This window comes from Salvelinus namaycush, chromosome 6 (genome assembly GCF_016432855.1).
Source record: "Salvelinus namaycush isolate Seneca chromosome 6, SaNama_1.0, whole genome shotgun sequence".
In the NCBI taxonomy this organism is placed as follows: Eukaryota; Metazoa; Chordata; class Actinopteri; order Salmoniformes; family Salmonidae; genus Salvelinus; species Salvelinus namaycush.
The window spans coordinates 37,917,013-38,061,191 of record NC_052312.1 but is presented as its reverse complement, the minus strand read 5'-3'; the positions used below and the strand labels follow the sequence as shown (position 1 = coordinate 38,061,191).

The following is a 144,179-nucleotide window of genomic DNA, read 5'->3' as shown; positions in this document are numbered from 1 at the left end:
AGATGGCTAGCTAAGTGAATGAAATATCACCATCTACCTAACTTCGTATTAGCTAGCTATCTTGATGTATTCATCACTGGAAAAAACAAACTCCAAATTCATTTGTAGGTTGCTAGCTAACAGCCATGGAGGAGGGTGATAGGATAGCAGCACCAACTGTCAGTGAAAGAGTAGGCTATTTTGGGTAGGGCAGGTACTTTTGTGTAGTTCCTGTCCCTAGAAGTGAGGATGGAGATAATAGTAACATAATATTCAGTGCGGTGTAATATGACTATAATGAAGTCTGTTTCTTGTGAGGTTTTCTGTCCTCAGATAAAGAAAGCTATGAAAGCCTGTCTACATATGAAGAGGTCCCAATGAAGAGCAGGGGTTCTCAGACCTGGTCCTGGGGACTCAAAGGGGTGCACATTTCTGTTTTTGCCTTGGCACTGCACAGTTGATTCAAATGGTCAACTCATCATCAAGCTTCAAGTGGTATTTATGTATTCATTTGTGATGCTATCCTTGATATGATCCTGTTATTGTCACATGCTACACATGCACATGTGTGCCCATGCATCTATAAATCCATGTTAAATCAATGTTATCACTTTAGTAATCCACATTGACCTGGTGACGTACAAGTCTAATAATTACATTGTCTTCCATATTCCTACAGATACCTTGTAACTGAAGATTCCTTCAAAACTATTGCCTACAGTTAACGTGTAGGGCACTGCAAACTTGGGTGACCAGGGCCATCTGGGACTGCCTCCTGGAGGAATTCAGGTGTGTGAAGGCTACCTGTGTCCTGCATAACTTCATGAGGATGGACACGAGGACCAGGAGGGGATCTGCAGCTCGCTGCCGTGTGCCAGAGGAGAAGACTGCTGCTCTGCTGGATGTTTCAAGGATGGGGTCCAACAATGCAGCAAGAGAGGCAATCCATGTGCCGGAGATCTTCACCTCCTACTTCTTCGAAGAGGGTGCTGTTTCCTGGCAACACTATAGACTACACAATGCACAACCAAAGTCTCTTTCAAGAGCCATTCACATTGCAATAAGAGAATTATTCCATTTACTTAGCTATGTCAACTGCAGTTATTCAATTCCCAGTTTCTCTCCCTTTGATTTCTACTTCTCAGGTGAGGGTGCTGTTTAGGTAAGGGTGTGATGTCTGCACAAAAACAAAACAGGCTATTTTAAATCACCCATGTTGAAAGAATGTAGAACAATTAGACACCCTATAACCCACACCTACACACCCATGTATCAATCTGATTGATGGATTGTGTTGTGCAGTAAGCAGGCTCAGGTGTATAACTGTGGCTCCTTCCACCTTCAAATAATAGGCAAGAGGGCCAACCATGGAGAATAGTAAGACACTTCATTATTTCTATAACTATGCTATATTGTTTGTACTTGTATGTCCGTTCATGTTTTTCAGCATAAAGTACTCTGCAGCCACTTACTGTGGTGTGGACACCAGGTGAGCCCGCACACACAGACTCCTGTTGAACACTCTCTTTAACTACCTTATTTTCTCAAGTCTCTCTCCTTCACTTCATCCCTCTCTTCTCCATAAATCCTCTAGGTTATATCAGCTGTGTCGGTGAACCCCTCCCGCATCTGAACTGGTTACTTAGAGGGCACAGCATGATTAGAGGTCACTTGGTCAGGTCAACAGGAATTATTATTAAAGAGATACTTTATATTGAAATACAGATAGAGATGCAGTATTCCCAGAGTTAATGATTCAAGGTCAATTTTGCATTTCACCTCCTGATTATTATGATGACTAACAATGTTAGAATAAAAAATAAAAACACAAGGCTTAAACATACTCTCTCTGTTCATCTGTCTTTCATCTGCAGATATGTTTTGATGTGAGAGAGGATGCCAACCCCTAGTCCCATCATCGCCACCTCACCCGCTTTTAAGATAACCTTCGGGCCGGCTAGAGACACTTATGTAATTTTGATGAACTAAGAGAATATTTGGGTTGCACTGTGATTCCTTAATCGTATGCTGCCTTCCCTGCTCCTATGTTCTTACCACTTTCCCTTTCTGTCTTTTACACCTATCTCGCCACCTCTTTCTTCCTCTGTTTTTATAATGCACAACAGATGTGCATTGAAGTACAGATTGAACTTGTATTTATAACACTTGGATAATGAACTTCTTTCAATAAAGTGTTTCACATTCTCTACTGGTTGAAATTAAGTCTCTCATTTGATGAAATACTACACCTATCCTGTGTTTATCAGATCAATGCAGATGAAGGGCATTAGATATTGAGATGAACTGGTTTTAGATTATTTACATGATGCATAGGAAGTGTAGTATTCTGTTTTTGAAATTATATTTCTGTATATATGAATTACAAATCAGCCTTTAACTAGTTAAATCCTGTTTCTAGTCTATTAGTTACAATGTGTAACCATTGATGTCCCAGGACCAAGATTGGTAAGCACTGTTGAAGTGTATAATTGTAATACATACATACAGACACAGCATCATTCAAAGACTGGAATTTGATACTCCTTGTATTGGATATGACTGAAAAATAATCTCAAAGACATTCATACCTGAACTGCACCTTTATTGTCCAAGGTAGAGTACATGACCCGTGAATATCTTAAATGTACAGGCTACAATGTGGGGATCTCATGCATGGTAATAACTACATGTATATACGACTTGCATCCTTGGCAAAAAGTTATATTATATTCTACTCAATCCATATGCTTCATTAATGTCATTCAGACTGTTTTGAAGTTGATACAACTGGCTATCATAGCTAGGTTCTGCACTAATATGTATACCAAACGTTTGGGTCCATACACAGATTGCCTAGATAGCTAGCTACACATCCTTAGGCATACAGGTATTTTTATCCTCCACTGCACAATAAGCAAGAACATAGTTAGCTACGTTATTTCATCTATCTGCATTGCGTGGCAAATATCAGCAAGGCAAGCTAACAAAATTGCACATTAAATTTTCAGTAAATGCTTTAGCTAGCTAGATTATTTACATCCACTGTTACACAAGTAACAGTGACATACTCATGTCACAACACCCATAAAGCTAGCCAGCTAGCTGGCTAATGTTAGCTAGTCAGCTGGCTTGGTAAATTGCGATTTTCGTAAATTAACGTTATGATAAAAAAATATGCATAATAGTTTGTCTCTACATTAACTAAAATATTCCTGTCAACTGTAACTTTTTTGCATGATTCGTTATGATGTTATAATCACATTTGCTTCCATCCTAGTATTTTTTGTAAGCCATCTTTGCTGAAGAAGGTCTCTAGCCTTGGGTCGCATAGCGTCAAATTCATCATGGGAACCACTCGATATGATTGGTGTGAGAGAGGATGCCGCCGCTGGTCGCCGCTGGTGATTTGCATAAATTTGGGAAAAGTTTATATTTTTCACTGCCTCCCATGCCACCTTCGCACCGCCCAAAGGTCCCCCGCCCTCTCAGCTTCTCACGACTTTCCTTCCATTGAAATTAATGGGAAGCGGTGTTTCACCGCGTGGCATCCGGTGCTAGTGTATCATGCCCAGAACTGCTTTGACTCTTTTCATCACATGCGCTGCTGCTACTATTTATTATCTATCCAGTTGCCTAGTCACTTTACCCCTACCTATATGTACATATATACCTCGGTTACATCATACCCCTGCACATCGACTCAGTACTGGTACCCTGCGTACATAGCCAAGTTATTGTTACTCATTGTGTATTTGTGTACATTGTGTACAGGGCTCCGGGCAGCCGAGCGGAAATGGAGGAAAACTCGCCTCCCTGCGGACCTGGCATCCTTTCACTCCCTCCTCTCTACATTCTCCTCTTCTGTCTCTGCTGCTAAAGCCACTTTCTACCACTCTAAATTCCAAGCATCTGCCTCTAACCCTAGGAAGCTCTTTGCCACCTTCTCCTCCCTCCTGAATCCTCCTCCCCCTCCCCCCCCTCCTCCCTCTCTGCGGATGACTTCGTCAACCATTTTGAAAAGAAGGTCGACGACATCCGATCCTCGTTTGCTAAGTCAAACGACACCGCTGGTTCTGCTCACACTGCCCTACCCTGTGCTTTGACCTCTTTCTCCCCTCTCTCTCCAGATGAAATCTCGCGTCTTGTGACGGCCGGCCGCCCAACAACCTGCCCGCTTGACCCTATCCCCTCCTCTCTTCTCCAGACCATTTCCGGAGACCTTCTCCCTTACCTCACCTCGCTCATCAACTCATCCTTGACCGCTGGCTACGTCCCTTCCGTCTTCAAGAGAGCGAGAGTTGCACCCCTTCTGAAAAAACCTACACTCGATCCCTCCGATGTCAACAACTACAGACCAGTATCCCTTCTTTCTTTTCTCTCCAAAACTCTTGAACGTGCCGTCCTTGGCCAGCTCTCCTCTGCTCTCATCCTTCTAGACCTATCGGCTGCCTTTGATACTGTGAACCATCAGATCCTCCTCTCCACCCTCTCCGAGTTGGGCATCTCCGGCGCGGCCCACGCTTGGATTGCGTCCTACCTGACAGGTCGCTCCTACCAGGTGGCGTGGCGAGAATCTGTCTCCGCACCACGTGCTCTCACCACTGGTGTCCCCCAGGGCTCTGTTCTAGGCCCTCTCCTATTCTCGCTATACACCAAGTCACTTGGCTCTGTCATATCCTCACATGGTCTCTCCTATCATTGCTATGCAGATGACACACAATTAATCTTATCCTTTCCCCCTTCTGATAACCAGGTGGCGAATCGCATCTCTGCATGTCTGGCAGACATATCAGTGTGGATGACGGATCACCACCTCAAGCTGAACCTCGGCAAGACGGAGCTGCTCTTCCTCCCGGGGAAGGACTGCCCGTTCCATGATCTCGCCATCACGGTTGACAACTCCATTGTGTCCTCCTCCCAGAGTGCTAAGAACCTTGGCGTGATCCTGGACAACACCCTGTCGTTCTCAACTAACATCAAGGCGGTGACCCGTTCCTGTAGGTTCATGCTCTACAACATTCGCAGAGTACGACCCTGCCTCACACAGGAAGCGGCGCAGGTCCTAATCCAGGCACTTGTCATCTCCCGTCTGGATTACTGCAACTCGCTGTTGGCTGGGCTCCCTGCCTGTGCCATTAAACCCCTACAACTCATCCAGAACGCCGCAGCCCGTCTGGTGTTCAACCTTCCCAAGTTCTCTCACGTCACCCCGCTCCTCCGCTCTCTCCACTGGCTTCCAGTTGAAGCTCGCATCCGCTACAAGACCATGGTGCTTGCCTACGGAGCTGTGAGGGGAACGGCACCTCCGTACCTTCAGGCTCTGATCCTACACCCAAACAAGGGCACTGCGTTCATCCACTTCTGGCCTGCTCGCCTCCCTACCTCTGAGGAAGTACAGTTCCCGCTCAGCCCAGTCAAAACTGTTCGCTGCTCTGGCACCCCAATGGTGGAACAAACTCCCTCACGACGCCAGGTCAGCGGAGTCAATCACCACCTTCCGGAGACACCTGAAACCCCACCTCTTTAAGGAATACCTAGGATAGGATAAAGTAATCCTTCTAACCCCCCCTTAAAAGAGTTAGATGCACTATTGTAAAGTGGTTGTTCCACTGGATATCATAAGGTGAATGCACCAATTTGTAAGTCGCTCTGGATAAGAGCGTCTGCTAAATGACTTAAATGTAATGTAATGTAATGTATTTATTACTTGTGTTATTATTAACAAAATAGATTTTCTATTTTTATCTCTGCATTGTTGGGAAGGGCCCGTAAGTAAGTATTTCACTGTTAGTCTACACCTGTTGTTTACAAAGCATTTTGGCACTGTGATAGACGACATCCAGTTTGTTGAGTAGAGTGTTGGGGGCTATTTTGTAAATGACATCGCCGAAGTCAAGGATCGGTAGGACAGTCAGTTTTACGAGGGTATGTCTGGCGGCATGTGGGAAGGAGGCTTTGTTGCAAAATAGGAAGCCGATTCTAGATTTAATTTTGGATTGGAGATGCTTAATGTGAGTCTAGAAGGAGAGTTTACAGTCTAACCAGACACCTAGGTATTTGTAGATGTCCACATATTCGAAGTCAGAACCGTCCAGAGTAGTGATGCTAGTCGGACGGGAGGGTGCGGGCAGCAATCGGTTGAAGAGCATGCACTTAGTTTTACTAGCATTTAAAAGCAGTTGGAGGCCATGGAAGGAATGTTGTATGGCCTTGAAGCTTGTTTGGAGGGATGTTAGCACAGTGTCCAAAGAAGGGCCAAGTGTATACAGAATGGTGTCGTCTGCGTAGTGGTGGGTTAGAGAATCACCAGCAGCAAGAGCGACATTGATATATACAGAAAAAAGAGTCGACGCGCGAATTGAACCCTGTGGCACGCCCATAGAGACTGCCAGAGGTCCGGACAACAGGCCCTCCGATTTGACACACTGAACTCTGTCTGAGAAGTAGTTGGTGAACCAGGCGAGGCAGTCATTTGAGAAGCCAAGGCTGAGAATAAGAGTCTGAGAATTAGAATGCGGTGATTGACAGAGTTGAAAGCCTTGGCCAGGTCAATGAAGACGGCTGCACAGTACTGTCTTTTATCAATGGCGGTTATGATATCGTTTAGGACCTTGAGCGTGGCTGAGGTGCACCCATGACCAGCTTGGAAACCAGACTGCATAGTGGAGAAGGTACGGTGGGATTCGAAATGGTCGGGATCTGTTTATTAACTTGGCTTTCAAAGATTTTAGAAAGGCAGGGCATGATGGATATAGGTCTATAACTGTTTGGGTCTAGAGTGTCTCCCCCTTCGAAGAGGGGGACGACCGCGGCAGCGCAGCTTTCCAATCTTTGGGGATGTCAGACGATATGAAAGAGAGGTTAAATAGGCTAGTAATAGGGGTTGCAACAATTTTGGCGGATAATTTTAGAAAGAGAGGGTCCAGATTGTCTAGCCCAGCTGATTTGTAGGGATCCAGATTTTGCAGTTCTTTCAGAACATCAGCTGTCTGGATATGGGTGAAGGAGAAGCGGGTGGGGGGGCTTTGGGAAAGCTGCTGCAGGGGGTGCAGAGATGTTATCCGGGGTAGGGGTAGCCAGGTGGAAAGCATGGCCAGCCATGAAAAAATGCTTATTGAAATGATTGATTATCGTAGACTTGTTTCCTATCCTCAGTGCAGTGGGCAGCTGGGAGGAGGTGCTCTTATTCTCAATGGACTTTACAGTGTCCCAAAACCTTTTGGAAGTAGTGCTACAGGAAGCAAATTTCTCTTTGAAAAAGCTAGCCTTTGCTTTCCTAACTGACTGAGTATATTGGTTCCTGACTTCCCTGAAAGTTGCATATCGCGGGGGCTATTCGATGCTAATGCAGAACGCCACAGGATGTTTTTGTGCTGGTCAAGGGCAGTCAAGTCTGGGGTGAACCAAGGGCTATATCTGTTCTTAGTTCTACATTTTTTGAATGGGGCATGCTTATTTAAGATGGTGAGGAAAGCGCTTTTGAAGAGCAACCAGGCATCCTCTACTGACGGGATGAGGTCAATATCCTTCCAGGATACCCGGGCCAGGTCGATTAAAAAGGCCTGCTCGCTGAAGTGTTTTAGGGAGCGTTTTACAGTTATGAGGGGTGGTTGTTTGACCGCGGACCCATTACTCACGCAGGCAATGAGGCTGTGATCGCTGAGATCCTGGTTGAAGACAGCAGAGGTGTATTTAGAAGGCAAGTGGGTCAGGAGGATATCTAAGAGGGTGCCCATGGTTACGGATTTAGGGTTATACCTGGTAGGTTCCATGATAATTTGTGTGAGATTGAGGGCATCTAGCTTAGATTGTAGGACGGCCGGGGTGTTAAGCATGTCCCAGTTTAGGTCACCCAACAGTACAAACTCTGAAGATAGATGGGGGGGGGGGGGCGATGATTTCACATATGGTGTCCGGGGCACAGCAAGGGGCTGAGGGGGGTCTATAACAACAACAACAACACATTTTGGGATTTTTGGTGGCCTTCCTATGCCAGGATTCAGACACGGTTAGGACATCCAGGTTGGCGGAGTGTGCTAAAGCAGTGAATAAAACAAACTTAGGGAGGAGACTTCTAATGTTAACATGCTTGAAACCAATGATTTTACGGTTGCAGAAGTCAACAAATGAGAGCGCCTGGGGAATGGGAATGATGCTGGGGGCTGCAGGGCCTGGGTTAACCTCTACATCACCAGAGGAACAGAGGAGGGGTAGGATAAGAGTACGGCTAAAGGCTATAAGAACTGGTCGTCTAGTGCATTCGGAACAGAGAGTAAAAGGAGCAGGTTTCTGGGCGCGGAAGAATAGATTCAAGGAATAATGTACAGACAAGGGTATGGTAGGATGTGAGTACAGTGGAGGTAAGCCAAGGCATTGAGGGACGATGAGAGATGTTTTGTCTCTAGAGGCACCATTTAAGCCAGGTGAGGTCACCGCATGTGTGGGGGGTGGAACATAAGGGCTAGCTAAGGCATATTGAGCAGGGCTGAAGGCTCTACAATGAAATTAGACAAAAATTACTAACCAAACAGCAATGGACAAGGCATATTGACATTAGGGAGAGACATGTGTAGCCGAGTGATCATAGGGTCCAGTGAGTAGCTTGGCAAGCTGTAGTCACAGCGATTCAGACAGATAGCAGGCCGGGGCTAGCAGATGGGCCTCAGGGGGACGTTGCAATGGGAGAGCCTGTTGAAACCCCCTCGGACAGTTACTTCGGCAGACCAGTCATGATTGATTGGCGGTGCTCTGTGTCAGCAGCAAAGGGTCCAGGCCATTTGGCAAAAGAGTTATTGAAGCCCAGGAATTATCTGATGGATTTCTTCAGCTAACCGGGAGATGGGCCTAGCTCGAGGCTAGCTCCAGGCTAACTGGTGCTTGCTTCGGGACAGAAACCCCCTCGGACAGTTACGTCGGTAGACGTAGATCGGCGGTTCTCCGTGTCGGCAGCAAAGGGTCCAGGCTAATTGGCAAATAGGTAAATGAAGCCCAGGAATTGCTTGATGGAGCACACACATTTTTGGGGGGTCCAAGTGTCTATGTGTATTTGTGTCCAAGAGTGTGTTTGTGTCTAAATGCATGTGTGTCCAGACCCAGACAGACTCTGGTGAGATGCAGAGAGCAGCATCAGACTATGAACCAGACAGACTCTGGTGAGATGCAGAGAGCAGCATCAGACTATGAACCAGACAGACTCTGGTGAGATGCAGAGAGCAGCATCAGGCTATGACCCAGACAGACTCTGGTGAGATGCAGAGAGCAGCATCAGGCTATGACCCAGACCGACTCTGGTGAGATGCTGAGAGCATCATCAGGCTATGCCACAGACAGACTCTGGTGAGATGCGGAGAGCAGCATCAGGCTATGACCCAGACAGACCCTGGTGAAAGGCAGAGAGCAGCATCAGGCTATGACCCAGACAGACTCTGGTGAGATGCAGAGAGCAGCATCAGACTATGACCCAGACAGACTCTGGTGAGATGCAGAGAGCAGCATCAGGCTACGACCCAGACAGACTCTGGAGAGATGCAGAGAGCAGCATCAGGCCATGACCCAGACAGACTGGTGAGATGCAGAGAGCAGCATCAGACTATGACCCAGACAGACTCTGGTGAGATCCAGAGAGAAGCAGCAATAGGCTATATCTGTAACGGTCTGTTGCTAGGTTTCTCACAGTCACCTAGGGATAAATCAAAGCGATGCTCTCCACTCAGGTAAAAAGGTCCAATTACTCTGCTCATACTAAGTGACTGTGCTGCACCAGCCTGAAACTGTGCTAAAAGTGCCAGACAAGTGTTGACACTATGTCCCCAGCACAACAGTTATTGTTAGTGACCAGCAATCACACCTATCATAGCAGAGAGATGCATACATTAGAGAGTTTTATATAAGTATATTAGGTGACGGTTAGGCTTGTTATTCAAGTCAATACTTTTTCACTGGGATTCATTTCAGTTGTCCCCAGGCTCATTTGCTACCGCATATAGACAGAGAGAGAGTCGGCTGATGGAGTAGATTAAGTTGATGGTTAACCAAATGGACCTCAAGCAGAGCTCCTAGTACAGTAGCACCATATTGAGAATGATTCAACATTTAGAATGATTCAACATTGAGAATGATTCAACATTGAGAATGATTCAACATTGAGAATGACTCAACATTGAGAATGATTCAACATTGAGAATGACTGAATGAGTTTTGAGCTGTGAGCAGTCAGACTTATTGAGATGAATAGTAAAGTTAGTGACTTGAAAGCGATGTGCTTTGTGGACAAACATAGTGGGCTGGATCCCCTATTCCGTCTCTAATGTCAATATTAAACTCCTTCGTCATCCAGCTTAAGCGGAGAAAGGCTAGCTTTATTTATAGAGCACAGAGGTGCTTGGATAACATTATTTTCTCTCCACACAAACAGCGTTTACTCTGTTCACATTTTCTCAATGATAAGACCTTTTTTCCCAGTTTGCTCCTGGGTTGTAAGAGAGAGAGATGTGATTTTAACCTCCATGGGGCATATTATGAAGTATTACCACCCACGATGTTCAACATTTGCACAGATATTATACCCTTGTATGTATGATTCCTTCTCTGTATGCAGTTTCATTACCTGGTCCACATTCTTACACTGTAAAGATATTGATAGATGTGGACAGATTTCAGTTTTTCTTTGTTTTTCCCTGCACAGATTGGTCAAGTCTTGGCACCAGGTTTCTACATTCCTAGAAAAGACATCAATAGATAATAGATTTTTCTATCAGCATCTTTCATTGTGCTTTGAACAGAAAAAATGATGTTCTTTCTAAATCTTTCTATTTGTACCAACTCTTTGATGGTGAAAGCCAAAAGCTTGAAAGTGAAAGTATACCAACAAAGGTGCTGAGATTGTGAAAGCAGACACAGATACAGGACTCTGTTGGAGAGATTCACATGTTGTCAGAGACAGTCTCTCCCGGGGGCTGTGGTTCATCTCCTCCCTGTGGTTATGTGGTGCTCTTGAACTGACCCCTGGCCTTGGGCGCCTCTCGACGCGTCTCTAAGTGCTACTTCACTCCGCTCTCCTACTGGCCAATGGTCTCTTCCTTATCAGCTCCTGTCGTCCAGAGGGATAATTATGGGATGTTAGGGGGTGTTCTGTGGCTGATGGACAGCTACAGTTATTTGCTTCAAGGTATTTTTCTTTATGGGAACTTTCCACTGTAATGCTTATCAGACCAGTAGGAAGGAAATTGTCAGTACCATGCTAAAAGCAAGGACGACTTTGTTATTCTCTAATCATCCTCCATGAGAAAGCGATGACATGGGGGTGGTAATAAGAAGATCAGGAGTTGATTGCAAGGCACAGTATATGAATGGCTAGCCATTAGACTAGCTGAGCTAAACATCTTATTCAGCATGCAGCAGATCATGAAATGTACAGTGGATCGTCGTTTTCCTGACAGTAAAAGTCAGGTAAGATACTAAGCACTTTTTTAAATGTCTCAGTAAATAGCTACATTGAAACATATAACCACTCCTTTGGGGAATGTGCATAATCAAGAGGGCAAGCGGTAACATCATGTTCGTAGACCGGTAAAAATAAACCCATGACCCTTTACAGGTGGGGATGATGAATGAAACCGTGGCAACGGTTCATACAGAAGGGTGAGCAGCCATCCCTGTCTGGTTGGTGCCGCCCCAGGGACCCTGCTGACTTCCCTCAGCTTGTTAATTATCACCCTGTCAGCTGTGTTATGTAAGAAAGAAAGCACCAGGAAGCTGAATGATGAAAGGAAACATTCCTGGACAGTTTCCCCACTAATAAGGGACAATAAATTCAGCCAAGAAGTGGAAATGAATGAACAAGCGCTTGAGTCACAAATGTTTGATATGGAGAGAGGTTGAATTGCATTAGAATGCAACAGTTATTCGTGGCCTTCTCAATACTAACCTCTAGATATTGAAAGGTGCTCTTGCAGGCTGTTATAAAATAGTTTGACTGTTACAAAACAGTTTTAATTTGACTGGTCATGGGAGAGAGTAGGTCGACAGGTTGATTCACTATTTGTTCTTTCCTTACTAATGAGCTACGTTCGGCATTGTTGGTTTAGCTTGTGTTTCTTATATTTGGCTTAATCAGTTCAACATCTTAAACATAATTATCCTCCTCCTCTTCATCTTCATCATCAATATTATGGTAATTGTTTTCAACTCTTGATCATCATCCTATTTCCATCAGGGTCCGTCAGGGTTTAACAATATCCTTCACTACCATAATTTATTTATATTTGGTAAGGAAATGTAACCTTGCAGTTTGTTTTAGTAACTGGTCATTATGTCAAAGCAGGTCATGAAGTCTTCCTCTTCCTCTCCCTGCTTCAACAGAAAAAAGAAAGAAAATTGTAGAAAATAAAAAAAGGTGTGCAAAGTTGATGCTATAACAGAGTAGTAGAGAGATACAGGCTAGCAAGGCAGTGAGAGCTCAAGCTTCCCCATTCAGGTGTGGTGGCTTCTGGTCCAGACACTCGCAACTGCCATTATCCAACCCACTGATCCTGACAAAAGCGGGAGAAGGCTTTCTCATGTATCCAACATTGAAACAGTTTCTCCTAATGGGTTTATCCTCAATGTCCTGGACTGTACATTAAAAGCATGATCTTATTGGCTATGACAAGAAATAACCGCCCCCCCCCCTCCCAACAAAAAAATATATTAATAATTACACACTACACATGAAATGGAATCCTATAACACAGACTGTTAACCAAGCACAATTCCTGGGAAATTATAAACATCAGTATCCACATCACAAGTGTTTCTAATTGTTCCTTGGTGTACACATCACTGACAAACTGAAATGGACCAAATCAAATTTATTTATAAAGCCCTTCTTACATCAGCTGATATCTGTACAGAAACCCAGCCTAAAACCCCAAACAGCAAGCAATGCAGGCGTAGAAGCACGGTGGCTAGGAAAAACTCCCTAGAAAGGCCAGAACCTAGGAAGAAACCCAGAGGAACCAGGCTATGAGGGGTGGCCAGTCCTCTTCTGGCTGTGCCGGGTGGAGATTATAACAGAACATGGCCAAGATGTTAAAATGTTCATAGATGACCAGCAGGGTGAAATAATAATAATAACAGTGGTTGTCGAGGGTGCAACAGGTCAGCACCTCAGGATTAAATGTCAGTTGGCTTTTCATAGCCGATCATTCAGAGTATCTCTGGACTGGGAACAGCAAGGAGTCATCAGGCCAGGTAGTCCTGAGGCATGGTCCGGGGACTCAGGTCCTCCGAGAGAGAGAAAGAAAGAGAGAATTAGAGAGAGCATACTTAAATTTACACAGGACACCGGATAAGACAGGAGAATACTCCAGATATAACAGACTGACCCTAGCCCCCTGACACATAAACTACTGCATGTCACGACTTCTGCCGTAGTCGATGCCTCTCCTTGTTCGGGCGGGGCTCGGCGATCGACGTCACCGGTCTTCTAGCCATCATTGATCTATGTTTCATTTTCCATTGGTTTTGTCTGGTCTTCTTACACACCTGGTTCCAATCCCATTCATTAATTGTTGTGTATTTAACCCTCTGTTTCCCCTCATGTCCTTGTCAGAGATTGTTTATTGTTATGTTCATGTTTTATGGATTGGTGTGCGACGGGTTTTTGTACCCACATTTATTTTATTATGGACTTTAGTTTTGGAGTTTATGTTTTAAGTTATTAAAATACTCCATTTATACCAAGTTTAATTCTCCTGTGCTTGACTTCCCTGCCACCTACATACACGACGTGACAGAATCTCTGAACAAAATATGAAGTCAGCAGGAGAAAATACCCCCGGACATGGAGGTGGAGGAACGCATCCAGGAGCATACGGAGAAGCTTTACCATCTGAGCGTCGCCATGGATCGCGTTGTCCAGAATATGGACCGCTGGGAGAGACAGGCAGTTCTTCCAGTGCCTCCACCAGCACAACCGGGGTCTATCCTGGGCGCCCCTTTACCACCTGAACCCAATGGGATCCGTCAACCCATGCCACGGGGGTACGACGGAAGTGCTGCCAACTGCCAGGGTTTCCTCCTCCAGTTAAACCTTTATCTGGCCACGGTCCAACCAGCTCCATCGGACCACGATAATGTTTTCGCCCTCGTCTCGTGCCTCACCGGGAAAGCACTGCAGTGGGCCAGCGCCGTGTGTGGAGGGGAAGATGCGGCGTTGGACCATTTTGAGGAGTTCACCCGCTGTTTCCGGGCAGTTTTCGACCACCCACCCGAGGGCAGAGCGGCGGGTGAGCGTCTCTATCATCTGAGGCAGGAGAAGAGGAGCGCGCAGGAGTTTGCTCTGGAGTTTAGGACCCTGGCTGCCGGCGCGGGATGGAACAACAGGGCCCTGATCGACCATTACCACTGCAGTCTACGCGAGGACGTCCGTCAGGAGCTGGCCTGCAGAGACCCCACCCTCACCTTCAAACAGCTGGTGGACCTGTCCATCCGGCTGGACAACATGCTGGCTACTCGCGGACGTCCAGATCGGGGTTTAGTGGTTCCATCCTACCGCACCCCCTCTCCGACACCCATGGAGCTGGGACGGTGCGCAGGGAGACCGGAGGGGGTTCTCGCTCGTGCACCATCTGTGGCCGCAGAGGGCACACTGCTGGTCGGTGCCGGGTTGGTTCCTTTGGGAATCGAGGCAGCAGGCAGGGCGCTCTTGCGTCACCCCAGGTGAGTCGGCACCATTCTCACCCAGAGCCCTCTGTCACATATATATTTGTGTCTGCCACTTTTCCTGATTTTTCCCCTCGTTCCCAGCATAAGGCTCTAGTAGATTCAGGTGCGGCTGGGAATTTCATTGATAAAGTGTTAGCTCATAGTTTAGGGATTCCTATTGTTCCCGTGGATGTACCTTTCCCCGTTCACGCCTTAGATAGTCGACCATTAGGGTCAGGGTATATCAGGGAGACCACCGCTCCTTTGAGTATGGTGACGTGGGGGGGTCACACGGAAAAGATGAGTCTTTTCCTTATTGACTCTCCTGCGTATCCAGTGGTGCTAGGCCTACCCTGGTTAGCTTATCATAACCCCACTATTTCTTGGCCACAGAGGGCTCTCATGTGGTGGTCGCAAGAGTGCTTAGGTAGGTGTTTAGGGGTTTCCGTTGGAAAGTCCAGACCAGGTCTCCACCATGCGCATCCCCCCAGAATATGCCAATTTGGCTCTCGCCTTCTGTAAAAAGACGGCGACTCAATTACCACCCCATCGACGGGGGGATTGTGCGATAGATCTCCTGGTAGACGCTGCATTTCCCAGGACATACAGGTCATGCTCCAACAGGCGACCAAGCACCTTGCGCACCAGGGACACATGCTCGGTGCATGTAGTGGAGTATATCAGAATGTCATCGATATACACCACTACACCCTGCCCGTGCAGATCCCTGAAAATCTCGTCTACAAAGGATTGGAAGACTGATGGAGCATTCATCAACCACGTGTATCCCCTGTCGCAAGCGGAGACGGTGGCTATGGAGACATATGTCTCTGAATCCCTGCGTCAGGGGTACATTTGGTCCTCCACTTCACCCGTCTCCTCGAGTTTCTTTTTTGTGAAGAAGAAGGATGGAGGTCTGCGCCCGTGCATTGATTATTGAGGTCTAAATCAAATCACGGTGAGGTACAGTTACCCGCTACCTCTTATCGCCACGGCGATTGAGTCAATGCACGGGGCGTGCTTCTTCACTAAACTGGATTTCAGGAGAGCGTACAACCTGGTGCATATCTGAGAGGGAGACAAGTGGAAGACGGCATTTAGTACCACCTCAGGGCATTATGAGTACCTCGTCATGCCGTACGGGTTGATGAATGCTCCATCAGTCTTCCAATCCTTTGTAGACGAGATTTTCAGGGATCTGCACGGGCAGGGTGTAGTGGTGTATATCGATGACATTCTGATATACTCCACTACATGCACCGAGCATGTGTCCCTGGTGCGCAAGGTGCTTGGTCGCCTGTTGGAGCATGACCTGTATGTCAAGGCTGAGAAATGCTTGTTCTTTCAACAGTCCGTCTCCTTCCTAGGGCATCGCATTTCCACGTCAGGAGTGGAGATGGAGAGTGACCGCATTGCAGCCGTGTGTAATTGGCCGACTCCCACCACGGTGAAGGAGGTGCAGCGATTCTTAGAGTTTGCCAACTACTACCGGAGGTTTATCCGGGGTTTTGGTCAGGTGGCTGCTCCCATTACCTCACTGCTGAAGGGGGGCCCGGTGCGCTTGCAGTGGTCAGCTTGGGCGGACGGGGCTTTTAGGCACTTGAAGGCTCTATTTACCTCTGCTCCTGTGTTGGCGCATCCGGATCCCTCTTTGGTCTTTATAGTGGAGGTGGATGCCTTCGAGGCTGGGATAGAAGCTGTGCTCTCTCAGCGCTCGGGTACGCCACCGAAACACCGCCCCTGTGCCTTCTTCTCTAAGAAGCTCAGCCCGGCGGAGCAAAACTATGATGAGGGGGACCGGGAGCTGTTGGCTGTCGTTAAAGCTTTGAAGATGTGGAGACATTGGCTTGAGGGGGCTAAAAACCCCGTTCTCATCTGGACTGACCACCGCAATCTGGAGTACTGGAGTACATCCGGGCAGCGAGGAGAATGAATCCTCGTCAGGCAAGGTGGGCCATGTTTTTCACCCGTTTTGTGTTTACCCTCTCTTACAGACCAGGCTCCCAGAACGTCAAGGCAGACGCACTGTCCCGGCTGTATGACACAGAGGAGAGGTCCATGGATCCCACTCCCATACTCCCAGCCTCTTGCTTGGTGGCGCCGGTAGTGTGGGAGCTGGACGCGGACATTGAGCGGACGTCACGTGCAGAGCCCGCTCCCCCTCAGTGTCCAGCTGGGCGTCTGTACGTTCCATCTGCTGTCCACGAACGGCTGATCTATTGGGCCCACACGTCACCCTCCTCTGGTCATCCTGGGATCGGTCGGACGGTGCGCTGTCTTAGTGGGAGGTACTGGTGGCCCACTTTAGAAAGAGACGTAAGGGTTTATGTTTCCTCCTGCTCAGCGTGCGCCCAGTGCAAGGCTCCTAGACACCTGCCCAGAGGTAAGTTACAATCCTTACCCGTTCCACAACGGCCGTGGTCGCACCTGTCGGTGGATTTTATAACCGATCTTCCACCTTCACAGGGTAACACCACGATCCTGGTCGTTGTATATCGTTTTTCTAAGTCCTGTCGTCTCCTCCCTTTGCCCGGTCTCCCTACGGCCCTACAAACTGCGGAGGCCCTGTTTACACACGTCTTCCGGCACTATGGGGTGCCTGAGGATATAATGTCTGATCTGGGTCCCCAATTTACGTCAAGGGTCTGGAAGGCGTTCATGGAACGTCTGGGGGTCTCGGTCAGCCTTAACTCGGGTTTTCACCCCGAGAGTAACGGGCAGGTAAAGAGAGTTAACCAGGATGTGGGTAGGTTTCTGAGGTCTTATTGCCAGGACCGGCCGGGGGAGTGGGTGGCGTTCGTGCCCTGGGCAGAGATGGCCCAGAACTCGCTCCGCCACTCCTCCACTAACCTTTCTCCGTTTCAGTGTGTATTGGGGTATCAGCCAGTTCTGGCTCCATGGCATCAGAGTCAGACAGAGGCTCCTGCGGTGGACGACTAGTTCCAGCGCGCAAAGGAAACATGGGAAGCCGCCCACGTCCACCTTCAGCGCACTGTTCTGCGCCAGAAAGTTGGCGCAGACCGTCACCTCAGTGAGGCCCCGGTGTTCGCACCAGGGGACAGGGTCTGGTCCTCGACCCAAAACCTGCCCCTCCGCCTGCCCTGCCGGAAGCTGGGTCTGCGGTTTGTGGGGCCATTTAAAGTCCTGAGGAGAGTGAACGAGGTATGTTATAGGTTACAGCTTCCCCCCAATTACCGTATTAACCCCTCGTTCCATGTGTCTCTCCTCAGGCCGGTGGTGGCTGGCCCGCTCCAGGAGGCTGAGGTGCGGGAGGTTCCTCCGCCCCCTCTGGATATAGAGGGGGTCCCGGCGTACTCCGTTCGATCCATCCTGGATTCGAGACGTCGGGCGAGGGGCCTTCAGTACCTCGTGGACTGGGAGGGGTACGGTCCTGAGGAGAGATGCTGGGTTCCGGTGGAGGAAGTGTTAGATCCTTCCCTGCTACGAGAGTTCCACCGTCTCCATCCGGATCGCCCTGCGCCTTGTCCTCCGGGTCGTCCCCGAGGCCGGTGTCGATGCGCTGCTGGAGCCGCGCGTCAAGGGGGGTGGTACTGTCACGACTTCTAGTCGATGCCTCTCCTTGTTCGGGCGGTGCGCGGCGATCGACGTCACCAGTCTTCTAGCCATCATTGATCTATGTTTAGTTTTCCATTTTTATTGTCTGGTCTCCTTACACACCTGGTTCCAATCCCATTCATTAATTGTTGTGTATTTAACCCTCTGTTTCCCCTCATATCCTTGTCAGAGATTGTTTATTGTTATGTTCATGTTTTGTGGATTGGTGTGCGACTGGTTTTTGTACCCACATTTATTTTATTATTTTATGTGTTAAGTTATTAAAATACTCCATTTATACCAAGTTTAATTCTCCTGCGCTTGACTTCCCTGCCACCTACATACACGACGTGACACTGCAGCATAAATACTGGAGGCTGAGACAGGAGGGGTCGGGAGACACTGTGGCCCCGTCCAACGATACCCCCGGACAGGGCCAAACAGGCAGGATATAACCCCACCCACTTTGCCAAAGTACAGCCCCCACACCACTAGAGGGATACCTTCAACCACCAACTTACCATCCTGAGACAAGGCAGAGTATAGCTAACAAAGACCTCCGCCACGGCACAGCCCAAGGGGGGGCGCAAACCCAGACAGGAGATCACGTCAGTGACTCAACCCACTCAAGTGACGCACCCCTTCTAGGGACGGCATGGAAGAGCACCAGTAAGCCAGTGACTCAGCCCCTGTAATAGGGTTAGAGGCAGAGAATCCCAGTGGAGAGAGGGGAACCGGCCAGGCAGAGACAGCAGGGGCGGTTCGTTGCTCCAGTGCCTTTCCGTTCACCCTCACACTCCTGGGCCAGACTACACTCAATCATAGGACCTACTGAAGAGATGAGTCTTCAATAAAGACTTAAAAGTTGAGACCGAGTCTGCGTCTCTCACATGGGTAGGCAGACAATTCCATAAAAATGGAGCTCTATAGGAGAAAGCACTGTCTCCAGCTGTTTGCTTAGAAATTCTAGGGACAGTTAGTAGGCCTGCGTCTTGTGACCGTAGTGTACGTGTAGGTATGTACGGCAGGACCAAATTGGAAAGATAGGTAGGAGCAAGCCCATGTAATGCTTTGTAGGTTAGCAGTAAAACCTTGAAATCAGCCCTTGCCTTAACAGGAAGCCAGTGTAGAGAGGCTAGCACTGGAGTAATATGATCAAATATTTTGGTTCTAGTCAAGATTCTAGCAGCCGTGTTTAGCACTAACTGAGTGCTTTATCCGGGTAGCCGGAAAGTAGAGCATTGCAGTAGTCTAACCTAGAAGTGACAAAAGCATGGATTAATTTTTCTGCATCATTTTTGGACAGAAAGTTTCTGATTTTTGCAATGTTACGTAGATGGAAAAAAGCTGTCCTTGAAACAGTCTTGATATGTTCATCAAAAGAGAGATCAGGGTCCAGAGTAACGCCGAGGTCCTTCACAGTTTAATTTGAGATGACTGTACAACCATCAAGATTACTTGTCAGATTCAACAGCAGATCTCTTTGTTTCTTGGGACCTAGAACAAGCATCTCTATTTTGTCCTAGTTTAAAAGTAAAAATTTGCAGTCATCCACTTCCTTATGTCTGAAACACAGGCTTCCAGCGAGGGCAATTTTGGGGCTTCACCATGTTTAACCTTTACTGCTCCAGCGTTCCGCCAGCGGAACTCCTCCCACATCCCACTGAAAAGGCAGAGCGTGAAATTCAAAATATATTTTTTAGAAATATTTAACTTTCACACATTAACAAGTCCAATACAGCAAATGAAAGGTACACATCTTGTGAATCCAGCCAACATGTCCGATTTTTAAAATGTTTTACAGCGAAAACAGCACGTATATTTATGTTAGCTCACCACCAAATACAAAAAAGGACAGACATTTTTCACAGCACAGGTAGCATGCACAAAGCCAACCTAACTAACCAAGAACCAACCAAACTAACCAAGAAACAACTTCATCAGATGACAGTCTTATAACATGTTACAAAATAAATCTATGTTTTGTTCGAAAAATGTGCATATTTGAGGTATAAATCAGTTTTACATTGCAGCTACCATCACAGCTACCGTCAAAAATAGCACCGAAGCAGCCAGAGTAATTATAGAGACCAACGTGGAATACCTAAATACTCATCATAAAACATTTCTGAAAAATGCATCGTGTACAGCAAATGAAAGACAAGCATCTTGTGAATCCAGCCAATATTTCAGATTTTTTAAGTGTTTTACAGCGAAAACACAATATAGCATTATATTAGCTTACTACAATAGCCTACCACACTACCGCATTCATTCATCAAGGCACGTTAGCGATAGCAATAGGCACGTTAGCGTTAGCGAATAAACCAGCAAAATATATTAATTTTCACTAACCTTCATAAACCTTCCTCAGATGACAGTCCTATAACATCAGGTTATACATACACTTATGTTTTGTTCGAAAATGTGCATATTTAGAGCTGAAATCAGTGGTTATCCATTATGCTAACGTAGCTTCTTTTTCCCAGAATGTGCGGATATTTCTATTAGACTCTCACCTATTCTGACCAAATAGCTATTCATAAACAATACAAAAAAATACATGTTGTATAGGAAATGATAGATACACTAGTTCTTAATGCAATCGCAGTGTTAGAATTCTAAAAATATCTTCATTACGACATAAGGCTTATGTTATAGCGAGAGAGTGGCCAAAACCTGGGCGCAAAACTACTAGTACACAGTTCGACAGATATATGAAATAGCATCACAAAATGGGTCCTACTTTTGGTGATCTTCCATCAGAATGTTGGACAAGGGGTCCTTTGTCCAGAACAGTCGTTGTTTGGATTTAGAACATCGTTTTTCCCTCTTGAATTAGCAAGCACACTGGCCAAGTGGCGCGAAGCTCTCCTTTCTGAACAAAGGCACACAACGCAACACGCCTAACGTCCCGAATAAATTTCAAAAATCTAATAAAACTATATTGAAAAAACATACTTTACGATGATATTGTCACATGTATCAAATAAAATCAAAGCCGGAGATAGTAGTCGCCTATAACGACAGCTATTCAGAAGGCAAATCCAGGTCCAACTTCGCGCCTTCCTGAAAACATGAAATGGGTGACACGTCATTCCAAGAGGACGTATTCCATCTCAGACCAAGATAAACACTCCATTTCTTCTCTCACTGCATCTTGACATCCAGGGGAAGGTGTATGACGTGCATGTATACTAATAGGTATCATGCCCATTTATAGGCAGGACCCAGAAGAGAGCATCGATTTCAGATTTTCCACTTCCTGGTCAGGAAGTTTGTGCCAAATGAGTTCTGTTTCACTCACAGATATAATTCAAACGGTTTTAGAAACTAGAGAGTGTTTTCTATCCAATAGTAATAATAATATGCATATTGTACGAGCAAGAATTGAGTACGAGGCCGTTTAAATTGGGCACGTTTTTCCCCCAAAGTGACAACAGCGCCCTCTGTCCTCATCAGGTTAATCGAAATGTACAGCTGTGTGTCATTTGCATAGCAATGCCAGTTAACATTATGTTTCCAAATGACATCAGCAAGATGTAAAATATATAGTGAAAACAATAGTGGTCCTAAAAGAGAACCTTGAGGAACACCGAAATTTACAGTTGATTTGTCAGAGGACAAACCATCCACAGAGACAAACTGATATCTTTCCTACAGATAAGATCTAAACCAGGCCAGAACTTAGACCAATTTCGGTTTCCAATCTCTCCAAAAGAATGTGGTGATCGATGGAATCAAAAGCAGCACTAAGGTCTAGGAGCACGAGGACAGATGCAGAGCCTCGGTCTGACGCCATTAAAAGGTAATTTACCACGTTCACAAGTGCAGTCTCAGTGCTATGATGGGGTCTAAAACCAGACTGAAGCATTTCGAATACATTGTTTGTCTTCAGGTAAGTAGTGAGTTGCTGCGCAACAGCTTTTTCTAACATTTTTGAGAGGAATGGGAGACTCGATTTAAGCCGATAGTTTTTTTTATTTTCTGGGTCAAGGTTTGGCTTTTTCAAGAGAGGCTTTAATACTGCCACTTTTAGTGAGTTTGGTACACATCCGGTGGATAGAGAGCCATTTATTATGTTCATCATAGGAGGTGTCACACCCTGGCCATAGAGAGGCTTTTATTCTCTATTTTGATTCGGCCAGGGTGTGACTAGGGTGGGCATTATAGTTTCTTTATTTCTATGTTTTCTGTTTCTATGTTTTGGCCGGGTATGGTTCTCAATCAGGGATTCGTTGTCTCTGATTGGGAATCATACTTAGGCAGCCTGTTTTGCCACCTTAGTTGTGGGTAGTTGTCTGTGTTAGTGGCCTGTATAGCCCTAGTCAGCTTCACGTTTGTTTTTGTTGTTTCTTGTTTTTATTGTCGACATTTACAAATAAAAAGAAATGTACGATCACACGCTGCACCTTGGTCCGGTCATTTCCACCCTGACGACGATCGTGACAGAACTACCCACCACAAACGGACAAAGCAGTGTGGTAAGGAGGAATGGACATGGGAGGACATCCTGAATGGGAAAGGATCCTGGACGTGGGAGGAGATCCTGGCGGGAAAGGATCGCCTGCCCTGGTGGCAGGTGGAAGCAGCGAGGAAAGCGGAGGCAGCGAGAAAAAGGAAGGCCACTGGCATTACTCATCTCATGTGTATATACTGTTTACTATACTATTCTATGGTATGTCATTCACTTTATAATGCTTACATATCTTGCATTACTCATCTCATATGTATATACTGTTTTTCTATACTATTTTACTGTATCTTAGTCCATTCCGCTCTGACATCGCTTGTCCATATGTATATAGTCTTAATTCATTCCTACTTAGATTTGTGTGTATTGGGTATATGTTGTGTAATTTGTTAGTTATTACTTGTTAGATATTACTGCACTATCGGAGCTAGAAACACAAGCATTCGCTACACCTGCAATAACATCTGCTAATCACGTGTATGTGACCAATAAAATTTGATTAGATTTGATAAGTCGGAATATTGCCTAGCTTCCTTTGACAATTTGTACAACCTGTGACCAGCTCATCTCCAGCTGTTTATTTGCCATTCAACATGTGTTAGAGCCAGCTTATCTGAATTCACCACAGGGGCGTGTTGAGGCTATTGCTTAAACAGACGGATTTTGATGGGGATTTTTTAAATTATGCTAATTAAATCCCGGGGCGAGGATATCAACTCTAGGGGGTTAAAGTCAGGACAACCTGCCCTCTACCTACTCCTGAAACAAGAAATGGCTCCACTCCAGTCCAATTTAGTGCTCCACTACAACTTTAAGCGGATCAACTTGACCTTTAGCTCCTGTGGATAAAAGCTTCTAGCTTGCTCCCTATTGGTGCCTTCAATCAAGGACATGAGACATTAGAGTCACTCTAAAGTCACTCTGAATTCTTTCGCTCTCAGGCCATTGCTGTGCACCAGAGTGCAAAGAGGCAGTGTCACCATCTATACCTGCGGTGCTACCCATTCACCCTCAAACCCTTCCATGTCAATCTCCATTATGATGGATCAGTCATATCGTCTTTACACAACTGCCATAGCCATGGTCTTTAAAGACAGTCGTAATACATACAATGTATACAGGAGGGTACATTAATCTACTGTACGGACAGACAAATATGGGGGGGTAAAAGGTTTTCATTAGGAATGAACAACAACGTACTGTGCGATATACACAAGGTACTAGCACAAACTGTACTTTCAAACTAATGCTAATTACATAGTGTGATTGCTACAGTCAAAAAGTCAGCACCAAGCACGTTCACATGATGAGTACCCTCGTAATGACTCCATACTCAAGATTCCATATGGATTTCGGAATTAAACAGACCGTTGAAGCAATTTTCTGATTATGTGCATTTCAAAACATGTGTTTACTGCTAGTACACAGCGGTCATGTTGGTATACAGTATGCCAGATGGTGAGATGCTGGAGGATGGGCATGAAATGCAACACATAAGAGTGAAGTCTATTTGAGAGTATAATGACTATGGTATGTTAGCATGGCAACAGCATAATGGCTAACTTTTGGGCAAGATGTGAAGTTCTAGAACATGTAATTCTGTCCTGTTGTTGTCATAAGTGGTCCATTGACCTAATAGCCAATGTGGCTCACAGTGTGTCTCACTGCAAACGACAAGGAGTCACATAATACACAGCTGTGGGAGGATATGGGCACTAGATGTTTTTTTCATACACTGTGTGGTAGAACCACAGACTGTACATTATAAAGGGTCAAGCTAAAGCACTGTGTGAGAGCTAGTTCAATGCTGCATGCTGCTCTTAGCACTGTGCAATCAGAGCACACAAACCTTCCTTTGCTTCACGCGAAATACGTTTCCAAGATGGCGTAGCAGTCGGAAGTGTGTTTTGTCTTGTCCCGTGTAAATATAGTTTTTCCTCGTTTTTTTTCGTATATATTAGTCAGTTAGCCACTGCTAGTGGTCTTCACCGTTAACTCAGCCAGCCTCAGCTTGGTCAATACCTGCCTGTCTGCACAGCACAATATCAACCCAGAGCATATTGGACTGCTTTTTCTCTACCACATCTCCGGATTCCTACCGCAAGCTCTGAACCTTTACACCGGATCATCGCAGCTAGCTAGCTGCAATCCGAGTGGCTACACCTTGCTAACGTCTCTGTCCCGAAGAAAGAACCAGTTAGCCTGGAGCTAGGCCCATCTCTTGGGTAGCCGAAGAGGTCCACCAGCCAATTCTTGGGCTACAATACCTCTTTTGCCAATTGGCCTGGACCCTTTACTGATGACACGGAGCCCCGCTGATCCATCATGACTGGTCTGCCGACGTAACCGTCCGAGGTGGTTTCAACAGGCTCTTCTGTTGCGACGTCGCCAGAGGCCCATCTGCTCTCCCCGGCCCGCTAGCTGTCTGAATCACCATGTCTCCAGCTCGCCTAGCGTAGTAGCGACTACTGAATCGGCTCCCTGACTCATCTATTGCTACTCATTGGACCCTATGATCACTCGGCTACACATGCCTCTCCCTAATGTCAATATGACTTGTCTATTGCTGTTTTGGTTAGTGATTATTGTCTTATTTCAGTGTAGAGCCCCCAGCCCTGCCCAATATCCCTTACATAGCGCTTTGTTCATCCCCCCCACACATGCGGTGACCTCACCTGGCTTAACTGGTGCCTCTAGAGACAAAACCTCTCTCATTGTCACTCAATGCCTAGGTTTACCTCCACTGTACTCACATCCTACCATACCCTTGTCTGTACATTATGCCTTGAATCTATTCTTCCACGCCCAGAAATCTGATCCTTTTACTCTCTGTTCCGAACGCACTAGACAACCAGTTCTTATAACCTTTAGCCGTAACCTTATCCTACCCCTCCTCTGTTCCTCTGGTGATGTAGAGGTTAACCCAGGCCCTGCAGCCCCCCAGCACCACTCCCATTCCCCAGGCGCTCTCATTTGTTGACTTCTGTAACCATAAAAGCCTTGGTTTCATACATGTTAACATTAGAAGCCTCCTCCCTAAGTTTGGTTTATTCACTGCTTTAGCACACTCTGCCAACCCTGATGTCCTAGCCGTGTCTGAATCCTGGCTTAGGAAGGCCACCAAAAATATCTGAAATTTCCATCCCGACCTACAACATTTTCCGACAAGATTGAACTACCAAAGGGGGCGGAGTTGCAATCTACTGCAGAGATGGCCTGCAGAGCTCTGTCACACTATCCAGGTCTGTGCCCAAACAATTCGAGCTTCTACTTTTAAAAATACACCTTTCCAGAAACAAGTCTCTCACCGTTGCCGCTTGTTATAGACCCCCCTCAGCCCCCTGCTGTGCCCCGGACACCATATGTGAATTGATTGCCCCCAATCTACCTTCAGAGTTCGTACTGTTAGGTGACCTAAACTGTGATATGCTTAACACCCCGGCCGTCCTACAATCTAAGCTAGATGACCTCAATCTCACACAAAGTATCAACAAACCTACCAGGTACAACCCTAAATCCGTAAGCATGGGCACCCTCTTAGATATCATCCTGACCCACTTGCCTTCTAAATACATCTTTGCTGTCTTCAACCAGGATCTCAGCGATCACTGCCTCATTGCCTGCGTCCGTAATGGGTCCGCAGTCAAACGACCACCCCTCATCACTGTCAAACGCTCCCTAAAACACTTCAGTGAGCAGGCCTTTCTAATTGACCTGGCCCGGGTATCCTGGAAGGATATTGACCTCATCACGTCAGTAGAGGATGCCTGGTTGCTCTTCAAAAGTGCTTTCCTCACCATCTTAAATAAGCATGCCCCATTCAAAACATGTAGAACAAAGAACAGATATAGCCCTTGGTTCACCCCAGACTTGACTGCCCTTGACCAGCACAAAAACATCCTCTGCATTAGCATCGAATAGCCCCCACAATATGCAACTTTTCAGGGAAGTCAGGAACCAATATACACAGTCAGTTAGGAAAGCTAAGGATAGCTTTTTCAAACAGAAATTTGCATCCTGTAGCACTAATTCCAAAAAGTTTTGGGACACTGTAAAGTCCATGGAGAATAAGAGCACCTCCTCCCAGCTGCCCACTGCACTGAGGCTAGGAAACACTGTCACCACCGATAAATATATGATAATAGATAATTTCAATAAGCATTTTTCTACGGCTGGCTATGCTTTCCACCTGGCTACGCCAACAGCTCTGCACCCTCTGCAGCAACTTGCAAAAGCCCCCCCCCCCCCCCCCCCACACTTCTCCTTCACCCAAATCCAGATAGCTGATGTTCTGAAAGAGCTTCAAAATCTGGATCCCTACAAATCAGCTGGGCTAGACAATTTGGACCCTCTCTTTATAAAATGATCCGCCGAAATTGTTGCAACCCCTATTACTAGCCTATTCAACCTCTCTTCCGTATCGTCTGAGATCCCCAAAGATTGGAAAGCTGCCGCGGTCATCCCCCTCTTCAAAGGGGGAGACACTCTAGACCCAAACAGTTATAGACCTATATCCATCCTGCCCTGCCTTTCTAAAATCTTTGAAAGTCAAGTTAATAAACAGATCCCCGACCATTTCGAATCCCACTGTACCTTCTCCACTATGCAATCTGATTTCCGAGCTGGTCATGGGTGCACCTCAGCCATGCTCAAGGTCCTAAAAGATATCATAACCGCCATCGTTAAAAGACAGTAGTGTGCAGCCGTCTTCATCGACCTGGCCAAGGCTTTCGACTCTGTCAATCACAGCATTCTTATCGGTAGAATCAATAGCCTTGGTTTCTCAAATTACTGCCTCGCCTGTTTCACCAACTACTTCTCAGACAGAGCTCAGTGTGTCAAATCGGAGGGCCTATTGTCCTGACCTCTGGCAGTCTCTATGGGGGTGCCACAGGGTTCAATTCTTGGGCCGACTCTTTTCTCTGTATATATCAATGATGTCGCTGTTGCTGCTGGTGATTCTCTGATCCATCTCTATGCAGACGACACCATTCTGTATACATCTGGCCCTTCTTTGGACACTGTGTTAACAAACTTCCAAATGAGCTTCAATGCCATACAACACTCCTTCCGTGGCCTCCAATTGCTCTTAAACGCTAGTAAAACTAAACGCATGCTCTTCAACCGATTGCTGCTCGCACCTGCCCGCCTGACTAGCATCACTACTCTGGACGGTTCTGACTTCGAATATGTGGACAACGACAAATACCTAGGTGTCTGGTTAGACTGTAAACTCTCCTTCCAGACGCACATTAAGCATCTCCAATCCAAAATTAGATCTAGAATCGGCTTCCTATTTCGCAACAAAGCATCCTTCACTCATGCCGCCAAACATACCCTCGTAAAACTGACTGTCCTACTGATCCTTGACTTTGACGATGTCATTTACAAAATAGCCTCCAATACTCTACTCAGCAAACTGGATTTATTCTATCACAGTGCCATCCATTTTATCACCAAAGCCCCATATACTACCCACCACTGCGACCTCTATGCTCTAGTCGGCTGGCCCTCGTTACATACTCGTCGCCAAACCCACTGACTCCAGGTCATCTATAAGTCTTTGCTAGGTAAAGCCCCACCTTATCTCAGGTCACTAGTCACCATAGCAACACCCACCCGTAGCACGCGCTCCAGCAGGTATATTTCACTGGTCATCCCCAAAGCCAACACTTTCTTTGGCCGCCTTTCCTTCCAGTTCTCTGCTGCCAATGACTGGAACGAATTGCAAAAATCCCTGAAGCTGGAGTCTCATATCTCCCTCTCTAACTTTAAGTATCAGTTGTCAGAGCAGCTTACCAATCACTGTACCTGTACACAGCCAATCTGTAAATATCACACACAACTACCTCATCCCCATATTGTTATTTATCTTCTTGCTTTTTTGCACCCCAGTATCTCTACTTGCACATCATCATCTGCACATCTATCATTCCAGTGTTAATGCTACATTTTAATTATTTCGCCTCTATGGCCTATTTATTGCCTTACCTCCCTACTCTTCTACATTTGGACACACTGTACATAGATTTTTCTGTTGTGTTATTGACTGTACGTTTGTTTGTGTGTAACTTTGTGTTGTTGTTTTTGTCGCTCTGCTTTGCTTTATCTTGGCCAGGTCACAGTTGTAAATGAGAACTTGTTCTCAACTGGCCTACCTGGTTATATAAAGGTGAAATACAATATATATATTTTTTTTAATCTAATGCTCTCAGAGATAATAAGGACATGCTGAATGTGGTTCAATCAATGAGGTAGAACAAATTGTAATGACATACTTATAGTAATTCCATGTAGTCCTGTAAAGAGCAAGTACATTCATATGTGTCCCATTATCAACTGCCTGTTATTACTGTAGGTAGTTATAGCATATTCATCATATCTTAGTCAAGAGCAGGTGACTCATTTCCTTCCAGGTCTATCCCTAAGCTGTAAGAACTGCTCCAGCTCCACCTGCTGGTTCTTTAGTCTCCTCTGTCAATCAGAGCTCCATTGTCAGCCGTTCTCAGGTAGCTACTGGATGTGCAGGCTTTTGCTCTACCCCGGACAAACACTTACCTGTTCCAGAGAATCCACTGGTTTGTGCAAAAGGATGCAAACAGAGAATTAAACCCATGCATATCTAAAACAACAACAATGACAAGCATATCGCTACACCTCAATAGCATCTGCTAAATATGTGTATGTGACCAATAAAATTGATTTGATGTAAGCCTAATGCCAGTGAATATCAGCAGCTGATTTAATTACGGTACCTACTTTTGTTATAATAATTACATCCTTTATCTATTTAACCTGTGACTGTAACCTCCTCCGGAAAATGAAAGTTCATTCAAGTGGTGATTTTCAGAAAGAGATATAAACAAAAATATGTTCACATTCCTCCAGACTTAATGGAATCTCCCATGAGGATGTGTAATAAGTGAACGATAGAGTTTACAGTAAATTAATTGCTGGATCCACCCAGTTGCCAAGGTGATAGCCACAAGGAATTTATTGTTTCAGGAATGTGTTGTTTTTGCAGTGCTGCTGGCTATGTTGGATATATTGACAGTATCAATTATGCACTGTGTCTGTTAACCTTTCACGAACCTCAACCCCGTATCCGGGATCACCCCCCACCCCCCCCCCCCACACTGATTAGCATCGCTAGCATAGCGTCACAATTAAATAGTAGCATCTAAATATCATTAAATCACAAGTCCAAGACACCAAATGAAAGATACAGATCTTGTGAATAAAGCCACCATTTCAGATTTTTAAAATGTTTTACAGGGAAGACAAAATATGTAAATCTATTAGCTAACCACGTTAGCAAAAGACACCACTTTTCTAACTCCATCAGTTTCTTACTCCATCAGGTGCTATCACCAATTCGGCCAAATAAAGATATTGATAGCCACTAACCAAGAAAAAACCTCATCAGATGACAGTCTGATAACATATTTATTGTATAGGATAGGTTTTGTTAGAAAAATGTGCATATTTCAGGTAGAAATCATAGTTTACAATTGCACCCACCATCACAACTCGACTAGAATAAATACAGAGAGCAACGTGTATTACCTAATTACTAATCATAAAACATTTCTTAAAAATACACAGCTCACAGCAATGGAAAGACACAGATCTTGTGAATTCAGACAATATTTCAGATGTTCTAAGTGTTTTACAGCGAAAACACAATAAATCGTTATATTAGCATACCACATGTGCAAACGTTACCCGAGCATTGATTCAAGCCAAAGAGAGCGATAACGTAATCATCGCCAAAATATATTAATTTTTTCACTAACCTTCTCAGAATTCTTCCGATGACACTCCTGTAACATCATATTACAACATACATATAGAGTTTGTTCGAAAATGTGCATATTTAGCCACAAAAAAACGTGGTTATACAATGACAATACTAGCAAAACTAGCCTGAAAATGTCGGGCGCCATTTTGGACAGTGATCTGGCGTAATGAATAACTAATCGTAAACTTTACTAAAAAATATAGGGTGGACAGCAATCGAAAGACAAATTAGTTCTTAATGCAATCGCTGAATTACATTTCTAAAATTATCCTTACTGTGCAATACAGGGTTCGCCAAGCGAAGCTATACCCCAAAAAATGGCGGAATATGCGTTTAAAATTTTTCGACAGAACAACGATTTATCATCTTAAATATTTCTTACTATGAGGTGATCTTCCATCAGAATCTTGGGCAATGTATCCTTTCTTGGGTCTAATCTTCTTTTGGTCGAAAGATGTCCTCTTGTCCGTCGAAATGCCCACTAACGTTCGACCGGGACCCCGAAACGTGCCCGGCGCTTCAAAGTGCATCACAAAGCAATGCCTCAAAATCGCACTAAACGGATATAAATTGCTATAAAACGGTTTAAATTAACTACCTTATGATGTTTTTAACACCTATAACGAGTAAAAACATGACCGGCGATATATTACTGGCTAAACAACAGCTTGGAAAGAGAGCAGGTCCGACGTCCATCGTGCGTCAGGCGCAGGGAGCAAAAGAACGGTACATCCGGTCTTTGGCCTTTTATACAGGCCCTGATTGCGCAATCGACTCCATTCAAATTGTCACCACTTACTGACATCTAGAGGAAGGCGTGGGCAGTGTTTGTATCCTCATAGCATTTACAGGGACATTAAAACTGACCTGGGACCAGAGGCCAAGATTTCTGAAATCTCACTCCATATCAGGAAAAGTGCTGTAGAATGAGTTCTGTTCCACTCAGAGACATAATTCAAACGGCTATAGAAACTAGAGAGTGTTTTCTATCCAATAATAACAATAATATGCATATTGTACGAGCAAGAATTGAGTACTAGGCAGTTTAATCTGTAGAGCAAATTATGCTAATGCGAAACAGCACCCCCTATAGTGGCAAGTTAAAACCACTAGAGAGAGCCATTTAGCTTTACTCCAGCAGTGGCAGTCAGAATTGATTTCATGCCCAGAAAAGGTTAGTGGACTATACTCCACTCCGTGGTGAAGGGAGTTTCTGGTTACGCCACCAACAGAGTAGAGCAGAGTCCAGCATTGTGGAATCCAACTTTGACTACATCGGTCAATACTTCAATTTTTTTTGTTGCGAAATGCCTACTGTGTACCTATGTTTGTTCTCTGTAGTTGCGTGCCTTTGCTGAAACCCATACTTTTCAATAAACGTTAATCAAATACAATCACCAACAGTTACCTTGTTGAGATTCAATTGGCACATAACGTAGTTGCCATTTTAGAGCAACAAGCAAACAGTCGGTGGTTGTATTTTGATTTCAGCAAACAAAGGCACGCAACTACAGAGGACAAGCGTAGGTACACGGTAGGTGTTTCACAATTTAAATGTTTTGAAGTATTTACCTTAGGCGAATCGATGTAGTTGGAGCTAGATCCCACAAAGCCTGGTCTCTGCTCTACTCTGTTGGTGGAGTCATCAGAAATGTCTTTCACCGTGGAGTTTAGTACGCTAAGCAAAGGTATGCTCAATTGGCTGTTGGTTTATTAGTTTGTATTTTATTATTATTTAACATTTTATTTAACTAGGCAAGTCAGTTAAGAACAAATTCTTATTTACAATGACAGCCTACCCCGGCTAAACCCTCCCCTAACCCGGACGACGCTGGGCCAATTGTGCGCCGCCCCATGTGACTCCCGATCACTGCCGGTTGTGATACAGCCCGGGATCAAATCAGGGTCTGTAGTGATGTCTCTAGCACTGAGATGCAGTGCCTTAAACCGCTGCACTCGGGAGCTCAGTAGCATCTTCCCAGTAGTATCTTCTCCTTTGATACAACTAGGATTCAATCCTGTGTCAACTTGTCTGTTGACCACTGTTATTTTCAGAGGGCACCCAATTTCCATCATTTCCCAACTCTAAACTCATTGTACTGATTACTGAAGCCTACAGCAGAATGCTCGCCAAGCTAAATTACGTTGCGTAGAGAGCATCATTATCAGAACCTAAAATGATGAAATGATGTCCTACATCATAGCCGCTCAAAGATAGAGACAAGGAGCAACACTCATAATGTACCGTTTTTGTGTAAAAACCTGACAGACATAATCTGATAATCAACAGTTTTCTAGACAGCTTGGTGGAGCAACAACATAATATTAATATCAGTATGATATGGTATTCAATATGATTTATATTAATAAAATAAAACACATGAATAAGATAACTTACACCCATATAGATGTTATTTGGCTCATGTATAATGGTCAGTTTTCCATTAGTTATTTTATTCCCTCCAAAATGAAAACCAATAGTCTGCCCCTGGACAAGGCAGTAAACGCACTGTTCCTAGGCCGTCATTGTAAATAATAATTTGTTCTTAACTGACTTGCCTAGTTAAATAAAGGTTAAATATTATAATTTTTTTATCCAAAAGTAATTTTGCCTACACCGGGTTGAAATTGGATTGAATAGCAACACTATGGAGTAGTCTGTGATTGGCCTTGGTTGGCGCATGCGCAGTGGGATATACGGCAAACTTGTGGAAGTTGGGAATTCGCTATGCAGCTCTATCAAAAGGTGTTGCGTACGGCTCGAGAGAGCACTGAAAAGTGAACTTTTGGAATAGCGTTAAGGTCGCTCTTCAAGAAGTTGACGCCTGTGAAGTTATTCCTTTTGAATTGGGTAAGTTTAAAAAAAAGTTTTTTTTATGTGAAAATTTGTATTTCAGTTATAACGGACCAGTTTTTTTTGTACTTTGACCGTCAATTGTATGGTTTGTATGGGTTAAATTTAGTCTGCGCCATTGGATTATATATGGCCAAAAACAGTCGTTTTTCTATTAAATTGGAAAACAATAGAAAACATTTGAGACCAACTTAATTGTTAAGTTATTTTCTCATTGACTTACGAAACTGCTGTGCACAGCTGTCAGTACGTTAATCAGTTGAGACCGCAAAAGCTTTGGCAAGCTGAGGAAAACAATGAATGGGCAACAGTTTGATACATTTTCACCTTTACCACAACTCGTGATTATGGTTACAGTGTAGCAATGAGCAATAACATCACTAATATTAAAAAGTGTTGCATACCACTGAAGTTTTTACATACTGGTCAGTGGTGTAAAGTACATAAGAAAAAATACTTGAAAGTAACGTTACCACTTAAGGAGTTTTTTTGGGGGGGGGGGTATCTGTACTTTACTATTTATATTTCCGACAACTTTTACTTCACTACATTCCTAAAGAAAATAATGTACTTTATACTCCATACATTTTCCCTGACACCCAAAAGTACTCGTTACATGTTGAATGCTTAGCAGGACAGTAAAATGGTCTAATTCACACACTTATCAAGAGAACATTCCCGGTCATCTCTACTGCGTCTGATGTGGCAGACTCACTAAACGCATGCTTCATTCGTAAATGATGTCCGAGTGTGCTTCTGGCTATCTGTAAATAAAATGGTGCCCTCTGTTATGCTTAATATAAGGAATATGTTATTATTTATACTTTCACTTTTGATACTTAAGTATATTTTAGCAATTACATGTACTCTGGTTAAGTATATTTAAAACCAAATACTTTTAGACATACTCAAGTAGGATTATACTGGGTGACTTTCACTTTTAGTTGAGTCATTTTCTATTAAGGTATCTTTACTTTTACTCAAGTATGACAATTGTGAACTTTTTTCCACCACTGCATATGGTATGCACACCTCCGGTAGGTAGGTCAAAGTTACCTTCAGGTCAGGTAATTTCATTAACTGTAGACCTATTCATAAAGGGGGGATTCATTCTTGCAATTGTGGGAGACAAGGACAAGTTAGTTCAACAACGAAAACATCAGTTGCATTGGTGAGTAAAAATTGTTTATCTAGAGCCCATGTCAAATTCATTCATTGTGTCCTTACATTTAAGGGCTCATAGTTTTATTGGTATTACTCTGTAGTCTTAAGTTGTCCAGGAAAGAGCACTCCTTCCTGAGATATTGTCTGTGTCCTGGCTCTTGGCAATCTCTCTGTGTATTGGGTGGGGTGGGGGGACTGAAAGCATAACAAAGGATTTACTCTCAGACAAAGACCTTGGTTCAGTCGACTGCGCTCAGACCAATTACTGTATTTTAGATGATATATATATTTTTTAAAGACAAATGTCCTAAGGATAGCATGCAGTCACATGTATTGTACAGTAGTGTATCCAATGACTGCAACATTATCAGGCAAGGATAATCCTTTGAAATCTGTATCAGTGCTGCAAGACAACATATTCTTCACCACAAGTCCAGCTGAAAGTTGTTGTCCAAGCCAGGTCCAGCCGTAAGGCCAGACTTCTAAGAGCTATAGTGACCGCTTTATGTTGACAACTGTGCCCTCCAACCTAATAGCAATGAAACAATCAACTGTGTGTCTGTCCTTTTTGAAGCAAAGGTTTTTCAAGGAAATGTCAATTAATCTATTTCAGCATTTTTATTTTCCTCAGGCAGTGTGTTCTGTCAGTTGTTTGTCCCTCAGGCAGAGTTGAGTCAGTTCCAGCAGAGGTGAAGTTCATTGATATAGTGTGGGTTGGTCCTAGTTTGTTGTGAAGAGCAAAGTATTTTAGCCTACAGCTCCTTCATCCAGTGTTCAACTGAGTTATTTGACAGACCCAGCTATCCTAGCTACGTGAAGTAATAGATGTCTAGCATCTAGCTTAAAAAACCCTTCCTTCAGCTGCACCCATACTACCAGATTTTGTCCTGAGGCCGTTCTCCACCATTCAGACCTACTTTCCCTACACGTTTCCCTTTCCCTACACTCCATCCATACTTCAGGAGGACTACTCCTGCGGTGGTGTATTCTGAGTGGTGGGACAGCTCCTGGGCTCTTGGTCAAACTCAGAATGTTGTGAAGCAGTTTGGGGCATTGCTGGAGTAGACCTGATCCTTGTACTTGACATTTTAATGTTAAGACTTTGTTTCTTTCATTGCATTTGTTGTTGAATTCTTATACACATTTGCATTTACAGTAGCTTAAATTCCTGACTGGAATAATGTGCGTTCTGTTCACACTAAACCTCTTTGACAAGATCTTTGGCTTGCGTCACATACCAGTAGTAGCAGGGCTCAACAGTGCGACCATTTATTCACCACCATTTTATTTGAGAAATTAAGGATTCAAGCTTTAAAACATCAAATATTTTTCATTGTGCTCCTACATTTTTCAACTTAGCCGCACACGTGCTCCTTGTAAAAAGGTCAACTTAGAGCCCTGAGTAGTAGCTGGGAAAATGGCAGTGTGACTGAAAGGAAGACATTTCTCAAGCATGTGACAGGAAGGACTTCCTAACAGGACAAGGCGAAGGTCATCTCGAGTGCAGGGATGCTTTGGCCAGCATCCTTGTTCACTATATACCCTAGCCTAACTTCAGAGATGATTGTCTCTCTTATTTGTATTCAGTCATGCCAAGCTTTCAGACCCTGCTTCAAAATCAATTTTCAGTCTACATGGGCACATAGTCAAAAATCTGCACATCATAACTACAGCTAATGATGACTAGCCCCAGGACATGCATAGGAAATGCATAATTAAACTGACCTTCAGTTTCTTCAGCGTGGCTATTAGTTGGAATGATGTGTACTTGTTATTGCTCTGTTCAGAATGGCAGTGTGTTGAATAATAACACCAGTCTGTTTGGAAGGGGTCTTTGAGGCCTACAAGTCACCACAACCAAGAGAACAATAAAGCCAGTCAGACATGTAGTAAGATGTCCAACACAGCATTTTCTCCCTGTACTCTGCCCTGCCTGAGACGTTGCGTAGTTTCTCCCCCCACCCCCCAAGTGTGTGTTTTTGGCTGTAATTTAGTCGGGACATGCGTAAAACGGCTGTACCTTGTGTTCTCTATCCCTGGCTTTCCATGTGACTCTGTGCAGGACAAAGAGCTGTTTGTGTGCCATGTCTACAGAGCTGCGGCCACCACGACCACAGGGGTGAAGTCCCAGCCTACTATTACTACTGCAACCTGAGCTCACTCCAGACATGACAAAAGGACCATTAGACATCTAAGGACAAGAAGCATTCAAACAAGCCAAGGGGTTTGAAATAGTTGGATGCTGTTCAGGAATTGGTGCACGTTTAGTGTAGTTGTATGTTTTTGTTTTGCTTTACTTCCTGGCACTGAAGACTGAAAGCACCTGATGTTGTGTTTTTAGGTGCTGTATGACCAAACCAACATCCAGTACTACTGTTAGGACATTCTTCATTTGTATGACTGAAGCATTGTGCCATATGGGGTATTTCAATTCTCTACCCTACTTTGAGCCCCCTGTTAAACAACAGCTTACCAGCTGAAGGGGAGGCAAGTGGATAGGTTAGTTTAGTTCTGAAGGACACATCTGTGGCACAGCTGGAACTCTATAGCTACGTAGCTATTTGTGTGTGTGTGTGTGTGTGGGAGAGAGAGAGAGAGGCTCGTCAATGGGCCAGGCGGTGTTTTTCTTTTCGTAAGAGTCGCCCCTCCCCCCCATATCTCTACATCTGGTTGATGTCAAACTATGTAAATAAACCAATATAATGTCTACCCAATGATTTCAAAGGCAAACCTGAGCCAAATGGGTTAGCTCTCGCTTACAATGCACACATTCAATAATAAGACCTTACTAGGAGATTGAAACGTCTTTTTTGTCTAGCGGTAGACCTTTGTTTTGTCTGATGACTTGGAGGCTTTGATGCTTTGAAAAAGAAGAACCCGCTGGTTGTTCAGATTGGTTGGCACACAATGTGCAGTGCAGTGGATTGGTTGTTATCCGTGAGTAAGTGAGATTATATTAGGGGAAACTCCATGGTAATGGAATTACGCTGACAATCAGATGTTTCACTTTAAAATGTATACCAAACAAAAAACAATATCTCAATTGAGATGGTTTGGGATGAGTTGGACCGCAGGGTGAAGGAAAAGCAGCAAAAAAGTGCTCAGCATATGTGGGAACTCCTTTCAAGACTGTTGAAAAGAATTCCAGGTGAAGCTGGTTGACCGAATGCCTAGAGTGTACAAAGCTGTCATCAAGGCAAAGGGTGGCTACTTTGAAGAATCTCAAATATAAAATATATATTGATTTGCTTAACACTTTGTTTTATTCCCCCTATAGTTTTGATGTCTTCACTATTATTTTGCAATTTAGAAAAGAAAAACCCTTGAATGAGTAGGTGAGTCCAAACTTTTGACTGGTTGTGCTCTGCCACACACACACACACACACATCTGGAAGAGGTTTGAAGGAATCCAGGGGGAGTGCTGGTCATACAGGTCACAGAGATGCCAGTGTCGGTTACTGAACTGACACCTCATACTGAGCACTGAACTGCTCTGGAATGAAAGTTTCAATGCCTTACCCAGAGTAGAACTGTCTGTGTAGCCTAGAGCCGACGAGTTGCCATTACTGGCAGAGAGTACTTTACAAGGCTGCATAGATAACTTTTTCTGTGGAGACTGTGGTTTTAAAACTTGCTTTGGGTGAATCTGCCAGCCACTGAGTGATATAACAGAAATGGAAAACTCTTTGCTCTTCACCATAAAGTGGTACTTTACTGGTTCAGTGAGTCATTGTGAGTAGATGGGCTATGTGGTGTTAATTCCCACTACCCGTTTTAGCAAAGACAAAGACACGCATTACTATTGTACTTGTTTTTCCATTGTGTCCATTGCGCTCTACTTTCAAAAGGTATGCTTCAGTTGATTTCATTAGGTCCTAATTTTAATATTAGATAAAGACCATGTTCTCTTGCTATTATTTAAATGTAAACTGCGCCTTAGAACCAACTTAGGCTGTTTAAAACCAGATATGTGGCATCGGTATCGGAGTCAGGAACATCAATTCTAGTGTCAACATTGACTACAGGATAATTTTGGCCATTAAGTCAGTCTCATCCAAAACTGAGTTTTGTAAGTTAGTTTGTCACGACTTACTGGGCGGTTGGGTATGGATTACAATCATCATGCCCACTAACACGAGAGAAGCAGCTGTACTGATTGCACTCCATCAGCTGCCCACGCTCTATCCAATCATAGCAACCAGAACCTCCAGACAGTGAGACAGACCTGCCCATTACACAGCGCCTCAGACTGGTTTACATAAGACCACACATTATGTTAAAATAACCCTTGGCCCTAAGCTCTTTATGGAGTGGCCACTTGCTGATGTGTTTGGTGTCAATCATTTGTCTGCCACTTTTTGGGACAAAATGAGAATTGAGACTGACAGAGCGCTCCTGATATAGTGTATTATAAATTAGAGGTTGACCGATTTATGATTTTTCGATACCGATTATTGGAGGACCAAAAAAAGCCGATACCGATTAATCGGACGATTTACTTTTTTTTTTTTTTTTTTATGTATTATTTATTTATTTGTAATAATGACAATTACAACAATACTGAATGAACACTTATTTTAACTTAATATAATACATCAATAAAATCAATTTACCTCAAATAAATAATGAAACATGTTCAATTTGGTTTAAATAATGCAAAAACAGCGTTGGAGAAGAAAGTAAAAGTGCAATATGTGCCATGTAAAAAAAGCTAACGTTTAAGTTCCTTGCTCAGAATGTGGTTCCTTTTAACATGAGTCTTCAATATTCCCAGGTAAGAAGTTTTAGGTTGTAGTTATAGGACTATTTCTCTCTATACCATTTGTATTGGATGTTCTTATAGGCACTTTAGTATTGCCAGTGTAAGAGTATAGCTTCCGTACCTCCCCTCGGCCCTACCTGGGCTCGAACCAGGAACACATCGACAACAGCCACCCTTGAAGCATCGTTACCCATCGCTCCACAAAAGCAGCACCCTTGCAGAGCAAGGGGAACAACTACTCCAAGTCTCAGAGCGAGTGAAGTTTGAAACGCTATTAGCGCGCACCCCGCTAACTAGCTAGCCATTTCACATCGGTTACTCCAGCCAAATCTCGGGAGTTGATAGGCTTGAAGTCATAAACAGCTCAATGCTCAAATAGTCTGGGTAGCCATTTGATTAGCTGTTCAAGAGTCTTATGGCTTGGGGGTAGAAGCTGTTCAGAAGCCTCTTGGACCTGGACTTGGTGCTCCGGTACCGCTTGCCGTGCGGTAGCAGGGAGAACATTCTGACTAGGGTGGCTGGAGGCCGTGACAATTTTATGGGCCTTCCTCTGACACCGCCTGGTATAGAGCACATTAATGAGCATGCAATACGACTTTCCTCAGTACGAAGTCCTCAACGACCCACTGTGCTGTCAGACTCAGCAAGCTCATGGGTCTGATATCGCTGGTCCAAATGTCAGTTGTGAAGCTAATAGCAGTGACACTATTACTGTGTAACTCCGGTAGGGCAACATCTGAAAAATAGCGCAGTTGGTACATTAGTGTCTAGTTTGAGAAACATACTCCTCAACTGGCAGCTTCATTAAATAGTACCCGCAAAACACCAGTCTCAACGTCAACAGTGAAGAGGCGGCTCCGGGATGCTGGCCTTCTAGGCAGAGTTCTTCTATCAAGTGTCTGTTCTTTTGCCCATCTTTTTTTTGGCCAGTCTGAGATAAGGCCAGCATCCCGGAGTCACCTCTTCACTGTTGATATTGAGACTGGTGTTTTGCGGGTACTATTTACTGAAGCTGCCAGTTGAGGACTTGTGAGCCGTCTGTTTCTCAAACTAGACACTAATGTACTTGTCCTCTTGCTTAGTTGTGCACCGGGGCCTCCCATTCTTTCTATTCTGGTTAGAGCCAGTTTGTGCTATTCTGTGAAGGGAGTAGTACACAGCGTTGTACGAGATCTTCAGTTTCTTGGCAATTTCTCACATGGAATAGCCTTAATTTCTCAGAACAAGAGTAGACTGACCTGTTTCAAAAGAAAGGTCTTTGTTTCTGGCCTATTTTGAGTCTAATCGTACCCACAAATGCTCATGCTCCAGATACTCAACTAGTCTAAAGAAGGTCGGTTGTATTGCTTCTTTAATCAGCACAACAGTTTTCAGCTGTGCAACATAATTTCAAAAGGGTTTTCTAATGATCAATTATCCTTTTAAAATGACTTGGATTAGCTAACACAACATGCCATTGGAACACAGGAGTGATGGTTGCGGATAATGGGCCTATGTAGATATTCCAAAATCAGCCGTTTCCAGCTACAATAGTAATTTACAACATTAACAATTACACTGTATTTCTGAAAAATTTTGAATATATTTTAATGGACAAAAATGTGCTTTTCTTTCAATAACAAGGACTTTTCTAAGTGACCCCAAACTTCTGAACGGTAGTGACATTATATAGGTATGCACATCAGCTTTGACATCGGTTTTGCACATCGGCGTTAAACTAGACATCGGGCCGATGCCGACATTTTTAGTTCACTGATGTATCGTGCGTCCCTAAACGGAAATACATAATTATGGGAATGAATTTCATTCTCAATACAATATACTGCTGTACTTTACTGTACTATCCAAACTTGTGAAACAAACGTCTATGATAGGTTCAGATTTGGTCCGGTCCATCTGTGGACGTTAACATCAAGGCCAGGGTGGACTGACCGACTATCAACTACTTTTCAACGTCCTTGGACGTCCGGTGTTGGTCGGTGCTCAGTGGGTGAGTATGCCTGGTTAAAGTAAATGGAAAGAGTGGGAGCTCATAGGTAGGTGTCATAGGGCGGAGCACACTTGGCCCAGTGTCGTCCTGGTAAGGGTTTGGCCGGTGCAGGCCGTCGTTGTAAATAAGAATTTGTTCTTAACTGACTTGCCTAGTTAAATTAAAGTAAGGGTGTTTTCACACTTGGTCCCTTTCAGACAATTTTTTTGTTTTACTCCATGTGCACTCAGACCCCTCCAAGAGCCCCTGAAGCGAACCAAACTGAGTCCATCTCGAGAGGTGGTCTGAGTTCGGTTTGCTTGAATTCCATGGTCCGGGTCCCTTTTTTTAGAGAAACCTCCACAGGTCAGGTGTGCTTGTTATTCCAGTACCAAACACTAAACTACTGCAACACTGTTTCCCATGCCATAACCCCATCTCATTGGTGCCACAAAAGAGAGATGATGTGCAGGTTTGTGGAGAAAAGGTGTGCTGTTTTTGGAGATGGTCTGTTTGGTTCCCTTCAGGGGCTCTTTTGAGGGGTCGGAGTTCCTTTGGCATGGTCACACTGCACCAAAAAATTAAGCAAACACTGAGTAAAAAAGAAAATGGCTAGTGTGAAAACACCCTTAAAGAGGACTATATGTGAACACCACTGGGAGAGGTGACATTAACAGGAGAGGGATGGAGAAAGGCGGAGACTGAGACTGTCCAGACTGACTGTTTTAACTCTCTTGGTTTGACCACCAGTCAACAGAAAGACAAAACGGTTATGAGCTGAACATCACAGTGTGCCAATAGAAGGGAGGACAGTAGCAGGTGACCCAACTGTGGTTTGTGACTTATAATTTGTCATTGAAGCCAATTCAGTTGCAGTAATTCCTTAGATTGTTTTGGGTAATTGCGTTAACAATCTGGTAACGGAATTCCGAGTTGTAATCACTTAATACTTCATAAGTGAAATTGATATCAGTAAAATCATTAACTAATTGGTAGGTCTAACATTTACTTGTCACTTCTGTGAACTTTCATTAGAGAAATGTGAAAATATCTGAGTTATTTGTTTTGTTAAGGAATTGCAAGGCACAATATTTCTTAAACTTGGAGGTAAAACATGTATCTAAAAGTAAATGTGTTGATATTAGTTGGCAGGGGACTTTACATCAACATTATTGTGTTTTGATGTATTTCTGACTCTTTCTGGTAGGTGTTTTCTAAGACCCTGTTTCCATCTGTTAATCCACAAATCAAAGACTACTTTTGCCAAATTTAAGATGGAAAATGTTTGTAAATGCCTTCATTTCACAAAAATATAGACTCTTAGCTTTCATTTGACACAATTTGATATGCACCTATGAACTTCAGATGTTGGTGCTCATGGGTCCTTTTCGATGGAAATGTATGTACAATAGTTTGACAGCTTGCAGATGAGGACGTTGTAGACCTGTTTTAAGAAATCAGTCCTGAGCACACAGCCAAACCTTCCCGACATGATGCACTGACTAGTTTTTAATGCATCTTTTTTACTTGAGAAATACTGCACCAAACACCTTAGCTGGATTTCAAATTGTGCGACTAAGACCTCCTCTGCACAAACATCTTAATTACAGATTTCTTGATATATCTAACGAAGTCGCTATGTTGTTGCTACGGTGACTCATGAGGGACAAACAGTACCTACCAGGGTAATGTATGTGAATATAACACACCCACAAGAAACTCTGGTTTGGCTTCAGTCATGGCCCCAAACATTTTTATAAGCGATCTTCAAAATTATGCATAATACGTAAGTTCAGTTGCCCTTTTTAATGTATTTACATCATATGTACATTTATGGTCTCTCCCTATTAAATATCAGTCATGTGAGACTGGAATAATACTAATTTGCTGATCCAGTATGTACCATTTAATTTACTGTGACCTCAAGCTATGAGACTGATTTGAGAGAGAAGCAGAAGGGGTAAAAGAGGATGAAAGCTAAAGAAGGTATATGATATCTTGTCAAATTTGCTGATCTTTAATCTCGCATAGAAACTTTTGTGCCAAATCCTGTGTCTCAGAAGCATTCGACCTACTGAATTATTATGTTAAAGGAACTAGAGCTTGCCTGCTTTTAGTGCCTTACCTCTACCCTTTCTTTATGCTCCTTATTAGTTTCATTTTACTATCCCAGAGAGGGAACGTTCATGTTTGAATTCTTAAAACTGCTGTTCCAGTTAGAAACATGTCCACGTTTTTGGTTTCCCTCTTGGGGTGAGACAGACGGCTGACCAAATAAAGCTTCCTCCCTCCCTGGAGTGAGAGTGGGATGGCTCTCCGTCAGAAGGAAATGCCTTGGGAGGAAAAAGCAATGGTACTAAAGGCGTCAGCATGCTTCGGTTCGGCAGGCGCCTAGCCAAACTCGGCTAACCGAACGAGTGTGCTCGCATACTCTCTTATAAGAAAAAGCGGCAGTAGTACTGTTTGTCCAGTTTGGGTTGCCGTAGCCAGTATACGCTTCCTCAAAATAGTCAGAATTAATCTAAGATAACTAAAGAAATCTGTCATCGGTTTGAAGTTTTTGCCGAAGAGATCTTAGTTGCATAATTTTCCATCTAAGATGTTTGGTGGTATTTTTCAGCCGAAAAAGTCAGCAAATAATTAATCTTGACGATAACATCGTTCAGATTATTTCAGTTATCAGTTGGCATGTCCAGTGAACAATGATTCTGCTTTATGTGTTGTTTTTTGAAGGGTGTGAACCATCCAAGACAATTGTGTCGGCAGCTTTATAAAACTGGAATTGTTTTCTGCTGGAAAATGTTTGTGTGCGCAACTCCCTTTTCAGTTGCACTGCCATCGCTGGTACAATTAATCATTGTTTATTGAGTAGTGCAGCTGTATAGCAATGTGAGCCTATTTTGAAGGGAGTATTACCCATGTAGCCTAAAGGGCCCATGATGGAAGTGGGTGACTGGACACAATGCCCTCTGTGTTGAATGTGCAGGCTCCCTCTAATAAAGGCCAATTATTTAATGTAGCTCTTTTAGCCCCCCTCTCCTACCCTGAGTTATGCTTCCCTGGACAAGGAGAGGGCTCTCTCATTCCAATTCAATTGACTTTGCGTCGTGATGATTTCATATCCTCTCAGGCTATTTTACATTTCTCGTTCAGATTGTACATTTGTTTTTGTGAATTCAACATGTAATATAACGTTAGACCTACAATGAAAGTGAAATTGTCTGGTCCATTTAGGTGAATGAGCTGCATGTGGGGTCAGGAGGCTGGGAGTGATGGTTGTTATGGAAGCTTGGATTTCCAGCCAAGCCAACACACTGTGGGGAGAGATCCCTGGTAGAATGGCACCATTATTCTAGATAAGAGCCAACTCTCAATCCCCATGACTGGTCTCGGAATCTTTGCTGGGGTGAGAAATCACTGTTGTGGTTTTGCCTCAGAGCTCCTCTTTGTTTTTGACTTGCATGTTGTGGTTACTTACAGTTCACTTCACTCGCAATGCCATGGTCCTAGATTCCTTTCTGGTTTTGATTCCAGTGGCACTGATCAATTGTTTTTACCTAGACAGTCAATATCAGCTAAGAGCATTGGCCTACATTGGAAATCTCCATATGCAAATGTTGGGTAACAGTCTGGCAGTTTACAATCACCTTATCCTCTCTTTTCATTAGGTGGCCCAGTTGCCCCACACCTGCTCCATGGAAACACCCAATAGGCCCTAAATTATTTCCAAGTAAACACCCAGTCATAGGCTTGAGTCTTGACCCCATTATTAAAGTTAATTGCTGAGGTCGGTACTAAATGCAGTCATCAATGGGGAAGTTGTGAGGCACCAGATTTACAGTATAGGAGAATACATGTATGGTAGGAGTAGCTGTTGACTCTGACTTTGAGGTAGGAGTAGGAGGCTAAGACACATTTGATTCAGCCAATGCATCGGGGGAGAAATACAACAGTCAATGTCATCATACAACCGTGAATATTCATTATGGATATTATCTTCTTTAGAAACCTTTCAATTGGATATTGTTAAAAAAAAAAAATGAGGAATATGATTTCATATTCATCCAAATGTACCAGGGACACCATTATGCCCCCTAACAACAACATACCAGAGATATGCATTGTAATTACACTTGATCACACAAGACACGGGAATTCACTAATGTCCCATTCACATGGAGGGAGAAAATCCTACATCTTATTTGCAGTTTCATTCTACAACTAACTGTAGGCTAGAACATTATCATTACTACCAGGACGTGGCTTACAAATGAAGGTGCATAGAAACGCCTTTCATCAAATATTACTGTAATCATCACTAAAGTTGTAAAAATCTGCTAGTGGCGTAATGTAGTGGGGTCCTGACTCTTGTGTGGTCTCTGTCCACTTTAGTTTTGTCTGTGTGTAATGTGTAGACTTGAACTTCCCATGGGGTTCCTGTAATTTACTGCTCAAGTTTTAAAAGCCATTGAAATGCCATATATTTTCAGACTGATGTTTTTACAAGCACATCGTCTAACTTGTACTGCAGGCTGTAGTCTTCTGGGCAATGGCTGTTCAGTTTGTCATTGGTCTTTACTTGACACTTCTGTTTTCTTTTCAGATTCACAGTGGGGGGGAGGGGGTGAAGATGATGTCTGACGCCAGTGAGATGTTGGCAGCCGCCTTGGAGCAAATGGATGGGATCATAGCAGGTAACACGCAAAACTCACACACACATTTTGATCTGTGGGGCTGATCCCCCTCAAATATTTACATAAATGCCTCTTAAATAAGACCCTGATATCTATCCTCAGGACTAGGGTTCCCATGCTGCTGCTCTTAGGATGTGGCTGTGGTACTGGTTTGGGATGTTTCCAATATGAGAACGCAAGACGTTCCATTGTTTCAGCAGTGATGGAAACAAATGATTATTCAAGGCCTACTGCTAATATGATTTGCAGGCATTGCGTGCCTCATCCATGGCCTGAAGGGAGGGTGGCACGCCTGTTGGGATGGCAATCCTACGTCTTCCATCTGTATTGTATTTTACAGTTGTGTATGTATTTATTGTAGTGGTCATGTACGTGGCTCAGTTCATAAGAGCATGGCACTAGCAACACGAGTTGTGGGTTTTGATTCCCTCTCTACAAAAATATGTGGACTGTAGTCACTTTGGATAAGTGTCTGCTATGTAACTGGCATATTACAGTACTGTATTGGCCAATGCAATTTTTGTAGAGCAGTGTGACCCCAGCAACTTAATTTTGGATACAGATTTACTGTATAAGGGATGCATTTCTTGTTTTGGACTTTATGAAATATTTGCATATTGTTATTGTATTACTGCACTGTAGGAGCTATACAAGCATTTCACTGCACCTGCTGTAACATTTGCTAATCTGTGTACGCAAGCAATACACTTTAATTTGTTACATACATTCTGTAGTTGACAAACCATGTAAAATCTCTAGCTTCACCCAACTTCAATTAAGAACAGTCAGATTAAGTCATTCTAAAATGTATTTTAACCGAAGAGAATCATATCAAAAGTAAAGTGAAAGGCAATAACTTTATATGAACATGGGCCCCCGAGTGGCGCAGTGGTCTAAGGCACTGCATCTCAGTGCAAGAGGCGTCACTACAGAAACCCTGGTTCGAATCCAGGCTGTATCACAACCGGCCGTGATCGAGTGTCCTTTTTATGCGGAGCACAATTGTCCCAGCGTCGGTTGGCCGGTGTAGGCCGTCATTGTAAATAAGAATTTGTTCTTAACTGACTTGCCTAGTTAAATAAACATGAATTGCAATATGAAACATGTATTTTTAGATTAAACACAAGTGTCTATGATCTTGTGTCTTGTACTTAGTCAATTGAAAATGTGTTTAGTTGTGAACTGCCTTTTTGAGTTTTGTACTAATAGTTGTGAAAATGAACCACATTCTGAGTCACAATTGCATCTAAGCAATAGAAACAATTGTCAAAGTTAGACACCAGAGGGAAGTTTTGGACCTATTATTTTTTTTGATGGTAGATGAGCAGAGGGGACAGCTTTAAGAGCCCAGGCTTTTCCACTGACACTGACCTTTCCAAGAGGGATGGCTGATCCCATGACATCCTCTAGCCCCTGTTACCACAGAACCCACTGCGTTCACTCTATCCCTGGCTGTTTTTTTAGGGAAGACTTGTATATTTATTTATCCCTCTATTTATTTTTCTCTTCTACATTTCTATGAAGGTTGACAGATTTATAGTACACACTGGAAATGTGGCTTTTCCAAGTCCAACACACAAGCTTCTGCTCAGGCCTCTTGCACCCAATTAAAAAAAAAAAAAATCAATATCTAATCTGTTTTTCTTTGCTTTTAAAATGTGTGGTATGGGATTTTTCAGGACACATTCAGAAATCCACATCTGCAGCGCATCACATGGGTCAATGACATCCCCCCTGGTGATATTGTCTTTCATCCTCCTCGTTGAAGGGAATTAGGAGAGGATGGGAGAGGCTCAAACTTCCAACCACAGGGCTAAAACTATAGATGTACCAGTCAAAAGTGTGGACACACCTACTCATTCAAGGGTTTTTCTTTATTTTCACTATTTTCTACATTGTAGAATAATAGTGAAGACATAACTATGAAATAACATATGGAATCAGTAACCAAAAAAGTGTTAAACAAATCAAAATGGGTTATTTTAGATTCTTAAAAGTAGCCACCCTTTGCCTTGATGACAGCTTTGCACACGCTTGGCATTCTCGCAACCGCTTCACCTGGAATGATTTATCCAACAGTCTTCAAGGTGTTCCCACATATGCTGAGCACTTGTTAGCTGCTTTTCCTTCACTCTGCGGTCCAACTCATCCCAATCCATCACAATTGGGTTGAGCTCGGGTGATTGTGGAGGCCCGATCATCTGATACAGCACCCCGTATCTCCTTCTTGGTCAAATAGCCCTTACACAGCCTGGAGGTGTGTTGGGTCATTGTCCTGTTGAAAAACAAATGATAGTCCCACCTAAGCGCAAACCAGATGGGATGGTGTATCGTTGCAGAATGCCGTGGTAGCCTTGCAGGTTAAGTGTGCCTTGAATTCTAAATAAATCAGTGTCACCAACAAAGCAACATCACACGACCACCTCCATGCTTCACGGTGGGAACCACACATGCGGAGATCATCCGTTCACCTACTCTGCGTCTCAAAGACACGGCGTTTGGAACCAAAAATCTCAAATTTGATCTCAGACCAAAGGACAGATTTTCACCGGTCTAATGACCATTGCTTGTGTTTCTTGGCCCAAGCAAGTCTCTTCTAATTGGTGTCCTTTAGTAATGGTTTCTTTGCAGCAATTCGACCATGAAGGCCTGATTCATGCAGTCTCCTCTGAACAGTTGACGTTGAGATGTGTCTGTTACTTGAACTCGGAAGCATTTATTTGGGCTGCAATTTCTGAGGCTGCTAACTCTAATGAACTTATTCTCTGCTGCAGAGGATAACTTTGGGTCTTCCTTTCCTGTGGCGGTCCTCATGAGAGCCAGTTTCATCATTGGTTTTTGCGACTGCACTTGAAGAAACTTCAAGTAATGATGGACTGTCGTTTTCTCTTTGCTTATTTGAGCTGTTCTTGCCATAATTTGGACATGGTCTTTTACCATATAGGGCCATCTTCTGTATACCACCCCTACCTTGTCGCAACACTAATTGGCTCAAACGCATTAAGAAGGAAAGAAATTCCACAAATTAACTTTTTAACAAGGCACACCTGTTAATTGAAATGCATTCCAGGTGACTACCTCATGAAGCTGGTTGAGAGAATGCCAAGAGTGTACAAAGCTGTCAGCCACCCTTTGCCTTGATATTTGAAGAATCTCAAATACAAAATATATTTAGATTTAACTTTTTTTTTTGGTTACTACATTATTCCATATGTGTTATTTAACAGTTTTGATGTCTTCACTATTATTCTACAATGTAAAAAATAAAGAAGAACCCTTGAATGAGTAGGTGTGTCCAAACTTTTGACTGGTACTGTATATCTAAGCTTCTAACTTGCTTATTTGTTCCTAACCACCCCTCCTAACCATGGCCCCAACAGGCTCCAAGGCCATGGACTACTCCAATGGGCTGTTTGACTGCCAGTCGCCCACCTCTCCCTTCCTGGGAAGCCTGCGGGCGCTGCACCTGCTGGAGGACCTGCGGGCGGCGCTGGAGATGATGGACCAGGATGAGAGGGAGGGCCTCCGCTGCCAGGTCCCTGACACCACCGCCGACGGCCTAGTGGAGTGGCTGCAGCAGGGACAACTGGTAGGTAACTCCCTCTGATCTCTTACTGTTGCAAATGCAAACACTGTTAATGTTAGTCAGTATTTTTACTATTGTTAAAGACATGTTCTGGAACAAAGTATTTGTTAAACCTCCCGCTTTGGGTTGAATGTGTCAATGTGTAGTTCATACATGCATCGTTTATGAGCGGAATTACTGTCTTACCTCAATCAGCCATGAAATCCCTGTTTTGAAAGCAACTTTTTCAGAAAGGAGTGCTGCTCTATTCCCTACATTTTCCCCATCATGGGTCAGCCTCCTAGCAATTCGAATTCTAGACAATTTAGCTTCAGCCCCTTGCCATTTGAGTGGCAGCTAGTTAGATGCACACATAGCAGAGCGAGAGAGAGAGCAATGATGTGGTACATCACCTTTTGGCTCGTCAGCGCTATTTTCAGAACTGCTGGCTAAAAAGTATACAGAAGTACCGGAGAATCTCTTTAATGCCTGAGATATTCCGAATTTGAGTGTAATCATGGAAAATGTATTGCTGACGAGTATTCCACACATCAAAGTACTTTTATTTAGACTAAATTCCTTTTGTGTGATTGCACAGGCAGTGGTCTGCTTTGTGTCTTCACAGCCTTACCTGTTATTTATACCTTCACTCCGATGATTGTATGGCTATTGTGGGATGACATGCTTTGTGAGTAAGTGTCTCTGGAGCGGTGTCTGAAATGGTTTCCATCCTCTTCACTGGAGATGATTCACAGTGAGGCTCATGTTTTCCTCCCTCAAGCCCTTTCTTTCCCTGTGTGAAATATGAGAAGAGGAGTTCAGTTTTTGATTCAATTTCCACTTTAGTCACACACAAAGCACTTGCATGTGAGAACCCTATTGACCCTCACTTGTCTCTCAAATAACATGCATTTCACGTGTCACCAGCCTCTTTTTCTTTTTTTTTTTTTTTTCCCCCAGGGAAAAATCATGTGATGTTTTTTCAATGTAGGGATGCTATGGCACCTGATTGCTGTATGCTGGCCTTTGAGATGGAGTGGTACATCTTCCATATGACTGGAGGCTGCTCTATCCCTAGGGTCAGGAGTCTTTCCTGGTATGGTGATAGGGCAAAATGTTATTCCTGACCATATTTATGGCCTCTCTAAGCCCTTGGCGATCAGCCGTCTGATGGCCTTGGTGGTTTGTGATTTCAGACCAACGGACATGGTTCCGCCATGATCTACCAGGAACGACTGTCACGGGTGGAGAGCGATAAGGAGTGTCTCGTCCTCCAGGTGTGTGTCACGAGGCCATGAACAAGCAGAGACCAGCTTTAACAAATTGGAAATACCACCCTATATTTAGACAATGTGAACATTAGCAAATACATTGTACATGCAAACTGTACATTAGCAAGGGTGCTCTGTTTAAAGTGTATTTGATAGGTAGCTGTTGAATTCATCGGTTTTTACCTATTCATGGTGTGAGTGAAAGACATGCATCACAGAGCATGCTCTTAGATCACTAACCCATACCCTGAAACCAACACACAGATGACATGTGGCGTATTATTGAGTGATGACTGTCCCCAGGTGAGTGTTCTCTCAGACCAGGTGGAGGTGCAGGGGGAGAAGATCAGGGATCTGGACATGTGTCTGGAGGAGCACAGAGAGAAACTCGACGCCACTGAAGAAACGCTGCAGCAGGTGAGGCCTCAGCAGGGTTGCAGTGTATTATGGTTACTAGCAGGATGTTCTGTCTTATGAGACAGAACCTTGGGCTCAAGGTATTGGTCAGCCTTTTGATCCAAATGATCTTTCTGAATGAACACTGATTAACACACTTAATACACTTCGCTCCTACTCGTTTGTGACTGAATCTGTGACTGTGTCCTGTGCAGGAGCTGTTGAGCAGGTCGACCCTGGAGACCCAGAAGCTGGAGCTGATGACCGAGGTGTCCAGTCTGAAACTGAAGCTGACCAGTGTGGCGAGAGATCTCAGGGATAGTGAGGTACATGGATGCATTATGGCGATAGACTCACCCACACAGAGATATCATGTCTTTGGTAGATATTTGGAGTTTTGTTCAACGGCAGGCAGACTTCTTATAATATTAGGATGTGAGTTTATATGAATCTTGGCAGTCACCCAAACATTTAATACCATACAGAGGTCTGTCTCAGTCGGATGGAGTGGGCCCTGATCCGTCATGCAGATCCTGGCCTGGGTGGACTGGCGGGCCTTGCTCCAGCAGCCATTTCCTCTCATAAAATAATTCATCTCCCCTCTAGAGAAGCTGGGAGTCTGACAGTCAGGGTTTCCATACACCTAATCCATGAGCACTGAGCAGGCCTGGGCTGGAGGAATCAGGATATTGGATCCTGAGTTTGGGTTTCCGACATTACTATAACCTTTAGGGAGAGGTGTATGGAAAGGCAATGTCTTCCATATATATTTAATATCGCCTTTGTTTAATGTTGGGCTTTGTTCGGCTGTAAGTCACATACCCATGAGTCTGATCCATTTCTTCTTTCCTACCCACGGTGCTCTGTGGTTTTTACTCTTGTCTAAATGTATGCGTCGTGAATCATGTAGCACATTCTTGTTTAATGATGATGCATATTTCCTGAGTGCTCCGTCTATACGGTAATTGCTCCAAGGTGCAGGAGTATGTATTATCCATGACATAAAAGCAGTTGTAATGGTAATTGACCATGACGCTTTCTTCAAAATCAAGGATCTGTCTCCATGCTGGAGTGGGCTTCTCTGTTTCTCTCTCTAAATAATCTTTGGTGCCTCATTGAGGATTTTTCACTCCATAAAAACATCCCCCACAGTTTCCTCCAATAGTCTCAGCTGACCCCTTGGACATGTGGGTAATGCAGTCTTTTACCTCCCCAGGGGTTGTACCAGGAAGTCAATGACCTGCGGTTCAGGGTGACCGATATGGAGAATGAAAGACTGCAGTGTGAGAAGAAACTTAAATCCACCAAAGTGAGTAGCGTGGCTAAAAATCTGTCTGCAATACGAAGGCTTTAGATCAGTCCGCTCACATTAGATTGTGCATGACATATGGTCCACAGATTAAGTTTGACTCACTCTACACTTTTTCTACATCTATTGTTCCCTTGTATGTTGGTTATATATCACTGCTTTCACTCTTAATACCACCTTCCTTCAGGGTTCATACCCTTTGTCTCCTCTCTCCTTTTCTCCTCCTCTTTCTCTCCTGCCTGGCTAACTTCTCCCCTGCAACGTGCTAACCTGTCGCAGCCCTAGGAATGGAACATGGGCAGGTTAAGGTTCACTGGAGGTGTGGTGCAGAAGTTAACACCCTGTGCTCTGCTCTTCCCTGTCTGTCCCTATGGGCCTCTAAACCTTCCCTCTGTCCATTGACCCTATCCATTTTTCAAACTTTCACCACACTTCCACTTTGACTAAGTTCTCCTACCAGCTTAGTATAAGTTGCAGATTTCTTAACACTCGTTTTTCATTACTTCCTGCCCGGATCCACTTAATTGTATGTTAACTGTACATTGATGCTAAAATGTCTTAAACCTTTGGCTAAGTAAGCTAAACTAATGGATGGAATTGAACGGTCATGGAAGACTTCTGGTGGAGATTAACATCCCAATGGAGCTGTTCTTTCTCAGTGGAATGTGAAAGAAACTGACATGTTTACAGTGTGTTTGTATGGTTCTCTGGTTAAGGCACCAGTCCTCTGGTAGAATGTATCCTCACACTAACCTTATTCTGGGTCATACTGCCCTACAGCACAGTTGGCATCAGACTGGGTTTTAACTTTCAGTTTGGTCAGACTCTGTTGTCTAGCTGGGTTTTTATCTAGATCTTGGCCTGTATTCATAGCTTCTCATACGAAGAGTGCTTCTCTAGTATGAGTTTTGCCTTTTAGATTCAAATGAATGGACAGGGGATCTGATCCTAGATCAGAGGGGTATACTACAATGCAGGTTCAATGGGTTAGCCAGCTAACTTTAATAAACAACCAGAAATAACTATTGATTTTCTGGATAATTAAGAAAGCTAAATTTAGATGTGTGTTTTTGGATGTTGTGTCAATTAGGCCATGCCCATTTTCAAGTTTATCTCTCTAAAAAATAAAATGTTATTTGTGACTATTTAGGCAAGTTAGCTCATCAATCCTGCTTTGTAGTATACCCCTCTACTCTGAGACACTTTATGAATATGGGCCTGGATATGTATCTGTAATTTAATGAGGTCAGAATGGTCCCGAACATGATCCTCTCCCATTCAGGAGGAACTGCAGACTCTTCAGAGGCAGCTGGAGGAGCTGAGGAGGCTAAAAGACCAGGCTATACACGGAGTCCTGACCCCAGACAGAACAGATGGAGAGAAAGGTGGGAGTACTGTTACTAGACATGTGGGAGGGAGGGGGACCTCACTTCACCCTTATACACACGAGGAGCCATAATATTTCAATAGGCTTAACTTGCACCTTGACAGATTTACGGCAACAAGTTTCCAACATTCCTTTTCCTAATTCGTCTGCAGTTATTTCTGCCCTTAAGTCCCCTTAAGTAATGATGGGTACCATCAAGACATGGCCTGAGCATTGGACTTTCCCCCTGAAATACAATTTTCAAAACATCCCGTCTCACTCTCACACCGATAGAAAGATTGAGGGGAAGAAAGGGGGATTTTGTACTTTCCACCTTACTATCGTCTTATAAGTCTTCAAGGCTCATACCAAGCATGTTTAAACATGATCTCTGACTCTTTCAACCCACAGCTGAGTCTCTTATCACCCGTTTACCATAAAGGAATGCAATTTATGTGGAGTGCAATGTATTCACTTCAAGAATTTATTGGCCTTGAACATGCCCCATATACTGCAAGGTAATTGTCTGCTCAAGTCTATTCGAATAAAAGTCCTGTTGCTTAAGTGGACTTGACTTGCATGTATGTCTTTATAGACTCAACCAGTGTGGATAGACAGCAGTAGACACCAGACAATATGTCTGTCTCTGATCCCTGTGATGGCACGCTCGTTGTTTTCCAGATGTGGATGTGCTGAGGATGAAGAGGGCCATGGAGTCCCTGATGTCAGCTAACAATGACAAGGTACTGGAGCTACTGTTTACACTGTTTCATGAAGGCTGCTGTAGTTGACGCATGGGGATCTCAATGACTTTTCTAACTCTGGTCTACCATCCTTCACCCACAGGACCGGAGGATTGAGGAGCTTCAGGAGTCGATCACACGGTACAAAAAGGTCCAGGACTTGGTGAAAGGTGAAACTATGTTCAAGGAGTATGAAACTAGTAATGAAGTGTTTTATCGGTATCATTGAAATAGTCCATTTCTATTTATCGGACTAGATCAATCACGTTTTAGAGTGTAGAATAATGGACTTGATAATTTTGTGTAACAATTAAAACGGTCCCCCCCAGACACACTGAATGAAGACGATTACGATGACATCCAGGATGACAGATCCCCCTCCATTCAGGTCGCCATGGATACAGACCAGGCCACCCTGGCAGTTGGGGAGGAGACAGGACGGAGCTGTGACGAGGTAACAACCTCCCCTGTCATAACAATGCATCACACACAGGATGGACCCGAGACTCTAGATTTCCTTAACAAAACGTAATGTTAGGAATGTGAGGGTCAACAGGCTTGGGGTATTGGTTTAGCTGGACAGCAACTACCTAACCAATGAAACTGTCGACTGTGCTTTGCGACATTGACGACACATTAATTTAGCGACGTTGACTCTTGTCTTTCTTTCTCTTCCTCTCTCACCCTCTCTTCCCAGATTCCATCTATTGCAGTGTTTTCAGAGCTGGAGCAGGAGAGCCTGATACAGGAACCAGACACAGACAGGTGAGGTTGGCTTTTCCCTGGACAAACTGCACTCCCATGGACTATTTGCCCATTGGGTCACTGTTTTAGTTTGTCAGTATATTCATCATCTCTAGGTCTAGACTGTCGGTTAACTTTCCTTTCTCTTTGCAGTCCACCAGAAGTCCCACCACATTCAGCAGGTAGCCTGGGCCACATAAACAGCAACACAGAGCAGGTACGACTGTCCTCTTACTCCTAGGGTGATGGGGAATGGTGGGCTAACTGGAAAGACCTTGACTTGCTGCAATCATGGAGTTTATATACAGTACCAGCCAAAAGTTTGGACACCTACTCATTCAAGGGTTTTTCTTTATTTTTACTATTTTCTACATTGTAGAATAATAGTGAAGACATCAAAACTATGAAATAACACACATGTAATCATGTAGTAACCAAAAAAAGTGTTAAACAAATCAAAATATATTTTAGAATTTAGTTTCTTCAAAGTAGCCATCCTTTGCCTTGATGACAGCTTTGCACACTCTTGGCATTCTCTCAACCAGCTTCATCTGGAATGCTTTTCCAACATTCTTGAAGGAGTTCCCACATATGCTGAGCACTTGTTGGCTGCTTTTCCTTCACTCTGCGGTCCAACTCACCCCAAACCGTCTCAATTGGGTTGAGGTTGGGTGATTTTGGAGGCCAGGTCATCTGATGCAGCACTCCATCACTCTCTTTGGTCAAATAGCCCCTACACAGCCTGGAGGTGTGTTTTGGGTCATTGTCCTGTTGAAAAGCAAACTAAGCGCAAACCAGATGGGATGGCGTATCGCTGCAGAATGCTGCTGTAGCCATGCTGGTTAAGTGTGCCTTGATTTCTAAATAAATCACTGACAGTGTCACCAGCAAAGCACCATCACACGACCTCCTCCATGCTTCATCGTGGGAACCACACATGCGGAGTTCATCCTACCCTGCATCTCACAAAGACACGGCGGTTGGATCCAAAAATCTCAAATTTGGACTCATCAGACCAAAGGACAGATTTCCACCAGTCTAATGTCCATTGCTTGTGTTTCTTGGCCCAAGCAAGTCTCTTCTTCTTATTGGTGTCCTTTAGTAGTGGTTTCTTGGCAGCAATTCGACCATGAGGGCCTGATTTCACGCAGTCTCCTCTGAACAGTTGATGTTTCTGTTACTTGAACTCTGTGAAGCATTTATTTGGGCTTCAATTTCTGAGGCTGGTAACTTTTAATGAACTTATCCTCTGCAGCAGAGGTAACTCTGGGTCTTCCTTTCCTGTGGCGGTCCTCATGAGAGCCAGTTTCGTCATAGCGCTTGTTGGTTTTTGCGACTGCACTTGAAGGAACTTTCAAAGTGGTTGACATTTTCCGAATTGACTGACCTTCATGTCTTAAAGTAATAATGGACTGTCGTATTTCTTTGCCTTTTTGAGCTGTTCTTGCCATAATTTGGGCTTGGTCTTTTACCAAATAGGGCTATCTGTATACCGCTCCAACCTTGTCAATCAATCAATCAAATGTATTTATAAAGCCCTTTTTACATCAGCCGTTGTCACAAGTGCTGTACAGAAACCCAGCTTAAAACCCCAAACAGCAAGCAATGCAGATGTAGACGCACGGTGGCTAGGAAAAGTTCCCTAGAAAGGCAGAAACCTAGAGAGGAACCAGGCTCTGAGGGGTGGCCAGTCTTCTTCTGGCTGTGCCGAGTGGAGATTATTACATTATATGGCCAAGATGTTCATAGATGACCAGCAGGGTCAAATAATAGTAATCAGTGGTTGTAGAGGGTGCAACAGGTCAGCACCTCGGGAGTAAATGTCAGTTGGCTTTTCATAGCCGAGCATTCAAAGTTAGAGACAGCAGGTGTGGTAGAGAGAGGGAGTCAAACAGCAGGTCCGGGACAAGGTAGCACGTCCGGTGAACAGGTCAGGGTTCCATAGCCTCAGGCAGAACAGTTGAAACTGGAGCAGCAGCACGACCAAGTGGACTGGGGACAGCAAGGAGTCATCAGGCCAGGTAGTCCTGAGGCATGGTACCAGGACTCAGGTCCTCCGAGATAGGGAATTAGAGGGAGCATACTTAAATTCACACAGGACAAGACTGGAGAAATACTCCAGATATAACAGACTGACACTAGCCCCCCGACACAAACTATTGCAGCGTTAATACTGGCTGAGACAGGAGGGGTCGGGAGACACTGTGGCCCCGCCCGACGATACCCCCGGACAGGCCCGACCAGGCAGGATATAACACAACTGATTGGCTCAAACGCATTAAGAAGGAAAGAAATTCTACAAATTAACTTTTTAACAAGGCACACCTGTTAATTGAAATGCATTCCAGATGACTACCTCATGAAGCTGGTTTAGAGCATGCCAAGAGTGTACAAAGCTGTCAAGGCAAAAGGTGGCTACTTTGAAGAATCTCAAATAAACAAATCAATACATATATTTTATAACACTGTTTTGGTTACTACATGATTCCATGTGTTATTTCATAGTTCTGATGTCTTCACTACTATTCTACAATGTAGAAAATAGTACAAATAAAGAAAAACCCTTGAATGAGTAGATGTCCAAACTTTTGATATGTGCTGTATGTAAAAAGGTTTTGGTCACATACACCAGATAGGTGAAGCCAAATGTGTTGTTTTACAAGGTCAGCCATAGTAGTACAGCGCTTCTGGAGCAAATTAGGGTTACGTGCCTTGCTCAGGGGCACATCGGCAGATTTTTCACCTTGTCGGCTCGGGTATTAGAACCAGCAACCTTTTGGTTAATGGCCCATTGTTCTAGTCCATTCTAGTCTTAAATCACATATCTCTACCCCCTCCTCATCCCCATTTTTGTCACCCAAACTAGAACACTAGAGCTTCTTATCTTTTACCTTTTTGACCTCTCAACGTGGGAGAGTCTCAAAGGCGTGTCTCTCAAACGGGCCAGTCATACAGAAGGCATGGTTCTATCTCATCTCCCCCACATGGAGGGCGGCGTCACTGAGCCCCACTGTGACGGCTGACTGGACTCGACTGTCTGTCAGGATGATATGGAATCATAATAGGATTCCTGAGCAATGGTTGTTTTGACAGTTGTGTTACTCCACCGCCACCTGGTGGTACAACAGTAGAACTATGGAGCTGGTTATATTGGGAGATTGACTTTGTTTACTGGCATGCCAAATATTTTATTAGGTTAATGTGCTCATAATGACCCCTCCCCCTTTTCTAGACAACAATTGAGGAGCCCAGCCCCCCATCCACCTCCCCATCAAACCCCACCAGTAATGAAAGCTTTGGGACCAAGAAGGCCCGCTCCTCCTTTGGACGTGGTTTCTTCAAGATGCGTGGAGGCAAGAGGACGTCTAGTGCCCCAAATCTGGGTGAGTCTCATCATTGGGGGGGGCAGGAAGGGCACGGGGAGAAGGGTGCTCGTTTCTCTGCACGGGGTGGTGTGAACAATAAATATTACTCTCTGTTCATGATGTAAAAAAAAACATTCACAGTTCCATACCTTAATGTGTGTTTTCTTATGTCTGTTTGTCTGTCTAGTATTCACACTAGTGACTGTATGTTCTATCCTTGCTCTCTCTATGTGATGTGAAGATCGCAGCCGGAGTGCGAGTGCGCCTACGTTGGGTACAGTACAGTAGTCTGCAGCGCAGAGCCCCACAGACGGGCCAGGCCTGCAGTATGGCAGATCAGGATGAACGCTGGATGTGTGCAGGGATACTAGCACAACAATGTGATCACCACCTAACGTTACTACACAACTAGACCCATCGTAGACTAAGTAAAAAGGCTGTCTGTTTTTCTGAACCCTCTAGAGGCTGATTGGGTCATAGATGGTAAATGGTTACATTGTTGTGTGAAGAATCCCTAGATATGCCCCTACCTCCATTTTCCTACTCTTCATTTTTCACTTGTATCAAGCAAGTGAAAAGTTTAGTTGATCGCTGGTGTGAGCCGGGTGGTTTTTAGTGTGATTTCCTTCCCCTTTTAAATCATATCCAGTTGTTTCTTATCCATGACGTGACACCATCTGCAATGATGCCGCTTAACTCTGCTAGCTGTCCTTCAAGATGCGCCTCTGAGATTTTGTCTAAATCTATGAATTTGCATCAGAAGTTCATGTCAACCAGTCCTGCATGAGTTGAGTTGTGGTGCTTTTGAGTGGTTCTTGGCATACTCATAGTGGTGGTGGTGTTTAGTGGAAGATGTAGTCCAGAAGTGGTTATGGTGGCCATTACAGCTGTAGTCCTTGGGCAGTGTTGGCCTCGAGTTTCCTGTGGTGGTGGATTGTGTCAGATGTCAGCTATTGATCTAACAGATGTGTGTTTGTGTGTGTGTGTGTGTGTGTGTTTGAATCCAGCTGAGACCGAGCGTAAGGGCACAGACCACTTGGACTTGGCTGGTGCCCCGCCACACAAACCTCAGGGAGGCGACAGTAGCCAGACCCTACCTTCCTCACCAGAGGCCAAGAAGAAGTCCAGAGGCTTTATGAAGTTCTTAGGCAGGTGGGTCAAAATGTTCTCTATATTCCCTAAGTTTAGAAAGAGGTGAGGAGATGGTATGCAAGGAATTGGGGGAAAGATGAATTAAGATGGAGCCAGGGTTTTTAAAGGAAACTATTGCTTTATTAATTGTAACACGAGGGCAGAGGGTTTGCTGTAACACGAGGGCAGAGGGTTTGCTGTAACACGAGGGCAGAGGGTTTGCTGTAACACGAGGACAGCGCATGGCAGGATATTTAGGCGCGTTGTGTTCTGACCCCTCTAGGCTGAAGAGAAGTCACTCCACCTCGCTAGACCTGGAGGAGACCGAGTTCAGGAGGGGAGGAGTCAGAGCCACGGCCGGCCCCCGACTGGGCTGGTCACGTGACCTTCAGCACAGCGCCGAGTATGTGAAGCTCACCTCCTGCTAGACTGTCTCTGCGTGTGTATCTGTCTGTGAACTAGAGACATAGAGGAAGGGATCAGAAATGTATTGGAACTAAGTCTACAGTATCAGGGTATTAGGATTTTGTGGTGTCAGAGGAGCAAATGGTAATGAATGATGTACTGTTTACCCTCCATGTTAAAGGTGAGTCTGCTCGCTCTCTCTCCCCTCAGTGATGTGGATGCTCCCTTTGCGCAGTGGAGTAAGGAGCAGGTGTGTGTGTGGCTGCAGGAGCAGGGCCTGGGACTCCATGTAGCTCAAGCCCAGCAGTGGATCCGCTCAGGATTCACTCTGCTGCAGGCCTCCCAGCACGACCTGGAGAAGGTAGGACGGCTCAGTGGAGCATCCAGGAGGCGTTTCGTGCATTCTGTGTTTAGGTTCTGTGTCGCTAGACATTTTAATGACACCCACAATGTTAAAGCTTATAGTTGCTTAATGTTCACTTTGCTACCTGTGTCCTGACAAACATCTATTTTCTCTATCACTCTCTTCCTAACTGTACAGTATGTGAGATGTCTTAAACAACCCATACATGTTTCTGTGGCAACAGGAGTTGGGGATCAAACAGCCCCTCCACAGGAAGAAGCTGCAGTTAGCTCTCCAGGCACTGGGATCAGAGGAGGATGTCAGCAAGGCCAAATTGGACCACAACTGGGTGACCAGTGAGTGACCACTGACCACAGCCTCAGAGTTATCAAAAAGCCTTGACAATGAAAAATTGAATAACCTTTCTGTGACTCGTGATTGAGTTGTTTTGGTGTTTCTCAGGATGGCTTGATGACATTGGTCTGCCGCAGTATAAGAGCCAGTTTGATGAGGGGAGGGTCGATGGGAGAATGCTACACTACATGACTGTGGTGAGTCTTAATTTGCAGTAGTTGGTCTAACGCGGCTCAAATGAATTAGAATCAATGTCAAAGGGGATGAATAAAGTCTATTAAATAACAAATCCTTGCTTTTGTGTGATCTGTTGTATGTCTAGTGTCCTTTTATTTCTAATTGATTGACAGTAGTCATTCTCCTGACTGAGAAGAGTATGTGTGTTTGTCCCCTTCAGGATGACCTGCTGTCTCTAAAGGTGGGCAGTGTTCTCCACCACCTCAGCATCAAGAGAGCCATCCAGGTCCTCCGGCTCAACTTCTACGAGCCCAACTGCCTCCGCCGACGGCCCTCTGACGAGGTACGGTTTAGACATTTCTAAATAATGTATCCCTTTTTTATTTTTCTCTTGCTTCTCTCTCGCTCTTTCTCTCCCTGTGCTTTCATATCCACCATACACATGGTCTCTCACTTCACCAGTTCAGTTACATTTCAGTAGTGTTAATTGTATAGGGAAAATAAAAAACTTTTCCGTTATTATTAACACCAACTTTAAAAAAAATGTCTCCCCAGAACAACATCACGCCAGGGGAGATCTCCCAGTGGACCAATCACAGAGTGATGGAGTGGCTGAGATCAGTGGACCTGGCTGAGTACGCTCCTAACCTGAGGGGCAGCGGTGTGCACGGGGGGGTCATGGTGAGGGGGGGGGGGGGGGAAAGTCTCCGTTTGAATTGGCTTGCCACTGACTCATTTCAGGAACACATGCCTTCATCAGCGTATACATACACTGACTGCCTTTTACCGGTGTTTGTCTCACTCTTCATTTCCATCTCTCCTGGTCTCCAGGTGCTGGAGCCTCGCTTCAACGTGGAGTCCCTAGCCCTCCTGCTCAACATCCCTCCCAACAAGACCCTGCTGCGCCGCCACCTGGCCACCCACTTCCACCTGCTCATCGGCTCCGCTGCCCAGCGCAGCAAACAGGAGTGTCTGGAGAACCCTGACTACACCCTGCTCACTGCCACCGCCAAGGTCAAGGTAGGGTCAACTCGCAGCTGGTAAGGCATCAGCTTGTTAGACATACAGAGCTTTGGGGATCAGTGTAGGTTTATTGATCTGATCAGTGACCTTGGCTATGTCCCACTACTCTAAGTTGGCCTCATGACCACTTATATGTGAATGGACTAGATAGGTTTTTGTCCTGTCAGATCAGTGGTCAGCAGGAAAAGGAGGTGAGGACAGGCGGCTTTTTAATACTATCGGCACACAGCCGTTTGTCCCCATTTGACTGACTCTCTCCCATCATCCTCTCTCCTTCTCCAGCCCAGAAGGCTGTCGTTCGGTGGCTTCGGGACCCTGCGTAAGAAGCGCCAGGAGGACAGCGAGGAGTACGTGTGCCCCATGGATGTGGAGATGCCCAAGAACAGCAGCTTCCAGGGGGGCCTGAGGATCTACGAGGACGACCTGGACCAGGTAGGGGACTGCCATTAACCCCTTCAACTTCAGGGAATGCACTCTTATGGGTGTTTTAGTGTGGCTTTTTGTAGCCGCTTCCACTGAGGCGCTAACTATTTAAAAAGTATTAATGATAATCATCCTTTAGGTGAGGTTAGAGCACTCCAATGAACAGATGAGGGTGGAATGTGGTACCACAAGAGGATAGTGTTTTACTTTTAATTTTCCATGTGAAGTGCTCTTGAACACTGTCTGTATTCCTAGATGGAGGACTCGGAAGGGGCTGTGAGGCAGATAGGAGCATTTTCGGAGGAAATCGACAACCTGACGGTAAGAAGTCATTAAAAAGCTCACATGAGGCATCCCAAGTGGCGCAGCGGTCTAAGGCAGTGCTAGAGGTGTCACTACAGACCCGGGTTCGATCCCGGGCTGTATCACAACCGGCTGTGTTCGGGAGTCCCATAGGGCGGCGCACAATTGGCCCAGCGTCGTCCGGGTTAGGGGAGGGTTTGGCCGGGGGGGTTTTACCCGGTTCATCGCACTCCAGAGGCTGACCTCGTCGTCAGTTGAACGGTGTTTCCTCCGACACATTGGTGTGGCTGGCTTCCGGGTTAAGCGGACGGGTGTTAAGAAGTGCGGTTTGGCAAGTCCTGTTTCGGAGGACGCATGACTCGGACTTCGCCTCTCCCGAGCCCGTTTGGGAGTTGAGACAAGATTGAAATTGGGTAGAAAAGGGGGGTAAAATACCCCCCCCCCCCAAAAAAAAACAACAAATTCTCACATGATCAAACATCAAATCACTTGATGTGCCTCTCAGCAAGCTGTGCTCTAGCAAAACAACCATGCCACTCTTCTGGTACTGTTATTCATCTCCTTGTTTTCCTGTGTGACTTCAGTGTGTTTTTCTCTTGCATGTTTCAGAGCATGCTGAAGGAGGATGAGTTCTTCAGCGAGGTCTCCTCTCGCTCCCCCGAGGCCAGCGTCACCGATGACGACTCCAACTTGTGAGGGAGGGTCCCCGCCAATTAAATGTATTAACTTTAGATGACTGACACGGGGTGCTGTTTTGCAGCCACCACACAGCCATTTTGTTACTCCTCCATTGTAAAAAAAGATTTTAGAAGCGCATTAATGTCTACATTTGTTTTTGACAAGTATATTCTATTAGACACCTTTAATGCATACTTTGAAATGATGTGACCTGAACATAAAAATACAAGGTAGTACTAATGATACTGTCCCCACTACAACAAATGTTTTATTGAAGTGCTGTAGAATTCATTCCTATGGAGGAGTGCTCCTTCTGAGGAGTACCAATATGGCTGACCGGTGGCTTCAAAGCCTCATTGGCCGTTACATAGCATTAGCAATCCAGGGTTTATACACATCATTGGCGTCGCCATGCAAACACCCCCCCACCCCACCCCCCACACACCTTGATAAGCTGTCTTCTACAACCTGAGACCACCTATGCCCTTACTTACGTCGTTTCAGCAATTTACGATCTCGCTCTGCATTCCAAGGTGAAGTTATACATGTGTATTTATTTAAGTTGTTGAAATGTAACACATAACTTGAGATTTCAACATAGGAGCATTTACTTTAGTGTTACAGAACAGTTTTTTATATATTTGTTTGAATATCTACATGGTATGCCCTTGTCCTGACTTATTTTTGGAACCCTCTCACGCCTATTAGCAATTATATAACCTAAAAGATTGGTCAACTCGCAGTGGGACACTTAGATCTGAAGTCAAAACATTGCAGTCTGGCTTAATCCATAATTTCCTCTCCATGTTGTCCTCTCATTTGATGCTCCTATCTGCATGTTTTGTCCCAAAGTAATTCAATATTATCACTTTGTCCTGCCATGTTGTTGAATTTTAGGAACATGGGATCCCAACGTTCTAGAATGTAAACACCAGAAAGCAATATTGTTTTGCAAGCCTTAACCATATCAGTGAACACAATGTAATGTACTGTGTACTGTTTCTATGCATAATTTTTGTAAAGAATTGTCAATAAAAACATGGGCTACACGACTGTGCCTATTAGATGGGTGAGCTATGTACATTTTCAAATCTGAAATACTTGTGGAAGTATTTATTCCACTTCAGCAAGGTCTCACTGAGTTGAGCACTTTATGGGGATAGATCCTTACACCAGCCAGAGACCCCTAAGTTCTTTGCATTTTGACGTTTTTTCTCCCCCAGTCCGATAAACACTCAACAGCTTAGCCTACTGCTCGGAGGCATCCACATGGTCCTAAAACACACACTCATTTTGTATCAGTGATAATGCAATTTCAGAATGTGGGAGGGACATGTCCACAGTGAAAGTTGCACCCCTGGAAATGGGATTTGAACCCACAGCCATTACAATGCATTTGTTCAACCCAGCAACTAGATCTGTCAGTCCCATTCAAGGCTGTGCTAAATCTTTTCACATCCTGATGTGATTGGTTAAAAGATATCAGAATTTGGCTACGCGTGCCAATCCAACTTTTTAGACAACTTATTGCATTTGTATTTTATTTGTCAATGTATATAACAAACATGTTGCATAATGAAACCGTATTTCAAGTGCTGTAAAGACATTTAAGCACGAGGAAAGACTCCAGTAACAGCTTCAAGACATCCTCCCTTTTTAGTCACTCTTTCTGCAACAATATGGAATAAGTACATCATTATACATTACACTTTAGGGAATAGTTTGCAGTGGAAGCAACTGAGCAGTATTATGGTCATCAGCTCTGCATACAAAAAAAGTATTACTATGGCAATTGCTAAGGCACTCAAGTCAAACTATACTGAACAAAAAAAACAATATGCAAAGTGTTGGTTTCATGAGCAGAAATGTTCCAGTTGCACAAAAAGCTTATTTATTGTAAAAAATATGTTTACTTCCCTGTTAGTGAGCATTTCTCCTTTGCCAAGATAATGCATATCAAGAAGCATGAGTGCACCTTGTGCTGAAGACAAAGGCCAGGAGTATTGGTCTGTAACAAAGCCCTTGTGGGGAAAAACTCATTCTGATTAGGGCCTATTTCTTGGGAGCCAATCTATGGATTTCACAGTCCTAATTCATTTAACTTGAGTTAGTTCATAGGATGAAATCAGTTGTTTATATTTTGTTCAGTATACAGGTATCGGTCACAATTAGTTTGACAGGAGGAACGTTCAAATAACATTGTTTCCTCCAACGACCAGTGATTCAATTCAGAATGATAAACCTGTTAAATCAGAACATGTTTTGGAAATTAAGGCACACCAAATTACAGAAAATGGTCCACTAATTCTGCTGTGAAATGATTTCAATAGATGATCAAGCGCTGATGCAAGAGAGTTTTAATAAATGTTGGGTGTGGCTGATCATTGATCCCTGGGGAAACCTTCTTTAACCCCTCGCCTGGGGTGGCTTCTAAAAGGTGAACCTCCGGCTGCTGGCGTGGCCCACTTTGTCCAGGTTGGGGTTACAGGCAAACTGGATCATGGGAGGCGGTCCGCACAGGAGGATGAGAGTGTCGTCTCCAGGGGGTGGAAGGTGGTCCCTCACCATGTCTTCACTGATGAAGCCTTGGCTGTACTCCCACTCTGAGTAAAGAGACATTAAACTTTAAGTCACTCCGGACCAGACAAGATTCTTTCTTAGCCTTCTCTTAAATCTTTCTGAACCTTCTGTACAGCTTTTATTGACACTTCAACAGGGCAAACAAACATTAGTTTCCCTATATCAGCTCATGTTCACTGAAACATAATAGAAGTTATGGTCATCTCTTACCCTCAGGAGCCCTGTCCAGGGTGAACCATAGCTTGAATCGGGTTGGGTGATTAGCTGCGATCTCCTCCAACTCCGGTCGAAGCAAGATGTCTTTCTCAGTCTGAGGGAGAATAGGATAGAGAAGATATTAGGGACTACTAACCCATGTTTGAACTCCTTGACATCAGATTCAAACCAGATGAGGAAAGCGGTGTAAACTCACCTGGTTGGCGAAGAGCAGGTGACACACTGTCTGGTCCTGGGGATCCTTCATTATAGCTGTGATGAGCTGCAGCATGGGAGTGATTCCTGAGGGAACAGGATCCAATAGCACACATGTCAACCAATCACAGATGGCCATTCTGCTATGTACAGATTGAGCATGGTGGCTTTTGTTTTACCGGTCCCTCCTGCAATCATGCCCACTTGCTTGGCAGTTTTGATCACAGGCTCCGCCTTTTTTTCTGCCTTGATGGCAAAAGCCCCTGTTGAAACACCCAATAAACAAACCACTTTAGTAAAGGAGTGGCTTGCATGCACTTCTTCACCATTGACCTAGCTCAGAGCAGTGACCACTAACCACTTTAGAAACATTTTCAGCCAGGGCCTAAATATACATAACAGGGTATTACAAGATCTACCACACAGTGGCAGTGTTGGGCAAACGTGATGACTCACCGTTTCCTTGGTAGACTAGCAGGCCGCTGGGCCCTCTGAAATCAATAGTGTCACCAATCCGGAGGCTCTCCAAGTACTGACTCATCTTCCCACCTTCAGGAAACTTTGGATTAACGTTCTTGTAGTAAATCTGGGAAGCAAGAAGAACATTTGTTGGGAAAACTGGTTGAGATGGAGGTTGAATTATAGTACAGAGAAAGCTTCTTCAGATGATTTGTGTACCTTGACTACCAGGTCTACGAAGCCTACGTCGTCATCACTAGACACAGGTGTGTACGGTCTGACCACCAGGACTCCATCCAGCTTGGCAGACAGGTATATGTGTTGCCCTGGGAACAAAAACACAGTCAAAGTATGGTGGCCACTTAAATGAAGAGTAGTCATGATAGTGTGAACACTACAAACAGATACATTTTTGTATGATTTCAGATTCAGACCAGGATTTCATTCAATGTTACACTATATTATAGTCTAATAGTGTTTTTATATAAATGCTGAAAAGTTGAACAGCGACATCAATTGAATGTACTCACCAATGGGTAGCCCAAGGACACGATCCTTTTCCCGCAGGGCAAAACGGAATTTCCTTGTGTCATGACTGATGATCTATGAGAACCACAACATAGTATTTCACAGCTGCACTGACATGATATAGATCCCTCAAACTCAACTCTGGACCTCAAAGATAGTTCCACCATGTTCTCTCACTGTTTCCCTCTAAATCAGGGCTATATTTAGACCTGGGACACCAAGTGTGCAATTAATTGTCAGGTTGAACAGAAAACCAGCTGGCTCCGGACCTCATAGGGTGAGTTGAATACCCCTGATATAAACCACACCCCTGATATAAACCACACACAGTTGACTGACTGTTAGCCTTGATCCACAGTAGCAGTCTGTACAAGAGCAATAACTTCAAACTATAATCCAGACTGGTTGCATATTGACCTCTGCACTAAATGGAGAAACTGCAGTCTGTAGCAATGCAGCAGCTGCCCAGCCCAAGTCCTAAAGGGCTTGTGACACTGACCAGCCTAATTTATGTGTTTGGTCTTTGTGCAGTTCCAGTAATGGTAAGGGGCATTTCCACAGTAACAGTGATGATTTGACTCAAACAAAACAACAATGATTACGAAGCATAGAACTCAGTGCAAATGCAAAGTTTGGTAACAGAATGACGGTTTGTGCGATCATTATGTTACTAAACATTGCATCTGCACTGTTCAAGGAAATTTATTTTTGAGTGTTGAAATTGTTAAAAGTAGTCATTGTGCATAGTTGTATGGTTTGTTTAACTTTGCAATCATTGGTTTTTGTTTTACATAAATGTTAAGGTGAAAAATCTGAGTCGGAGCATCACTCTGTTTCATGGAATTGCCCTAAGTCTTCCTAGAACAGCACTGGGCATCCCAGATCAAACATGTCTTATCTAGTCACAATTGTTACTCATTATTTCTTAGTCCAATTTGTTTCATTCACTCTATTATATTAATAATGTGAACATGGTTTCACCACAGTACAGAGTAATAATAAGCTGATCACAAAACAGAATTCTTACCTCTTTATCTATCAGCTTTAATGCATATTTGATGTTGGGGTCCTCTAAGGTGATGGCAGGTTTCTTCTTTGAGAGAAAGAAGCTCAGGATGAGGTTGATAATGTTGTCAATACTGCTCCGAATGAGCTGCGGAGATGGGAAAGTAAGGTTTGCCTTTTCAGTTGAAGTTATTGTGGAAATAAGGATGTCGATCTTTACAATGTTGAACATTGTAAAGACTGCTGCCGTGACTGGGAGGGGAAAATTACAGACTGTACCAACAAGTCAACAAAAACAGGTATTTAACAGTTATTAGGATATACCTCATTTTTTTACTGATATCACACTGACTGATGCATTGTATATTACACCTAACTTGACAAATAGTTTAGTCATAATGGATAGGCACAACGCATCCCTAAAAATAGGGGAGTGGTTATGTCAGAGGAACACTGGGGAAACCCGAATTTCCCCGAGCTGCGCAGCGGTAAGGCACTGCATCTCAGTGCAAGAGGCCTCACTACAGTCCCTGGTTCGATTCCAGGCTGTATCACATCTGGTGGTGATTGGGAGTCCCATAGGGCGGCGCAGCCTCCCAATTGGCACAGCGTCGTCCGGGTTTGGCCGTCATTGTAAATAAGAATGTGTTCTTAACTGACATGCCTAGTTAAATAAACACACACCCCAACATTGGACCAAACTGCTGCGCTCACCACTGTTCGATAGCTAGTAGCTAGCTAACTTAATAACGACATGGTAGAGCCACAGGGCGTGCACTCCTTTGACAAGTGTGCAGAGATCTCCATGCTGGCTATTTTGATCAGAAATTAACCCGACTGTCAATCACGTAAACTAGGTAACGTTAAGTCACTCCCTAGCGCCATGCAACGTGCTATCTAAACGCCCAAACATCTCAATAAGAGGCAAAGCTTTGGTTATCAAGTTAGCTAGTTATGATGACAGTTTACTATATACCATATGACTTACTTGCTACGGTGGATTATAAACCTGATGGTTCACGACGAAGATCTGTTACTAGCTACACTGTAGTCTACAGTACTAGTTAGCCAACCATAGCTAGCTTGCCTGCCGTTCGCTATAGATTCCTTGGCACTGTCAAATCGCACAACTGTAGCTCAGCCTAAGCCAATGTAAAAAATATCATATTTAGCTAGCTGGCAATTATACTTACCCCAATGATGTAAGACAGCATCGTATTTTTGACACCTTACAAGGCAACAGCGAAAAGTCTGTTCTCCGAAGAAAAACCGTCGCGCTGTCAAAGTACTGACTCGGGGGCTTTCAAGGCAACTGGGAACTCGGAAACAATACGAGATCAAATTATGACGTAGGTGATCTTCAGGTCGGAATGTTGGAGTTCTAGAAAGAGGCCCGAATTCACGAGTTGGAATTCCGAGTTGGATGACCGTTCAAAACGATCTTTCGCATTTTCTCTCGCAAATTCACAGCTGTCTTGAACGCACTGAAGTCGTAAATCAGATATTTTTGAGTTCACAGTTGTTTTGAACGCGTCATAAGTAATTAGCGCTCAACCTCTGCAGTTGTAAACACGCTTTTCAAAATAAGAGTCCATGCACGACCCATGGCTTTTCATGAAAACTGCTTTGAACATGCCTGTCTGGCTACAATGAATGACGTCGCGTTTGATGCTGAATAGCCATTGTAAAGGGCATTTCCGCCACTTTTCAACATTTTATTAATTATCTCCAGCACCAAACTAGACCTACAAATGTGAAAACAAAGGTCATAAGAAATGCCTCTCAGTGACATCACAGTGTAGGATTTAAAGTAAAAAAAAACGGTGATCTTTCAAACCCTGTAACGAGTTTCTAGTCAGAAAGGGTATTTTCTTGCCTCCCACGTCACCGCGAATCCCATAGTGTTTGAAATCACTGTTTTAAAAATGTTTTAACTGTTGATGATGTCGTCGGGTAGAACCTTTAACTTATTTTTTCTACAGAACATAGAAATGAACTGGAACAAAATCTCGTTGTTGTCTGGTAAATATTGTATATCTAATAAGGTGAAAGAAGTATCATACAAATTCATTCATAGAATCTACCCCGTAAAGACCTTTATTATACACAGATTTAAAATAGCTATTGATAACAAATGTGATTTTGTGATTGTGACCCAGAAACTCTTGACCATTTATTTTGGGACTGTTCTTATGTCAGATGATTTTGGAGTGAGTTATAAGATTTTATTTGAAAAGAAACGGCCTCCCGGGTGGCGCAGTGGTCTAGGGCACTGCATCGCAGTGCTAGCTGCGCCACCAGAGTCTCTGGGTTCACGCCCAGGCTCTGTCGCAGCCAGCCGCAACCGGGAGGTCCGTGGGGCGACGCACAATTGGCATAGCGTCGTCTGGGTTAGGGAGGGTTTGGCCGGTAGGGATATCCTTGTCTCAGTATGTAAATGTAATAAAATGTATGCACTCTACTGTAAGTCGCTCTGGATAAGAGCGTCTGCTAAATGACTAAAATGTAAAATGTAAATGTAAACGACTATTAATGTTAATCTGAGAGACTCTGATATTATGTTTTATTTTGATCCAAATTATATGGACCCTGATTTAACTTTCATTGTTAATTTGTTTATCTTTCATGGAATAATATTTATCCATAAAATTAAGTGGGCAGAGAACAAACCCCTCTTCACATTATTTAAGATACCATTTAAATATACTTTTTTTTATATGATCAGTAAATGTAAAAACAAAAAAGCAATACGCACCATAAAGGTTTTTGACAAATTGAAAATGTATCTCGATATGTAATATCTGTCTGTCTGTTAGGTTTATGTACTCTTGTTTGTATATTTCTGTTTTTGTATTTGTTGTGTTCATTAGAAGAAGATTTTTTTTAACCGTTTTCACATATTTAGACACTAGTATTGTGCTGGAGATAATCGGAAATGTGGTTGAAAAGTGGTGAAATTGCCATTTAAGCTATGTTGATTAATTTGATGGAAATTTCCAATGATTCTATCCTACAGATGTGTATGGAGCCAATTGACATATTAGACAAATCCAGTAGATGGCAGCAAAGATTCGTGTAAATCAGGGCCTTTAAAAGTCAATGGATGGCCTGGGCTGATACAGAGTGCACTGCATGCATTTAGGAAAACTATGTAAGCAAATGATGATAAATAGTACACTAATAAAAGTTTTAATTTAATTGTTTGAATGAAATAGTACGTTTTACCTGATACTTTGATGGACAAGCCACCATTCTAACAGAGGGACCTCACCTCAGCAGTAAACAACATTCATACTTCACTCCAAATGCCCAAGTCTTTGTAGTGAGGAATATCATGCAGAATCAGTGTAAAAATGGTCTTGTGTCTCCATTTGTAGAGAGAGCTGTTTCTAAATGTAATCCATTACAGTTACTAGTTACCTGTCCACAATTGTAATTAGTAACATAACTTTTGGATTACTCAAACACAGTAATGTTATCTGATTACTTTCAGTTACTTCTGGATTATTTTACCTTAAGAGGCATTAGAAGAAAAAAAATGCATGTGTCATCATCGTGGTCGTTGACTTTTGGTCAGACTCGCTCAGGTGGAACAAACTTAAATGTGCGCCTTTTTTCAATGTTGAATTGAATGCCATTGAGAAAACAGAAAGGTTTCATAATGTTTTTTTCTCTCTAGTAAACATCCTTTCTGAATTTAAAAGTTATCCAAGAAGTAATCATCTAGTTTTTCAAAAGTATCTCTAATCTCAAATCAAACTTTATTTGTCACATGCGCCGAATACAAGTGCAGACTTTACAGTGAAATGCTTACTTACAAGCCCTTAACCAACAGTGCAGTTCAAGAAAAAGAAAATATTGACCAAGTAGACTAAAATAAAAAGTTATAATAAAAAGTAACACAATAAGAATAACAATAACAAGGCTATATACAGGGGCACCGGTACCGAGTCAGTGTGCGGGGGTACAGGCTAGTTGAGGTAATCTGTACATGTAGGTGGGGGCGAAGTGACTATGCATAGGTAATAAACAAACAGCGAGTAGCAGCAGTGTACGATTTTTATGAATTGTACAGCTGTATAATGGCTTGGGGGTGGAAGCTGTTGAGGAGCCTTTTGGTCCTAGACTTGGCGCTCCGGTACCGCTTGCCATGCGGTAGCAGAGAAAACAGTCTATAACATGTGTGACTGGAGTCTCTGACAATTTTATGGGCTTTCCTCTGACACCGCCTATTATATAGGTCCTGGATGGCAGGAAGCTTGGCCCCAGTGATGTACTGGGCCGTTCGCACTTCAGACCTTGAGTTTAGTGATGAACTCACATAGGTATTCCTCTTGTCCAGGTGGGATAGGGCGGTGTGCAGTCCAACAAAGACTGTGTAGTCCGTGGGTCTGTTGGGGTGGTATGCAAATTGTACTGCGTCAAGGGTGTAGGGTATGGTGGAGGGGATATGGTCCTTGACTAGCCTTTCAAAGCACTTCATGATGACAGAAGTGAGTGCTACCAGGGCGATAGTCAGTTATCTTAGCTTGCTTGGGTACAGGAACGATGGGGATCATCTTGAAACAAGTGGGGATGACAGACTGTGATAGGGAGAGTATGAAAATGTACATAAACACTAGAGCTAGCTGGTCTGCGCACGCTCTGAACTAGGCTATATGATATGAGCCTTCGCTAGAATGGCAATGGTTGTTAAGAATTGTTCTTGAACCTTTAACATAGAAATGCTACCAAAAATAATTTTCAGAAACTCATTATAAATGATGGAGTCATCCATGATTCACCAAATTATATTTTGAAAGAGGAAGCAAAATATTTTAAGCGTATGTTGTCTTTTCAGTCTCCTCCATTTCCACTGAATGATGCTAACTGTAAGGATTTCTTTCCTAATAACAATAATAATAATGTAAAATTATCAAATTTACAGAAAGACCAGTGTGAAGGCCAATTTACAGAAGATTAACTTTTTGAGGGAGTTCAATCTTTTCATTCTGGAAAACCACCAGGGCTTGATGGTATACCAGTAGAGGTATATCAGACCTTTTTTGATGTACTCAAAGATCCATAATTAGCATGTTTTAATTACTCCTATACAAATGGTAGACTTTCACGTACTCAACAAGAAGGTCTGAGTTCCTTATTACTAAAACAAGACCCGGGTGGTAAGTATAAAGATCCAGTCCATTTAAAAAACTGGAGGCCTCTTACACTTCAATGTTGTGATGCAAAAATCCTGGCGAAATGCATTAGCAATATCTGGGAAAAAAAAAAAAAAGGTTTTACCAGATATTGTTCATCCTGATCAGACAGGGTTTTCACATGGACGATATATTGGAGATAATATATGACAATTACTTGAAACAATTGAACATTATGAAACATTAAGATACCAGTCCTGGTCTCCATAGCAGATTTTTAAAAGGCATTTGATAAAGTATGACTAAAATGTATATATAAATGCCTGGATTACTTTAATTTAGGTGAATCTCTTATATAATGGGTTAAAGTTATGTACAGCAACCCCAGATGTAAAATAGAAAATAATGGTTACTTCTCAGAAAGTACTGAGCTTTTAAGAGGAGTAAAACAAGGCTGTCCGTTGTCTCCATATCTATTTATTATGGCCATTGAAATGCTAGCTATTCAAATTAGATCCAACAAGACCATCAAGGGGTTAGAAATCCAGGGGATAAAAACAAATGTGTCAATGTATGCCAATGATGTCGTGGTAATTTCCTGTATTACTCAATAATGAGAGAGCAAACCACACACAAGTCAGAGTTATATTATAAAGTTCATCTTTAATCTGATATGAGCTTCACCATAGCCCTTTTTGACTCTCAGATCAATTCAGTGTCTATAAATGATTTCTCTGAGAGTGTCCACAAAACAATTCTTAGTATCATTTATAGCCAAGATACACCCCTCTCAACTTACAAAGAACCTTTTACTTGAAAGAGGAGTATCCCATAGCTAGATAGCATTAGCTATAAATTATCGTTCAGTTTGGTCTCCTAAGAGGAGGTTTCAATCTCGTGCTTGGTACCAAAACATTACCTCATCCAATGGCATATATCAATTGTCAATTCTAGATACGCCCATCTCAAATACACCCCCTCCTGGACAAGCTCAGAAAGGGGAGTGATTCTCTAGGTCATATACCATGAAAGATAAGTTGAACACATCAGAGGGGTAATATAATGGTTCCAGACACTGCCATTCTCCTCCCCTCTCTGGGCCCCAAGTGACTTTCCCTAGAGAGAAAGGCCAATGCAACTGCCCACAGTATAGTCCGAAGGGAACCATTCTAATGACAAGTATCTCACAAGCATATGATGAAAATAACATCTTATCTATCTATGTTACCTAACTAATTCTGATTCAGCCACGACAATGACTCAAGTTTTTTCTTAAGTCTGCAATCTGGATCCCTGCACCGTCTTATTGAAGACCTTGATCACTTTTCTAGCCTCTCTGGACTAAAACCTAATTATGACAAGTGTACCATATTACGCATTGGATCGTTAAAAGACACAGTCTTTACACTACCCTGTAGTTTACAATAAAATGGGCGGATAGTGAAGTAGAAATACTTGGTATTCACATCTCAAAAAATATAAATTAACTTACCACAATCAATTTCAATAGAAAGTTTTCAAAAATAGATAAGATTCTGCAACCATGGAGAGGTAAATAATTGTCTAATTATGGAAAAATCACATTGATTAACTCAAAATCAAATCAAATCAAATTTTATTTGTCACATACACATGGTTAGCAGATGTTAATGCGAGTGTAGCGAAATGCATGTGCTTCTAGTTCCGACAATGCAGTAATAACCAACAAGTAATCTAACCTAACAATTCCACAACTACTACCTTATACACACAAGTGTAAAGGGATAAAGAATATGTACATCAAGATATATGAATGAGTGATGGTACAGAACAGCATAGGCAAGATGCAGTAGATGGTATAGAGTACAGTATATACATATGAGATGAGTAATGTAGGGTATGTAAACATAAAGTGGCATAGTTTAAAGTGGCTAGTGATACATGTATTACATAAAGATGGCAAGATGCAGTAGATGATATAGAGTACAGTATATACATATACATATGAGATGAGTAATGTAGGGTATGTAAACATTATATTAAGTGGCATTGTTTAAAGTGGCTAGTGGTACATTTTTACATAATTTCCATCAATTCCCATTATTAAAGTGGCTGGAGTTGAGTCAGTATGTTGGCAAGCGGCCACTCAATGTTAGTGGTGGCTGTTTAACAGTCTGATGGCCTTGAGATAGAAGCTGTTTTTCAGTCTCTCGGTCCCTGCTTTGATGCACTTGTACTGACCTCGCCTTCTGGATGATAGCGGGGTGAACAGGCAGTGGCTTGGGTGGTTGTTGTCCTTGATGATCTTTATGGCCTTCCTGTGACATCGGGTGGTGTAGGTGTCCTGGAGGGCAGGTAGTTTGCCCCCGGTGATGCGTTGTGCAGACCTCACTACCCCCTGGAGAGCCTTACGGTTGTGGGAGGAGCAGTTGCCGTACCAGGCGGTGATACAGCCCGACAGGATGCTCTCGATTGTGCATCTGTAGAAGTTTGTGAGTGCTTTTGGTGACAAGCCGAATTTCTTCAGCCTCCTGAGGTTGAAGAGGCGCTGCTGCGCCTTCTTCACAACGCTGTCTGTGTGGGTGGACCAATTCAGTTTGTCCGTGATGTGTACACCGAGGAACTTAAAACTTTCCACCTTCTCCACTACTGTCCCGTCGATGTGGATAGGGTGGTGCTCCCTCTGCTGTTTCCTGAAGTCCACAATCATCTCCTTTGTTTTGTTGACGTTGAGTGTGAGGTTATTTTCCTGACACCACACTCCGAGGGCCCTCACCTCCTCCCTGCAGGCCATCTCGTCGTTGTTGGTAATCAAGCCTACCACTGTAGTGTCGTCTGCAAACTTGATGATTGAGTTGGAGGCGTGCATGGCCACGCAGTCGTGGGTGAACAGGGAGTACAGGAGAGGGCTCAGAACGGAGAGGGCTCTAAGGAGAGGGTTCTAAGGCCCTTCTGTTAGCTTGCTAGCCCCGGTCTGCTAGCTTGCTAACCCCGGCCTGCTAGCTGTCTGAATCGCCGTGTCTCCAGCCAGCCCAACCACTCGCTGGACCCCTCTTGATCACCCGGCTACGCATGCCTCACCCTAATATCAATATGCCTTGTCCATTACTGTCCTGGTTAGTAATTATTGTCTTATTTCACTGTAGAGCCTCTAGCCCTGCTCAATATGCATTAACCTACCATTTAGTTCCACCTCCCACATATGCGGTGACTTCACCTGGTTTAAATGTCTCTAGAGACAATATCTTCCTTATCACTACTCAATGCCTATGTTTACCTCCAATGTACTCACATCCTACCATACCTCTGTCTGTACATTATGCCTTGAATCTATTCTCTCACGCCCAGAAACCCGCTCCTTTTACTCTCTGCTCTGAACGCACTAAACGACCAGTTCTGATAGCCTTTAGCCGTACCCTTATCCTACTCCTCCTCTGTTCCTCTGGTGATGTAGAGGTTAATCCAGGCCCTGCAGTGCCGAGCTCCACTCCTACTCCCCATTTGCTCTCATTTGTTGACTTCTGTAACCGTAAAAGCCTTGGTTTCATGCATGTTAACATTAGAAGCCTCCTCCCTAAGTTTGTTTTATTCACTGCTTTAGCACACTCTGCCAACAATCTGTCCTAGCCGTGTCTGAATCCTGGCTTAAGGAAGGCCACCAAAAACCCTGAAATTTCCATCCCTAACTATAACATATTCCGACAAGATAGAACTGCCAAAGGTGCCAAAAACTGCCAAAGGCAATCTACTGCAGAGATAGCCTGCAGAGTTCTGTCTTAGTATTCAGGTTTGTGCCCAAACAATTTGAGATTCTACTTTTAAAAATCCACCTTTCCAGAAACAAGTCTCTCACTGTTGCCCCTTGCTATAGACCACCTTCTGCCCCCAGCTGTGCCCTGGACACCATATGTGAATTGATTGCCCCCCCTCTATCTTCAGAGCTTGTGCTGTTAGGTGACCTAAACTGTGACATGCTTAACACCCCAGCCATCCTACAATCTAAGCTTGATGCCCTCAATCTCAGACAAATTATCAATCAACCCACCAGGTACAACCCCAAATCCGTAAACACTGGCACCCTCATAGATATCATCGTAACCAACTTGCCCTCCAAATACACCTCTACTGTTTTCAACCAAGATCTCAGCGATCACTGCCTCATTGCCTGCATCCGTAATGGGTCTGCGGTCAAACGACCACCCCTCATCAATGTCAAACGCTCCCTAAAACACTTCAGCGAGCAGTCCTTTCTAATCGACCTGGCCCGGGTATCCTGGAAGGATATTGACCTCATCCCGTCTGTAGAGGGTGCCTGGTTATTCTTTAAAAGTGCCTTCCTCACCATCTTAAAAAAGCATGCCCGATTCAAAAAATGTTGAACCAGGAACAGATATAGCCCTTGGTTCACTCCAGACCTTACTTCCCTTGACCAGCACAAAATCATCCTGTGGCGTTCTGCATTAGCATCGAGCAGCCCCCGTGATATGCAACTTTTCAGGGAAGTTAGGAACAAATATACACAGGCAGCTAGGAAAGCTCAGGCTTTCTTTTTCAAGCAGAAATGTGCATTCTGTAGCACAAACTCAAAAAGTTCTGGGACTCTGTAAAGTCCATGGAGAATAAGAGCACCTCCTCCCAGCTGCCCACTGCACTGAGGCTAGGAAACACTGTTACCACCGATTAATCCACTATAATTGATCATTTCAATAAGCATTTTTCTACGGCTTGCCATGCTTTCCACCTGGCTACCCCTACCCTGGTCAACAGCCCTGCGCCCCCTACCGTGGTCCCGTGTGGCTCAGTTGGTAGAGCATGGCGCTTGCAACGCCAGGGTTGTGGGTTCAATTCCCACGGGGGGACCAGGGTTCAATTCCCACGGGGGGACCAGGATGAATATGTATGAACTTTCCAATTTGTAAGTCGCTCTGGATAAGAGCGTCTGCTAAATGACTTAAATGTAAAATGTAAATGTACAGCAACTCGCCCAAACCTCCCCCACTTCTCCTTCACCCAAATCCAGATAGCTGATGTTCTGAAAGAGCTGCAAAATCTGGACCCCTACAAATCACCCGGGCTAGACAATCTCTTTCTAAAATTATCTGCAGAAATTGTTGCAACCCCTATTACCAGCCTGTTCAACCTCTCTTTCGTGTCGTCTGAGATTCCCATAGATTGGAAAGCTGCCGCGGTCATCCCCCTCTTCAAAGGCGGAGACACTCTAGACCTAAACTGCTACAGACCTATATCTATTCTACCCTGCTTTTCTAAGGTCTTCGAAAGCCAAGTTAACAAACAGATTACCGACCATTTCGAATCCCACCGTACCTTCTCCGCTATGCAATCTGGTTTCAGAAATGGTCATGGGTGCACCTCAGCCACGCTCAAGGTCCTAAATGATATCATAACCGCCATCGATAAGAGACATTACTGTGCAGCCGTATTCATCGACCTGGCTAAGGCTTTCGACTAAGTCAATCACAACATTCTTATTGGCAGACTGAACAGCCTTGATTTCTCAAACGATTGCCTCGCCTGGTTCACCAACTACTTCTCTGATAGAGTTCAGTATGTCAAATCGGAGGGCCTGTTGTCCGGACCTCTGGCAGTCTCTATGGGGGTGCCACAGGGTTCAATTCTCGGGCCGACTCTCTTCTCTGTTTACATCAATGATGTTGCTTTTGCTGCTGGTGATTCTTTGATCCACCTCTACGCAGACGACACCATTCTGTATACCTCTGGCTCTTCTTTGGACACTGTGTTAACTAACCTCCAGATGAGCTTCAATGCCATACAACTCTCCTTCCGTGGCCTCCAACTGCTCTTAAATGCAAGTAAAACTAAATGCATGTTCTTCAACCGATCGCTGCCCGCACCTGCCCGCCCGTCCATCACTACTCTGGACGGTTCTGACTTAGAATATGTGGACAACTACAAATACCTAGGTGTCTGGTTAGACTGTAAACTCTGCTTCCAGACTCACATTAAACATCTCCAATCCAAAATGAAATCTAGAATCGGCTTCCTATTTCGCAACAAAGCATCCTTCACTCATGCTGCCAAACATACCCTCGTAAAACTGTCCATCCTACCAATCCTCGACTTCGGCAATGTCATTTTACAAAATAGCCTCCAACACTCTACTCAACAAATTGGATGCAGTCTATCACAGTGCCATCCGTTTTGTCACCAACTCTCCATATACTACCCACCACTGCGACCTGTACTCTCTCGTTGGCTGGCTCTCGCTTCATACTCGTCGCCAAACCCACTGGCTCCAGGTCATCTACAAGTCTCTGCTAGGTAAAGCCCCGCCTTATCTCAGCTCACTGGTCACCATAGCAGCACCCACCCGTAGCACGCGCTCCAGCAGGTATATCTCACTGGTCACCCCCAAAGCCAATTCTTCCTTTGGCCACCGTTCCTTCCAGTTGTCTGCTGCCAATGACTGGAACGAACTGCAAAAAACACTAAAGCTGGAGACTCTTACCTCCCTCACTAGCTTTAAGCACCAGCTGTCAGAGCAGCTCACAGATCACTGCACCTGTACATAGCTCATCTGTAAATAGCCCATCCAATCTACCTCATCCCCATACTGTATTTATTTATTTATCTTGCTCCTTTGCACCCCAGTATCTCTACTTGCACATTCATCTTCTGCACTTTACCATTCCAGTGTTTAATTGCTATATTGTAACTACTTCGCCACCATGGCCTATTTATTGCCTTACCTCTCTTATCCTACCTCATTTGCACATGCTGTATATATTTTTTTACTGTATTATTGATTGTATGTTTGTTTATTCCATGTGTAACTCTGTGTTGTTGTATGTGTCGAACTGCTTTGCTTTATCTTGGCCAGGTCGCAGTTGCAAATGAGAACTTGTTCTCAACTAGCCTACCTGGTTAAATAAAGTGGAAATAAAATAAAATATTAATTAATTAAAATGTTACTAATGTATCAAGTATACTGAATAAATACTCAGAAGGTATGTGTTACTTCCTTTCACACTGTGTGTACCCATTCACTTTCTCTTTGTTAGTCATTTGATAATGTCTGAAAGATTGTAGGGTCATTCCATCTCAAAAAGCAAAAGAAAGGATTTTGACAACCACCATCTCAGATTGTTCTGAAATCATTTATGTTGTTAGAAACATATAAGATTAGCATTCATGCAACATTATTTTGTTGAAATATAATTGGATCGCTGGGAAATTACGCTAATTGATTGCATCTAAATTTACCATTTAAATATATGGGTTCATATAATATTCGCTAAATATAGTAGCTAACATCCTTTCTAGCAATGAGTTAGAGATGAGGAATCCAAACGAATGGTCAAAAAGCCACACACAGACCCCCCATACCCCACGCCTGCTACCCCAACAACCAGTATACAGTATCAGTTCTCTATGTCTGACAAGTAGTATGAAGCTGTGGCTTGTAGTATTGCTATCCATACTATGTAATGTATTCCCTGTGAATCTGGAGATGTTTTTTTCCCCCTCATACATTTTTTTGTCATTTAAATCACTTGGATTAATTAGTGTGAATTTACCAGATTTTGACCACTAGATGCTGCTATACCGCCACACTCTTTTATACATTTTTCTGGTCTCTTGTGTTTATTAAATAGATCACAGCAATTCCTTGATTTGGCTCATAATGAAAATAAATCTAGGCTTCATAAGCACTCAATGTTTATTATTAAATTCACTCAATGCTTCTTGTTCTTAATGCTGATGAAGACATGTTGTCTAAAATGTGAATGTCAGTATTATCTGCTCACAGATCAAAATTCACATAAAAAGTTGGTAAGTGAACCAAACCAGCATCCGGAAAAAAAGAAGCACTTGAAAAGGTTCTGTATCAACAGGAAATAAAACATTTTATTGATCATTTGTGTATATGAAGTTATATAACAACAGTCAAAAAACTCCACAGAGTGAATCACTACACAAAGTGAAACAAAACTGTAAAACACCTCATCAAAAATGAAGGTATACACAGCAATATACAGTAACTGTCAGCTCGCTGTCACCGCGAGCGATATGGCAGGAAAAACAGCCCAAACAGTTGTACAAGATTACAGAGAAAATGTCAACACAGAAATACTCAAGCAGGCAGTTGATATACACAAAGGCAACTAGGATCTTTCTACCGCATCAGACTCTAATACTTTACATAGCTTTGTCTTGAAAGGTTAGAGTGGCTTTTTGTTGTCGTCATTTTAGAGAATCTTGTATGTTTCTGGTCACACAGTGAGATGTATGGACTTTTCTTGAATAGGATGTGAGGGGTTTTGCTTCCATGATTTAGTAGGGGGGACCAGTAAAAGTAGCATTACATTGCAGCTAGTGGCTTTTCTTGTGGTCCAGTAAGTTACACACCTCACAATCTGATCCTGTATTGCTGCCTCTTACTGTAGTGTCCGCCCCTCAAGAGTTTGACGCTTTCCTTTTCTTTTGTTGAAGCATTTTGATTTCCTTCCCCTTTAAATAGTGATTACAGCCTTTCTTTAGTGATTTAGTCATACCCCTATGGATCTGCACATTCCATTCAAATACTGAGCCTACGTTTTATCCTTGTTTTATTTAAACAAACGTTTTTTGTCATTCATGATTTAAGGGATGCATAACAAATATGTTAAATGAAAAAAGATATAGTTCAAGAGGGAATGTAATTCATTAGGGCACATACTGCATGTTCAACGTTTCTGGAATGTATTGTTTATCCGGGGAAGGTCTACCCAAAAGGGCATTTAAATAAATACATTAAAACACACACAAATCAACATATTTTTGCAACAATGAAAGAAAAGTACCAACTACTAATCTCACAGTTAATCACCACAAACACACAGTCCATACTGTACATTCAGAGTTTTCATTTCAAATATAAAAGTATTTTCAACAGGGTTGTAAACATAACTTATTAATAAAAAATAATCATAATTAGGTATAGTAGATCAGGTTGATACAATGATGGATGAAGTTATCATGACAAGATGTGATACGTTTCGGTAATAATCATGACCATTTCAATATGATAAATAAATTACTTTTTGGAAAATGATGAAAATATGTACATATGTACTTTGAGGGTGAGGGGTCATTTAAATGTTTACGTGTGTGTGTGTGTGTATGTGTGTCATATTTTGGTATTTCCCAATCCCACTATGTTCTGAAATTTCTGATGCTGAATCTGTGTGCAAGAAAAAACTAACTGTATAGGAGGGAACCCTTAACAGAATGATTTTAGATGTCAGGCTCCAACCACCACAGAATCTATATGTGCTGTGTCCTAACCATCTCACTGGAGAGGAATATGTCTCACTTGATAGGAGTCAACTTTAAATATGAATTTTTTCTCGGGCACACAACCCACACAACACTATGGGATGGACATACAAGTATTGCACAGTGCTCAACGAAATGCTGTGTGAATCCCACCACTCTCGCTCTCCCATAAAATGTTCTATAACTCCTGTGTGTAGCCCTGTCAATCAACCAACCAGCCACTGCACAGTTATTAGAACTGACGATGCCACGCACTCTCTCAGCCTGTGGAAGGGAAATGGCAGTACAACGTCACTACAGAACAAACTTGTCGCTATTGATAAAGTCTACACCTCTAAGCACGCACGGCAGTCACAGTGATACACAAAGCTGTCTGCAAAGACACCTATGGAATGACAAATAGCTTTTTCATAATAGTGCTATCAACTACACAATAACATTGAAAACATTTAGAAACTACTCCTGAAGCTAGCATCCAGTATATGCATGGAGGTTCCTCCAAGATAAGAGACTTCATGGATTTCATGGATTCAAACATCTTACTTATTCCTCTTATTGGACCCGTAGTAAAGGACATATAAACAAATATTATCACCTATGCAGACCATTAACTTTTACAGTTATTGTTTATGTCCCATTGTTCTCTTGGTGTTGTACTGAGAGCCAACAATAGAAAACTGGCTAACTACGGTTTACTCAACGAAGAGATACAGTATATGGTTGTTGCTTTCATGTACTGTTCCTTTAAGTAAATACCAAGAACCAGTCGGGCTTCTGGACAGAAGCTCCCCTGCGCATTGAGCGTCCTTAAATAAGGCCCGTCAACATAGTGTAAAGAAGTCAACAAGCTATTGCCGGTTAAAAGACATACAGTGCAAAACAGTAGCCGTATAGAAAGTAAAATTGGCAGTATAACATGGCTAGCTCTATTGCCACTGTGAGAAGGCAACGCAAAGCAAAGACTGCTATTTAGGGCACCATGTGCAGCCAAATACATTGTTCCCGATAAACCAAAGCTACGACCACTACCTAGTGGGAGTGTGCATGGAGAGAAGGTTAGTATACATGTGTCACCTCCCTGAAAATGGCAGTGTTTAGAAACTCACTTTACTTCCAGTCAATATATAAATGATATACTGACCCATCAAATCACTCACTTCAGCTTTAATCTAGATGAAATAGATTGAAGGCGAGGGGATGTTATCATAAGAGACAGCCCCAAGGTGTTGGTAGATCTCCCCCCGTCCCAGCCTTTAGCAAATATTGGTTAAAAAATCATGCAGTTTACAAAAAAATCAGCTGAATTTATCTAAAGAATAGTCATCTAAAAGCTTAGAGTCAAAACTCATTATTCCATCTATGGAGACCTTGAGACTCCAATGTCCTGAACATAATCAGTTTCCAACAACAAGGCTATTGAAAGTAGGCTATTGAAAGTAAATATTGTTCAACAAGCTTAAGGACACAATGGCTACTGCTTGATTCTATTTCATATGGGGTCAGTTTCCGAGGGGGGTTGGCGGAATAGTCGTTTGGGTTTAAGAGGACCGGTCTGTAAAAAGTAAATAAATAGATAATTTTATGAAAAGATGTTCTTTCAAATGAGGACCTATTTCACTTAAAAGTAACTGACTGTGTCACAAGGTGATGCCCTGCTTAAGGAAAAGGAAAAAGGCTAACCGGTTTGCATCGATTTGAGAGATCCTCCAGAACATTGTGTTTCAGGCAAAACAAGTAGGTCCTCTGATGGAGAAATGTGTATAAAAAGGCGTAGAAGAAACCATGTGCTTGTATACTATTCAGCAGCATATATTTTCCCATGAAACCATAGTAGTTAACGGCCTAGTTTTCTGTGTATTTCAACTTGTCTCTGCAACGGTTCATTAGTGAACATAAAGCCAGACACCGTCCTTTACAGTGTGACTATACTTCCACTAGCATCTTACAGGTTGGATTTGCTTTCTTCTTCCTCTGGAATGCAATAAGGTCAAAATGTTTTATCCTGTAATATATAATATCGTCTCTCCTATATCTGCATTTACATAATTTAAAATAGAACATCTTATTAAAAACATCCAGATATACATAGATTAGGAAACGGGTAACAACATACCAACATAAACTAGAAATCATTTTTGTCTGCAGACTGATATATACAACTGTGGTACAATAAATGTCTTTCAGTCATGCGCTATCTATACAGATCATATTGCTTAAAAGAAGGGCGAATTTGGTTAGGGGGAATCAGGGCGTAGAGATGGACAACATGGTCAGGGGCGGGGACTCCCAACCTGACAAATAGAAACACAAATCTGAACAACAGGGCCTAGGGGTTTGAAAGAACCATTGACAATTACAAAAGAAGGCGATAAGACAAGTAGTATGAAGTTGGTGGGAAGGATGGGTGTTGGCTGGATTGGTTTGACGGTGGATGGACCCATATATCACTGAGGTATTTACACATACTGGCTAAAGAGCACTATGGGGAAGGTGCTGAAAGGGCCCTGCCTATTTTTTTGTGGAGAGCTGAGCGTCCACCTCCTCCTCCACCTTCAGCACGTGCCACTGGGCGATGGGTCTCCTGGGGTTGGCCAACATATCCGACCAGTGGCGCAGCTCCGTCCCCGAGCTGTTGAGGCCCACAAAGACCTTGCCGATGGCATCGTTCTTGCCGATCTTGTCATAGTCCAGAACAGTTACAACAACTTGAACTTTCTGTAAGGGGAAAAGTAGGGAGGAAGACATTGGAAGAAATTATGAGTTTGTGGGATACACACACTGTACAGGTAACTAAAGTAATGTAGTGGTAAGATTTAAAGCTCACAGACTATAGTCATGGACGTTTTATGATTTGTGTAGTGCTGAGAAGTTTTCTTGAGCACTCAGTATTCACCCAAAGTAACAGAGAGTAATAATATTGTCTCAAGTCCCCAGACAGCCTACTTCCTCTATTGAGCACAACGATGAAGGCTCTGCTCGGCGACCTACAGAACAACCTTGGCTAATTTCTCAAATACCAAAAGCAGTACAATTAGAAGACAAGTGGGAGTAACCTCCACTCTGTCAAATGCTCCTGACTAACAGAGTGGCCTATTTGAGTGAAGAGTGAAATTCTCCCTCAAAGAGCCAGTCCTAAGTGTTTATTAACAGTATACACCATTTGAAGACTGGTCCTGAATCTTTCCAGAGCCAAACGCACAACAGATTGTAAGCTTACTCAGAGGTCAACCTTTCAGCCTCAGCATGTGTTTATTCAAAGTGTTTCAGCAATGAGGGGTGATCCGTGTGTCATCTGCTGGAAGGGAATATGAATCGGCACACTAAGATCCACATGAGAGAGGAGAGAGGAGCTGCTCTACCTGTGTAGGTGCCGAGTCACTGTTCTCCCAATGCATGTAATGAAACGCTGCACCAAGTCCCTCAGCCTGTCAGTTGGAGTCAAGGGGCTTTTAAAGAGATAGTTGACCCCCTCAAATCACTTTTGAGGTATAACAACGACAGAGACACTTGTATTTGGGTTGTTCTATCCCTTTAAAGAGAAGGACCCTCTGTGGAGGATGGAGTGTACTTAGCAGTATAGGCTTCCTCCACTGTCACCCCTCTGTCTCTCCAATTGGTATGGGATGTTCTGATTGGCATCCTCACAGGCTAGGCGGGGTTAGGCTGCGAATTGAAACGGAGGCACATGGAACCAAACTCGTGGTTTGTGAGCTGTGAAGTGCTAAATCAATTTGAGGCAATTACTTTTTTATGCCTGGCGTTTAGACGCCCGCTCACAGATAATTCCCCCGTGGCCCAATTTGCATGCACTTTATCTTCTTTAATTCTCTGGGCCTAGTAGCTTTAAAGTGCTTTCTCATAAAGTAATTTGTTCTCAAACAGTGCGAGCGCCATACTAATCCGTACTCTATATATATTTCATTGCACTGGATAAAAAACGGTACTGAATTGCACCGTCAACAAGAGTTATTTGAATGTTCAAATGTAATCATACGCCAAAGGCATGTAATCAGTGATGTGTTGAGAATTGCATTACTTCTCACCACTCCCCTGTGCAATTGTCTTGTAAACTTGTGAAATTAAGGCATTTAATGAGAATGCAAATGGGGGGGAATTCCGACCCGAGTTAAGCATGTGTAAATGGAAACATAATTCCCTTTTTATGCACTTTTCTCTCTATGAGTATTCTGACCTTGAACTTAAGCATGAGAACAGCATTCTTTTCACACGCTATTCGTTTGGGGTGGAGACCAACACAATGAAGGTGTGACGGAGGTGTGTCTACAAATACATTGCATTCTGAACTTGACTTACCTCCCTCATCATTCTACCACCTTTGCGTGTGAAGAAACCATGAATAAGGTTGAGCAAACCTGCCGGTTCCAAGTGGGAAAAGCATGTACTTTCTTTTTTCTGATAGAAATAACAGCATTCTCCATGCACAGTTATTTATAAATTGATAAGAGCTAGGTAAATGAGTAATCCATTTGGAGAAGAGAATTGTAAATACACATAGCAATTGTTTTAGAGGTGGTCAGGGTAGGTAACAACATCTCCACCCCGCTGATCCTCAACACTGGGGCCCCACAAGGGTGCGTTCTCAGCCCTCTCCTGTACTCCCTGTTCACCCATGACTGCGTGGCCATGCACGCCTCCAACTCAATCATCAAGTTTGCAGACGACACTACAGTGGTAGGCTTGATTACCAACAACGACGAGACGGCCTACAGGGAGGAGGTGAGGGCCCTCGGAGTGTGGTGTCAGGAAAATAACCTCACACTCAATGTCAACAAAACAAAGGAGATGATTGTGGACTTCAGGAAACAGCAGAGGGAGCAGCCCCCTATCCACATCGATGGGACAGAAGGTGGAAAGTTTTAAGTTCCTCGGTGTACACATCACGGACAAACTGAAATGGTCCACCCACACAGACAGCGTGGTGAAGAAGGCGCAGCAGCACCTCTTCAACCTCAGGAGGCTGAAGAAATTCGGCTTGTCACCAAAAACACTCACAAACTTTTACAGATGCACAATCGAGAGCATTCTGTCGGGCTGTATCACCGCCTGGTACGGCAACTGCACTGCCCACAACCGTAAGGCTCTCCAGAGGGTGGTGCGGTCTGCACAACGCATCACCGGGGGAAAACTACCTGCCCTCCAGGACACCTACACCACCCGATGTCACAGGAAGGCCAAAAAGATCATCAAGGACAACAACCACCCTAGCCACTGTCTATTCACCGCTATCATATAGAAGGGGAGGTCAGTACAGGTGCATCAAAGCGTAGACCGAGAGACTGAAAAACATCTATCTCAAGGCCATCACACTGTTAAACAGCCATCACTAACATTGAGTGGCTGCTGCATACCCTACATTACTCATCTCATATATATATACTGTACTCTATACCATCTACTGCATCTTGCCTATGCCATTCGGCCATCGCTCATTCATATATTTTTATATACATATTCTTATTCATTCCTTTACACTTGTGTGTGTAAGGTAGTTGTTGTGAAATTGTTAGGATAGATTACTTGTTAGATATTACTGCATGGTAGGAACTAGAAGCACAAGCATTTCGCTACACTCGCATTAACATCTGCTAACCATGTGTATGTGACAAATATAATTTGATTTGATTTGAGATGATTTTTCATTATGATCCATGGAGACAAATGTTAAACCAGTCATATGGAATCAAACTAAAAATCATATTGTTACGTCCGTTGTTAGAAGAAGACCAAGGTGCAGCCTGGTAGGCGTACATTTTACTTTATTTTAAAATGACACCAAAAAACACCAAAACACAAAACTAACGTAAAGCTCTGTAGCGGTAAACAGCAACTATACAAAGACAAGATCCCACAACTGAAGGTGGGAAAAAGGGCTGCCTAAGTATGATCCCCAATCAGAGACAACGATAGACAGCTGCCTCTGATTGGGAACCATACCCGGCCAACAAAGAAATAGACAACCTAGAATGCCCACCCAAATCACACCCTGACCTAACCAAAAAGAGAAATAAAAAGGCTCTCTCAGGTCAGGGCGTGACACATATCAACATGATATGTATTGTATCCCCTTTCCCACAGTGAAGTAAGCTGTAAATAGCTGTGCCGTTAATCTGATTTTATTTGTATGCCCTCATAATTTGCATAGATTCAATTTGGAGATCCAAGCTATAGGCTTTCTGTAGGGCCGAATCTGCAAAATTACTCTTTAGAATGTTTTAATTATATACCCAGGCTTTTTGCAGTTTTATTTCACAATATGTATTGTTAAATATTAGCCACTATCGGGAGCCACCGTCAGTAATAGCCACATACATTTATAACTGTCACTTAGGTGTTAGTTTCCATAAACTTGTTGCCTACATTTTGAATGATTCCATTCCATTCCGTTTACTTTTCTTTCCTCTGTCATGTCCGTGTAGTTGTTCCTGAGGGTTGCTAGCATTAGTGGATCATATTAGGCTAACATTGTGAAATAATTTGGGACATGTAGCCTACTTGAGTCATTATGGAACTCAGACCACACGTAGCAATCTAAAGGCCTTTCAGGGCTACCCATCCCGGATCCGGGAGCATCCTCATCAAAAAAGCTGACTAGCATAGCCTAGCCTAACAGGACAGGGTTATTAAGCCTGGTGCATGGTTCACGATGACTGGACCGTTGTCATACAGTTCCATGATTAATGAGGATCAGGGTAGATTTCTAGGACTACTGTTCAACCCCTATAGTACACCTATTTTCACCTTCAAATATTTAAAGGAATGAACTTGAGTATCTCAACTTTCATGTTGAATCAAATCACTATATTTTGTGCGTAAACGCGCTCCAAACCTGTAAAATATGATTCATACATACTTTCCTAACCATAAATTTTGCTTAAATAATCTACAAGATCAGAGTCTTTTTTAAATCTACCAGTTAGTGCTGAAACTGAGACAAATATGCATGTATATACAGTAGATAGATGGCTTTCTTTCATTGATCCCTATATTCTGAACCCATTCCTTCGATGTATTTAGTCTGTCGACAAAATAGAAATTTAAGGTACACTAATGCATTATGCGCCTGCATTAGGTAAGCCTGAATACCAACTACTGAGAAGTGCATAGGAAAGGAATAGGAATAGGAAAGGCGTACATTTACTAAGTCTGAATCGGGCCCATGATGAATAGAGCCTGAGACTGATTATCCTGTACAGGCCAAAGAGCACACATTCACATGCTAATTTTAAGCAACCAAATCACTCTTAGTAGCCACAAGCTTTGAACACAATCTCCTTGTCATTTGTCTCGGTGTTGGCTCTTATTAAGTCTTATTTGAAGTATCCTTTAAAAAAACTTGACTTGGTGGTTTATGACTGAGCTCATTTAGATCTAGTCTTAATGCTGCAACAACATGGGGAACTCCCAAGATGTGCATGGGGACGTACAACACCATTACCTGGATTTGTTCGAATGGCACTTCAAAGCTGAAGGACTCGTTGTAGTAAGGGTTGAGGGTGTTCTTCTTGATTGTCGTCTTCTTCTTCTTCAGCCTCTTCCCGTTCTGCATCAGGTGGATCTTCACGTAGGGATCTGAGGAAAGAAGAGAGGGCCAGGTTAGAACCTACTGCCACAACGCATATACACCCTCCCTTTCTAGTGTATATACACTCATATGTTTTAGTCACACCTTGTCTGTCCCTTTATTTGGATATATCAACAGGGAGATGAATCACACAGTCTGATAATATTCACCGTACTTACAAACCCATTTCAAATCATATGCAAGAGAAACAGAGTTGCGCACAATTTCTATAAATAGAATTTCGCTGCTTTTTCAAGTGGCTCATGTTTTCGCCACTTTCACTGGAGGGCCTCATTTCCGTTCTACATTAATGACGACTGAAGCCTCTACAGAGTAGGCCTGCTGTGGCCGGCCCTGTGGCTCCCCTCTCTCTGGTAATCAGGTCAAAAGGACCAGTAAAAGACACAGACTCACCCATCAGCCGTCCTGCTTTATCATTGGCAATCAAGACGTTGGACTAGCATGGCTAGCAATCCTGCTTTTTTTTACTCCTTTCGGAATGCTAATGACAAGCGGGAAGTGGAGGGGGGAGAGGACGGTGTGGAGTGGCACCCTGTTTGAGACAAGACACTTGAGTTTTGGAGAGCTAATGAGCCTTGGTAATGGACTGCCATTGAAACCAATTCGAGCTAGATAGCAGACAGACTTATCTTAATGAAAACAGGTCACGCCATTTATCTTTGAAGATGAGACAGCGTTGTTGGTTCTAGGATCAACAAACACAAATAAATAGGATAGGATAGGATATGGCATGGTAATTGGGCTAAACGACCAATCACATTAAGGGAAGGGGTGGCAGTTACAATTGAGCACCAGCATGGTAATGCGCCAATGAAGCAAGGCATCAGTATCAATCCTCATAAGGAACATCTGTGGAATTCCTAGCAATGGCAAACATTTTGAAAGCAATGGTAAACATCTGTTATCCAACTTAGAGGGAAAGGAGGATACCTTGTCAGTTGTCCAACTGAATGTATTCAACTGAAATGTGTCTTCCGCATTTAACCCAACCCCTCTGAATCAGAGAGGTGCGGGGGGCTGCCATAATTGACATCCATGTCTTCAGTGCCCGGGGAACAGTGGGTTAACTGCCTTGCTCAGGGGAAGAACAACAGATTTTTATCTGGGATTCAATCCAGCAACCTTACGGTTACTGGCCCAACGCTCTTACCACTAGGCTAGGCTACCTGTGAATTTTCAGACTTGATTTGCCTTAATGAAAAATGTATCAACCCCTACAAGAATGTAGATGAATTATAATTCACATAATAATTGACATTTCCTGTTGCTGCAGGCATATTTTCCTGCTGTAGAAAACTATCTCAAATGAAGACCCTACATCTGTAAGAGCTGATTGGTCACTGGCAGGTTCATCCCATAGCTGTGTGCGCAGTGTACATTGAGAGACAGAGAAAAAGACAAGCAGGACAGAGAGAAAGAAAGGCAATGGACAGAGGGAAAGAGAGAAAAAGTAAGGACGTTGACAAAGAGTGACAGCGAGAAAGACAGAGAGAACTGAGTGAACGAAGAGAGAGAGAGTGGACAGTATGGAGAGAACAGCTCGAACAAAAAGAGAGAAAGAGAGACAGAGAAAGAGAGAGAGAAAGGGAATGCAACCTCGAGAGCGGGTGTCCATTGTGACGTTTATTACTCTCCTGCGGTGCGGTGAGGGCTGTGCGAAGATAAAAGAGACAGTGGATGAGAGGTGTGTGTTAGTGAATAGGCCCAGCAGTATCTAAATGGGAATCTTCTCCAGTGTCGGACTGTGAGCATCACACGGCCGTATCACCACTTTCTATCAGACTCTTCCATCAACAACCCCTTTATAGTTTTTTTCTCTTTCTTTTTTGTTGTGTGCAGTGAATTCTCTTCAGCTGAGTTCCCTTCTTTATAGGTTCTACTAATGTCCCTGTAGGAAACTAAAGATGTGTCATGAGAGAGCCGATTACAAACAATCAGACTTCTACACCTTTGCTGTTGACGCTGATAGGAAGCTTTTCAAATAGGTAATGATTGGAGGTTAATGGAGGGAAGTTTGTGGACGAACTAAGTATGGTCCCCAAGGTATCTGTGGAGGTTAGGCTCAATCCCCTTGGTTGGAACTGTCACAGCAGACTGATAACAGAGGCTACATCAGATCCTGATCCATGGCTGTGACAGCTGTAGCTCACACAGGCATTCACACACGTACGCAATTCCGTTTAATGGCTAAGTATTTCTTCATCCCTGCTCCCGATCATCAGTTGCAACAGTCTTGAACCTGTGCAGAAATCTTTTATCTCTGTATAAAAAAAGACCTCATATTCACAACCGAATGAACACATTCCAACTCCTTCCCATTCCAACCCTGTATCTGGCTGCCTCTGTCTCATCTTGACCATCCACTCAGGCCTGGGCCTGAATGACCAGCACTGGATAAATTAATCCCGCTATCCTCAGACTGAGGCTGAATATACACAGCAACAACATCCAGACAGGGTTATCACAGATAACCTATCCCTCCACCGTCAGAAAAACACCTGTGGTGTCCCGTGGCTTTCAGCCCTATTCTACCCAGACTCTTCTTATCTCACCGCCAGGATTATTGGGTTTTGGGCGGGCGACGCACCACAACTCATATCCGGCTCATTTCGGCATCTCGTCCCAGATAGCTCTAATCTCTGCCCATTTTGTGGATGAGTGGCCGCGGCAGCTGATGTGATGCGCCTGTCGCAAATAGAGAGAGAGAGAGAGAGAGAGAGAGAGAGAGAGAGAGAGAGAGAGAGAGAGAGAGAGAGAGAGAGAGAAAGAGCGCGTTCACCATTCCTTGTGTCTGTCTACACTTTAGTATACAGAGGCAGATCCTTGCTGCAAGCGTGACAGTCATTCATCTGGATCACTGGCAATGGGCCGGGTTATAATGAAAATATGTTGTGCCTATTTATAAAGAGTCCCCCTCCCTTCCCAGTGAACAGGAAGCAGCAGGTGTGTGAAGAAGTGGCTAACGGGGAGGACATGAGCGACGTCGGCTGCAGGTGTTTGTGGAGGAGACGATGCAGGCACCTGTCCCATGCAATCTGTCAGAGCAGCAGCCATAACAGGACCTTTTCTATCCCAGCTGGCTCTGTGTCAAACAGATGACAGAGGACCTTTTAACATGACAGTGTGTACATCCAAAACAAACACATTATATTAATTCCCTACTGTTACGAGCCTATTTCAGCGTTACTGTGTGTTCCCCCGTCGGTTTCAACAGAATCGCTTAGATCTAGGCTTTAAGCTTGTCGATAACTAGACATTGCTGTATATTTCGGATCATAGGCCTAAGTGAAAGAGAATAGCTATCAATGCCAATCATAATTAGTCTACTGAGCGTGTGAAGACCAAACGGTAAAAACAGAAAGCTACTAGTAAACATGCACGTTGGCTGCTTACTCGAGTGTGCTATGTTGGCTTGCGGGGGCTGTGTACGAGATGTTGAACGTCAACACAAGCAGGTTAAATATAGCTCAGCTGTCATCTTAGTTTCCCTCCCGTCGTTCTGGATGGGCCATGGAGGAGGCCCATCCACTGTCATCTCGGTTTTACACACTTGGAGTTGACATGAATCATTCACATGCAACTAAGCTACGTCGCACACACCACAGACACACACAGAGCACGGAAAAACCCACACATGCCGCGCATGTGCATGCACACACACACACACACTCACACACACAGGAACAAACGCACACATACACACTTCCAAACTTCTGCATTTCCCTAATCACCACCAAATTGGTTTTCCATTCGTTCATCATTATAATAACACCTGGCCTCATTGCTTTCCACACCATGGCAGTGTAAATGACTGGAGTGGGGCTGTGAACCTGGAGCTCCCTTAAACAGCCGGGCAGTATGCATGAGAAACAAAACAAATAATATGGTCTCCAGCCGAGAGGCTTGATGGCATGCTGTGTGGTGAGGTGTGGGAGCACTGGGTGAGGGCAGTGAAGGTTCATTAATACTACAGGACTGGTTGATGTGATAACCTCCTCACTGAGGAGGTCCATTACCCTGTTATGAACAGCCTCACTATCCCCTGTGAAAGAGAGAGAGAGTGGAGAGAGAGGTAGAGTGAGAGAGAGAGAGAGAGAGAGAGAGAGAGAGAGGTGGAGAGAGAGAGAGAGAGATGAGAGAGAAAGAGATTGACGTAGAGAGGGAGAGAGGTGGCACAGTGCAGACAGTACATTCATTATCTTAACACACATGTACTCATCCTCCAGTAACATCCACTGTGCTTCTGTATGTAACACACTGATACTATTCTATAGCACTGTATTATTTACCACAAATGATTTGATTGGCTCTTGATGGTGCCTGTGGCTTTATACACTTCACTGTACGTAGGTTGTCAGCATTGGCGCTGAGTTCTCTTTATATGCTTCTACTCACCTTTTATGTGAGGGGACATGGTCTATGTGCCCCGCAAACATACTTCACCCATAGAAATAGGCCGTTATCACATTGCTGCACACAGCCAGTGAAGAGCCCTGCGGCCTTGAGAAGTGACAACTACAGTTGAAGTCAGAAGTTTCATACACCGTAGCCAAATACATACTCAGTTTTTCACAATTCCTGACATTTAATCAGAGTAAAAATTCCCTGTCTTAGGTCAGTTAGGATCACCACTTTATTTTAAGACTGTGAAATGTCAGAATAATAGTAGCGATAATGATTTATTTCAGCTTATATTTCTTTCATCACATTCCTAGTGGGTCAGAAGTTTACATACACTCAATTAGTATTTGGTAGCATTGCCTTTAAATGGTTTAACTTGGGTCAAATGTTTCGGGTAGCCTTCCACAAGCTTCCCACAATAAGTTGTGTGAATTATGTCCCATTCCTCCTGACAGTCAGGTTTGTAGGCCTCCTTGCTCGCACACACTTTTTCAGATCTGCCCACAAATTTTCTATAGGATTGAGGTCAGGGCGTTGCAATGGCCACTCCCAAAACCTTGACTTTGTTGTCCTTAAGCCATTTTGCCACAACTTTGGAAGTATGCTTGGGGTCATTGTCCATTTGGAAGACCCATTTGCGACCAAGCTTTAACTTCCTGACTGATGTCTTGAGATGTTGCTTGCAACGCCTCCCCATTTTTCCTCCAAACATAACGATGGTCATTATGACCAAACAGTTATATTTTTGTTTCATCAGACCAGAGGACATTTCTCCAAAAGTACGATCTTTGTCCCCATGTGCAGTTGCAAACCGTGGTCTGGCTTCTTTATGGCGGTTTTGGAGCAGTGGCTTCTTTCTTGCTGAGCGGCCTTTCAGGTTATGTTGATATAGGACTCGTTTTACTGTGGATATAGATACTTTTGTACCTGTTTCCTCCAGCATCTTCACAAGGTAATTTACTGTTGTTCTGGGATTGATTTTCACTTTTCGCACCAAAGTACGTTCATCTCTAGGAGACAGAACTTCCTGAGCGGTATGACGGCTGCGTGGTGCCATGGTGTTTATCATTGCGTACTATTGTTTGTACAGATGAACGTGGTACCTTCAGGCGTTTGGAAATTGCTCCCAAGGATGAACCAGACTTGTGGAGGTCTACATATTGTTTTTCCGAGGTCTTGGCTGATTTCTTTTGATTTTCCCATGATGTCAAGCAAAGAGGCACGGAGTTTGAAGGTAGGCCTTGAAATACATCCACAGGTACACCTCCAATTGACTCAAATGATGTCAATTAGCCTATCAGAAGCTTCTAAAGCCATGACATAATTTTCTGGAATTTTCCAAGCGGTTTAAAGGCACAGTCTACTTAGTGTGTAATGTAAACTTCTGACCCACTGGAATTGTGATACAGTGAATTATAAGTGAAATAATCTGTCTGTAAACAATTGTTGGAAAAATTACTTGTGTCATGCACAAAGTAGATGTCCTAACCGACTTGCCAAAACTATAGTTTGTTTTCAAGAAATTTGTGGAGTGGTTGGAAAATGAGTTTTAATGACTCCAACCTAAGTGTATGTAAACTTCCGGCTTCAACTGTATTTTAATTCCACGGGTACTGGAGCTCTCTCCTGTGGTGAGTCATACTAGTGAGAGTTGTTCCATTGTCACAATATATACTGTACTTAAATATAGGAACTCACCCTTAGTCTATAAGGTACATTTTCAGCAAGGATTATGAGAAAGACACAAGTATCTTGCCTTCGATGGATTGTATGGTATATACTGTATTATAAGAGTCCCTCCAGGGGTATAGTTCTGTTATGAGGTTGTTGACAAAAAATAAACCTTCCACGATGATTCAGGAGTGGCTCAGCTGAGAACTTTTAACAATGATTAGATTAGATGCTCTTTTTAAACAAGTTTTGCTGCACAGCATGATACAGCGATTCTGGCTGTTACGATTATTTGGGGCAATCAGAAGAATTATGAATAATTATACATATTTTAATGAAAATAGCGGTGTCTCGTTTGCTGAGCAGTAATTATGCTCGATAAACAGGACAGCAGTGGAGAAAAGGACCAATCTAAGACCATCAATTACTTGTCCTCCTCCTCTAGTTCTGGCTGTGTCACGACGTGAGATAGTCACTAATTATTGTTATTATATACACGCGTGTTATTTGATCTATCTGCCAGGCTTTGACGTCTATTCTCCTGGCAAAAAGACACTTCTGGAGAAGTTGACTCTTCAAACAATGGTCTAACTGAGATATAGTACTCTGCGATATCTTGTTAGATAAACTAAATTGGAACACAATTTTGTTAGCTACAGGGGTCCAAAACAATATTTTCTGCCCTAAAGCGTGTATGCTTGTTTGGTATTTGTTTATTTGGTTAGTCAAACCCAGAGGCGGAGCGAGGGAGAAATACCAGAGTATTGGCTCCTTTCAAAAGGAATGACAACGCTCTCTTTCAAAACTGGAACAAAACAAGCCAAGCACAAGCTATTCTTCAATTACATTTTCTGATAACATTTAAAAAAGGTAAAATTGCTGTCATTGTGTTCAGCTTCACTACCTTGTTCATTGTTCGGTTGACATCAAAAACATGAGCGTCGAAATAAGCTGTGCGAGTGAAACAAGACGCCTGTTATCTAGCCTACTGTTTGGGACTTCAATAGGTAACATGAAAGTCGAACAATAGCTCCTATAATTCTCATTCCAGTAAAAACCCAGGTGAGAATGTTAAGTACTTTACCAGTTGGATAGATTGGATAGACAATGATGTGCCAATATGATTCTCAATAGGGTCTTGGGATGGCTAGAAGCCATTGGCTAGAAATGATGTTATCCCCTTACAGATTTTATGATCCAGTATGCTCATTTGAGTATACAATGAGAGACATATCCATGCACAAACTGACTGACACACTCTGACACACGCAACACACACACTAACACAGACCCACCTACAACAGTGTAGCCAGTCTAATGTGCTATTAAAATGGAAATCATAGTTCGGAGCCTGAATCCAATGGCAACTGAGATGAAAACATGCTATTACCATACGTTAATAATTCAACCAGAAATCCCCAGACTTGGCTCCACTTTGACCTTTTAAACACACTAGATAAACCATGCACCAATTACCCTTGGCATATTGCATGTCAAGCCCAGCCAACCTTACTAACCACTTTCCTTCGGAATAAGTATCCCACAGTAACTGCCTGGCCTTCAAACCGCCTCCCTTCTATTACCTCATCAGCTTGATTGACAGCTTAGGATGTGGCCAATCCCATGATGCAAATGGCGACAGATGAGAGCTAATACTACGAGTGGAAATGCAAGCGGGGAGGCATGGGTTCTGGCTAATGGCTACCAGGCACACTACTCTGACAGATGACGGAAGGTCCTGGGCTAGTGTGAGGTAGCGGTTCTGTTAGGCAAGTCGGGCACTGATGGCCTGCTAGGCTGTGAGGCACGGGGAGGGAAAATGGACTAGATGCATGGTAACTGCAGCCTGGAGAGGGTTAAGGTGAGGAGTAAGGACAGGGAGGAAGAGGAGGATAGGGGATTAGAAATGGTTCAAGGAATGGATAGGAGAGAGCCAGGGAGAAGGGAGGGGTGGGGTGGACCCAGCTGTGGAAGGGGGGATTTGGGGGCTGGGGGGGGGGCTCTTTGTGGGGTGGAGTGATGAATGGTTCAGGTGGGCTCCTATTTCTAGCTCCTGAATGGCCCATATCACCAGGACCATACAGGAAATGTACACAGCTGGCTCTGCTTTCTAGAAGAAGCCCGCGCACACATAGCCCTCCTTCCCAGAGGAAAGGTTTAGAAAATGTGATTTCTTTGCTTATCTCTGAGCCGTGCAGCAGCGAAAACCTTCTCCTGTCCACTTTCTCCTGTCCACCTTTCTGTGTAGAACAGTATTGGTGGTGTGATGGTGTGATGTTCCGAGGGGAGCATCATGGGAGAGTGTCTGGTATCCATCATGGTGTTCTCTGGCCCTCAGGGAGAGTTCTGCCCCATCCTCACTGATGGATGGGAAGCTGCTCAACACTAGATGGATTACTCTCTGCAGTACACACACACCTGCACATGCTCAGGAGTGTGTGCCATGTGTTGTGTGTGTGTGTTTGTGTGTGTGTGCGTGGAATGCGTGGTCATTATCGCAAATGGAACATTCTGTTAACATGGCGTCAGGCTTGCTTTTCAGAGTTGGTCAATTCATTAGAAATGTGTCTATCTATGAGCCTCTACAGGTGCATTAGTGAACCAAAGCTTTACTTCAGTGTAGTCCCTATGGGATCTCCTGCCAACATAAAGCAGGGTGTTCATTAGTGCCCACTGCCATCATTACTGTCCATGTGTATTTTCTCCCACGCAACAGCAGGTCTGCACAGTGGAGCCCAGTAACCACCACCCACACCCCTGATCCCTGGAGTACCTGGGTCTAACCACATGTTCTGTTGGCATCACATTGGCATTGTTCTGGAGAACAAAATGCAGTTTCTATTGCTGTCCACATTTTGGAGGTAAAGTTTAGACATACATTAATCACTTCAGATGCTATCTGTTATCTCCTGCCAATATAATGGTGGGCAATGATTGGTAGGGGACTGTTGTTGTTTGAGAGAAATAGCTGCAGGAAAATAGGAGACACTGAAGTGATTGCTGCCGAAGATTTTCTTAGACAAAAGATGAGTTTGTCGCGTGGAAAGCCAGCGGGGAGTGAATCAGAGCTCAATCAGAGCTCAAAGTCTCCAACAGACACCAATTTCCCAAAGTCCAACCTGACAAAACACTGGGCCCCACAATGACTCACCAAGCCTTCAGCAAAACCCCTAGAACAGCACAGAGAGCGGAGAGGGCAAAACAATGGTTTCTAATACATACTGTAACCCTGAGAGCGTTCATTACCAGAGAGAGAGAGTGGCTTTGACTGAGGGTTTCAAAATGACAGCCCCTCATCTTGAGTGGACATGACACAGGTGAGAGCAGGTCTGGAGGTAAAATTCCTTACTACCATCTTAGGTTGTCAATCCTCTTGCCTGGCCATCCTTGTTGTGGCCCTCAGGCATCTGTTGTGGCCCTCAGGCATCTGTTGTGGCCCTCAGGCATCTGTTGTGGCCCTCAGGCATCTGTTGTGGCCCTCAGGCATCGGTTGTGGCCCTCAGGCATCTGTTGTGGCCCTCAGCTCTGCTCTGCTCACCTGACAAGCCTCCCACGTCCATCTTCTTCAGGTTCTTGGCCTCCAGGATGACCACGGTCAGCTTGCCGGCGGTGGGCACGTATCGCAGGGAGAAGCAGATATCACCCAGCTTCTCTTGCTGTGAGAGGAGAGAGAGAGAGAGGAGTCATGACCATAGCTAGGAATAAGGATGAAGTTGTCTGCTGAAGTGACACATGGTTTGGGTGTGTAGTCTTGTCTGTCTAAAAGCTTGAATGCTTTCACATGGATTCTGTTTTCCCATTTGGGTTTTCTTGGATCTTTTTAGGGCAGGGTTTCCCAACTGGTGGCCCGTGGGCTGAATTTGACCCTTGGGTGAATTTTCTTCGCCCCCCCCCCCAAGTTTTCTGAGCAATTTTGTTTTGGGGGGGGACATAAAATAATGTAACAAAACACCAGGAATTCAGCTCCAAGAGATTTTAATTGAGTTAATCTGTCCCCAAGTATTCCCACGCATAATAGAGATACATATGTTACCATATCAAAATGTAATCAAGATTTGCAATTCTTATGTTTTAGTCAAATATTATATCTGTTTGGGCATCTTGTGGTCAATTTGACAAAATATTTGCAATTATGTTCCGGGACCCCCGACCATCCGCTCAAGGACAAAACGTCCCGCTGCTGAATGCAGTGGGGGAACCCCTGTTGTAGAGGTTATTGGTTGAGGTTACAGCTGCTGAGAGACAGAACGTCATCAATCGTTCCCTTGTGGCATACACATCAACATAGAAATAAACAATCGTAGTCACAGAGCGAACAGACTCAAAATGTGATTTATATTTCTGGAATTACGCATATTAACAAGTAGAACAGACTGACGCTCAATAAGTGTCCCAGGTCCAACTTGAATTACACATGATTGGAAACATCCACTATGGATAGACCTCATAAATCAAGGGCCAAGGAGGCCTGAACATTGATTTTTGTTTTATATACCAGGTCTTTTATCAAATTACAATCAAGACCGATTCCCTAAAACTAAATATATGTGATGAGAATATAATACGGTTGCCAGATGTGAGTTGTATATGGGGCAGGTTAATTCTCAGCCTGGGTCGCCATTACTCAGTCAGTGCATCTAGCTGTGCCTGGCCTGTACACTCAGCCCAGAGCCGACGGGACTAAATAGACTCTCACTTTAATGACTGAGGCTCCAGCTTCATCAACATAAATACACACTCCTCCCGGGAGACGTGGGCAGAGAGAATGAGAGGAAAAAAACACTGAAATAAATTATGCTTGTCTGAAGCCATCACGGTCTAATATATTCCAGAAATATCTGAGAAAGGCCAGCGCTGCCTTTTGAGCTGCTAGACCCTCTCCTGCCGAGAACGCTCCATGTTTGACCCGCCAGGTTGAGGAGGATGTTTTCGCTATGTTAACACTGTTATACAACCGAGTAGGAAGAGTCTAACATTTTGTAGCTAATAAAGTGCATGGTCCGTTTTTCCCTCAGTCAATACGGGTGTGTTATTTCAAAGCCCGTTCGCAGGTAAATCCAATTGTCACTGCATCACTTTTCTTCTCGACAACAGACGCCGTCGTAAGTAACCTTTGTTTCTAGAAGAACGCACAGTGGAAACAAACAAATTATGAAACCCCCTGATATGTTGATCATGTGTCGCTTAAAAAAGATTGGATTCCTCCTGAATTGATCTGGAGTCCATCTGTTATTCTGGCAGTGTTTGACTTCATTTTAAAGTTATATGAACAAAATGCCGCCATGTTATCTTTACCACAGACCTACTGTATATGTAAGGGATAATCAACAAGGGTCTATGCATTCTGTAGAAAATAATGAACGACGTGGAACTTTCCAAGGAGTTGTATTATTTTCCAGAGAACGCATAGAGCCCAGAGAAGATTATCCCTTTTATACCATGGCTATAGTTTTACACATTTACTGCTACACATGTGTTCATTTGCAGGTAGAAATGTATTCAACATCCACTGTTTACTAGATAGCAAGTTTACTAGATAGATACAGTAGTTGCCTTGATAACCAAACAAACAGACTTGCTAGTTTAGTCCTAGCTTGCTATTATGAAAATCTAATTAAGCAATGGCAATAATGTTTTCAATTCAAGTTTTTCTTTCAAAAGCAGCTCAAACATAGAACATATAAGAATGAACTATGGCCATTGAATTCTACAGTGCTGATATACTGTGCGTTATAGGGAAATAATCCATGCTCTAGAATGCCCTTCAAGCCAATCATAAACGTATATTCAACAATACCATGGTATAATTAAGCAATAAGGCATGAGGGGGTGTGGTATATGGCCAATATACCAGGGCTAAGGGCTGTTTTTATGTTTTTACTGTTCTAATTCCGTGTGTAACCAGTATACCAATCAGCATTCAAGGCTCAAATCACCCAGTTTATAATTTTAGCAATTAGGAACCTTGAGGGTTTGTGGTATATGGCCAATATACCATGGCTAAGGGCTGTGTCCAGGCAATTCTCGTTGCGTCGTGCATATGAACAGCCATTAGCTGTTGTATATTGGCCATATATCACACATCCTCGGGCCTTATTGCTTAAATGATACCCCAGAGGAAATATCTGGTTCAACATGCCTCTCACTCTGTGTGGATGCATATATTTGCATAGATATGGGTAATGTGTCCATACATTTTTCTGAGTGGATATTGGGATTATTCTGAAGGACCAATTTTGCCCTTAGTCTAATGTGGTCGTGCCAAACGTAGAAGCATGGGGAGAAATATGAGTTGGCTATAGAGCACAAACAGATCTGGGACCATACTAGTGGTTGGGCTGGTCAGAGCATCTCTTTAGCTAGCTGCTAGGACCTCGTTGGGTGTCTTTTGCAGCCACTGAGGCATGGCTGATGTGTGAAACATTCCTTTCAGCCACTGTTACACACATTCAATGAGGACAGGAACTTCTTCTTGACCCTATTGTCTTTTATACATCCACAGAAGTTGCTTGGTGTGTCACATTATCCTTAAAGTCTTCCCATAATGATCACATTTCAACATTTGTATAATCATATAGTGTTTAAGATGGTGCTCACGATGGTGAAAGTGGCCATTTCAAATCAAATCAAAACCTTCAGCGAAAGCCCACTCAAGTGAGCGACTACCACTTTAAGGGCGTTAAGACAGTGTCTCAAGCCTTGCGTGAAATGATCAGGTGTAGCTTGTCTGGTTCTGGAACAACGCTGCAGATGGAGATGTCCTTCCACTCTCTGGCACCACAGGTGTGAAAATGAACCTTTACATGAACTTTACATGCACGCCGTAACATTTACCTTGAACATTGTATCTCCTGCACACTTTTATTAATAGAATGAGAAGCATGGAGAGATGATTAAGTGACATTTTCTATGAGAGATGGAATACCCCCAACTACTGTTTGGCACTGAGCTCACTCTTCAATCCCAGGTAAAACATTTTTAACATAGTCATACGAATGTCGTGTGATTTTAGGTCACTTAAAATGTCTGATCGTGGATTTTCTAGAAATTAACTGTTACCTTGGTGACAACACTCCATACTGGTAGTCAACTTTCGTAACTTTGGGGAAGAAAATATTAGGAGTTTCTGATGTGTAAACTTAGAGTTGTTATATTATATATATTATATTATTTACCTCCTCCTTCTCGGCGCTCACAAGATCCCGCCACTCCTCTGTCACGTGACTAAAGTCAATCTTGTTCATGGGCAGCTTCACGTCTCCGATGGCGTCGTGCTTGGAGAAGCGGTCAAAGTCGTACACCGTCATCATCAGCGTCTTGCCTCCCAGCTCCACGTAGGGCACCTGGGGAGAACCATGAGGACTGAACTTGTGCATATAATCACTAGAAGAGAGTCCGTCCGAACTTGAAACCTCTCTAAGTGTCTTCTGGTGGAACTTACTTATCTCAAACTAAGGATAAATTGAAGTAGTCTATTGTTGACAACTGTAGTAGCACAGTGGTGATAGTGGTGCTTTACAAAATGGCCGGCAGATTGGCACGCTGCATCAAAGCTACTTCCAGGCACTGGTATTACTTGTCAAGGAATAGAGAGGAGTTGTCGTGAGTTGGGGAAGTTCTGGTTCTAGAGCATTACAAATCAATCAACCCGCCTCCTCCTCCACTCCTTCCTCCTCCACTCCTTCCTTCTCCAGTCCTGTCTGTGACGGACAGGCGGCAGGAAGTCTTATCTGCCAGAGATCCGGGGCGAAGGAAGGGGTGCTGGTGGAGGGGATGGTGAAGAGTGGATGAAAGTGGTGTCTGGGTTTTGATTCTTGATTGCCTCCAATTGAGGCAGACAAAGCTCATTATACACGGGGTCTTGTTACAACATGGTGACAAACTGCCTGATTGGCTAGAAAAGAGATAAGACTTCCGAAGTTTGTCCTTGACACTATCACCACCACGACCAAAGAACACTCCTAGCTCCTTCATTTCTATAATGGAGCCACTTGTGATTACAAGTAGGTGCCGGTGGGATAAATAAAGCTTCACAGATCTACCATGTTATCTGAATTCTAAAATAAATATGCTACTGGTATTTAACCAATCTGGCAACCGGCATCCCCCCAGCCCCCCACATATGCTACGTATTTCTCGTTGCAGACAAACACCTGTTATCTTTTTACTGCTGGGTGAATACCACAACTCTTCCTCCACAGCTGAGATACTGTAGCTACAATCACAATTTCGAAACGGAGGAACTTTTGCTCAAATTTAGGCCAAATCAAAACAAGAACGAGAGAGAGAATAAGGAGAGATGGAAGTTTGCATCTGCCTGTGTGAATCCTGATCATACAGAGGTTGTGTGGAACAGGAGGCAGTCTGTCAGCAGCTTGTTACTAGGCCAGCTGTATGGACCAAGAGGCAGTCTGTCAGGAGCTTGTTACGGGGCCAGCTGCTCGATGTCTACACACCTTACTCGAACGAACACACCACAGCATGCAAATGACTTTGTCATAGAAGGAACAAACAAACACAACCTGCTTAAACAAACTACTGTGTTCAATGTGTGGTTTATGTATTGTGTATTTGTCCTATTCCTTTAGAAATGTCTATTGTTGCTATTATGGAATACAAAGTTTACTACTTCTACTACTACTACAACAACTAATACTACTACTAATACAACAACAGCAACTACTACTACTACTACTACTGCTACGACTACTACTACTAATACTACTGCTGCACAAGACAAGGTTTGAGAGTTGCATGGGTGAAGTATTGTCTAGTCTACTCTTATACCTTTAATAAGTACCTTGAATTGGAACTGCTCGTTGAAGGTGGGGTTTAGGGTCTTCCTGTGGACCTTGGTCTCAAACTTCTTCTTCTTGTCAGGTAGCAGGTAGACCTTGACATAGGGGTCCGAGGTGCCGCCCATGTCCATGGCTGGAAGGTCCGCTGCTTGGATGATCCCTACTATGAGCTGTGGAGAGGAAGGGTGGAGGGGAGACAACAGAGACTGGTCAGCACTACAGTCCCATCCACAGCAATACCAGAGCCTTGATATGACTGTCATCCCACCACCATTCTAACAGAGCACCAAGCTGTGGTTCAATTGGAATAACCTCCGGTCTCATCACTGGTGCAAAACACTAGGATGGAGAGATGCGACATGGCATGGGTTTAAAACGATCACCAGCAGAATTGAAGTCAAGAGCCTCTATAGTTTAGATTGAATTATGAGAAAGAGGCCCATCGGTTATCTCTTCAAATCATGGAGGCAGGCCATAGGTGATATTAAAAGTAACGCTCATGTGAAAGGCACGGTGGTTTAAGCCAAAGCAGGACCTGTCAGAGCTCTGCAGTGAGAGGCCTGTTCTCCACCACATCAGGCTGATAATTGATAACCATGCTGGGGGGCAGGGGAGGCTGATTGACCTGCCAGTCACAGCTGCTTCCTCCAAGGCCTATTGGGGCCTCCTAGTCAGTCAATCAACTTCCTGTCAGGCAGCCATCATCCGGAAATCTGGAGGGGGACCAGGGCACTCAACCATGGAGCTCTCCAGCAGTTGTCAGAGCCAGCCAGCCAGCATGGATTATTGGAGCGTGAGAAATGAGGCTACCCTCTGTCATCAAAACGCATGGATCGGTATAGCAACGAATGCTGGATCTCATCATAATTTGTGACCCGTGTTTTCGCAGTTCAGATCAGTGCTAAAGTAAGGCTCAGGGGAGATGGTGATGGGACTCCAGCTGTAGGAAGGGCTCCCGAGTGGCGCAGTGGTCTAAGGCACTGCATCTCAGTGGCATCACTACAGACCCTGGTTTGATTCCAAGCTGAATCACAACCGGCCATGATTGGGAGTCCCATAGGGTGGCACACAATTGGCCTGCGTTTGCCGGCGTAGGCCGTCATTGTAAATAAGAATTTGTTCTTAACTGACTTGCCTAGTTAAATAAAAGTAAAAAAATTATGGGAGTGGGGGATGACTGTGTGATGACACAATACAGAGGCCAAAGCAAATACTCCATGTATACTGCACATGAAGACAACATGGGAGAAACATAGATGGAACCCCCTCTGTCAATGGGGGTGATATTGTGCCAAAATGCGCCCATGCTAATGCAAAACATTGTTATATTCTTGTTATATACACAAAAACGTTATAGTCTTGTTATATACACTGAGCAGAGGTTAGAAACGGTTCAGGGAACAGAACCAATATCTGGAAAATAATTACATTTTTCGAGGAACAGAACCAGAACCGAGAACGAAAGTGATCTACTGTATACTGTTCCGGAACAGAACCATTATTTGAAAAGCATGGTAACCTGTTAATAACTTATTTTACACTACAGAATTTTTTTCCAGTCCGACAAAAAATGCAACATTCAGAAACGTGCAGTCATTCAGAAACGTATTCCAGTGCCTGCCAGAACATATTTTCCAGTGTGTGTGTAGGCTACAGTACATGTTCCTCCCTCCCTCTGAACCATGCATAGTCTACTGTAGCTACTGGTGTTACAGGCGTGATTCAGAAATTAGGGAGAGAGATTTTTAATTAGAGAACAATGGACTTGCCTTTTCAGTGCTAGTTAAAGATAGTTATCAAGTTTCACATTGGATTTATTAACTACAAAAAGGTAAGAAGCATTTTTATTATATTTCTGGTGCTGCTCTGCACATACAAGCTTGTTAGCCAGCTAGCTTGTTAGATAGCTCTGGTCTAGCTCTCGAAAACTCTAGGCAGCATTATGTTTAATGTAATGGAACTGAGAGTCATGCTCAAGGGCTAGCTCTGGTCCAATGTTAAGTCAACTCTCTGAAGTTCAAAGTTCCTTCATAGAAGTCGCTCCTCCAAATTCAGATAATGCATGTCATAACAACAAGATATCCAGCACTTCATGCCCAGCACTCTCCACAGCCTACACTACACTAGTTTGTCCAATGCAAGGCTAGGATTGTATAGGAATGGATCCACTATACATTGGTGAAGTAATTTAATGTTGAGCTAAATGTGGATTGCAGAGGTCTAAAAAGGCACAAAAAGGAAAGATATCAAATATTACTTTTTTTGGTTTGAACCGGTACAGAACTTTATTTTGCTGGTCGGAAGCAATGTATTGGAACAAAATAAATTATGGTTCTGTTCAAAACTAAACGATTGGAAAATAACTGAGATTCCAACTTCTGAAACTGAGTGTACAAAACATTAGGAACACCTTTGTAATATTGAGTTGCACCCCCCTTTGCCCTCAGAACAGCCTCAATTTGTTGGGGCATGGACTCTACAAGGTGTCGAAAGCGTTCCACAGCGATGCTGGCCCATGTTGACTCCAATGCTTTCCACAGTTGTGTCAAGTTGGCTGGTAGTGGATCTCTACCTCGAATAGCTTTTCCATCTCATCCCACAGACGCTCAAATGGATTGAGATCTGGTGACTGGGCAGGCCACTGCAGTCAGCTGAATTCACTGTCATGTCCGTGGATCCATTCCTATACAATGCTAGCTTTGTGGCATGGGGCATTCTCCTGCATAAAAAAATATATTTGCAGATGGATACACTGATGCCATGAAGGGATGCATCTGATTGCCAATGATGTTCAGATATCCTGCGGCATTCAAATGTTGCTCCACTTTTATCAAGGGTCCCAACACACCCCACACTATAACACCACCATCCTGCAATGTTGACAGGTGGCATGATGGATGCATGTACCCATACCCTAGTCCTCCCATATGCGTGAAACAGCAGGAACTGGGATTCATCAGACCAAGGATGAATCCCAATGATTCAATGATGTTCCAATTCTCCAGTGTCCAGTGTTTTCATTCCTTAGCCCACTGCAAACGCAGTAAAGTCGTCGGCTGCCATACCCCATTCATGTCAAGGTACGATGAGTTTTGCATTCTTTTATGGGTCTTTGGGCACCAATGTTGTACTAGTCTGTCAGCTGACTAACTGTAGCCCGACTGTTGCTCTGCACAATTCATGTCAGCCTCCTTTGTCCTCTTTCATCAATGACCCGTTTTTGACAAGTGGCCTGCTATTGGCTGGATGTCCTTTGGGTGGTGTACCATTCTTGATACATACGGGAAACTGTTGAGCGTGAAAAACCCAGCAGCATTGCAGTTCTTGACACACTCAAACCAGTGCACCTGACACCTACTACCATATCCCATTCAAAGGCACTTAAATCTTTTGTCTTGCCCATTCACCCTCTGAATGGCACACATATACAATCCATGTCTCAATAGTCTCAAGGCTTAAAAATCCTTCTTAAACCTGTCTCCTCCCCTCCATCTATACAGATTGAAGTGAATTTAGCTGGTAACATCAATAAGGGATCATATCTTTCAGCTGGATACACCTGGTCAGTCTGTCATGGAAAGAGCAAGTGTTCCTAATATGTTGTATACTCAGTGTAGTTTGAACATAAAGCTAAAGCAACCCAAAGGGAACAACTAAGATACTGTACGTGTATGTTCTTCAAAATGGATTAAACATATTTTTGTTCTCTGCCCATCTACACACAATACCCCATAATGACAACGTGAAAACATGTTTTTAGAAAAGTTAGCAAATGTATGACAATTAAATACAGAAATATGTAATTTACATAAGTATTCACACCCCTGAGGGAATACATGCTAGAATCCCCTTTGTGTCACGTGAGTTGGGGTGGGCATTATATGTCTGGTGTTCTATGTTTTCTTTTTCTGTGTGTTTGGCCGGGTGTGGTTCTCAATCAGAGGTAGCTGTCTATCGTTGTCTCTGATTGAGAACCATACTTAGGTACCCTTTTCCCACCTGTGTTTTGTGGGTAGTTGTTTTCTGTTTTGTGTCTGCACCAGACAGAACTGTTTCGTGTTGGTCTATTTTTGTTATTTTGTCTTAGTGTTCTGAGTTTAATAAATATCATGAACACGTAACACGCTGCGCCTTGGTCCACTCCTTCTTCATCAGACGAACATCGCTACAGAACTACCCACCACCAAAGGACCAAGCAGCGTGGTGGAATGGACTCCTGTACATGGGAGGAAATCTTGGACGGCAAGGGACCCTGGGCACAGCCGGGAGAGTATCGCCGTCCTAAAGAGGAGCTGAAGGCAGCTAAAGCGGAGCGGCGACGCTACGAGGAGTTAGCTCGAGGAAACGTGCACGAGAGGCAGCCCCAGAATTTTCTTGGGGGGAGGCACACGAGGAGATTGGCGGAGTCAGGTAGGAGACCTGAGCCAACTCCCCGTGCTTACCGTGGCGAGCGTCATACTGGTTAGGCACCGTGTTATGCGGTGGAGCGCACGGTGTCTCCAGTACGTGTACATAGCCCGGTGCGCTATATCCCAGCGCCTCGCATCGGCCGGGCTAGAGTGGGCATCGAGCCAGGACGGAGTGTGCCAGCCCTGCTCTCCAGGCCTCCAGTACATCTCTACGGCCCAGGATATCCTGCGCCGGCTCTGCGCACTGTGTCTCCAGTGCATCTGCACAGCCCAGTGCGTCCTGTGCCTGCGCCCCGCACGTTTAGGGCCAAAGTCACCATCCAGCCAGGACGGGTTGTGCAGGCTCGTTGCTCGAGACCTCCAGTGCGCCTCCACGGCCCAGTGTATCCGGTGCCTCGGCCAAGGACAAACCCTCCTGCATGTCTCCCCAGCCTGGTGAGTCCTGTGCCTGTGCTAAGAACTAACCCTCCTGCATGTCTCCCCAGCCTGGTGAGTCCTGTGCCTGCTCCCAGAGCCAGGCCTCCTGTGTGTCTCTCTATTCCAGTGATGATACATGGCACGAAGCCTCCAGTGGTGATCCATGGCACGAAGCCTCCAGTGGTGATCCATGGCACGAAGCCTCCAGTGATGATCCATGGCACGAAGCCTCCAGTGATGGTCCATGGCAAGAAACCTCCAGTGATGATCCATGGCACGAAGCCTCCAGTGATGATCCATGGCACGAAGCCTCCAGTGATGATCCATGGCATGAAGCCTCCAGTGATGATCCATGGCAAGAAGCCTCCAGTGATGATCCATGGCACGAAGCCTCCAGTGATGATCCATGACAAGAAGCCTCCAGTGATGATCCATGGCACGAAGCCTCCAGTGATGATCCATGGCACGAAGCCTCCAGTGATGATCCATGGCCCGAAGCCTCCAGTGATGATCCATGGCACGAAGCCTCCAGTGAGGATCCATGGCACGAAGCCTCCAATGAGGATCCATGGCACGAAGCCTCCAGTGTTGATCCATGGCACAAAGCCTCCAGTGAGGATCCATAGCACGAAGCCTCCAGTGAGGAGTTATGGCAGGAGGCCTCCAACGAAAGGCTGTCAGTTCGGAGCTTCCAGGGACACCCTCCAGGCCGGAGCTTTCAGCGACGCCCTTCTGTCCGGAGCCTCCAGCGACGCCCTCTAGTCCGGAGCCTACAGCGACGCCCTCTAGTCCGGGCCTCCAGCGACGCCCTTCAGTCCGGAGCCTCCAGCGACGCCCTCTAGTCCGGAGCTGCCAGCGACGCCCTCTAGTCCGGAGCCTCCAGCGACGCCCTCCAGTCCGGAGCTGCCAGAGTCTCCCTCCTGTCCGGAGCTGCCAGAGTCTCCCTCCTGTCCGGAGCTGCCAGAGTCTCCCTCCTGTCCGGAGCTGCCAGAGTCTCCCTCATGTCCGGAGCTGCCAGAGTCGCCTTCATGTCCGGAGCTGCCAGAGTCGCCCTCCTGTCCGGAGCTGCCAGAGTCGCCCTCCTGTCCGGAGCTGCCAGAGTCGCCCTCCTGTCCGGAGCTGCCAGAGTCACCCTCCTGTCCGGAGCTGCCAGAGTCGCCCTCCTGTCCGGAGCTGCCAGAGTCGCCCTCCTGTCCGGAGCTGCCAGAGTCGCCCTCCTGTCCGGGGCCCGCTGCGAGGGTTCCCAGTCCGGGGTCGGCGGAGAGGGTCCCTGTCACGCCCTGACCTTAGAGATCCTTTTTAATGTCTCTATTTTGTTTTGGTCAGGCCGTGAGTTGGGGTGGGAATTCTATGTCTGGTGTTCTATGTTTTCTTTTTCTGTGTGTTTGGCCGGGTGTGGTTCTCAATCAGAGGTAGCTGTCTATCGTTGTCTCTGATTGAGAACCATACTTACGTAGCCTTTTTCCACCTGTTGTGGGTAGTTGTTTTCTGTTTTGTGTCTGCACCAGACAGAACTGTTTCATGTTGGTCTATTTTTGTTATTTTGTCTTAGTGTTCTGAGTTTAATAAATATCATGAACACATACCACGCTGCGCCTTGGTCCACTCCTTCTTCATTAGACGGTCGTTACACTTTGTCAGTGTTTACAGCTGTGAGTCACTCTAGGTACGTCTCTAAGAGCTTTGCACACCTAGATTGTAAAAATCTTTAAGCGCTGTCAAATTAGTTCTTGATCATTGCTAGACAGCCATTTTCTTGCCATAGATTTTCAAGCCAATTTAAGTCAAAACTGTAACTTGACCACTCAGAAACAATCAATGTCGTCTTGCTAAGCAACTCCAGTGTACATTTGGCCTTGGGTTTTAGGTTATTGTCCTGCTGAAAGATTAAGTTCTCCCAGTGTCTGTTGGAAAGCAGACTAGACCAGGTTTTCCCTCTGGGATTTTGCCTGTGCTTGGCTCTATTCCGTTTCTTTTCATCCTAAAAAACTCCCTGGTCCTTGACGATGACAAGCATACCCATAACATGATTCAGCCACCACCATGGTTGAATATATGAGGAGTGGTACTCAGTGATGTGTTGGATGATTTGCCCCAAACATAACACTTTGTATTCAGGACATGAAGTTTATTTTTTGCAGTTTTACGTTAGTGCCTTTTTGCAAACAGGATACATGTTTTGGAATATTTTTTATTCTGTACAGGCTTCTTTCTTTTCACTCTGTCATTTAGGTTAAATAATGTTGTTCATCTATCCTCAGTTTTGTCTTATCACAGCCATTAAACTCTGTAACTGGGGTGTGAATACTTTCCGAAGGCACTGTATGTACAATTATCCTGAAGTCACTTACCAAAGACCTCACTGTGATGCTATTGTAGCTTTCAAAAAGAATTCTGCAGAGCTCAAAATGTTAACCAGCAGTCATCTCTATGCAAGTGTGTCAATTAATCCTGACATGCTGTCCATTAGATTTCCCTACAGTTGTCCAGAGAGAAGCAGTGTCAGGTGTCCTGCTACACGGTGTCACACTGCATTTACTGTGAGCCTCCACCCACCTGGACTCATCTCCATCATCTCTAAGAGGATGATGGGACTGGAGGTCTGTGACGAAGACCGTTTACGTACTAGGTTTTACCTATTACAAAACTCAAATCAGATGTTCTGCTGTGAAACCACCTCTATTGTTTAATACAACACGTACAGAACACATGTCCACAGTCAAGAGTTAAACAGTCATATTCAGACTAGCTGAATATTTCATCATATTTGAATATTCTCAGAGGGACCAGTTGAGTCAAGTGTACAAAGGGGCCAACAGCTACACTGAAGTGGATTATTAAAGGGTACTACTAAACTGGACAGTGGTATAAAGTACTTAAGTAAAAATACTTTCAATTACTACTTAAGTAGTTTTTTGGGGTATCTGTACTTTACTTTAATATTTATATTTTGGACAACTTTTAATCCACTACATTCTTAAAGAAAAGAATGTACATTTTCCTCCATACATTTTCCCTGACACCCAAAAGTAGTCGTTACATTTTGAATGCTTAACAGGACAGGAAAATGGTCCAAATCACACACTTATCAAGAGAACATCCCTGGTCACCCTACTGCCTCTGATCTGACAGACTTACTAAACACAAATGCTTCATTTGTAAATTATGTCTGAGTGCTGGAGTTTGCCTTTGACTATCTGTAAATTTTAAGAAACAAGAAATTGTGCCATTTAGATTGCCTAATAGAAGTAATTTGAAATGATTTACACTTTTACTTTTACTTTTGACACTTAAGTATATGTTTGCAATTACATTTACTTTTGATACTTAAGTATATTTAAACCAAAATACTTTGGGACTTTTACTCAAGTAGTATTTTACTGGGTGACTTTCACTTTAACTTGAGTCATTTCCTATTAAAGTATCTTTACTGTTACTCAAGTATGACAATTGGGTACTTTTCCCACCACTGAAACGTGATAATTAAAAGGTACTACTAAACAGGTATATTAATAAAAGGTACTACTAAACTGGTTTATTAAAGGGTACTACTAAATTGGATTATTAAAAGGGTACTACTAAACTGGATTATTAAAAGGGTACTACTAAACTGGATTATTAAAAGGGTACTACTAAACTGGTTTATTAAAAGGGTACTACTAAACTGGATTATTAAAAGGGTACTACTAAACTGGTTTATTAAAAGGGTACTACTAAACTGGTTTATTAAAAGGGTACTACTAAACTGGATTATTAAAAGGGTACTATTCCAATCTGTGTTTGTGTTATATGATCCTCACGATACTGAACATCTGATCTGGCTTCTTTCACATTCCCCAGGTCTGTAAACCTGTGTGTGTTTAACGGAGGGGCAGCGTCCTGTCACAGAGAAGGGCCTGCCGGGTCGTAACCCATCCCTGTGTGTGTTTAACGGAGGGGCAGCGTCCTGTCACAGAGAAGGGCCTGCCGGGTCGTAACCCTTCCCTGTATGTGTGATATTGGCCGCTGACGGGAAGCTGGAGAACGGTGTGCACCTGCAATTGTCACTAAGCCCCGGGCAGCACGTCCTGAATCGAGTTGTTCCGATACTCCCTCCCTGGTCCCTCCCTACGGCTCAACATAGCCACACAAACACTGCACACTTCAAAGGAGAACGCCCCAAGGGGATGTGAAAGGAGCTGTCATATTCCTCCTGTCTTCTCTTGCTTTTCGCTGGAGCCTCTGAGAACGTATTCTCTTTCAGAGGTCAATGGTAGAAGTACATTTGGATAGACAGAGAAAGGTAATGGGGAAAAACTGTGGTTTTCATTATTCCTACCCAATATAAGGGAGACGGTAGACTCTCTTTTATGAATGCAGAGGGTCTCCTTTCGCCCCATTAAAAGGGACATTACTATGATGTTGAAAGTGGGAAATAGCATATTATGTTTCCCATTCTGGCTCCTTTGTGGATCATTTGTGGTGGAGCTGCTTTATACAGCCACCGTACTCTGGGTACCGAATTCTTTACTAACTTGTGCTCTCATTAAACCCCCACACCCCCATTCTAATAGAGGCCTGGGCCAGTAGCCATCACTGGTGCTTAACTAACAGAAACAGGCGGAGACATTTGACCATACTGGTCTTTCTCTTTCCTCCATTCAGAGAGAGGCCCTGCTCTACTGAGCTGAGAAGGGCAGATTACCTTTAAACAAAATGAGAGTTTAGCCCTCCTGTCCCCCCTGCTCCTCCCCCTCCCCCTCCAACGTTCTCAGCAGAGGACAAGAGAACAACTAGTGGAACAATCACCTGTGCCAGCCACTCTTCCTCAGACTAGGGCAGTCTTTTCACCATGATTGCTTCTACTCTGTGGGCCTGATCTGAAGACACAGGAGCTGAGTGAGTAGGGGGCTCTGTGGCTCTCTGCTGTGGCTGCTGCTGAACTGAAAGTGGGTCAGACTGACAATAGTCCCTGGTTCCCTGGCTTGTCTCTCAGCCTCAGAGCTGGGTACTGTCAGTGAGCGCCGGGCTCAATGCTCCAGGTTTCTGTCACACACACAGTGACAACTGCCATCCATTCATTATGGATCCATTATGGAATTACAGTGCTTATTATTAATGGACTTCTTGCGACTACAGGGGGTGCTGTTCCGAATTAGCATTTTGTCGTCTCCAAATTAAACTGCCTAGTACTCAATTCTTGCTCGTACAATATGCATATTATTAATTCTATTGGAAAGAAAACACTTTCTAGTTTCATACAAAGTTGGAATGATGTCTGTGGGTGACCCAGAACTCTTTCTACAGCGAAATCCATGACAGACAGTGAAAGGTCTGAGAGCGAAGCTCTGGTTTCAGATCAGTTTTTAAGGTCTCTGTCTATCCTATGGAACGACACGAACTGCACCCGCCTTCCCCTGGATGTCAGTAACCAATGAGAAGTGGAATGGGCCTTCTCCGTAGCTCTCAGAGGTTATAAAAGACCAAGGAGTGAGAGTAGCCCCCCTTTCGACGCTCGCCCTTACGCAGGAAGGGACCTCCGGACGCCATTTTCACAGGCTCGGTTATCAACTTGAAATGTATCCGTCTGTAATTTAATTCGATATAGGACTTAGAAACATCATAAGGTAGTTAATTTAAACCGTTTTATAGGAAATTATATCCGTTTAGTGCGATTTTGAGGAATTTCTTTGTTGTGCACTCTGAAACTTTGGACACGTTTTGGGGTCCCGTTCGATCGTTAGTGGATATTTCGAAGGACAGAGGACATCTATCGACCAAAAGACGTTTATAACATAGAAAGGATACATTGCCCAAGAATATGATGGAAGAACAGCTCATAGTAAGCAATATTTAATATGATAAATTGTTGTTCTGTCGAAATATTTTAAACGCATATTTCGCCATTTTGTTTGGTATAGTTTCACTTGGCGAACCCTGTATTGAAAAGTAAGGATAATTTTACAAATGTAAATCAGCGGTTGCATTAAGAACTAATTTGTCTTTCGATTCCTGTCAACCCTGTATTTTTTAGTCAAGTATATGATTAGCTTTCAATTAAACTAGATCACTCTGATAGATGACGTCAGACATATTGAGGCTTGATTTCCTAGTATTTTTATTGTGTAACCACGGTTTTGTATGGCTAAATATGCACCTTTTCGAACAAACTGTATATGTATGTTGTAAAATGATGTTACAGGAGTGTCATCGGAAGAATTCTGAGAAGGTTAGTGAAAAAATTAATATCTTTTGGCGATGTTGACGTTATAGCGCTCTTTGGCTGGAATCGATGCTCTGGTAACGTTTGCACATGTAGTATGCTAACTTATCGATTTATTGTGTTTTCGCTGAAAAACGCTTAGAAAATCTGAAATATGGTCTGAAATCACAAGAACTGGGTCTTTCCATTGCTATGCTTTGTCTATTTTTATGAAATGTTTTATGATGAGTAAATTGGTCATACACGTTGCTCTATCTAGTAATTCTAGTCGATTTGTGATGGTCGGTGCAATTGTAAACTGTGATTTCTACCTGAAATATGCACTTTTTTCTAACAAAAACTATCCTATACCATGAATATGTTATCAGACTGTCATCTGATGGTTTTTTTTATAGGTTATTGGCTATCAATATCTTAGTTGAGCCGAATTGGTGATAGCACCTGAAGGAGTAAGAAACTGATGGAGTTAGAATAGTGGTGTATTTTGCTAACGTGTTTAGCTAATAGATTTACATATTTTGTCTTCCCTGTAAAACATTTTAAAAATCTGAAATGGTGGCTTTATTCACAAGATCTGTATCTTTCATCTGGTGTCTTGGACTTGTGATTTAATGATATTTAGATGCTACTATCTACTTGTGAAGCTATGCTAGCTATGCTAATCAGTGTGTGGGGGGTGGGGGGTGATCCCGGATACGGGGTTGAGGTTCGGTAAAGGTTAATGGACCACTGTAATCACAGAGTCTCACAGAACAGGCTGGTATGGTTTTACACTGCATGACAGCTCAGTAAACTACTGGGAATGGAGAAAGCTATATTGGACCCAATATATAAAATAAGTAATGTGACTAGTATTCAGTTAGTGCATTCGTCTTAAATGGTAATAAGGCTCTTTATCAGAATAAATTTGACTGATATTATGATAATGACCATGACTATTATGGCCATAACAACTGAGTGCGTGAGGGATTTTTGTGATTATTAATCCTCATGATTAGCATCATTACTGTCTGTTACCATCACTACATTCGCTAAAGCATTTTCATTTAAGGACAAACAGAGTGCTTGAGGGTCTTTCAGGGGAAAGTTGTGATGCATGTGGAGAATCTCTAATGTTCCGAACGTGTGCATAATATAATATGGCGGTTCAGCGAACACTTTCACCCAAAGTGGCAAAGCAATCCACAGAGAACTGTCAACATACTATCCATTCAGCTCATGTGGGAATTGAACCCACAACCCTGGTGTTGCTAGCACCATACTCTAACCCAGTGAGCCAATGAAAACTCCTGGCCACGTGGACGAGACAGAGTGACAGATGTGTGTGAGTGGCTAATCTCAGTCTGTCCATCGGCTCTGTTAATGACAGGGAGTTAGCAGGGCCCCAGTGAAGGACAGCAGAGCTTCCTCTCCACGCTGCCTTCCACCCTCCTCTATGATCTGTCACACAACATCTGGAAGTTGGTCTGCTCCTCAAGTCGCTCTGCTTTTTAAAACCCAGACGGAGGGAAAAATACAGCAGATGGATTCCAGAGGGGACTGTGTTCCCGTCAAGGCTGAAAGAGGGCACTTTTACAAAAAAACGGTAAACCCAGAAATACCGAGATCCCAAGACGGGATTGTTTGCGAGAGGAGGAGTGATTCATTCACAAACCAACCCAACCACCGTGATCCTCTGGTGAGGTGTAGTTGATGAGCTCCGGTTAACATGCTGCAGTTATAGGCATTAATTATAAACAGTGGTGATACAACAATGAATAGTAGGAGTATGTTCTGCATTACCTGGGTAGGCAACATTTTCTCAGTGTTTTTTTAAATGGATTGATGAGTCGATGGACCAACCACAGAGGAAGATGGGGGTGACCATACTTACGAAGGAGAGACGTTTCGGACAACAACGACAACGACAGAGAGAGTGGATATCAGAGGCGGACCCTTACCGTATTCTCTGTGAAATTGTAATCCAGGCTGAACTGTAATTTTCCCAGTTTCTCTTCCTCCTTGGGCTCGGGCTCTTTCTCTGTATCGGTCAGGCCTGTCTCAGCGTCATCCTCATCCTTCAAGGCCTGAAGGAGACACCCACCAACAGTCAGTGCCCTCCGTGTGCCAGTCCCTTAGACGGCTGTCGCCCTGCCCCGCCCCGGGCCTGCCAGCGGGTGTGCCAGCGGGCCCGTCTCCTGAAAAAAGCTGCCTCTCTTTGGGGGGATTATAATGGGGGGACAAGCACTAAAACACCACAGCGGTTAACACCAGGACATGCTCGGTGATGCGCTAGCCTCGGGCCGGGACCCCTGATGCAGTTCAATCAATCTGTGGGTGTTTTGGTCTGAGGGGGCGAGGGGGGAGAGAGATCAAATGATAGAGCCAAAAGATGAGAGTAATGGGCAGGCAGAGGAGGGAGAGAGGGAGGGAGGGAGAGGGAGAAAGAGAGAGAAAAGGAGTGGGAGAGGGGGAGAGGGAGAGAGCGCCTCTGCAAACCACAAACGACAATTCCCTTGATGTTATTTCAAGAAGATCAGTCTGTGGTGCAAAACAAATCAACAGGAAAATGTCAAGAGATGGCGAGAGTGAAGAAGAACAAGATGATGAAGAAGAAGAAGAAGAGTGAGTTTTCCTTCGCTAGCCTGGTTCTGAGGGGATGCTGGTGGTGGTGGGGGAGAGGCGGGTTCGAGGCAGGGGGCAGTCAGTTTGTTATTGATAAGCATGCGATTAAAGAGGCAAAAACTAGCTCTCAAGTACATTCAGTGTCAAAGTTGCCTTCCAAAGGTCAGACATTGTCAGACTTTCATTGTTGCATGCTGGTTGTGACCCCCACATTCTCAGTTGACTTATCATTCACCCATCAGGAGACACAATCGCATTGTCAGAACCCTCAGCTGCATGTGTTACCCCCACGCCGATGGAAGCTATAAGCATCATGCCAGCAGTAGGTAGGTAGGTGTTGGTAAGAGATGTTGTCATGGTGATGGGGGCCTGCCCTATTAGTGGTCAGGTTGCTGGTGTGAAAGCATCAAGGCTGAACAACATTGATTTGTTTGGAATTTGTACGAGCAAACCTATGGTCAATTTTTCCCTAAGCAAAACTATAACAAATGTAATTATTTGTTCGTTATTGCTTGCACACAGAGAGGAGAGGAGTATAGCAGAATAGACAGGCGTGTTCAACACCCACAATGTGTATTAGGTATTTTACTGGGTTAAGTCAAAGTCAAGTCAATCTGCCTGTTGGCTTCAGGTGAATGTATGTGAAACGTAAATCTACTGTATGTCTAAACCTTACTGCAGGTTTCAAAAGCATTAACCCTGAACTTAACCATTCTACTTTAGCTCATAGGCACATCTTCGTTTTGAAATGCAAAGCAAAGATTGAAAAGGCGCCAGATGGAGAATCAATGTGGTTCAACCTTGTTAAAGCGCGTCCAGGGTTTCTTTCATACATATATATGTGCATGTGCAAGACTACGCACATATATAGAGCAGATATACATGTACTGTATGCATAGTTACATATATTTGGTTCTACAGGAGTAAGTTGTTGTCAAGAGGCTATCAAAACATCAGAGCAGCAGGCTTAAGGAGGATCCAACAACAATTGGGAACCTACCGCCAGTGACAATCCCGCACAGTCATCAGACACAACACAGATAAGGAGGACATAGAAGGAAGAAACACACATTAAAACAACCACACACAGGAGTTAACACAAGAGTCTAGGCACACCAGGAGAAATGACCGCTCGGGAGCCCATGGCCTAGAATGTCTAACCAATAGGTGTGTTGCATAAGTAACCGATAGGGGTGTTGTATTGGCAGTGCGTAGCCTAATGCTTGACGTGAAAGTCGTAGCAGCTCCTAAATCAGTACAGGAAAAGTGGTCTATCCAAATAGAATTCGTTCTAGATTGAAGTCATTGTAATTCTATGGGTATATCTTACTAAAGCTTAAGATAAATCAGTGTTATTATAAAGCTTACCAACTGTCACTAGGAACAAGGACACAAGGCAGAGGCCTCTACAAATCAAAGAATTGTAAGCATTTCAACAATAAGCTCTTTGGTATGAATCAGATGAAACTTGTGGAGCTCACTCCTTATCAGACTGTGTAACAGCTCTGCATCTCTGGCCTGTGTAGCTATTCAATTCAATACTCCTACATCATCTCACAGGGCTTTGTCCTCTACCCCAATTCAATGTCCCTGATTGATGATGTGAGCGGCGTTGGCGTGGACAGACTGCAAATTAAACAGACTTTGACAGAAGAGGGGGGGGGGGGGGGGGGATTGAGAACCTTCGCTAATGCAATTAGTATTCTAACTGGGGTTAAAGAGTTGTGTGTTCCCTATTCTCTCTGTGTGCGTTGGAGAGGGAGGGCAGAGTTAATTCACTCCCCTCGCTCGTTATTAGCTAATGTCATTTCTCTGGGTTGATACCACTGGCAATACAGCATACCGTACTCAGCGCTCATTGTTCTTAACACATTAAAATACTGAGAGGAACAGAAAGAGAGATTGAATATTCTCTCTGAGGCGATTATAAACGGCAGGCTTCCTTAACAGTCCTGCAATCAGAGTGGATGGGGAGGAGTCATCGCAGACGCAACAATGTCAACACAAGTCGTGTCGTGTGTGTCCACTGGTCTTCATGGGGGAGAGTTTGGCCTAAACCAGGGGCGGGGCAAACTACGGGACGCGGGCCCATTCAATTATTTTGTGTTAAAAAAAACTCCAGGCCACACTTGAACTTTTAAAATTAGATAGAAAGTATTTTTTTAAATTCTGTGCGGCCCTCCGTTGAAATTTGGCCCCTTGAGCCAAAAAGATTGCCCACCCCTGGCCTAAACTAATAAATTGTATAGTGAAATCGCTTTGTTATGTGAAGATTATTATTCTGAAATATACTGTATATGCATTCATTATAGGTTTCAATCATCAATGAATGTCAGGTGCCGGGTAAGTGTAATAAAAGTCAGTGATGTCATTTCTGGCTACAGTCAATCACAGATAATATGAAACTCGCAATGTATAAAAATGTATATACCTTGAAGTAAAAGGTAAGTAGTAGAAAATGCAGTAGAAAATACAGAACAACTTGGCATTATCAAATACTACTGTTGACTAACAAACGATTAACTCTAATCAATAACGTTCAATGGCAGTAGTACAAAGTCTTTACCTCGGTTTTTGCACCGTCGTTCACGTCCATCATGTTGATGGCATTCTTGCCCTTGTCTTTGCCCTTCTTTTTGTTCTTCTTCTTGAATATCCACTTCTTGCAGATGCAGAAGCAGCAGGAGAGGACCAGGACCACGGCCACGAAGGCGATGGAGACGATGGCCCAATTTGGCACTGGAGAGGGACACACAGGGACACAGGTTAGACGAGCTTATGTCAAAGATGGGGCCATACCTGGATGAAGAAAACCACACCATTGCTCTCACTCTTTTTTTCTCAAACAACCAAAAGTGCCTCGTCGAGAATATGGCACCATTGTCTGTTTCAAACAAGGCACGAGCTGACCAGAAATGCCTGGTCACCATCTCCCTACATCTAACGAATGACTCTGATGGCGGGACGTTGAGACTACTTGTTGAAGAGAGCGGCTGCAGCAGCAGCTGGAGTGAATGAGGACATAGAGAAAGACATAAGGATGTGGGATGGCAGGTCGCCTAGCGGTTAAGAACGTTGGGCCAGTAACCGTGATTCGAATCCCGAGCCCACTAGGTGAAAAATCTGTGAAAAATCTGCTGATGTGCCATTGAGCAAGGCACTTCATCTTAATTGCTCCTGTAAGTCACTCTGGATAAGAGCGTCTGCTAAATGACTCAAATGTAAAGGTAATGTGCAGACGGAAGACTTTGATCAACAGCGGTGGGTGGCAGCGTCCCCGATCTGCAGTCGAGACATGGACTCCTAACGATTGCCCTTGAACAGAGACGTTTTAAGCGTCCCGACGCTTCACTGAGCATCCTCGGCCAATTTAGTGGAAATAACAGAGGTTGGCATTTTCCACTTGCCATTTAAACAAAACATTTCTCTCTGACAACGGATACTTTCACACCAATCACGGGCACACAGGTCAGGGTGTAGAGGTAATTTGCAGGGCCTGTTGGAGAGTGAGTTACCAACTGTAGCGTGACCGTGTCGAGTCAGTGATTGCATGACCACTCATCATGTTCATGGGTTTTGACACTTCTCTCTCAAAGAGAGTTCCTATTCACACGTTTGTCTCAGATTCATCTCATACTAGCCAGTTTCTGAGAACTTTCTTTGAGAGTTTTTGTGAAGTCTATTTCTTAGCATTGCTCGTGGATGAGACCTACTCGTCAAAGGATACTTAAACAGCCATGGACCATTATGTTACTTTAATTGAGAATGTAATGACGTGTTTTTTTTCCTCCCCACTGTAGGCCCTATTTTAGATAAGGCTGAATGGACTTAACAGTCCAGCTGAAAGGTCCAGTCAGGGCTGTCACAGGCAGACAGGGAGCCACTCAGCACCACAGCACGGTGATCACTCTAACCGCCTGCTGACAAACAGGGACGCCCATCTAAACAGCAGGAGTCAGGCAGTTCTCCCCGACAGAACGCACACACACAGCCACCAGCTATGCACGGCACAAAAGTGGGTTGTTAAATGTATCAGAGGAATGGTAGAGTGGCCAGACGTGCTGTAAATAATGAGGACAGAAACACAGTGTCAGACTGCTCCATTTTGGAGGGATAATTACGGCTTCTGCTCACAAAACATCAAACACCTTGCAACCCACACCTCCTTTCAACAGAGAGGGCCACCAACAGCCCCATCAGCAAACAAAATATGTTTTTGTCAATATTTACCATGCACAAGATGGAGACCATATGGTAGATTCAGGCTGGTTTGATTTACTTTACCAACAAAGGATCTGATAATTAAACAGTTTTCCCACCTGTATAAATTCAAGCAAGCTATACTGAACAAAAATATAAACACAACATGTAAAGTGTTGTTCCAGAGTTTCATGAGTTGAAATAAAAGATCCCAGAAATGTTCAATACCCACAAAAGCATATTTGTTTACATCCCTGTTAGTGAGCATTCTCCTTTGCCAAGATAATCCATCCACCTGACAGGTGTGGCATATCAAGAAGCTGATTAAACAGCATGATCATTACACAGGTGCACCTTGTGCTGGGGACAATAAAAAGCAACTCTAAAATGTGCAGTTTTGTCAAACAAGTTTTGAGGGAGCGTGCAATTGGCATGCTGACTGCAGGAATGTCCACAAGAGCTGTTGCCAGAGAATTGAATGTTCATTTCCCTACCATAAGCCGCCTCCAACGTCGTTTTAGGGAATTTCGCAGTATGTCCAACCGGCCTCACAACTGCAGACCATGTGTAACCACGCCAGCTCAGGACCTCCACATCTGGCTTCTTCACCTGGGGGATCGTCTGAGACCAGCCACCCAGACAGCTGATGAAACTGAGGAGTATTTCTGTCTGTAATAATGCCTTTTTGTGTGGAAAGACTCATTCTAATTGGCTGGGTCTAGCTCCCCAGTGGGTGGGCCTGGCTCCCAAGTGGGTGGGCCTATGCCCTCTCAGGTCCACCCATGGCTGTGTCCCTGCCCAGTCATGTGAAATCCATAGATTAGGGCCTAATTTATTTATTTAAATTGACTGATTTCCTTATATGAACTGTAACTCAGTAAAATCGCTGAAATTGTTGCATATTGCATTTATATTTTTGTTCAGTATAATTACAGAATAATTACGACCATAGTAAAGATTACATGGTACATTTTCTCTCTGTACACTACTCAGAAACCTGTTGTGGTACTACTAACTCTATTCGTATGGAACACTGGGAGCCAAATTGGCTTCATTGTAAATCCAACGTTTGTCACCTTTCAGTGCTACTTTGAAGACTCAATATCTGCGGGCCACTAGAAAGAACCATCGCAGGAGAAATATATGACGGTCTATTCTCCCTGGGGCTTTGGCTCGCCAGCGCTTCACTGAATTTCCCTCACCGCCAGAGAGAAGGGAGGGGGAGAGAACAAAATCGATAAGCACTCTCCTTTAAAGAAAAACATTGAGTGATGCTCTAAAATAACTTTGGGATCTACAGCCTTGGCCTTGCCACAGTGGTGTGCTAATGGCAGTGACAATCTCCCCCGATCCACACCATTTTGAATTCGCTGTAGTCTCTCGAAAAACTGGTTTGCTGCTGCTCACAAAGTTGTTGAACGGTAAACAAGATAATATTTGAAAAATATGAAATATTGTTTTGAAATTTGTTTGTTATAATTGTTTTAGTGGTAAAACTATGTCACTTTGCGTTAGTATAGTAATTATCAATACCTATACCTCGCTATCCATCACTGACTCCATTTCCTCTTGCATCCTCGGTTGACCCTAAAGTCACAGGTTTAGGGCTGAGTTAAAACCTCTCCTCTGCTCCTTGGCCAAAGCAGGGGCAGCGGTCTGAGACTGATACCTTTGGGATACCACCATATGTTCCAGTGTTTGACTGGTTTTTTCCACACAGCCTGGCAGACTATCTTTTAATGGAAGTGTCGGAGATGTGGCAGGATCCTATTTCAGGCCTGAAAGCTGGGATGGTAAGTCATATTCCCACTGAAGGAACTGCAAAGCTGTGACACTTTTTCAAATGGGAGGTCTGATAAAATAATTTCTAATATCAATGACACAGCAGGAGTGTAAATAAATGAACTGATATAACAGTGGAATTTGGCATTATTTTGACGAAGCAGACTGCACTGCAATTGGATTCTGTTGTGCATCATGAAATATAATGTTTTTAAATGGTACTGCCATCCTCTGTGGTTATTTACAATGTTTTGACATCAGCGGTACGTGACCGTTATAATGCACAGCCCACTGCTGTGAAATTCAATGCAATAACCCTGGCCTTGCTTATATACTTTATTCTGCATGTATCTAATACTGCAAGACACTTTTGTGTTGCTTAATTCAAATAACCTGAGTCCCCGAAAGCAATAAAAGCATTCCCTAATTAACTACATGGTGTGTCTATTCTCCCTGGAGACCGCGACGCCAGCGGGTGCACTGCACTTCAACTTTAAGCAGTAGTTATCTCTCGTTCTGCCACACACAACGGCGAACGGAAAACGATGGAGGCTCTGGATGATGAAATGCGTGTTCAGTGTTCACAGCTCCCGAGAAGAGGCGCAAATCACATTTCTGCCGTCGATAGTCAAGAACCATCCAGCGAGCGCCAGCCAATACGCCACACAATGAGACACCTCCTTGGCTTTCAGCTGTGAATATCAACGGCCAACTGATAAGTCTACCATCTTTTCTCCTCCGGATGCCTTCAAGGACACAGCAGGGCCTTTTGGCTCATTCGCTCCGAACCAGGACGCTCCAGCTGCGTTTGTCTGGCGCTCCGAGTCCCCAGCTTTCTTATCAAACTCATGTTTTTTTTCTTCCAGACAGAATTGATCTGATAACCGTCTGGAATGGGGACCATTGAAATATGACAGCTGAGTTATCAGACAGGGTTTTTTAACAAAACCTTGCAGACTGCCAATGGCTATGGAACTCTTGACACACTGAACAATGCAAACAGGATGAGGGACTTTTGGTTCTAACACATCTTTTCAGACATACACTCTGGGATGAAGAAGAAAAGGTTACAGTAACTGAAAGGTATTCCTCTCACAAAGTGAGATTTTACTTTGATTTTGATTTTACTGAACTTCATCTGTAAGAGATTATTGGCTCTATTTAACAACAGCTTATTTATTAAAGGAATCGGTCATGACTTTAATTAAATAGCAGAAAACAAATAATTCAGTCGACATTCATTCCGGTTATGGAATATGGGGATATTGTCTATAACGGTGGTTCCCAAACTTTTTATGTCCCGTACCCCTTCAAACATTCAACCTCCCCTTCTAGCACCAGGGTCAGCGCACTCTCAAATGTTGTTTTTTGACATCATTGTAAGCCTGCCACACACACACTATACGATACATTTATTAAACATAAGAGTGTGAGTTTTTGTCACAACCCGGCTCGTGGGAAGTGACAAAGAGCTCTTATAGGGCTAGGGAACAAATAATAATATAATAATAATCAATCTTTTTGCTCTTTATTTAGCCATCTTACATATAAAACTTTATATGTTCATCGAAAATTGTGCATAACTCACCACAGGTTAATGAGAAGGGTGTGCTTGAAAGGATGCACATAACCTTGCAATGTTGGGTTGTATTGGAGAGAGTCTCAGTCTTAAATCATTTTCCACACACAGTCTGTGCCTGTATTTAGTTTTCATACTAGTGAGGGCCGAGAATCCACTCTCACACAGGTACGTGGTTGCAAAGGGCATCAGTGTCTTAACAGCGTGATTTGCCAAGGCAGGATACTCTGAGCGCAGCCCAATCCAGAAATCTGGCAGTGGTTTCTGATTAAATAAAATTTTCACAGAACCGCTTGTTGCAATTTCGATGAGGCTCTTTTGATCAGATATCGGTAAGTGGACTGGAGGCAGGGCATGAAAGGGATAACGAATACAGTTCATACAATGATGGAAATACCTGTGTGTTGTCCTTGTTAATGCAGACAGAGAAGAGCTCCAACTTCTTAATCATAGCCTCAATTTTGTCCCTGCATATAGTTGCGGAGAGTCCCTGTAATCCTAGATTCAGATCATTCAGGCGAGAAAAAACATCACCCAGATAGACCTGTCGTGTGAGAAACTCATGATCATGCAAGCGGTCAGACAAGTGAAAATTATGGTCAGTAAAGAAAACTTTAAGCTCGTCTTTCAATTCAAAAAAATGTGTCAATACTTTGCCCCTTGATAACCAGTGCACTTCTGTATGTTGTAAAAGCGTTACATGGTCGCTGCTCATATCATTGCATTGTGTAGAAAATACACGAGAGTTCAGGGGCTTTGCTTTCACAAAGTTAACCATTTTCACTGTAGTGACCAAAACGTCTTTCAAGCTGTCAGGCATTCCTTTGGCAGTAAGAGCCTCTCGGTGGATGCTGCAGTGTACCCAAGTGGCGTCGGGAGCAACTGCTTGCACGCGCGTTACAACTCCACTATGTCTCCCTGTCATGGCTTTTGCGTCAACAGTACAGATACCAACACATCTTGACCATCAAAGTCCATTTGATGTCACAAAGCTGTCCAGTACTTTAAAAATATCCTCTCCTGTTGTCCTGGTTTCCAGTGGTTTGCAGAAGAGGATGTCTTCCTTAATTGACCCCTCATAAACGTAACGTACATATACCAGGGTGTGTCAGGCCCGCCACATCTGTTGACTCATCCAGCTGTAACACAGAATTCCCTGGCTTGTATGCGAAGCAGTAATTGTTTCAAAACATCTCCTGCCATCCCAGCTAGCACAGTGGATCTGGGCCGATTCCGGCTGAGAGTCGGGGCACTCGGCTGAGACTCAGACTCGGCTGACGTAATGTGGCCCGAGTCTGGGCCGCCTTCGGCAGTATTACTTATGGCTAGGATGTGGGGATTGAGCTCTGTCCAATTCCGGTGTGAGTCATCTGGCCCAAATGTATTACTTGGGGCTTGGGCCGATTGGGGCTACTCTCTGGCAGATGATTACACGGGCTGCTTTAAATAATTAACATTTCATTATTTATTTTCCATATTTTCTCATTGTTTCTATGATTAAAAATATACAATTAACATTTAAAGGAAATTCTTTAAGAATCCTGTGTAGTATTTTAGTATTTTCCTACTTTGTGCAAGGCAATTGATAAGCATTGAAAACTTTGTGGATGGAGCCTCTCCAGTGGCGCAGCGGTCTAAGACAGTGCGTCGCATTGCAAACTGCGTTACTACAGATGCTGGTTTGAGATCCATGCCGGGATGTCCTTGTCCCATCGCGCTGTAGTGACTCCTGTGGCGGGCCGGGCGCAGTGCGCGCTAACCAAGGGGGCCAGGTACACGGTGTTTCCTCCGACACATTGGTGCGGCTGGCTTCCGGGTTGGAGGCGCTGTGTTAAGAAGCAGTGCGGCTTGGTTGGGTTGTGCTTCGGAGGACGCATGGCTTTCGACCTTCGTCTCTCCCGAGCCCGTACGGGAGTTGTAGCGATGAGACAAGATAGTAATTACTAGCGATTGGATACCACGAAAATTGGGGAGAAAATGGGATAAAATTAAAAATTAAAAAAATTTAAAAAATGTGTATGTTTAAAATGACAAAATCGGGTAATTTTGTATACATTTACTTACATTTACATCTGGCCGCTTCTGGGGAGGATTCTGGTAAGATGCCGGCAAAATCGTCTGAATTCCGGTAGACGGAAATGGCCCGATGTACTTGGGCCGATTCTGGGCAATCATTCGTTTTGATTCCGGGCCGATTCAATCAGTTCTGGCCCCCAGGAAGAGGGCCGGTTCTGGGCTGATTCCTCATTGCTAGCTGGGATGTCACTGATGCGTCGTGAAAGAGTGTTGTTTGATGAAGTCTGTATAGTTTTTTTGGCATTATCCCCCAGCATTGTCCCAGCCATATCCGTGGCAGCAGGAAGTATTAAGTCCTCCACAATAGTATGGGGCTTCCTGTCCTAGCCACCCGGTAGCTCACCATATAAGAAGCTTCTAGCCCCTTCTTATTAATGGTATCTGTTGCTTTATACATGTCTTACTACTTGAACGTCGTTTTAATTCTCGCTCAAAAAACTCCCATGGCTTATTTTTCGAATTGCCATGTTTTCTTTCTAAACGTCTGCACAAGAGTGAAGGTTTCATCGAGTTGTGATATAGTACTTTTGCACATATAACACACTGTGGATGAGGAGAGGCACAATTCCCAATATAAGTGAACACCAAATCAACGTAATTCTCATCATATTTGCACCTCTTCGATGGGTCAACGTCCCTATCGGTTGTTCGGTGCTTTCCCAGATAAGGGGCCAGTAGCTCTTCGGCTGCATCAGATTCACAACTGTCGGTGTCCATGCTAGCTGGGCTAACAACAAATGTAGAATTACTGATAATAGCATTGGATGTGCTCGTGGACATTGTGACATTTGACATTGTGTTGTTAGAATTTCGGTGAACACAAATTTTATTTTTGGCAGTGAAACGAGGCTACTCAGGCAAGAAAAAAACCTCACCCAAATATATAGCCCTGTTGGAAAATATAAATGGCCTGTTTATATATTTTTTTAAAGTGAATCACATTTTTATTTGGCGTACCCTCAACGGCATTACGCGTACCCCTAGGGGTTTTGGAATACCTGGTCTATATGAATGCAGCTGTCACTGTATTTAAGCCTTTAGATGCAGTTTATCATAGCGCACTAGGGTTTATTATCAAATCAAATTTTATTAGTCACATGAGCTGAATACAAAACCTGTAGACCTTACAGTGAAATGCTTACTTACGAGTCCCTAATCAACAATGCAGTTTGAAAAAAAAATCTAAATACCAATAAGATTAAGAAATAAAAATAACAAGTAATTAAAGAGCAGCGGTAAAATAACAATAGCGAGACTATTTACAGGGGGGTACCGGTACAGAGTCAATGTGCGGGGCCACCGGTTAGTCGAGGTAATTGAGGTAATATGTACATGTAGATAGAGTTATTAAAGTGACTATGCAACTGAGAGTAGCAGCGCTGTAAAAAAGGGGGGTGGGGCAATGCAAATAGTCTGGGTAGCCATTTGATTAGATGTTCAGGAGTCTTATGGCTTGGGGGTAGAAGCTGTTAGAAGCCTCTTGGACCTAGACTTGGCGCTCCAGTACCGCTTGCCGTGCGGTAGCAGAGAGAACAGTCTATGACTAGGGTGGCTGGAGTCTTTGACAATTTTTAGGGCCTACCTCTGACACCGCCTGGTATAAAGCCCCATCGATGAGAATGGGGGCGTGCTCGGGCCTCTTTTTCCTTTAGTCCACAATCATCTCCTTTGTCTTGATCACGGTGAGGGAGAGGTTGTTGTCCTGGCACCACATGGCCAGGTCTCTGACCTTCTCCCTATAGGCTGTCTCGTCATTGTCGGTGATCAGGCTTACCACTGTTGTGTCATCGGGCAAACTTAATGATAATGTTGGAGTCGTGCCTGGCCGTGCAGTCATGAGTGAACATGGAGTACAGGAGAGGACTGAGCATGCACCCCTGAGGGGCCCCTGTGTTGAGGATCAGCGTGGCGGATGTGTTGTTACCTAACCTTACCACTCGGGGAGCGGCCTGTCAGGAAGTATTATAGACGATTGGTTTAGTACACATCACTGCATTTTGTAACTTCATTGTTAACTTCATTGTTACTTAAATGTTAACTTATAGACGTACGAGATACCAGACCTGGTCTTAGGGATGGCTAACTCTGGAGATCCCTACAATCTCCACTGAGTTACAGGTATGTACATCTGTTTTAGTTTTTTCACCTTACTAGTGGAATAATCTCCAAGGCTCTCTAAAATTGGACGAATTGGTGCCTCTTTAAAAGGCTGATTGAGGACCTTTTTGCTGAATAATGTTTGTTTTCTATGATTCTGTTTTGCTTTCAGTGTTTTGATATGAATATTCATGTAATATTGGTGGGTATTATTATTGTGTATAGTGTACATATTGATGGGTATTGTTCAAATCAAATTGTATTTGTCACATGAGCTGACAAGAGCAGGTGTAGACTTTACCGTGAAACTCTTACTTATGAGCCCTTACTTACGAGCCCTAACCCAACAATGCATAGTTAAAAAGTAACATTGATGTACAGTATATAGTGTATATTATTGTGTATAGTGTACATTGATGTGCATTGATGTCTATTGAAGTGATGCTCAACTGAGAGACACAACCACTGTCAGTGTGGCAATAGATAGTGCAGGATCAGTCAAATCGGTGAGACACAGAATAGGAATAATGGAAGCTAAAGGGCTCTATTTCATTGTCTAGTTTTGTAGCAGATTTCCATACTATCTCAATGGTACCGGCCACGGGGCAGAGGCAGTCTGAGGGAGTTGGAGCGGTTAGATTTTCCACAACGGGTGAGGTTGATGAGACGGGCGCATAGTAATCAGTCACGTGCGGTCTGCCTCGGGGCTTGGGGGGAGCTTCCTGCTTGTTATCACATTACCCATGGTCCTCTGAGGAGATACCTGCCTCCTTACATCTTTATATAGAGGATCCAATAGACTGGCAACAGTAGTGGGCAGGGGGGTGGGTGGTGTGTGATGATGTATCAGGGTAATAGGCATGGCAACACAAACTAATATATTATGACAGCACACTGTTGGTCAATTAATCTTGACATTACATGTTGTTATGCCAACAAGAGCAGCACCCCAGGTCCTTGCCCTTTCCCACTGTGGGAACAACAACAATGACAGTGCAACAATAGCTGCAAATGGGGTAGGATGAATATGTAACAGAAAAAATAACTAGCTGCACAAACTGGTATTTGTGGTAAGATTTACAGTATGTAAAACTAATGAGGAAGAAAGTGATTGAGTTTCGGACCAGGCCTCTGATTCCCTTCTTTGAAATGCTACTCTGGGGGTGGGTGAGGTGGGAGGTAGCGTACTGGGCATGTCATTTTATTTGTTTGAATGCAAAATGGTCAAGCATCACACTGTTGATGAGGGGAGATCTCCCCCTGCGCTCCATGGAGCACCCTCCTGACATGGGCCCAGGTGTGCGGGGGGGCAAGCAGTTTGGTCCGAGGAGGGCTGTTCTTCCCTTCTGTAAGCTGCGAGCTCGAAGTTCTGGTACCCCAGCCCCATCCTGCTGCCTCATGGCAGGCCTACTGGCTCAGTCCAAGGCCCGGGAGAGGACCGGGACTAGAGCCAGACAGAGAGAGACAGAGAAGTTTGTCTTTGCTGATCTACCTCCAGTCTAATCCTCAGGGGTGCTGTCATTTCTGAGCAGAATCTAAATGAAATAAACTACTCAGTAATTATTGTAAATAATTTTTTTAAATGTTAGCTTTCAGTCACCTGTACATCTAATTTTCTTTTAAAATCCAAAACAGTCAATTTTGTAATGAGTATGAATAGCTTTTAGTGTAATACCCACAGAAACAGGTGCGGGGAAAAAACACAAATATTGACAGCCTTTGAAAATAAATGTTTTTAGAAATGTCATTTTTGATACATTTGTCTGTGTTATTTAGAGTAATGGAGGCGAGTGTGGAGACAGCAGTTATGGATCAAAGCATTTCTAACACTGAGAGGTTCATTATTGTCACTGAAAACAAAAACCTTTTGGTGTTTAGAGGGAGTGCTGGAAAATTCATTACAGCGCCTCCCTCTGAGGCCACAAGGCCCTGAGCATGGTGTGGTACGGCCCAACACAAACAGATACAGCTGCAGCAGATACACCCCTCTGAGTGTGGCCATGAGCTTTATGTGGCGCTCGCTACGGCATGACATGACATTCTCCATACAAGCCAATAATATCAGTAGTCTGACAACAAACTTTTAGTGGTAAACTTGAAAGAGAGAAAAGTGCGACAGTCTGCATTAATCTCTACAAACATCCTGGTGGTGGCAATGCATGCTGGGATTGCGGATGGAACTACAGCAGGTAATGGAGGAAGTAATGCTTTTAATAACATCCTCTTTGTTGTAGGTACTCCTTGGTGGGAAATAGTTATGAGACAACGAATGAGAAATTATTCGATTTGATTTATTAGGATCCCCATTAGCCGACGCAAATGGCAACAGATAGTCTTACTGGTGTCATGACGTTGGGTTGGGGGTAGGTTTATGACAGTCATAAATACCTCTTTCCCCCTTTTTCTCTCTCCCTACTATAACTGATGTGACATAAGAAAACCCCTTGGTTAACATAGAGATTCTGGGTAACATCAGAAGTTGGGGGAAATGAACTATATTCTGGTAACCCGACCAACTGAACATATGCGGTGGTACTTAAGGTATATTATGTCAGTTCGGTTGCCCTCTGACACATTCTCATCAATGATAGAATGACATAAACTCTACTGTGGAAAGTCTAAACGTCAGAGGTATCGGATTCACATGGAATTGTTGTTTAATTCAAATGTTTGAATATGACATTATTTGTGAAGAGGTGAAATGTAATTTTAGCTTCCAAATGAGAGATCTGTGCTTTCATAAGTTTTCCTCTGCTCACAGTGGCCCGCCCCTGTGAAGAGGCATGGGTAATAGACTTTTCAGACACACCCCTCTCCCTCCACTATAAAAGCCAATGAACAAGAATATAACTTGCTGTTAGAGATCTGTGCTTTCATAAGTTTTCCTCTGCTCACAGTGGCCCGCCCCTGTGAAGAGGCATGGGTAATAGACTTTTCAGACACACCCCTCTCCCTCCACTATAAAAGCCAATGAACAAGAATATAACTTGTATAACTAACCTGTGAAGAGGCATGGGTAATAGACTTTTCAGACACACCCCTCTCCCTCCACTATAAAAGCCAATGAACAAGAATATAACTTGCTGTTAGAGATCTGTGCTTTCATAAGTTTTCCTCTGCTCACAGTGGCCCGCCCCTGTGAAGAGGCATGGGTAATAGACTTTTCAGACACACCCCTCTCCCTCCACTATAAAAGCCAATGAACAAGAATATAACTTGTATAACTAACCTGTGAAGAGGCATGGGTAATAGACTTTTCAGACACACCCCTCTCCCTCCACTATAAAAGCCAATGAACAAGAATATAACTTGCTGTTAGAGATCTGTGCTTTCATAAGTTTTCCTCTGCTCACAGTGGCCCGCCCCTGTGAAGAGGCATGGGTAATAGACTTTTCAGACACACCCCTCTCCCTCCACTATAAAAGCCAATGAAGATCTGTGCTTTCATAAGTTTTCCTCTGCTCACAGTGGCCCGCCCCTGTGAAGAGGCATGGGTAATAGACTTAGTACGCTAGGATGACGATCCAGTGTCAGAATGGTTCAGATAATCACTATAGATGAAGCCAACATCAGCATGGACTTTGATTGTGAATGGTATGAACTTTGAACTCGTATTCACTACAGAAGTGATATCTCCTAGCCTTTGAGTTAGCAACAGCTAAACGCAGGTTCGGAAGGACAGTCCAAGTATCCCGTCTAATACACACAACGTATCCCGTGATTACCAGAGACATTCTTCAAAGGACAGAGGACTCGGGTTGGCGACACGGTCCATCTACCACCAACCTACTGAAGCGCAGCTCAGAGTAAATATGTATTGCATTTTCCTCTTCAAATGGGCGGTAATTTAGAATGCATAAGATACTGTATTTACGATAGTACAGCTCGCCTATGTTCAAGTCTCCCGCTCTTTCACTAGGACTCAGCCCCTTTCCTTTGGGTAACAAGCTGTCATACCTATTCCGCCCGCTAGGGACGTTTTTCTGTATGACGTAATTTGAGATCAAGTTATGATTTAATGGTGTATGTGTGTTTCTGTGTGATTAGTTAGGTATTTAGTAAATAAATAATTAAACCCAATTTTGTATTGCTGATTCAACTGTTAGCCAGGATTCTTGCAGATAATCAAGGACTTACAACTTTCAGATGAGACTGAATAAAATGACGATTAATGTCACTGTTATGGATGTAAAATTTTACTAAATCTTTAAGAGTTTATTCGAAAGATAACAGCTCTATAAATATTCTTTCGTGGTGTCCCTCTCTAGTTAATTCATATTTACATGATTAGTTCAATCAGGTAATATTAATTACGGAGAAATTATTTTATAGAATAGCATGTCATAGCAATTAATCTGGCATAGTCAAAGACACGACACTGGGCACGTATCAAAAAAGACATTACAAACAAAAGACTATACAATTTCCATACACTACATGTTAATGTTTTGAAATGTATGTGTGTGTGCATCTATCAGTTACACATACATGTCAGTACTTACACACAACAAGTAGGTCACATGGGGGAGAGGCGTTGTGCCGTGTGGTGTTGCTTTATTTGTTTTTTTAAAACCAGGTTTGGTGGTTTAAAATACTTTTGAGAAGGGAAAATGTATGAAGAAAACACTGAAGATTTTTGTAGGGATGCAATTCAACTCCATTTGAAAAACAGCCACTTCTAGCAGCATCAGCCAACAGATGGGGCTGAAGAGGAGCTTCTGGCTTGGAGATTAATCCATGGATCTTTGTTAATGTCACAAGGCATTCCTCTGAGTTATACCAGAGATAAAGCAAGATGCCCAACTCTGACAACACCATGCATTCAGCTTTACCTCCAGGAGCCAAGTCTTATAGATAACCATCTATTTCTATGTAGAAAAATGTAGAAACATTTGCTATGGCAATGGATTAATTCTCCCCTTGAATATTCCTTATTAATGCCCTGTCCCCATCCTGGGAGTAGCTGTATTGATATTCCCTGGCACAAACACGTCGGTGGGCATTTATCAGGCTGGCAGCACTCGGCGCGGAGCCGCTCGTTTTCTAGTTCTGACTGAGTGCTGGAGCAAAAACTGTAATTTAAACTCTACTATAATGGAGTGGCTTTTGGGGGGGCTGCTTGCAGATAGCATCTCTGTCTGAGGCGCACCCAACAACCCCTTATTTAGTCTTTGTCCACATCACACAATGTGATAATTAGGGAGAGAGGTGGTACATGGGTTGTTACAAAGCTTAATGGGCTGGTTGCCACCGTGTCATTGCCAAATACAGACAGTGAAATGAAGGAAAGACCGGGTGTTTTGGAAGGGTAACACAACTCCATTGTGAGAGTGCTGAGGCACCAGGTTAGCTGTGCTGGCTAGGATTGGGGGGTGTAGTTTAGTAGCTAGATGTGGCAGGTGGCGTATCTTCAAGCCCTCTCACGGTGAAACAGTTCTGATATGAGGAACCATTACTCTGAGGCACAGGGGACATAAGAGTCACCCCCCTCCACAGTGTCTTCATTATGGCTTCCATATGCTCCTCAGTGGTGCTAATTTCATTAGAGCACCAAATGGCTCCAACACACTTCTATGAGGAGACCAGGAAGTGTTTGTCGCTTGTCATTTGTCAACCAATGAAAGTCTATCTCTGGTCTGGTGGGGTAAAGTCCAGGGCAGCACATACTGACCACGGACTACTGTCTAAAGCTTCTTCGGCTTTATTTCCCAAAGCAAATATGTTGTTGGTTTTAAATTAGCCAGACCAGACGCAAGAGAAATCTCTCGTCACTATCAGGCTCCCTGTGCTATGAATCTAGGACAGCATAATATGACAAGTGGCGTCATTCACGTTGGAGCTAAAGCAATAGAACTTCTCTTTTTCATGGGAGCCATTTCCTGACACGAGAATTACTTCCACATGAGCCGGTGGATATGTCTATATTTAGGACTTGGGGGGCTGAACGCAACAACTTCCACTGGATAAGTAGGTTGGGTTTGGGGTAAACAAAGGATGCTGCTGTCCCAAACTAACTGCTACTGTTCCACAGACATTACAGGCAAAGACAAGTGTCTCCTCCGGAATCACTGGGTGGAACATTTTTATATAGGAGTGATGGGTTGACAGTTGGTCAGGATTCCAATATGCTGTAGTCGTGTCTCCTGTCGGGGGAGGGTATTGATGGAGGGAAGAAACACAGGGTGCCCAGCAATACAGACAACCTTGGAGATTGAAAAAGTGAATTTGCTTTGAGAAAACCAACAATTTTGGAAATTAGACATACTTTCCAAACAAAACTCTAAAATCAACGCTGTTTGTTTTCTTGTCACCTCAAATGCCAAATGGGTTTCTAAAAGTAGTCACGGTACTTCTGAGTAAGACCATTAGTCCCTATCCACAATCAGTGATAATGGCCACTTGTACTTTGTTGATTGCAATTAGTCTCTAAAGAACAGATCCAAGGGTGCTGTAAGGCATTTGTGAGATGTCTACAGGAAGTAGCTACTCAACCAATCACCACCCTGTCACCGGGCAGGTTAGGGGACACCAACCACTAACATGACTCACGTGGGATTTTGTTGAGCTCATTCATGAACTTGTCCTTGATCTTGGAGAAGTCCTCGCTGGATCCGGTGCCAGAGATGTCGGTAGCGTTGGCACCGACCGTGGAGGCAGTGGTGGACATCGGGGCCGCTGCCAGGGCTTCCCTTCGACTCTCAGCCATGGTGGTGGTGGGCAGCCAGGCAGAAGCTGGAGGAGAGATGGAGAAAGAATTGAGTTTAACACACCTAATTTAATATAGCTTCCACTGTACATAGAATAAATAGATACAGAGAGAGAGGCAGATCGAAGGTAGAGCGAGAGAGAAAGAGAAACAGGGAGACAGAGTGAGAAAGAAAGACAAAGCAAGAGAGAGTCAGGTAAGATTAGCTGGTTGTGACAGATGCCTTCCAGGGACAGTTTTCTCTGGCCCTGCTATAGATGAGTGAGTGGATGCTCCCTCTGTATGACTAGTTGCTGGCTCAGCCTGAGTAAACACACCTTGAAACCACAATGATCCTGCAGGGTTCAACCAGCAGTCCCAGGCAGATGAAGCTGGCTTTCACACCACACAAAGTCTGTGTCCCAAATGTAGGGAATAGGGTTGCATTTGGGACATACACAAAGCCTCTAACACCTCCACTTTCTACTTTAAGTGTGAACTTTTATGCCGTTATCTATTCTAGTCATGCAACGGGCCCCCAGGCATGTGAATGGATTGAGAACAAATATAGTATTGCTAACCTTGATCCGATTGCCTTGTAGGTTTACTAAGTGTGTTTATGGGAGAAAACATATAATCAAATTTAGAGTGCAGCGTATTCACAGGATTAGATTGTTAGCTGTTGCTCACTCACTTTGCAGGCATTGACAAGCCTGTTAGCATGAGGCGGTGTTGTTCACTGACTTTGCAGGCATTGACAAGCCTGTTAGCATGAGGCGGTGTTGTTCACTCACTTTGCAGGCATTGACAAGCCTGTTAGCATGAGGCGGTGTTGTTCACTGACTTTGCAGGCATTGACAAGCCTGTTAGCATGAGGCGGTGTTGTTCACTCACTTTGCAGGCATTGACAAGCCTGTTAGCATGAGGTGATGTTGTTCACTCACTTTGCAGGCATTGACAAGCCTGTTAGCATGAGGTGATGTTGTTCACTCACTTTGCAGGCATTGACAAGCCTGTTAGCATGAGGCGATGTTGTTCACTCACTTTGCAGGCATTGACAAGCCTGTTAGCATGAGGTGATGTTGTTCACTCACTTTGCAGGCATTGACAAGCCTGTTAGCATGAGGCGGTGTTGCTCACTCACTTTGCAGGCATTAACAATCCTGTTAGCATGAGGTGGAGTTGTTCACACACTTTGGGTTTGCCTGCTGTTGTATTTGAACACGCTGTGAACGCACGAGAGGACTGTGTTCTCCAGCTGTGTTGTCAACACGTATTAAATGACCCTGGCAGGTTTGAAAAAGACATGCTTCGGGGTGTTGAACACAAATAAAATAAAATAAAATTGCATTTGTCACATGCGCCGAATACAACAGTGAAATGAATACTTACAAGCCCTTAACCAACAATGCAGTTTTAAGAAAATACCTAAGAAGAAAAACACTATTTAAAGACCAGCAGTAAATAACAATAGCGGGGCTATATACATGGGGTACCGGTGCAGAGTCAATGTGCGGGGGCACCGGTATCAAGGTAATTAAAGTAATATGTACATGTAGGTAGAGTTATTAAAGTGACTATGCATAGATAATAACAGAGAGTAAGAGCAGCGTGGTCCTGGATGGCAGGAAGCTTGGCCCTGGAGATGTACTGCGCCATACGCACTACCCTCTGTAGTGCCTTGCGGTCAGAGGCCGAGCAGTTGCCATACCATGCAGTAATGCAACCAGTCAGGATGCTCTCGATGGTGCAGCTGCAAAAACTTTTGAGGAGCTGAGAACCCATGACAAATCTTTTCAGTTTCCTGAGGGGGAATAGGTTTTGTCATGCCCTCTTCACGACTGTCTTGGTGTGCTTGGACCATGTTAGTTTGTTGGGGATGTGGACGCCAAGGAATTTGAAGCTCTCAACCTGCTCCACTACAGCCCGTTGATGAGAATGGGGGCGTGCTCGGCCCTCCTTTTCCTGTAGTCCACTATCATCTCCTTTGTCTTGATCACGTTGAGGGAGAGGTTGTTGTCCTTGCACCACACGGTCAGGTCTCTGACCTCGTTGTCGGTGATCAGGCCTACCACTGTTGTGTCATCAGCAAACTTAATGATGGTGTTGGAGTCGTGCCTGGCAATGCAGTGATGAGTGAACAGGGAGTACAGGAGGGGACTGAGCACGCACCCCTGAGAGCCCCCGTGTTGAGGATCAGCACTCTCCTCCCCAGTGGCTGATTTCTTTTGATTTCCCCATGATGTCAAGCAAAGAGGCACTGAGTTTGAAGGTAGGCCTTGAAATACATCCACAGGTACACCTCCAATTGACTCAAATGATGTCAATTAGCCTATCAGAAGCTTCTAAAGCCATGACATCATTTTCTGGAATTTTCCAAGCTGTTTAAAGGCACAGTCAACTTAGTGTATGTAAACTTCTGAACCACTGGAATTGTGATACAGTGAATTATAAGTGAAATAATCTGTCTGTAAACAATTGTTGGAAAAATGACTAGTGTCATGCACAAAGTAGATGTCCTAACCGACTTGCCAAAACTATAGTTAGTTAATTAACAAGAAATTTGTGGAGTGGTTGAAAAACGAGTTTTAATGACTCCAACCTAAGTGTATGTAAACTTCCGACTTCAACTGTATAGGCTATTTTATAAAGGGTATACAATTGCATTGATGTGTTCTAACGCAGGTTCTAGCTTGGCTTGAAACCCCTCCCTGAAATCTTTGCTAATTTCTATGAATGAACACAGCAATGAGCGCTTCTGTGAGCCCTTTGAATCTCCCCTCTAGTTCAAAGTTCCGCCTACACCTTCATATTCTCCCTGCCTTCCCTTGTCTCCCTTTGAAAGGCAGCATCGAGGTGAGTGTGGGGGCTGAGCCATGGAGAGGCACGACGAGCCACGACAGAGACACTTCAGTGCAGGCAGGGAGAGGACTTTCGGAATATAATGCCGCTCTCAGGAGAGAGTAGGGTATGTGGGAGGAGGCATCTTCTCTTCTATAGCAGATAGGATTGATCCCGTGGGAAGGGAATGGAGGGCATGTATTGTATTGTAGGCTTCAGGCGTAATGTTTTCATGTTCGTCCACGTCAAACTCCAATCCGAAGGGCCCTAATGCACACCTGCTAAAGTTTCCCGCTCTCCTAACAGGCGTGAGTGAGTCATAGGCTGAACAAAGGAGCTCCATCAAAGGGCTGTAATTACAAGAAACCCTGAGCAGAAAACAGCCACATTTAGGAGCACATTTGCATTGTGGGAACAAGAGAGACAATCTATCCACTTAGAGGCCCGATCAGGGTGGCGGGGCTGTCATTAAAGAGAACATCCGACACTTTGGAACATTAGGGAGATCTTTGTGACACGCCCTGATCTTTGGTGGCGCCCCCCTTTTGGGCCCCTGTGAAGAGTACAGACCCACCTACCAGGCGAATGACCCATATAGCCACTTTGTCCTCAGCACAAAGGACCTATGCCTAGATGCTAAACTGAAGTGACAGAGCTGAAACAAGTCATTTATCTATTTGCTCTCAGTGCATTTCGTATTCATATGCCCAGTTACTGAAAGAGTTGTAGCGGCTGATGTCGAGACTCAGAGACGTGATCAGATCATTTTGTTCCTCTGTTCTCTCTCAAGGTCAAAGCACCAAGTGATGGATGCTATTGGCTCTTTGCCTATAAACAGGCTCTTGGAGAATGAGTGGCTATAGGCTACATGATGTGGTAACTATATAGTACAAGAGTTGATATCACTGTTGTATTAATGCATCACCACTGATGAGTTATAGAAAGACGTTCATAAACAAATTATCATCAAATGCTTAAAGGATTTACTAACTTGGGCCTAGCTTAAGGTGGACATTTTAATGTTCTCTATGTGCAGGTATATAAAGTGTAAAACACCTTGGATCATTGTGACATTACTGTCAAATGCATTATGCTTGGAGAGAGAATGTTCTCAGGCCTACTGTGAGTTGGAGACCATCCACAGAGACAGTGATGCTTCTCATTTCAAGGATCATCCCAGAATATTAGGGTTATTCTGTCTCATATTCTATGTATACTTGTATGAACAAGTCTAGTATAGAGGCTGAAGACCCTTGTGTGGCAGGTGACCGACTTGAACATGGAGTAGCATTCTGTTCTGGCTGGATGGCAGCTCATTTGCCTCTATGACCTTTTCCCCTTTCCATGGGCTGTCATCGCCATAGCGATCTCCATTTCAACAGTAAGTCAATACCTGCCCTTTCAATTACCTTTATTATAAACCAACTTCAAGCCAAAGCTAAATAATACATCACAGAGAGCATGTTAAATGATGCATGCCGATAAAATTCAGAAATGCCCTTTTAACACATAGCGTCAATTTTGTTATAATGAGAGCACTTCCTCTCACAGTCATGCACCAGCATGCCCACTACAGTATGTTCCACTGCTGAGGCAACACGTCAAATGTACCTAGTCTGTCAGATACAAGGCCAGCTAAAATATCAGGACATCAAAGCCTGGAAATCTCTCAAATCAACATGCCAAACAAAGATGGAGGATAATGGATTCAGGATAGTGGACAGATTAAAACACGACCAGCTGCTTTTCGCTTTCAGTCGTTTTCCTCTAAGCACCTGAGGAAGCACAACGAGTCTGAGTTTCTACTTCCCCTCTTCCATCTCAAAAGCTCATCCCTCTCGAGGTGTGCCATGCAGGTGTTAAAGCCCTACCCAATTACAGGACGGCCAGATGGCTTAGCAGGGCCCCCATCACACCCTGCGCCTGGATGGCGGCGCCCACAGACCAGACCAACTCCTCCCCACTACCCAGCCCGACTCACTCTAACTGGGTCAGCTCCCTCCCTCCATGCCCAAAACCCCCACTCGGCCCTCTCCCAGGTGCAACACTGGCAATGCTGTTTATCTCTTCCTCTTTCTCTGTCCCTGTATATTGCTTGAGAAAGATAGATATAGAGATACTGTAGAATTATTACTACTAGAAACATGTTTTTTAAGCTACCATCAAGGTTTAGGTTTGGAAAGAGTGCTGCTTTCATTCCGAGCCTGTTCTCCTGCAGGTTTCCCAATTTTTGCCAGGACTCTCAGCGGGCAGAGTGTTTTGGACCGTGCTGTTTGAGGAAATTACAAGGCTGCCAAATCAGCCGGGCTCTAAATCCATTGGAGATGAGAGGGAAAGCTGAAGCCAGGGAAGCCAGAGCGATGAGTATTGCAGTCAATTTCATGAGAGAGGAATCAAAAAGTTTACTTTCATGTGAAGGACATGAAAAAGAATGGGAGGAATATCCAATGACAGTGCACCTTATGTGTAGAATCCATGAGTTAAATAACCAGTTAATGTTTAATTATGTCCATTTAGTGAAGAGTTAAATGTTAGGGCTAGGCCCCTTTTTTCTCAATTTCCACCTGAATGACGTGCCCAAAGTAAACTGCCTGTTGCTCAGGCCCTGAAGCCAGGATATGCATATAATTGGTACCATTGGAAAGAAAACACTTTGAAGTTTGTAGAAATGTTAAAATAATGTAGGAGAATATAACACAATAGATAGGGTAGGAGAAAATCCAAAGAGAAACCAACCAGATTTTCTTTTTTTAAGAGAGCATGCTCTTTTCTAGCTCCCAGGATGCAACTCCTATGGCTTCCACTGCGTGTCAGGGTTTCAGGCTTGTAACTTCCAAAACTAATAAGAAATAACAGTTTTAGTACAGGGACATTGGACATTGAAAATTAATGTTTTCGCGCGCCCTGAAGACAAGACGCACCTGCTAAAATCGGTTTCCTATTGAACATACTTCTTTACGTAGGAAATATTATAGTTTGATTACGTTTTAGGGTATCTGAGGAATAAATATAAATATATTTTGACTTGTTGAAACAAAGTTTAGGAGTAGATTTTCGGATTCCTTTCTCTGCTTGTTGAACGAATGGATTACTCAAATCGACGGCGCCAACTAAACAGACTTTTTGGGATATAAAGAAGGATTTTATCTAACAAAACGACACTACATGTTATAGCTGGGACCCTTCGGATGGCAAATCAGAGGAAGATTTCCAAAAAAATAAGTGAATATTTATTCGCTATTTGTGAATCTATGAAACCTGTGCCGGTGGAAAAATATTTTGATGTGGGGCGCCTTCCTCAAACAATCGCATGGCATGCTTTCGCTGTAATAGCTACTGTAAATCGGACAGTGCAGTTAGATTAACAAGAATTTAAGCGTTCAACCGATATAAGACACTTGTATGTACCTAAACGTTTAATATCCATAATTTTTATGATTATTTTTTTGAATTGCGCGCCCTCCAGTTTCACCGGAAGTTGTCCCGCTAGCGAGACGCCTATCCCTGAGAGGTTTTAATAACCTCTTATAAAGGAAGAAAGAGAGACACTCCAATTGAAGTACTACTGTCATCCATCCCCATTGCAGATTAAAAACCTCCCAAAAGGGGTTCCCAAAACATTCCCAAAAATGGTGGTTTAAAACCACTCACTCAGTATTTGAGGTGCATGTAGAGTGAAGCCATTTCAGAACGACGTTGGATTGCAAAATGTAAACTGTGCTGCCATATCCAAGAATGAAGGAACTTAAATGTATTGAAAGATGAAGGACGACAATAAACAATTTGAAGTTGAATAATTAAATTGAAAGTCTAAAACCTATCATCCACTGGAGACAGAGAGAGCACTTGCCTGAAATGATGCTTTGCTTAGGTTGTAAATCAA

At 43.7% G+C, this 144,179-nt stretch overlaps 3 protein-coding genes across 10 annotated transcripts; 1 reads left to right on the top strand and 2 right to left on the bottom strand.

Annotated features, from left to right (window-relative positions):
* The first annotated feature begins 31,931 nt into the window (after positions 1-31,931).
* On the top strand, positions 31,932-64,591 carry LOC120049964 (liprin-beta-1-like). 8 transcript variants are annotated; one of them, XM_038996503.1, is made up of 26 exons: positions 31,932-32,028; positions 45,848-45,938; positions 49,319-49,527; positions 50,700-50,780; positions 51,039-51,191; positions 51,386-51,496; positions 52,387-52,479; positions 53,762-53,864; positions 54,527-54,588; positions 54,692-54,758; positions 54,918-55,042; positions 55,286-55,353; positions 55,486-55,549; positions 58,565-58,715; positions 58,939-58,971; positions 59,705-59,849; positions 60,112-60,231; positions 60,444-60,594; positions 60,821-60,932; positions 61,039-61,127; positions 61,328-61,450; positions 61,663-61,788; positions 61,939-62,127; positions 62,413-62,562; positions 62,809-62,874; positions 63,466-64,591. In XM_038996503.1, exons 2-26 carry the CDS (start codon positions 45,875-45,877, stop codon positions 63,550-63,552), a joined length of 2,742 nt encoding a protein of 913 aa, XP_038852431.1. In that variant the 5' UTR covers positions 31,932-32,028; positions 45,848-45,874; the 3' UTR covers positions 63,553-64,591. The 8 variants fall into 8 exon arrangements, with proteins under 8 accessions (XP_038852431.1, XP_038852436.1, XP_038852430.1 ...); XM_038996502.1 differs by lacking the exon at positions 31,932-32,028 and adding an exon at positions 33,210-33,345; XM_038996505.1 differs by lacking the exon at positions 31,932-32,028 and adding an exon at positions 33,211-33,345 and having other exon boundaries at positions 51,078-51,191.
* Positions 64,592-65,058: 467 nt separating this feature from the next.
* On the bottom strand, positions 65,059-70,015 carry LOC120049966 (NADH-cytochrome b5 reductase 3-like). The gene is made up of 9 exons (XM_038996511.1): positions 69,711-70,015; positions 68,540-68,665; positions 67,515-67,587; positions 67,204-67,310; positions 66,982-67,111; positions 66,705-66,788; positions 66,527-66,612; positions 66,325-66,424; positions 65,059-66,137 (listed from the first exon to the last, which is right to left on the bottom strand). The coding sequence occupies exons 1-9, from the start codon at positions 69,729-69,731 to the stop codon at positions 65,965-65,967; spliced, it is 900 nt and encodes a 299-aa protein (XP_038852439.1). The 5' UTR covers positions 69,732-70,015; the 3' UTR covers positions 65,059-65,964.
* Positions 70,016-85,439: 15,424 nt separating this feature from the next.
* On the bottom strand, positions 85,440-137,476 carry LOC120049373 (synaptotagmin-1-like). Its single transcript, XM_038995640.1, has 8 exons — positions 137,320-137,476; positions 121,603-121,775; positions 118,373-118,498; positions 105,407-105,574; positions 103,782-103,949; positions 100,145-100,262; positions 90,388-90,521; positions 85,440-85,646 (listed from the first exon to the last, which is right to left on the bottom strand). Exons 1-8 carry the CDS (start codon positions 137,474-137,476, stop codon positions 85,440-85,442), a joined length of 1,251 nt encoding a protein of 416 aa, XP_038851568.1.
* Positions 137,477-144,179: the final 6,703 nt, after the last annotated feature.

Excerpts from the sequence above, each read along its gene's own strand:
- LOC120049964 (XM_038996503.1), top strand. The coding sequence starts at position 45,875 with ATGATGTCTGACGCCAGTGAGATGTTGGCAGCCGCCTTGGAGCAAATG. Across the intron at positions 60,595-60,820 it reads CCCAGCACGACCTGGAGAAG|GAGTTGGGGATCAAACAGCC; the intron begins GTAGGACGGCTC and ends CTGTGGCAACAG. Across the intron at positions 61,789-61,938 it reads GTGTGCACGGGGGGGTCATG|GTGCTGGAGCCTCGCTTCAA; the intron begins GTGAGGGGGGGG and ends CCTGGTCTCCAG.
- LOC120049966 (XM_038996511.1), bottom strand. The coding sequence starts at position 69,731 with ATGCTGTCTTACATCATTGGG. Across the intron at positions 67,588-68,539 it reads TAAAGCTGATAGATAAAGAG|ATCATCAGTCATGACACAAG; the intron begins GTAAGAATTCTG and ends TGGTTCTCATAG. Across the intron at positions 66,138-66,324 it reads CCTGGACAGGGCTCCTGAGG|AGTGGGAGTACAGCCAAGGC; the intron begins GTAAGAGATGAC and ends CTCTTTACTCAG.
- LOC120049373 (XM_038995640.1), bottom strand. The coding sequence starts at position 137,476 with ATGGCTGAGAGTCGAAGGGAAGCCCTGGCAGCGGCCCCGATGTCCACC. Across the intron at positions 90,522-100,144 it reads GGACGTGGGAGGCTTGTCAG|ATCCCTACGTGAAGATCCAC; the intron begins GTGAGCAGAGCA and ends TTCTTTCCTCAG. Across the intron at positions 85,647-90,387 it reads TGCCATTCGAACAAATCCAG|AAAGTTCAAGTTGTTGTAAC; the intron begins GTAATGGTGTTG and ends TTCCCCTTACAG.